Source organism: Herpailurus yagouaroundi, unplaced genomic scaffold (assembly GCF_014898765.1).
Source record: "Herpailurus yagouaroundi ecotype Mexico unplaced genomic scaffold, PumYag 139, whole genome shotgun sequence".
NCBI lineage: Eukaryota > Metazoa > Chordata > Mammalia > Carnivora > Felidae > Herpailurus > Herpailurus yagouaroundi.
Genome location: NW_024412394.1, coordinates 42,480,367 through 42,624,545, shown reverse-complemented (window position 1 = coordinate 42,624,545; position 144,179 = coordinate 42,480,367). Strand labels below are relative to the sequence as shown.

General features: G+C 35.7%; 1 protein-coding gene and 1 long non-coding RNA gene across 6 annotated transcripts in view; both read left to right on the top strand.

Moving 5' to 3' along the window:
- Positions 1 to 37,027: 37,027 nt before the first annotated feature.
- IBTK (inhibitor of Bruton tyrosine kinase) lies at positions 37,028 to 127,837 on the top strand. 4 transcript variants are annotated; one of them, XM_040474031.1, is made up of 28 exons: positions 37,028 to 37,214; positions 46,778 to 47,477; positions 52,710 to 52,806; positions 54,133 to 54,257; positions 60,910 to 61,020; positions 62,392 to 62,562; positions 66,045 to 66,162; positions 66,246 to 66,426; positions 68,644 to 68,767; positions 70,755 to 70,932; positions 73,948 to 74,122; positions 75,347 to 75,946; positions 77,135 to 77,221; positions 78,264 to 78,346; positions 78,432 to 78,469; positions 78,930 to 79,026; positions 87,461 to 87,562; positions 90,606 to 90,723; positions 93,425 to 93,485; positions 94,046 to 94,167; positions 95,460 to 95,572; positions 99,867 to 99,970; positions 101,338 to 101,501; positions 102,066 to 102,158; positions 102,679 to 102,822; positions 115,067 to 115,216; positions 125,635 to 125,767; positions 126,573 to 127,837. In XM_040474031.1, exons 2-28 carry the CDS (start codon positions 47,157 to 47,159, stop codon positions 126,702 to 126,704), a joined length of 3,942 nt encoding a protein of 1,313 aa, XP_040329965.1. In that variant the 5' UTR covers positions 37,028 to 37,214; positions 46,778 to 47,156; the 3' UTR covers positions 126,705 to 127,837. The 4 variants fall into 4 exon arrangements, with proteins under 4 accessions (XP_040329965.1, XP_040329962.1, XP_040329963.1 ...); XM_040474028.1 differs by having other exon boundaries at positions 99,822 to 99,970; XM_040474029.1 differs by having other exon boundaries at positions 73,945 to 74,122.
- An 8,899-nt stretch (positions 127,838 to 136,736) lies between these two features.
- LOC121029723 (uncharacterized) overlaps positions 136,737 to 144,179 on the top strand; it is a 20,740-nt gene continuing 13,297 nt past the window's right edge. For both annotated transcript variants that reach the window (XR_005789858.1, XR_005789859.1), the window contains exon 1: positions 136,737 to 137,017. This is a non-coding gene — a long non-coding RNA (uncharacterized LOC121029723). The remainder of the gene's footprint in view (positions 137,018 to 144,179) is intronic.

Below are 144,179 nucleotides of genomic sequence, written 5' to 3'. Positions count from 1 at the left end.
TCTAGAAGCCCTCACTCCATTTTTCTGGCTGTTACCTACTCACTCAACACCTTCTGGGAAGCCACTGAACAAGAGAAACAGTTGCCGAACCTGGAGAGATACGGGAACTCTCCTTGCTATTGCTAAAGGGAAGGGAACTTGGACTTTTTGCTAATGATCACCATCTTGTTTCTATGATAACTTTCTTATATTGGGCAGAGTAATATTTTCTCCCCACTGGGTCTATAATGGCTTTACTACCTTTCTCATTCTTCTAATGCTCCTTCACAGTACATTCCTTCATGACAGTCTTATTTTGGGAGATATACTGGGACATGCACAAATGGGAGAGGAAAAACTAGCGCTAATAATAATGACTTGACATCAGTGAAGAAACAAAGTAATACAATCCAGCCAATGTTGAATATTAATGAAGCATAAATGAATTGACCAACAATCAAATTCTATTCTCAGCTCTCCTGGAAAGATTCCTGCCTTTGTGGTCTTCCTTGAATCCTAAGTACTTTTTCTTTTTCTTTGTCTTTTCAGTGCTACTTTGCTTCATTGGCCAAATATTCCCTTTGTGACTGAGAAGGCACTCAGTGATTTGGTGGACAAAACACTCTTCCTTCCTGTCCACCCCCCACCCCATACAAAACATTTCCTTCAGTAGGACATTTCTTTCATCAGACTTAGTTTTATTGTTTGAGGATATGCTTACAGATATGCATGTGTGTGTGTGTGTGTGTGCTCATAATATATATGAACTAAAGAATTGGGTATTATTTCAGTGAGACAGTATGTTAATAGAATTGGTTTACCTGATAAACCAAGACCACCTATTATTTGGAAAGTTGTTAGGTCATAGGTTCATAAAATTTGAGAAATATGACAACACATAGGATTGGTAGATCATAAAATGCTCTGGAGATCATAGACACTGGTACCTTTAGAGGAAGGTTCTGCAAAGAGATAGGAACTGTTGTAGCCAATGTGGAAGACTGCAAAAGAACAGAACAGAAATAGACCTGAAAAATCACAGAAGAATAGTGTTACATATGCATCTTTCAGCTAGCCAGTGTCTCCAGGTTATTTATTTTCATATTTTTCATTTTTTATTGTGGTAAAAACATATAGGGTAAAATTTCCCATCTTAAACATTTCTAACTGTACAGTTCAGTAGTGTTAACTATCTACAACAGATTTCCAGAACTTTTCATTTTGCAAAAATGAAACTCTATACCCATTAAACAACACTCCTGATTTCCATTTTTTCCCAAGTCCCCAGTAACCACCATTCTACTTTCTGTTTCTATGAATTTGACTACTCTAGATGCTTCATATAAGAGGAGTCATACAATATGTGTCATTTTGTGACTGGCTTATTTCATTTAACACAATGTCCTCAAGATTCATCCATTCTGTAGCATGTGACAAGATTTCTTTCCCTTTTAAGTCTAAATAATATTCCATTATATGTATATACCACATTTTGTCTATCCATTCGTCCAGTGATAGACCTTTGGTTTGCTTTTACTTCTTGGTTATTGTGAACAGTGCTCCAATGGGCATAGGTGTGCAAATATCTCTTTGTGACCCTGCTTTCAATTCTTTCAGAATTTTTTGGCTGTGTACCCAGAGTGGGATTGCTGGATCTTATGGTAGTTCTATGCTTTGAGAAATCACCACACTGTTTCACCATAGCAGCTACACCATTTGAAAATACTACCAATAGTAAAGTGTTCCAATCTCTCCATATCCTCACCAACACTTATTCTTTTCTGTTTTTTCAATAGTTGACATCTTATTAGGTCTGAGGTGATACCTCATTGTGGTTTTGATTTACATTTCTCTGATGATTAGTGATGTTGAACATTTTTTCATATGCTTGTTGGCCATTTTTATTTATTTGTTCATTTTTAAAAAAATTTTTTAGAAGTTTGTCTTTGAGACAGAGAGAGAGAGAGCACAGGAGGGGCAGAGAGAGAGAGAGAGAGAAAGAGAGAGACAGAGAGAGTCCCAAACAGGCTCCATGGTGTTAGCACAGAGTCTGATGTGGGGCTCAATCCCATGAACCACAAGATCATAACCTGAGCCAAAGCCAGATGCTTAACTGACTGAGCCACCCAGGTGCCCATTGTTGGCCATTCTTATATTATCTTTGCAGAAAGGTCTATTCAACTCTTTTGCCTATTTTTAAATTGAGGTTATTTGTTGTTTGTTATTGCTATTCTTTATAGTTGCAGGAATTCTCTATGTATTCTAGATACTAACATCTTATCAGATATAGATTTGCAAAGATTTTCTCCCTTTCTGTAGCTTGCCTTTTCACTCTGCTGTTTTTGTCCTTTAATGCACAGAAGATTTAAAGTCTTATTTGCCTATTTTTGCTCTTGCTGCCTGTGCTTTTGGTATACCCAAGAAATTATTGACAAATTCATTGTCATGAAGCTTTTCTCTTATATTTTCTTCTGAGAGTTTTATGGTCTTGGGTCTTACATTTAGATCTTTAATCCATTTTGCGTAATTTTTGTATATGGTATCTGATAAAAGTCCAGTTTCATTCTTTTGCGTATGGATATCCAGTTTTCCCATCACCACTTTTTGAAGAGACTATTTCCTGTTGAGTGTTCTTGATATCTTTGAAGATCATTTGAGCATATGTGGGAGGGTTTACCTCTGTGCTCCAGTTTATTTCTAAGTGAACTCAAATGTACCACTATTAGACAACTCTATATGCAGACCAAATGCACAGCCTCTTGTATCAGTCTGAATGAGTGTAAGTACCCCAGCATTTATTAATTGTGTGGCATTAGATAATTTACTTTTCTGTGACTCACTTTCTTTATTTGTAAAAGAGGAATAATGATAGTACCTTCCACAGAATGGGGTTGTGAAGATTAAATAAATGAAACTTGTTAGAAAAGTCCTGATACATAGAAAGTGCTCAAAAAATCTTAGCTGTTATTATTGCCTAAATTTGCCTTTCTTATAATTTTACTAGGGCACGTCCAATACAATGATAGGCCCCTAATGATCTTCAGATCATAGCAATTCCCTCAATTCTAGATGCCAACCCTATTCATGCCTACAATGCACTCTCCATTGGTATTCCAACACCAGGGGTTTTTTATTTTATCTTAACTTCATAACCACTTCACTTGTACCCTTCTACCCATCCCCCACTTTCCCTAAATATAGGAAATAAAGAAAGATCAATATTGGGAAAATATAAAAGAAGGTAAAGGTCTCTGTAGTTTCTCAAAGTTGGTATTCAGTATATATTGATCCATGAACCTGAAATAGGTTTGAAAAGGATCAGAGACTCTCCCCCCTCTCCTTTTCTGTGGTGTATTGTGAAGTGACTAAGGTCAGATGGAGAATGTGTGAGGATATAGGAAAAGTAAAGTTTTTTTAGCACAGCTTAATTTGAAATTGACAGGCAGCTACCACAAAACTGTTCTTGGCTTTAGAAAGTTGCACTGCTTAGTTCCTTACCTGACTGATACTACTGCTTGAATAAGGATAGAACAACCTACACTAAATTAAAATAGGGGCGCCTGGGTGGCTCAGTCAGTTAAGCGTCCGACTTTGGCTTACGTCGTGATCTCACGGTCCATGAGTTCAAGCCCCACGTCGGGCTCTGTGCTGACAGCTCAGAGCCTGGAGCCTGTTTCAGATTCTGTGTCTCCCTCTCTCTGACCCTCCCCTGTTCTTGCTCTGTCTCAAAAATAAATAAACATTAAAAAAAAATTTTAAATGAGTGTATTCAATCACTATGGTGTATACCTAAAACTAATGTAATATTGCGTGTCAACTATACTAAAACAACATGCCAAAAATGAGTATATTAACTATACTAGCAGCAGAACAAGTGAGAGCAAGGTAAAATCATAGTAAATTTAAGGAAAAATCAAATAAATCTAAGCAAAAGTAAGTGTTAATATTGATGCCATGCAATGAGACTGGTGTAGCTGGCGTTCGCCATGTCTCTGTACTTCTGGTCCTTTTCAGATGAATTCTTTCTGTTAGACCTTATGTTCTTTTCATTACCTTTTGATCTCCTTCCCTTTCCATATTAAAAGACATCTGGAAAACCAGAATTATAAATGTTATTTGTAAAAATGTTTCTTGTTCCAATATTAATGCAAATTAACTAACTATGCCTGAGATATCAATGTCCAACTGATCTCAATATAAAAAAAAAAACCCAGCCATATTACAGTTTTAATTAAATTGATAGCTATCTTTAGTTCACATTATTTTATCCCAGAAAAGACAAAAATGTTTAAAGTGGATATTAAATATTAAGAAAGCTTTTATTCTTAATATACTTAATACAGTGTTTATCAGCATGTAATTATCAAACATGGAAAGTTAATAAGTCTTAAAACCTTGGAACATAATGATTTCATTGTCAGGGAAAACCTTTATGGGAATTTTTAAAAGCATAGACTATAAATATAATTCAATATTGTTTTTGAAATGAGAAAAACTTCCAAAATTATTCAAGAGACCAGCAAGATATTTCCTTTATCTTTCAAAAGTTTCTCATAGAAATAAAGAGCATGTGTTCTATGGTTTGATTCCAAACCTGTAGACTCATTTATAATCTTCTATTGTTTCTATGATTAAAATAAAGTCAAAAGTAGGAGAATTGAATGTTATTTCAAATCAAATCTTGTGTGTCTGTGTACTTGTGAGTGTGCGTGTATGGAATCATAACTCACTTTTGGTGCCCCCATTTGTCTAAATATAATCCTTGTATATGTAGCCAGCCAGATGCATGGCAGACACATCTAAGAGATGCATTAAATATTTAAATAAGTGAATTGTTTTCTTTCAGAAAACAAATGGTTTTCTACTATTTTTTTCAAGATTGGATTTAGATGGGATCTAGGAAAGATGTTATACCATCATTGATCGAAGGGTGTCAATTTTAAAGTTTTATTTATATATGTTATTAACAAGAATAATATTTTGGTGCTATTTGGTCCTCGGTAATTCCTGTTTCCAAATGATGATGAGGCTGCTGCATTAAGGGCTATACCTACTTGGCAGACTCAAATCAAGTGTTTCTTTCAGGGTGTAGAGAGGATAACTCATCCATCATTAAGGCTGTGCCACTGGGCTCAGTGTTATGAGGAAAAAGAATATGATGTAGAGGTCTCTTCCAAAGAGGAAGAGAAAGAAAAAAAGTCTCTTCCCTTCCAGAGCAAGACAGTTAGAGGCTGGATGTTCACCTCTTGGGAGTGGAGCTTTGAGGCAAGATGCAGGTGGGGACAGCTGGAGTGGCACCATGAACGTTCTAGTTACACTTCGCTACATACTAGGCAGAGATGATTTCAGAATAGCTACCAGATGGCAAAGACCAATAGAGAAGAATTACTAAATGCCAAGGGGCCACACTGCTAAGCATACTTTCCCCTATGGACCTTAACTTGAGTTTTTCTACTCAAGGAACATCCCTAGTAGAGAGCTGACAAAATATTTACCTGAACACAACTGTTAAATCTGGAAGTTATTTTAATTGGCAAGTTAAAGTGTCTCTTGATCTGCCACTGAACTGTACATTTAAAAATGGTTATGTGTAGGGGCGCCTGGGTGACTCAGTCAGTTAGGCATCTGACTTAGGCTCAGGTCATGATCTCATAGTTTGTTAGTTCGAGCCCCACATTGGGCTCTATGCTGATAGCTCAGAGCCTGGAGCCTGCTTCAGATTCTGTGTTCCTCTCTGTGTCCCTCCCCTGCTCATGCTCTGTTTCTTTCTCTCTTTCAAAAATAAATAAACATTAAAAATATTATTAAAATGGTTATCTGTATTTTACTACAATTTTTTAAATTGTAAACCATTTTAAAAATGGTTATGTGTATTTTACTACAATTTTTAAAATGTTTATTTATTTATTTTGAGAGAGAGCGAGCAGGAGAGGGGCAGAGAGAGAGGGAGACAGAGAATCTCTACTCATGAACTGGGAGATGGTGACCTGAGCTGAGATCAAGAGTCAGGTGCTTAACTGACTGAGCCACCCAGGAGCCACTTTTACCACAATTTTTAAAAATTAAAAGTTAAAATTGTAAAAAGCGTCTATTGTTTTTTCACCTTCCCACCTCAGTAATAAGAAGTAGAGGAGTTATACTTCTTTGCATGTCTAATAATACAACTGTAATTTAACCTTGAATACCCCCACTCCATACACACATACTTTTTTAAGTTTATTTAACTTTATTTTTGAGAGAAAAAGAGAGAGCGTGAGTGGGGGGAGGAGCAGAGAGAGAGGAAACCAGAGACAAGGAAGCCCAAGCAGGCTCCTCAGAGTCTGCACAGAGCCCAATTCAGGAGTCAAACTCATGAACTATGAGGTCATGATCTGAGCAGAAAACAAGTGTCAGAGTCACAGGCTTAACTGACTGAGCCACCCAGGTGCCCCTAGACACATACTTTCTATTAAAATTCTTGAGGCTTTCCTTTCTAGGACCCTTTTTAAACTGTCCTTTCTCTTAAGGTTCTTCTTGAAAGTGAAATTCCTCGGGGTTGGGGTCACACGTGAAATGTGATCTGGCACTGGATTTTTTTCTTCTGAGTTCCTCATGGTCACATAATTATATTCACTCACATCTCACTAATAAATATAAAAACAGAACTGGGCCCAGACTTATACTCTAGCTTGTCCTCCCTACAAATCCCCAAATCTAGAATATCTGAGGAAATGAGAGTTTTGAGGAAGTCATGTGTACATATCACACTCCAAAGGGAACTTTGCAGGTGGTGGGTTCCACAAACTGTTTTGATAATAATATAAACTTTTCACAGTATTTCTCCATCCCTAATATATACTGACAGCCAGCTTCCCAAACTACTGCTTTTTTTCATATGTGGCACTATTCGTGCCCATGACAAAAACCTCTATCCCTAGATAAAAGCAAATAAAATGAAATGAATGTGAAGCCAGATGGGACCACACCATTCATGAACTATATGACTTTGGGCAATTACTTATCTTTGACTTGTAATTTTCTCCTTCATAAAATGAGGATAATTCAAATTTCATGAGGTCTGTTGTGAAATTTAGGGCTATACATACTTGGCTCTGTGTGTGGGTGGCTCAGGCAGTTAAGCTTCCGACTCTTCATTTCGCTGAGGTCATGATTTCATGGTTCCTGAGTTCGAGCCCTGCATCAGGCTCTGCACTGGCAGCATGGAGCCTGCTTGGGATTCTCTCTCTCTCTCTCTCTCTCTCTCTCTCTCTCTCTCTCCCTCCCTCATTCCCTCAAAATAAGTAAATAGACATTAAAAAAAATAATGAATACAGAGTGCTTACTCAGTCTATGTTGCTATTTGAGTATATCTTCCTTAGCCCCTCTCATTTCCGTTTTTGAATTGTGAGACACTTGTAAATAAATTCCCCTGTACTTTTAACATTTTCTTTTAGCCCTTTTCCGAGCACCTACTATGGCCCAGATTTAATGCTAACTTCTAGTGATCCAAAAATGAATAAGAGACAGATGTTCAAGATGCCCTTTGAGTAGCAGAGTAAACAAATGCTACAGAAGCCTGGAACAGGGAGCACCTGAGTCTTGCCCAGAGTGGGAGGGGGTCAAAGAAGACTTTCTAAGAGAACATACTTGAGTTGCACAGGAGGGGAGAGCACAGGCAGCTCATGGTGTTCCTTGAACCTCTTCCTTATGAAGAGGTTCCCAACGATATCCATGCATCTCTGGGCTGCAGGTGAAGTCCGGCTTCCTTCAGATGGAGGGAAAACCTTCCACGACAGGACCGAAATACAGAAAAGATGATTCTCCGTCTCCTAGGGAAATAAAGAAAGAAAATCATTGTTGTTCCTTCCTTCATGCATATGTTTCTCCACTCTTCTATGCACTCGCCAAACATTCATAGACTATCAGTTAAGTACCAGACACTGTGATAGATGCTGGGGATACAGGGAGACAAGAAATGCAGTCTAGTAAAAGAGACAAGAAAATCAAAGATTATGGTACATTTATGAAAGCTCTAGCAGAAGTACACTCAGGGGGACTGGGGAAGCAGTGTTAGGGTGACCAACTATTTTAGTTTACTTTCTATTGTCCATGTTTTAGCAATAAAAGGAAACCCCTCATCCTGCACAAACTGGATAGTTGGTTTTCCCGGTTCCAGGCCAGAGTGGGCTCCCCTCATGCAGCCTGGCTAAGGTGTGGGGGTACAGTCAGAATTGGTGTCCAGCATAAGTTTAATGAAATACCAGATGGATGAGGACATTAGAACCGTTTGTTAAGTGAATTAATTTAGCGCATGGGAACTACATTACATTGAATGCTTAGGAAAATCCCAGTGCCCACAGTTCCTAGAACTGTATGGAGATTAGGTGATGTAAATGCTTTCAAGCACCTGTTATCTGAAAAGGTAATTCTGACAAAGTCATTGCCTGCAAGCAGCTTGTAGTTCAGTAAAGGACAAAGCTGTATATACCAATCGTGATAAAGTGAGGTAGAGAACGATGACCTCAAACCTCATCTCCGTTTCAGATAAGAAGTATCTTTGGAGGGCCCCCCCGAGGTGACTCCTCAGGAATGAGTATGGGAGAACAAAGGAGAATAGCAGAGAGAATGGGAGACAAGGCTCTCAGGAGAGCAGCAAGAACTCCTCTACAGAAGCAAAGCAAAAAATTCACCTGACACCTTGGACCACGGCCCAACCGCTGAAGTGTGGGAAGGAGACACTCGGTCCACGCTCTCCCACAGGCTTGACTTTCTCTCCCTCAAAATCTCACTGCTGCAAAATATTTCCCAGGAACTCTGAAAATGTGCTTACTTTGGGGTTATTTGGACTGCGGTCATACTTTTTTTTGTAATCAGAGTCGATATACCAAGGCTTTTGTTGCCTGAAAGCTTTCTTCACAGTGCTAACGGTTTAGTTGAACAGGCTCTGAATGCTTTAGTAACTATCCTCAGTGTGTTTATTAACCACAGTTTAATAAACCACAGTTTATTTTTCAAGGTGGTACTGAGTGATAATTGGTAGCAAAATTCAAGTTTCCTGATTTCTTTTTCCCAGTCGCTAGTGCTCTGAACATCCATAAATTCAACCACACTGTTCACGGCTGTCTCTCTCACTGCTCCCCTCCTCCAACTTTTGCTACCACAAAACGTAGTTAGTGTTCATGTTTCATTTCTCAGCAAAATTAGGAGATGTGGTGAGTGAATTCACATTAATAATATTTTAGCTAATAACACTTTGAAGAGTCTACAGACCATTTACCAAGGAAACTAAATTATTTCAAATACTTGTGTCAAAATAAATGAACCAAGACTTTTCGGGTGTAATAGCCCAACATTTTATTGTGGGTGTAAACACAACTCCCTGATCTCTAAAATTCAGCAACCCTTATTAGGTTCTTTCTTCATTAGTGAGGGTAAAAAATGTTCCCCTATGGATTTTTCCATAATTTTAGTAGTGAAATAGAGGCATTTTTTCCCTAAAGTAATTCAAACTAATATGAAATCCTTTTCTAATATAAAATTGTCTTTAGAACACCTTAGAATTATTGCAAACGATAAGTAGAATTTATTAAGGTTATGAATCAAAGAGAAATGTTGTGTGTTCTTGTTGTCATTAAAAAAAAAAAAAACTCAGAGGTTAATCTTTTCCCCATTTTTTGGCTTAGCAATGACTCTGGCTTTTTTTCCTCTCCTGATAGGTTCTCTTTGGTTCCAAGGTACTCCCAGCTGCTGAGAGTCACAAATTCTGTCTGAATAGGAGGGTGACCTTTCCAGAGAGAAGCCAATGTTTGTAAGCTAAAATACAAAGGAAGGGGGAAAAAAGTTTGCTGAAAGATGTGTGCTGGAGGAGGAAAGCTCATTCCAAGCAGCCACCTTCCACCCCACTCCGACCCACACCCAAGTGTCCCAACTCCATGTCTCCATTCCTCCCTGACCTTACTGGGCTAATAGAACTGCCAGCTGCAGACACTGTAGTCTGCTCAGGCTCTTTGATGTCTAAAATTCTGCCTCAGTGTCTGCTTGTCTCTTGCAGGGAGGAAGCAGCATCTGGTCCCTGGGCTCTGCTCCTGAGAAGGGGAGTCAAGAAGCAGCCAACAGGCCCTAGGAAGGCAAGTGACCTGGGTTATTCCTACCCACTGCCAATCACACAGATTACATTTTTCTGGATATGACCAGATGTCCTCAATTCCCCAAGCCTGAATACACTTAACTTTCCTTCTCCAAACTGCTTTATATTCCTTACCCACCCCCTTATCCCCCTCCATTCTTAGCTCTTAAAAAAAAATATCACAGATGCGGCAGTTATCACACATCTTCTGACTTTTCATCACAGCTTTGCATACTCCTTTCAAATATTCTCTTCCTTTCTCTCTCTCTTCTTTTAACCTCACAGTTTTGCTTTTTGGCAACCAACCAAAGATTTCTCTGTGTGACTTAAAAGAAATATTACAAGACAAACCTTCTCCTGGAACAGGAGCTACAAAATTATTTGCATACATAATCTCTTCCTGTGCCTCCTGCTAGCCGGGGCCTCTTGGTCTCCAATCCTCATAGTGTAACAAAAGAATAAATTATGGTACTACTGATAGAACATTAAACTGACAATCTTCTGAGGCACTGGCAGTTTTAATGGAAACCAAAGAAAATTCAAGATTATACATTTTCTTGTAAATGTATTTCGTTTTCCTGTCTGCCCTCTCACACATTATCAGTTTTCTTGCCTTCTTAGTATTCAGTTTCCTCTCTGAAATAGACACAACAAATCTAAAGCTGCTTTTGAGCCAATCTCTAATCAATTGAACTGTACTTGCTGATAGGAAATTAAGGTATGGCAAATAGGTTATAAGGTATTTAGGCCTATAATTTAAAGATTTCGTTAAATTAATAAACTGTAGCAATTTTTAAAAGACTGAACAGATTACCTTACCTAATATTTTGCCTCCTTCCTGACTACTTTGGGAAGATGGGAAAAGTGGAAATAAAGGTGTTTATATAGTGCCATCTAGTGGCAGATACATTTAAAAAAAAGGACTCCGTTTTCCTCTAGGGATTGTTGAAAGAAACCCAGAAAACATCTGCTACTATTGGAGTCTAGTCCAGGTTTAATTCTAGTTTTGTTTTAACCTCCTCTGAAGAGAATGCAATCCTGGGGGCTCTTTTTGGTGTCATTGAGAGTTTGAAGCTTTAATCTGGTTTGCGGAGAGCAAAAAAAAAGATGAAAAATCCGAAAATTCACGGCACTTACAGCCATAGTATTTTAACTTTAGACTTTTCCTTGCTGGTCCACTTCTGTGTGTCTCACTAAAACAAAGCACTGATTCTGCTAAGAATAGGAAATGTTAGCAATCTAAGGAAACTGCAATGATCATGCTACTTCAAATAGAACACTGTTCCCCTCTTCTCATTTAAATCTATGGCTCTTAAAATTTAAATCTTATGAATAGGAAGAAGCAAAGGTTTCTTCAAGTACACTTATTAAAGAGATAGACATCTGTAAGAACAGAGTTTTAGAAGTTAGCCCGCTGTTAGCAAAGTTCAAAATCAATAAACAACCCTCCCCCTACACATGAGGAAAGAAAACAAAAATTAGAAAAATAACAGCTCGATCAGAAACTGTCTAACTTATTTGTATTTCCCAGCATCAACTTGCCCTTTCAAAGACCGATCTTTAACTTGTAGCTCCTTTGGCCATGAGATACTTGCAGGACTAAGCCTGTCTCCTGACCCACATTTATCAGCTGCTGTTTCCAAAGCACCTTCCACCTTTCTTAGCAGGTCTCTCTTCAAATCTGCCTGTGGCAATTATCACCCGCTTTCCAAGTAGTAAGAGAGGTGAATTCTTAGCATGTTTACCTCAGAGGCTTTGGGTTTCTCAGGACCTCTTCCTGTTGTGCATTCTTTCATTCTGTCTTGATCATGTGGATAAACTAATAGCCATGAATTTGGATTGAAATATAAAACATGCTGAGCAAATCCAGAAAGTTTGATTAGTAGGAGGTAGTTAAATGGATGACGCTCAGAAATCATGTGACGTTAGCTGAGATATTGTTATATCTACTGGGCCAACGGGCTAAATCTGTAATTTCCCAATAAAAGCCATCATCTGGAAAATTCTCCTTAAATAAATCTGATCATCCTTTCTCAGTTCCCTGACACTTATGAAAGGGTTTCTTTGGCCTTAATTTTTTCTTCATTAAGATACCCATAACTGTGAAAATGAACATAATTTTTCAGAACGGCAAATTTTACCATGTTATTTAGAATGAGAACAACTGAATGAGGCACATCTGTCAAGAGCAGTTTCAATTCAAGGAGACTCAAACCTCTGTTCTTAATTTCAGCCAAACTCTTCTTGAATTTTCCTTTCAGAAACAGGATAGTGACCTCTTGACCTCTATGGTTTCAGCATCCCCGAAGTATCAACTCAAAGGCTTCTGTTTTATTGATGGCATTAGCGGTGATTTTATAATTGGTACCTAGAATTGACATGCCGTGAGATTTAAATGGTTGTTGAGATCTTTGTAGATTTAAAGATTTTTAATTAAATACCGGTTTAGTATCTGATGTCATTTGAAAGGGCCAATCTTCCACAGCAGGAATTTTAGTGGAAGATTGCCAAGCAAGGCTCACTGTATGTTTCCCTTCCAACCCTCTCCAGTGGTGCCAAGTTTATTATAGGTTAGAAACTGAACAGGATCTAGCAACCCTTTTTAAAATGTAATCATTTAATTTTCATATAATTTCATGAAGGCAGTTTAATTATTTTATAATTACATAACTGGAACAAGGTGTGATACAAGGTTGTGATGAATGTACTATCTTACCAGCTTAAATATGGCAAAAATAAAGAATCAAATCATATACAGAAATTCAATTAGAACAATGCATAATCTGTGTTGGCATCTCTTTCTCTCTCTTTCAGGTGATATAATAAGGAAAGCCTTCCTTCCATGTTATTCTGATTTCTCTGAGTTCTTGGACTTTCTAATTACCAATACAACACTATTGTGTGCTGCCCTTAAAAGTAGAAGAATGAAACTCAATAGTAAGATAGAATAACAACCACAACAACAACATGAGGACCCTCCTCTCAGAACCTGTCAACTCATCTCTGCTCCGCTTTCATTAATGGCATGTAATGATGACAGGCATAGATGTTGGGCCGTGGGCTTTGTGCTCTTACTCCACTTCAAAATAGCAAAAGCATGTCTGTGGTGCCCAAAAAATATTTCTAGAACATATTGACTTCTATTAAAATTTCATGGATTTTATGGACATAATTAAGAGGCAAAAGAATATTTCACTTTATGAGACAACCTCAGAGAACTCTAAGGCACTCATGATCCCTTGTATTACAGTTCTCCTTATTTTTAGAGGGGTTTTTCATGTTTCAGGTACTAAAGAGTAAGGGACATGGGGATAAACATAAGCAGGTATTTGTATCTTCACAGTCTAGAATCCATGGCCTATAGTTGCATGGTTTAAAGAGGCAATAGAACTGTCTATTCAAAAAAAAAAAAAAAAAAAGGACAGGGTGTTAGGGACAGAAGTGAGAGGAAGGTGCATGGGCAGGAGCTGGGAAGCAGAGATACGAGAGGCTCCACTGGGAGAGAGATCAGAACCTGCTTGAACATTAGGCTCTGTAAGGAAAGACCTCAGTGGGAGAGGCCATGGTGTTAGAGCTGTGACACCAGGATTCTACTTGAGGTGTCTGGGCTGAACATAGGTAATGAGAAGGGGCTACCTGCCAGAAAACAGATTTGCCTATCTATGAACAGAAGTTATCTGCATTGCCTTTGATTATCTGCAAATTAGAGAATGGTGAAATAGCTCAAAGGCAACGAAAGGCCAAGTGACCCTATAGACTCAGCTAATGCACCCAGTGTTCCACTGAAGTCATCCAGTGATCTTTTTGGTCCATTACAAAGTTCTTCTATAGTTTTTCGCTGCATTGGCAATCATGGAAACAAGAAATCTTTCAGATGTTCCACAAAATCCTTTTCATCCCTAAATTTCTTCATAGATAATTCTATTTAGAAGTTTTTTTTCTGATCCCTGCAACTGATTGTGATTTCTCCTTTGTAGCTTCACAATGCCCTTGTCTCTTTTTCATGGTACTATTTCATTTTACCACCAGTGATAATATGTATCTATCTAATTCCCCATATTGGATTATAAGTTACTTTTTAAAAATCCTCTGCAGTAGCTATCAGAGTGCCTAAATATGTAATGTGCTTGATAGATATGTTTCATTGAATTTAACGTAATTCTTACATCCATTCAGCTGGTCCTGATTTGCTCTCTTATAGGTAAAGATGACAGCTTCCTGCAAAGTCAGATCTTAGGAGCTGATCTTTATCTGGAATCCTCTTCCATAACACTAATATAAACTGAATAACTCTAGGCCATGCTTTCTTTAGATCCAGTCTATTCCCAAATCTCTCTGTTAAGCTACTATGAGTTCCTAAAAACATTCCCATTATTGGATTTACTTAGTGGATTTGGTGAATTAAGATATTTCAGGGGCGCCTGGGTGGCGCAGTCGGTTGGCGTCCGACTTCAGCCAGGTCACGATCTCGCGGTCCGTGAGTTCGAGCCCCGCGTCGGGCTCTGGGCTGATGGCGCAGAGCCTGGAGCCTGTTTCAGATTCTGTGTCTCCCTCTCTCTCTGCCCCTCCCCCGTTCATGCTCTGTCTCTCTCTGTCCCAAAAATAAATAAACGTTGAAAAAAAAAAAAAAAGATATTTCAAAAAGGCTCAGTACTAAAAACCCCACTAGACATTAGCTATTAACTCCCACTCAAAGATCAACATGGACTATTTGATAGGCCTCAAAAGAAGGCAAAAAAAGGAAGAATTTTCCTCTTTTTCTTTTAAACAGTAAGTGAAAAAATAGAACAGCTATGATTGGAGATACACTGGGTCTGTAATGACTGAAGATGAACAGAAGTCCTTCACTTCATCCTTATGAGAATTTACTGTTATTTTCTTCAGTGAAATTAGAAGTTTAGAAAAAATATTGCCATAAAAAGAGTGAATAAAAATTTTTAAAGACGTTTTTAAGGATGCCTCTTATTTTTTGAAGTACAGATTCAATCATGATCATCAGCTATTATTTATGGGTTGGTATTACAATGAAATCTTTATGTCATTGGGTATGTGAACAGATCGAGGGAATTTAAAATACTGCCTTCAAAACTAGAAGTGATCACATTGGGACCCAGAAACAGTTGGCATCCTTGCATAAAAGACACTTGGTACCAATTATTTATGCACTAAGTGGGTCTAGATTCCAGATTAAATTATCCACAGTTTTGATTCAATTAGCTTTTGATTCAGTGCCTATGTCTTTAACGACAAAGTTATTCTGGGAAAAGTTGAGCCCTGGAAAAGTTTTACCTAGCTAAGATTTCCCTGAAGGGAGGATGTGAGTCACACAGTACTTACACTGGCAAATAAAACCACAGTGCATGTCTGCTCCCTGTGGATTTTAATTTGCAGCAACAATAAACTGAAGTAATGGGCCTTGGGTTAAATGGTTAAATATAAAGTTCAAATCAGAATTAAGAGGTCTTGTCTTGAAAAGGTGAGGTAAATGTCATAGGCCAAATGATCTGAGAAGCCTTACAGAAATGCCTCCCCTCTCTCATCTAGATAGTCTGGTTTTATCTCCCACCTCAGATGTCTTCCTATCAATCTTTTCACTTAAATTAGTTTTTTCAACTCAGGTTGCACCTTGTACTCCTAACCCCTGGGGAAAGGGATAGTAATTATGACCAGGAGAAAATTTTAAGTTGTCAAAGCATGAATTTCTCAGTTAATACCTCCACTTAGGGAGGTATACTTTCAACTCTAAATACAGTGCTCAGGCTGCTTTTCTCCCTCTTGATTTGCTTGTTAATTTATCTTTTTATTTTTATATTATTTTACTTATACATTCATGTTTATTCATTCCTTCAATAAGCAAACACCTACTGAGAATCTGTGGTATTTCTCAATGGAAATGATATAGACATTCAGAGCGAAATAGTTCTTGGAGTTAATTCTTTGTACAGGACTATCCAATACATTGCAAAATATATTGCAATATATCCACAAAGCTGGTCTCAATCCAGAGCAACCTAACCCCACTCCCCTTTTCCATTTCCAGACTTCACAAGAGAATAACTCTGGGTATGATTCACTGCCAAAGGATACCAGAATGAACACAATAAGATTGTGGACCTCAAGAAGCTGGTTCCCTTGTAAGGAAAACAAGTAAGTACATACAGTACAGTGTGATACATGCAATGAGAGAAATAAATACAAAATAATCATGGGGATATTCAAGGTTTCTCAGAGAAGAAAATTCATGAGCCAAGTCTTTAGAACAAGTAAAAATTAACTAGATGAAGAAGGTTTCTAAGCATCTAGATCCAAAGGCCATGCCAGCATTCAGAAACTTGCTTTAGGAGAACTTCAAGCAAATTTACCAAGACTGCTACATGGAAATGGAATTGAGGAGGTGGTGACTAATTGGACAGGAGGTGAGATTGTGAGGAGGGTGTCACAAGCCAGGCTAAAATATTCAGACTTTATTCTTAGGAATACGGGGGCATGGAAGTGACATGATCATATTTGAGTTTCATATCACCCTGGAAAGGACTCTAGAATGTTGATTGGAAGAAATAAGATGGAGGACAGGGAAAACCATTTTGAAGATGTTAAAGTAATTCAGAAGAGAAATGAGGGATGTTTCAATGGACTCCAACAGATGCAGTGAGGACTGCCAACACCCTCCAGCCAAAGACCACCAGAAATACACCTTTAGTTGACCAAGTTATTTCATTACTCATTGCAAAGGGGAGGAACACTCACCATGAGAAACATAGAGCTGTTTCAGTAAGAGGGTGTTAGAATCCTATTTATCAGATTTGATCTGCAATAGGGTAATTTTGGGGAGAGCATAAGAAAATGAAGATTTATTCACTATCAAAAAGGGAAATTCCATGATTAAGTATATCAATAAATCTTATCTAAAGGGAAGGCAGGCTAGAAGGAAGATTGGTAAAGAAGGAAAAGTCACTCCCATTATCTGGGAGAGGAAGTGTTTGATATTTCATGGGTTTCGGTGGCCTTGATTTTGTTTCATTTTATTTTGTTTTACATTGTGTGTAGACTTCATATACTGGGTTGGGAGGGGAGATAAACAAGGTAGTAGTTAAATCTCATTGGTTTGAGTGAGTTTTGTTCTTTTTTTGTGAAAAGAGATACTTGATCAAGTTAAACTGAGGAAAAGCACTTAATAGTATAATGTGAAGGAGGGAAAGATTAATGTAATAACCCCGCAGGTGCTGGAGAGCACGATTTTTATTTGTGCATTCCATGTGTTTATTTGGTTTCTTCTATTAACACCTATCAGCCAAGATGAAGAAAAGTACCTAACATGTCCGTTATTTCTATAGTATCTATTTTCCTGTTTCCAGTAACTACTAATTCCCACTAGGAACCCATATGATCCCAGGAAAATTGATTCAATTTCTAGCTCTAATATAGAACACAGAACTGAGTTTAAACTTCTCAGTCTATTCAATTTACCTGGCTAGAATGATTGGTTCAATGGTGAACCATTGAACCACGTATTTGCTTTTCCTTGCTGGATAAGAATGAAGAAGGATTATTTTGAAATTTTAGAACCCTAAGGCTTCCAATGGGAAAAAATAGCTCACATACCAAGAACTGGGAACAAGAATGGCATCAGAATTCTCAGTAGCACTACTGAAAACCAGAAAGCAATGGAGCAATGCCTGGTCTGAGCATAAAGCCAACTTGGAGGAAAGCAGAGTGAAAAGACCAAAAAAAAAAAAAAAAAAAAAAATTGGTATTGCTTACATCATTTGAGCTGCAAGATCAAGCCTCATTTGAAGGCAGTTTTACCTTGGACTTTTCCATTCAAATACCCTTTATTATTTAAGCAAGTGTATGTTAAGTGTTCTATTTCTTGTAACCTTTTCTCTAGCCTAACCAAAGTAAACAGTGAAGAAAGCAGATTTGTAGGTTGATCCAGGGTTATGACTGAGGTGAGCATGTACAACAAGGTCAAGGGAATTAAATGTCTTAGCAAAAGAATGAATTTGACTGATGGTGATTGATTCAATAGCCATGAAAGTACATGGTCTACCTTCACTAAAATTTTCCTTTTCTCAATCTTACTTCCCTAGAGCAAAGGGAAGCATTTTCCATGCTATTATCTAGTCTAATTAAATTCTAATTAAATTCAAATAAAAAGTTATTTATAAGTATTGCATTGCACTAAATTTTGTGAGAATACAAAAGTCTAGGTTCCTGTTTCTAATACTTGTACTATATAATTAGGGAGTTAAAACACACACACACACACACACACACACACACACACACACAATTCATCCATCATTTATTAAACTCTTAAAAGCAAGACAAGACAAAATATGAAGAAGAGCTCAAGTGAATTTTACAGATGGCAAGTGAAATGGGATTTGAGAGGAAGTAGAAGGCAATCTGTGCTTTTCAGCTAATGTGGGGTGATTAGAGGAAATTCCCCTGGGCTCACTTTTCTCTCATTTAATCTGTTAGCATTAGAGAGGGCAGGAGGCTTACTCTGTTTCTGAGGTGAACGATGAGGGATCTTTTTACTAGCTCTGTGACCTTGAACAAGTCACTTAACCCCTTTAAGCATTATCTTTTTAATTTAATACCTATTGATAACCCTTTAAGTCCCTACTTCTTTCTCAGGATTGTTGAATAGAAGCAAAAATCTTAATGGGAAACAAAGAATGTCAAAAGACCTTCTTTTAACTATTTTTAATGTTTATTTATTTTTGAGAGAGAGACAGAGTGCGAGTAGGGGAGGTGCAGAGAGAGGGAGATAACAGAATCCAAAGCAGGCTCCAGGCTCTGAGCTGTCAGCACAGAGCCTGACATGGGGCTTGAACTCAGGAACAGTGAGATCATGACCCGAGCCAAAGTCGGATGCTACCCAGGGGCTCCTCAAAATACCTTCTAAACTGGAAAGCACCAAAGATAAGTAGGTAATAATAATAGTTAATGGTGGCCCTTGGCAGACTCAGAGCTACCCCAACTTCCCTGTTTTTTGTTGTTTTTGTTTGTTTTGTTTTGTTTTGTTTTTTGTTTAAAATTTGAATAATGAATGGTAGAATTTTAGAAAATATAAAAGGAACAATGACAAAGCTATGTAGAAGAAATTGTTACACACATCACAGCGTGTATACCTCTGATGACCCTATGATCTCCATTTGGGGGAAATCCATTGAGCAATTACATAAAATCTTAGGAAGTGCTTAATTAGCTGCATTTTACCCACAAATGTAAAACTCAGATCAAGAGGCAGGTATAAAACAAAACTGACTGTTTCTGTTTGGGACCAAATAAAAATTCCATTCAAATGAAGTTGTTTGTGTGGTTCTGCTCTTGTAAGCTTTATAAATTAACTTCTTCATGTTACAACCTAAGTAAATTAGGTACAAAGTCCCAACACCTGCAAAGATCCAAACCCACATACACATTTGATACAAAGCAATAATAAAGGGAAATTGTGACTGTGAGGTCCTTAAAGACTCTGCCCTGGCTCTCTTCCTCCTTCTCCTATTACTTAAGCCAAGATAATTTCTGTAAGTCTTATTCCTTTTTTCAGAACTACATTTCTCATTCTTTTCTCTTGCTCTCTTCTCTGGTCCTTTGCCTGTCCCCTTGTGCATTCCGATCTGCTTGCAGTATAGGGCAATTGTAAAGCCCTCAACATTCCCCTTACAGAGCCCTCATTTAAGGTGTGCTTGATGCAGTAGGGTTGTTTTCCAGGCTTAATTCCTCCCTTCTAAGAACCAGTATGATACTAGCCCTTTTTTCATATGTCATTTGCAAATATCTTTTCCCATTCGGTCAGTGCCTTTGATGGGGGGTGGGGAAGGGGGGAAAGTGGGTGATGGGCATTGAGGAGGGCACCTGTTGGGATGAGCACTGGGTGTTGTATGGAAACCAATCTGACAATAAATTATATTTAATATAAAAAAAAACCAGTATGAGCCACTCAAGAGGTTTAAAGGGCCAGTGCTGCATATCATCAATGAAGTATAGAAGAAAAAACCGTGTTCTACACACAGAAGTACACACAAGAGTTCTGGTTTCTTAAGGATTTCAGAATTAAAAAAAAAAACTCAGAAAGACAGGGCCATTAATAGTTGCAAAGTGACATAGGTTCAAGTTCTCTCTACTTCTAGAGAAGTAGAAGTAGCTGTAATCAGGCTCATAACAAATAAACTCTTGAGGAGTATCATATACCCATTTACTAATGTGTAGCCTGACAGCGATTTCTCAGTGACCTCCATGTATATACATTTTAGCTTTATTTATCCCTCCTTAAAATGCCTCAGAAAATTCAGATATGCAATTAAAGTGATTAGAATAAAAATCAGCCAGTGTTCAAAGCTGCAAACAACAGAGCCCATATTGTCTTGTTTAAGCAGAAAAGGAATGTATTAAGACATTGTGCACCTTACCAATCTCCAAGAGGGCCTTATAATCAGGTTTATAGGCTACATAACCTGGCAATAATTGGGCTACTGGGCTTTCCAGTGAAGCCTCTACCATGCCTACTTCTGGATGAAGGAAGCTTGGACTTTTGCGTTGTTAACACTGGATATGGGATTCAACTGCTAGTGCCTTCGTCCTAACTACCTTTGAAATCTTGGATACATGGGGTACCTGATAGGCTCAGCTGGTAGAGCATATGACTCTTAATCTTGGGGTTATGAGTCCCAGCTCCATACTGGGTGTAGAGATTACTTTAAAAAAATCTGAATGCCTTTGTTAAAAAACTTTATTTCCATTTCTTTACTTTTTAGAAAACCTTTATATTTTGTGATAGAGATTCCCAGGAAATTGCAAAACTAGTTCAGAGAGGCCCCTTGTACCCTTCATTCAATTTCCCTTAATAGTTACATTTTACATAACTATAGCACAAATTCAAAACAAGGAAATTGATGTTGGTACATTCCATAGAACTCACCCAAATTTCACCAGTTTTACATGAACTTAATTGTGTGTGTTTGTGCGTGTGTATGTGTGTGTGTGTGTGTGTACAGGTCTATGCAAATCTATGGATTTACCACCACCACCATCCAGATACAAAACTGGTCCATCACTGCAAGATCTCCTTTCTACTACCCTTTTATAGTTACACCTACTACCTCCTGTCCCTAATCCCTGGCAACCATTAATTTATCTCCATCTCTATACTTTAGTCATTTCAAGAATGTTATATAAATGGAATCATATATGATCTGAGATTGGCATTTTTCATCCAGCACATGGCTCTTCAGATCCATTCAGGTCATTATGTGTTGTCAATAGATAGTTCCTTTTCATTGTCAAATAGTATTCCAAGGTATAGATAAATCATAACTTGTTTAACTGTTTGCCCATTGGAAGACATTCTGCTTCCTTCTAGTCTGGGGATATTATAAATAAGGTTTCTGTGAATATTCTAGAGCAGATTCTCTGGTCAACTTTGAAACCAGTATTTTTCTTGGGGGAGTCTGCTTGATAAACCCAGGCAGAGTTTGTGCTCAAGCCTCTCAATAGATCTTTTACCACCATTAGCCCCTACCCGTCATTTTCAGTACAATTTCTAACATTCACAAAGTAGACAATAGTATATAATGAACACTCCTGTCCATCACTGAGCTTCACCAATTATCAGCATTCTGCCATTTTTTTTCATCCCTACCTTCACCTACTCTCCCTACCAACATTGGATTATTTTGAAACAAATCCCAGATAATGTGATTTTATCTGTGAATATTTTAATATGTCCAACAATTAAGAACTTTTTTTATTTTTTTTTTTATTTTTTTTCAACGTTTATTTATTTTTGGAACAGAGAGAGACAGAGCATGAACGGGGGAGGGGCAGAGAGAGAGGGAGACACAGAATCAGAAACAGGCTCCAGTCTCCGAGCCATCAGCCCAGAGCCTGACGCGGGGCTCGAACTCACGGACCGCAAGATCGTGACCTGGCTGAAGTCGGGCGCTTAACCGACTGCGCCACCCAGGCGCCCCAAGAACTTTTTTTTTAAAAAAAAATAGCTAAAATGCCATCATCCCAACGTCATACTGTGGGTTCCTCCAAAAGCCGATACTGAGTAGGCAGAGGTTTTAGCAGGCAGGGAAGGTCTTCAGGCAAAGAAATGCAGGTGCTGGCCGCTTAATTCTGCATAGCATGCACCAAAGTGGTAAGGGACTGTGGGACCTAGGAACTGACAGCATATCCTACACAGGCCTAAAAACAATGAACAAGTAACCAGTCAGTGTTCACATTTCCCCTAGTGTTTCATAATAGTTTTACAGTTTATGTGTCCAAATCATGATACAAAAAAAGTTCAGTGTACTTGAATTACAGGTCTTTAAGTCTCTTTCCTCAGATGTTTTAGTTTGAATTTTTTAAACATGTAACAAATTTGGAAGAATTTTGCTGTGAAGGACTATGTATCCATCAAGATTACAGCATCAAGGGGCGCCTGGGTGGCTCAGTCGGTTGAGCGTCCCACTTCGGCTCAGGTCATGATCTCACGGTCTGTGAGTTCGAGCCCCTCATCGGGCTCTGTGCTGACAGCTCAGAGCCTGGAGCCCGTTTCAGATTCTGTGTCTCCCTCTCTCTCTGCCCCTCCCCTGTTCATGCTCTGTCTCTCTCTGTCTCAAAAATGAATGAACGTTAAAAAAAAAAAAAAAAAAGATTACAGCATCAACATGTTTTTTTTAGTTTATTTATTTTGAGAGAGAATGAGACCACACACAGACACATACACCCGCACGCATGCACGTGGGGGGGGGGGAGGGGCAGAGAGAGAGAGAGAGAGAGAGAGAGAATCCCTGACAGTCTCCATGCTGTCAGCACAGATCCTGAGGAGGGGCTCAGTCTGACGAACTGTGAGATCATGACCTGAGCCAAAACCAAGAGTCATCCAGGCACCCCAATAGTGTCAATATTTTTAATATACTTCCTTTATCACTTATATACCACCTATTCACCTTTTCTTCCAAATAATTTTTCTTGATGCATTTTGTAGTAAATTGTAGGTATCAATTGACAATCCCTCCAGCATAAAAATTATTGCTTAAGTTCATATGTTTCCTATTTATTTTTCTTTTGAGGTACATTTTACAAGTGCACAAATGTACATTTGTTGAGTTTTGATAATGCATACACCTGTGTAAACCACACCCCTATCAAGGTACAGAATATTTCTACCACCTCAGAAAGTCCCCTCATATTCTTTGCCAGTTTCTATCTCCAACTCTTCAAAGGCAACCCAGGGCTCTGACTTTTTAACCTAATGTTGTTTATAGTGTTCTCTTATTTTCCCTTCTAATGTCTGTAGGATTTATAGTGATAGCTACCTAAATTTTTTTTTATTTCGTTTTTATTTTAATTCCAGTTAGTTAGCATAATGTTATGTTAGTTTCAAGTGTATAATATAGTGATTCAACACTTCTATACAACACCTGGTGCTCATTACAACATGTGCGCTCCTTAATCCCCATCACCTATTTCACTCATCCTCACATCTCTTTCCCCTCTGGTAACCATCAATTTGTTCTCTATAGTTAAGTCTCTTTCTTGATTTCTCCCTCTCTCTCTCTCTCTTCCTTTGCTTGTCTTTTTTGTTTCTTAAATTCATAAGAGTGAAATCATGTGGTATTTGTATTTCTCTGAGTTATTTCACTTAGCATTATATTCTCTAGCTCCACTGATGTCATTGCAAATGCCAAGATTTCATTCTTTTTTATGGCTGAATAATGTTACATTGTGTGTGTGTGTATGTGTGTGTGTGTGTGTGTGTGTGTGTGTATGACATCTTTACCATTAATCAATCTATGGACACAGGCTGCTTCCTTATCTTGGCTAACATAAATAATGCTGCAATAAACATAGGAGTATGTGTATCTCTTTGAATTAGTGTTCTTATGTTCTTTGGGTAAATACCTAGTAGTCTGCTGGATCATAAGGTAGTTCTATTTTTAACTTCTTGAGGAACCTCCATACTCTTTTCCACAATGGCTGCATCAGTTTGCATTTCCACCAACAGTGGAAGAGAGTTCCCCTTTCTCTACATCCTCGCCAACGCATGTTTCTAGTGTTGTTGAGTTTAGCCATTCTGACAGGTGTGAAGTGATAATGCACTGTAGTTTTTGATTTGCATTTCCCTGATGATAAGTGATGTTGAGCATCTTTTCATGTATCTGTTGGCCATCTGTATGTTTTTTTTTGAGCTATTTATTTAATTTATTTTTTTACTTTACATCCAATTTAGTTAGCATAGAGTGCAACAGTGATTGCAGGAGTAGATTCCTTAATGTCCCTTACCCATTAGCCCATCCTCCCTCCCACAACCCCTCCAGTAGCCTTCTGTTTGTTCTCCATATTTAAGAGTCTCTTATGTTTTTGTCCCCCTCCCTGTTTTTATATTATTTTTACGTCCCTTCCTTTATGTTCGTCTGTCTTGTATCTTAAAGTCCTCATATGAGTGAAGTCATATGATATTTGTCTTTCTCTGACTAATTTTGCTTAGCATAATACTCTCAAGTTCTATCCGCATAGCTGCAAATGGCAAGATTTCATTCTTTTTGATTGCTGAGTAATACTCCATTGTATACATATACCACATCTTTATCCATTCATCCATCGTTGGACATTTGGGGTCTTTCCATATTTTGGCTATTGTTGATAGTGCTGCTATAAACATGGGGGTGCATGTGCCCCTTCGAAACAGCATACCTGTATCCCTTGGATATATACCTAGTAGTGCAATTGCTGGGTCGTAGGGTAGTTCTATTTTTAATTTTTTTTAATATTTATTTATTTTTGAGAGACAGAGTGAGACAAAGTGAGACTGGGGGAGGGGCAGAGAGAGAGGGAGACACAGGATTGGAAACAGGCTCCAGGCTCTGAGCTGTCAGCACAGAGCCTGACGCGGGGCTCGAACCCACAGACTGTGAGATCATGACCTGAGCCGAAGTCAGACACTCAACCGACTGAGCCACCCAGGCGCCCCCTATTTTTAATTTTTTTTAAGAACCTCCATACTGTTTTCCAGAGTGGCTGAACCAGTTTGCTTTCCAACCAGTAGTGCAAAAGAGATCCTCTTTCTCTGCATCCTCACCAACATCTGTTGTTGCCTGAGTTGTTAATGTTAGCCATTCTGACAGGTGTGAGGTGGTATCTTAATTGTAGTTTTGATTTTTATTTCCCTGATGATGAGTGATGTTAAGCATTTTTTCATGTATCAGTTGGCCATCTGGATGTCTTCTTTGAAGAAGTGTCTATTCATGCCTTTTGCCCATTTCTTCACTGGATTATTTGTTTTTTAGGTGTTAAGTTTGATAAGTTCTTTATAGATTTTGGATACTAACCCTTTATCTGATATGTCATTTGCAATTATCTTTTCCCATTCTGTCAGTTGCCTTTTAGTTTTGCTGATTGTTTCCTTCGCTGTTGTTTGCTTCGCATATCAGATATGTCATTTGCAAATATCTTCTCCCATTCCATAGGGTGCTTTTTGGTTTTGTTGATTGTTTCCTTCACTGTACAGAAGGTTTTGATTTTGATGTAGTCCAATAGTTTATTTTTGCTTTTATTTCCCTTGCCTCAGAAGACATATCTAAAAGAAGTTGCTATAGCCAATGTCAAAGAAGTTACTGCCTGTGTTCTCTTCTAAGATTTTTATGATTTCAAATTTCACATTTAGGTATTTCATCCATTTTGAGTTTATTTTTGTGCATGGTCAGAGAAAATGGTCCTGTTTCATTCTTTTGTATGTTGCTGTCCAGTTTTCCCAACACCATTTGTTGAAGAGACTGTCTTTTTCCCATTGGATATTCCTTCCTGCTTTGTTGAAAATTAATTGACCACATAATTGTGGGTTTATTTCTGGAGTTTCTATTCTGTTCTATGAATCTATGTGTTTGTTTTTGAGCCATTACCATACTGTTTTGATTACTGACACTTCATAATATAATTTGAAGTCCAGATCTGTGATGCCTCCAGCTTTACTTTTCTTTTTCAGTGTGATAACTACCTTTTGTTCCTGATACTGGTAATTGAGCTTCTTTTTGAGAAACAATTACCCATGGGTCTCTTCACTTTTATGCACATCTTGTAAGCTGAGTCACTGACAGCTTTGTCCCTATCTTCTTAAGGACATTGTTCCAGCAAAAAGCCTTGGTAAATAGTGATAGTGGCTCCCTCCAGAGCAGAGGATAGGTTTGATTATTGTCCAGTATAATAATTTCTACTTCAAGGGTAAAAAGGCAGGTTTGTTTGCAGTTTATTTTAAAATGTTAAGTGTCCTGGGGCGCCTGGGTGGCGCAGTCGGTTAAGCGTCCGACTTCAGCCAGGTCACGATCTCGCGGTCCGTGAGTTCGAGCCCCGCATCGGGCTCTGGGCTGATGGCTCAGAGCCTGGAGCCTGTTTCTGATTCTGTGTCTCCCTCTCTCTCTGCCCCTCCCCCGTTCATGCTCTGTCTCTCTCTGTCCCAAAAATAAATAAACGTTGAAAAAAAAAATTAAAAAAAAAAATAAAATGTTAAGTGTCCTAAGCTTGGAGTTCCTTAGTTGATTTGCCAACCCACTACATTTGCAACATCTACCTGGGCCATTCTGTGTCATTCTTGTCAAATGGAAGTGATGCAAACATAAAGCTCGTGTTGCTTGCTGCACCATGAGTAATCAAGTCCTGTCTCTGACCCAGGAATCTCAGTTAGTTGGCCAGTATCCATGAAACTGGCAGGCTAACTTATTAGCTTTACAAGTAGGGTACAATCTCAAACACTTGAAATTCTTGACAGACCCAATTTTTATTTTTTTCTTGATAACTAACTGTAACAAGGACTTTATGAGTTTTGTTGATCTTTCCAAATAATGACTTTCAGCTTTGCTGATTTTCTCTATTGTTTTTCTTTTTTTTTTTTTTTTCAACGTTTTTTTTTTATTTATTTATTTTGGGGACAGAGAGAGACAGAGCATGAACGGGGGAGGGGCAGAGAGAGAGGGAGACACAGAATCGGAAACAGGCTCCAGGCTCCGAGCCATCAGCCCAGAGCCTGACGCGGGGCTGGAACTCACGGACCGCGAGATCGTGACCTGGCTGAAGTCGGACGCTTAACCAACTGCGCCACCCAGGCGCCCCTCTCTATTGTTTTTCTATATTTAATTTAATTGATGTTTCTCTTTATTTTTTTCTTCCTTCCGCCCACTTTGAATTTACTTTGCTCTTTTTCTAACTGCTTAGTGTGGAAGCTTAGGTCATGGATTTTTTTTTTTAAGTTATTTATTTGTTTTGAGAGAAAGAGATAGAGACAGAAAGAGAGTGTCAGGGAGGGACAGAGAGAGGAAGAGAGAGAATCCCAAGTAGGATCCACACTATCAGCTCAGAGAGTAAGGCAGGGCTCAATCTCAAAAACTGATCATGACCTGAGCTGAAATCAAGACTCAAATGCTTAACCGACTAAGCCACCCAGGCACCCCTGCCTCTTTATATCCAAAGTGAGTTTATTTTGGACAACATACACTTGGTTTTTGTTTTTGTTTTCCAACTCATTCTGACATCCTCTGCCTTTCATTTGTAGTGTTTAGTACCTGATTGTTGATGTAATTATTGCTAGGGATGGATTTATTTCTATAATTTTATTATTTATTTTCTCTTAATTGATTTTTGTTAAACTGTTTCTGGTTTCTTTACTTTTTCTGATATTTGAACATTTTTTATGATTCCATTTTAACTTATGTATGGCTTTTTAGCTATACCTCTTTGCATTATTTTGTTTTACCAGCTACTTGAGGGATTGCAGTATGCATCATTAACTTTCCAAAGTCTACTTGTTAGTATTGAACCAACTCATGCAAAATATAAAAACCTTGGCTTTGTATAGTCCATTTATTTTCTTCATACTGTCCTTTAGGCTATAGTTGGCATTTATACTACACCTACATTCATTATAAACCCATAAGCAATATAGTTTTTGCTTTTGAGTCATATGTATTTAAAGACATTGATAAGAAATTATAAACTTTTATGCACAGTGATTCTTGTTATTTAAAATAGTTGTGCTTTAAAAGTCACCAAAAATACCAAATACCAATTAGTGGATACTCCCCCAGGGGAAATATAAGGTTAGGTTCCTGGGACCCTGGGTCACAATTTATTTGTCAACTGATAAATGCATAAACTTGTTTTATGCATGTTTCTGTTTGAAGACACCTTATTTAATATATATTGTTGATTCATTTACATTGAACTAGGGGCCAATAGCACCACAACTCATGCTTGAACAAAGTTTATCTAACATACAAACTTTCTTAAAAAAGGATATTAGAGCCTTGGCCTTAGGAACGCTAGACTACATTTGAGGGCCATTTCAAGTAGTGAAATCACCAAGGAAAGCACACATACAAACAATCTGGTACTAAATAGACAGGAAAAGACACCTGTTTAAATGATGGCTGAAACAAAGAGGCAGAGCATTTATCTTGTTTGAACTCAGCTGGGAACGTGCTGGGAGTGTGCATGCACTAGGCGGCTCAATTTTTCATTTTTCTGCATATGTCCCTGACTTACGGTGAATGCATTTTGGGTATTAATTTTGACTTGTAAATAAATTTCAGCGAGTGGGCAAGTTCGTGAATGCGGGATCTGTGAATACAGGCATATCTCATTTTATTGTGCTTTGTTTTATCGCACTTTGCAGTCATTGTGTTTTTTACAAATTGAAGGTTTGTGGAAACCCTGCCTCGAGCAAGTCTATTGGTACCTTTTTTCCAATAGCATTTGCTCACTTTTTGCCTCAGTGTCACATTTTGGTAATTCTTGCACTATTTCAAGCTTTATTATTATTGTACTTGTTATGGTAATCTTTAATCAGTGATCTTTGCTGTTACACTGGTAGTTGTTTTTGGACACCACGAACCACACCCATATAAAGTGGTAAAGTTAATTAATAAATCTTGAGTGTTATAACTGCTCCACCAGCTGGTCATTCCCTCTAATCTTCTACTTCTCCTAGGGCCTCCCTATTCCCTGAGACACAAATTATTGATATCATGCCAGTTAATAACTCTGCAATGGCCTCTGAGTGTTCAAGTGAAAGGAAGAGTTGCATATCTCTCACTTTGATTCAAAATCTAAAAATGATTCAGCTTACTGAGGAAAGTGTGTCAAAAGCTGAGATAGGCTGGAAGCTAGACCTTATGAACCAAAGAGTGAACCAGGTTGTGAATTCAAAGAAAATGTTCTTGAAGGAAGTTCAAAGTGCTTACTACAGTGAACACGTGAATGATAAGAAAGTGAAACAGCCTTATTGCCAAAATGGAGAAAGTTTTAATCATGTGGATAGAAGATCAAACGCTCACCATAATAATCGCTTCAGCCAAAGCCTAATCCAGAGCAAGGCCCCAACTCTCTTCAATTCTGTGAGGGCTGAGACAGGTGAGGAAGTTGCAGAAGAAACATTTGAAGTTGGCAGAGTTTGGTTTATGAAGTTTAAGGAAAGAAGCCGTACCCATAACATCAGAGTGCAAGCTGAAGTAGCAGGTGCTGATGTAGAAGCTGCGGCAAGTTATCCCAAAGTTCTAGCTAAGAGAATTAATGAAGGTGGCTCCACAAAACAACAGATTTTCCACGTAGACAAAACAGCTTTCTTTTGGAAGAAGATGCCGTCTAGGACTTTTATAGCTAGAGAGAAGTCAATGCCTGCCTTCCAGGCTTCAAAGGACTGGCCAACTCTCTTGTTAGGGGCTGATGACTAAGCTGAAGCCAGTGCTCATTTGCCATTCTTAAAACCCTAGGACCCCTAGGAATTATGTTAAATCTACTCTGCCTGTGCTCTACAACTGGAACAACAGATCCTGAATGACAGCACATCTGTGCTGCCCACCTGTGGAGACCAGTGCTCAGAAAAAAAAGATTCTTTCAAAATATGACTGCTCATGGATAACGCACCGGGTCACCCAAGAGCTCTGATGGAGATGTGCCACCACGAGATTCTTGTTGTCATGTTGTTTTTATGTCTGCCAACACAGCATCCGTTCTGTAGCCCATGGACCAAGGTAATCATTTTGACATCCAAGTCTTATGATTTAAGAAATACACTTCATGCAAGTATAGTTGCCATAGACAGTGATTCCTCTGGTGGATCTGGGCAAAGTAAATTGAAAATCTTCTGGAAAGGATTCACCATTCTAGATGCCGTGAAGAACCTGCATGATTCATAGAAATAGGTCAAAATAGTAACATGAACAGGAGGTTAGAAATTGATTCCAGCCTTGGTGGATGAGTTTGAGAGAGTTAAGTAAGTGTAGATGTGGTGGAAGTAGCAAGAGAACTAAAACAAGAAGTGGAGCCTGAAGATGTGACCAAATTGCTGCAATCTCCTGATCAGTCTTAAAGGGATGAGGAGTTGCTTTTCATGGATGAGCAAAGACAGTGGTATCTTGAGATGGAATCTCCTCTTGGTGAAGATGCTGAAGATTGTTGAAATGACAGCAAAGGATTCAGAATATATTACATAAACTTAGTTGGCTAAAGCAGTGGCAGGGTTGAGAGGACCGACTTCAGTTTTGGAAGAAATTCTACTGTGGGTAACATGCTATCAAACAGCATCACACGCTACCGAAAAAATCATTCGTGAAAGGAAGAGTCAGTTGATTTGGCAAACTTCATTGTTGAATTGTTTCAAGAAATTGCTATAGCCATCCTCACTTTTAGCCGCCACCGCCCTGATCAGTCAGTAGCCATCAACAATGAGGCAAGAGCCTCCACCAGCAAAAAGATTACAACTTGCTGAAAGATCTGATGATGGTTAGCACTTTGTAGCAATAAAGTATTTTTTTATTTTATTACTTTTTTTAAAGGAGCTCTATGCCTGACATGGGGCTTGAATTCATGACCTTGAGCTCAAGAGTTGCATGCTTTACCAACTGAGCCAGTCAGGAACCCAAGAAAGTATTTTATAAATTATGGTATGTATATATATTTTTTAATATTTAGACATAATGTTATTTCATACTTAATAGACTGCAGTATAGTGTAAACGTAACTTTTATATGTTTTGGAAATCAAAAAAAGTATTTGGCTCACTTTTTGTGGTATTTGTCGTATTGTGGTATTTGCTTTATTGAAGTGGTTTAGGAGTGAGCCTGAGTTATCACTGAGGTATGCCTGTCATGGGGATTGACTTTATTTCATTGAGTGTTTTCCATTTCTCATATTCTTCCTTCCTTACTGAAATTTGTAGTTTCCATCTGCAACATTGCCTTCAGACTGAAGAATTTTCTTTAACATTTCTTGTGGGGACACTTCCAATAGCTGCTCTTTTTCTTAATTTTTATTTCTTTGAAAACATCTCCATTTGCTTTCATTATTGTGGAAGATTTTCTGGGTTGATAGCTTTTTTCTTTTGCTCTTTAAAGGTATCGATTTACTGTCAGCTTCAGGTACTGTATGAAATCCATGGTGATTCAAATCATTCTTTCTTTATGTAATATTTCATTTTTTTTCTCTGAATGCTTTGAGATTTCTCTTTATGATTGGTTTTAAGCAATTTGGTTATGATGGGTTTTTTTATGTTTATTTATTTATTTTGAAAGAGAGAGAGAGCAGGAGCAGAATAGGGACAGAGAGGGAGGGAGAGATTGAATCCCAAGCAGGCTCTCAGCACTCAGGGCTCGATCCCAGGCACTGTGAGATCATGGCCTAAGCTGAAATCAAGAGTCAGTCATACGCTTAACCAACTGAGCCATCCAGCTGCCCCTGCCTATGATGTTTCTAGGCATAGTTATTTTTTTATTTTATTATTTTTTTAAACTTTTATTTTATTTTTGGGACAGAGAGAGACAGAGCATGAACGGGGGAGGGGCAGAGAGAGAGGGAGACACAGACTCGGAAACAGGCTCCAGGCTCTGAGCCATCAGCCCAGAGCCTGACGCGGGGCTCGAACTCACGGACCGCGAGATCGTGACCTGGCTGAAGTCGGACGCTTAACCGACTGCGCCACCCAGGCGCCCCTAGGCATAGTTATTTTTGTATTTATTCTGCATGAGGTTTGCTGAGCTTCTTGGATTTGTAAATTTGTCTCTCAGGATGTTAGCTTTCCTCGAATATTTGGCAATTCTTGCTTCTGTGCTCATCTGTGTACTTGAGATTCTTTTTTCTTTTTAATTTGTTGCACACTCTGGGCAAGGAGTAAGACCTGTGACCAGCGCCTGTATATCTGTCTTTTCTTTAGATGTATGAGGAAGCGGTGGGGCATGCTGCTGAACAGGAAGAGCTAGAGACTGGTGTTCTGTGTTTAAGAGCTTCCTGATTGTTCCAGGTTTTACTAGACACATGGACACTGTCCAATCTATTAAACTGAAGGTCCTGTATTCTATCTAGAGACAGATACCCTGTTGTCACAATGGGATAGGGGGATGAGGAGCTTCAGTTGGCTCACTTTCTCCTGCTGTGAGACTCCAGTTATTTACCTTGTGGCTTAGTCTGGACCCCTTTCCTGCCCCCAATAGTCACCTCTAGATGAGGAACACTTTTGGGGCGCTTGGCTGGCTCAGTCAGTTAAGTGTCTGACTTCAGCTCAGGTCATGATCTCGGGAGCCTGGCATCAGGCTGTCTGCTGTCTTTCAGCCCGGAGCCCACTTTGGATCCTCTGTCCCCCTCTCTCCCTGCCCCTCCCCCACTTGTGGTATCTCACTCTTTCTCAAAAATAAATAAACATTAAAAAAATACTTTAAGATGAGGAAGACATTTTGGTGCTATTACCTTTTATAGCAGTTCTGTCTTGTTTGGGGCTGTTACTCCTTTCTTCTGTCCAATCCATTCTCATAAGTTCTGGGAAATTCTAAGTTCTGGGCCATCAACAGCTAAACTTCTTATTTTCTAATGCACTTTTGAATTTAAGCTTTTAAAATATGTCTTTTCTGCCAGGTCTAGGGATTTATGGCACGAAGAGAACGTTGTATCATGTGCCCACTCTGCCATTTAAAATTTTTTTTTCAACGTTTATTTATTTTTGGGACAGAGAGAGACAGAGCATGAACGGGCGAGGGGCAGAGAGAGAGGGAGACACAGAATCGGAAACAGGCTCCAGGCTCTGAGCCATCAGCCCAGAGCCCGACACGGGGCTGGAACTCACGGACCGCGAGATCGTGACCTGGCTGAAGTCGGACACTTAACCAACTGCGCCACCCAGGCGCCCCTCACTCTGCCATTTTAAATCAAACTTGCTTTTCTTCTCCTTTTTTAAAAAAGGAAGCAGTGGTGTTAACAGCTTGATTTGATTAAGTAGTTAGGTAAAGAAGGAACGGAAGCAATTGTAAGAAAGGAACACTACAAATTCTTAGTCACGTAAAGGGGAGAGAGCATTTAGGGAGTTCAGATTGTCCTGATTATGAAATGATGCTAAGCCTGCCAAGTTTATAAGGTTGCTTTCTCACAGATTTGCTTGTTTCGTGTAGGCTTTAAATTTGCCTTGAATTTCTCCAGTATTTGCCTTAAAGTTTCAGATTCATTGGTGGACTCTGCTTTCATGCCTATACAGTTCTAAAGTTCTATTCAAATACTGCCATCTTGTGGGTCATTCCTTTTCTCCCCATCCCACCCATCAAATGCTCTCCCACAAATACAACCAGAAGAGTGGAGATAGGTCAATTTCGTTAAGGGCTAAGAGCTCTACTGAGAAATTTACAGATATGTCATTTACACTTCATAAGAACTTTATGAACAAACTAGAGATGAGGAAACAGAGACCTAGATGGGTTATGTAACTTGCCTAAGGTATCAAAACTACTAAGAAGAGGAGTCAAATTTTGTATTCGGGCAGTATGTCTCTGTAGCCCTTGCCTTTACTGCATCCACTGTAAAATAGTAAATCTAAGAATAATATAGTGTGACACAATAACGTGAATAAGTTATAGAAGTAGTAGAGAGGAGGCGATAACTGTTAGGAAGGTGCATCAGGGATGGCTTCACAGATTTTTAAGGAGGTAGCCTCTTCTACATGAGGATTTGAAGGATAATCATTGAGTAGAAAGAATGTAGCCGGAGCAATATTCCCTGGATCTAATAGTATAGAAACACCTTACTTGTCTATTATCTTGTCTGCCCTGCCCCCTGCCCTCTTTGGGGGAGCTATTCATTATTCTGCTTTGAAGGTGACTCTCATAGAGGCCATCAAGTATCATACCCTTGACTCTTCACCTAAACTGAGCCAATATGAACCCATCAGGGACCCTGGAATTTTCGTGCTTGAGGCAGAGGGCACAGTGCTGTCTTCCCTAATGGAAAAGCTGAGGTATGTGTCAGAAAGCTGTGGCTGGCCAAGCATTCTCACATGGAAAATGGTCTGGAGCAGAAGAGAATAGGGCCAAACCATAAGGTTCCAGTCATCTCTAGGTCAGCTGCACTGTTGACCTTCCTACAGTAATAACCATTCTTGCAGAACCTAATCAGGTTTGGGTTTTGATCCAATGGAACTATACAAGTTCTAACATTCTTAGGTTACCAGCTGAAGCAGGAGCAGCACTGGCAGCATTGCCTATATACAACTTGAACGATAGCACAACGCATTTTGATTATGAAGGAGAGCACTATTAATTTATTTTGGAACAATGACATTTAGGGAGTACTGCAAATGCTGTGTTGTTTAAAAAATATTTCTGTAGTGCTCTATTCTGGCCTCATCTCAAACTCTATTCCTGATACCTGAGCTATTCTCCTCCATGTCTACGTCACTGCAATTTTCTAAGGTCATCTCTAGATTTATTTCTTGCTTTAAGTCTGCTTCAGAAATTCTAGCCCATTGTTTGGGGCAAATTTGTTTTTTTTTTAAGTCAACATTTAATTATTGCAAGGAAAAATAAATTATAAAATTCAAAGTGACAGAAATTAAGAATCACCCCTAATTTCACCACACTGAGATAATCATTGGTATCCTGCTGTCTCTTCTTTCTTTTACGTGTAAACACAAACAAAAATGTTTAAAAATCCTCACAAAATGGCTAGTTTTGATCTCTTCCTCCCCTAACAGTATCTGCAATGCATTTTTCACTTAATTGTATTTCATTTGCACAATTTCTTGCAATTATTTCAATATTTCAATATTTCTTGCAAATAACCAGTATCTGTGAAAGCATTCAATTTTCCAGGGGAATGAGAATTCTACATCATTTGGACTGGAATGTTCCTTCTTTTCTGCTTTGTCTAGTTATCTCCTACTTATTCCTGGGATCATAGTTCAAGTGTCACTTCTTTGAGAAGTCAGATTAAATTGATAGTATTCTTTGTAGTACTTGTAAAGGTTGCAATCTATTCTTACATTGGGATTATCCAGGTCCATATGTGTTTTCTCTCACTATTGGATCTCCAGTGCTTGCACTTGGTAATTGTTAAAATGAATGAATGACTTTTGGAATAACTCTGCTGCTATGGGAATACTTTTTATTCTTTTAAGATTTTGTTTGTAAGTAATCCCTACACCCAGTGTGGAGCTTGAACTCACAAACAGATCAAAAGTCACATACTTTCCCAGCTGAGCCAGCCAGGGGCCCCTAAAAATACCTTCTGATTTATAAAAGTAAGATTATTCATGAAGTACTAGCCACTCTATCTATATCTATATAACTACATTTTCCACAAATGTGAATGTATTTTTGTTTCTAAAATGCATTACTGATCCTATTTTACAAATGAAGAAAGTGAGCCTTCAGAAAAGCTAATTAACTTGCTTTACATCTATAAGAGAGAAAAGATTTGAATTCATGTCAGGTCTATACATTTACTTACATTATTCTTTTCATTACTGGTTTCTTTGTTCATTAATATAAAAGTCCTCATATATAGCTTATTTTCAAATCACTTAATTTTTACATTACTAACTGGTTTTTGTTACCTCAAAGTCGGAAATGAGAATAAGGGCAAAGAAAGAACATTGTATTGGGAAGGGCAGCAGGAGAGCTATTCACCCTTTCCCCTCACTAACCAGCTACAAAGAGAGTAGAGCTGAAATGACATCTAGTCCAACTTGGTTTTACAGATGGAAGAAAGAGTGGCGTGTAGAATTGACAACGTGGCAAAGCCGTACAGCCAACTCCTAACTGCTAGTGTTGTTTGTTCTGAGTCAAACTACCCCTCCTTGAACATTTACTGAATGCCTACTGTATGAGACATTTGGCAGCAGTGTTTTCCCACTTGGTATCCTAGCATCGGTTTCCTCCTCCTCTTCCTAAGACTGCTACTTTCTTTCCTCTCTCTCTCTCTCTCTCTCTCTCTCTCTCTCTTTTTCCACTCCGCCACTTTTAAAACCGGCCTTGGATGCAGAGTTAAGTGGGGGAGAGCAGAGTGTGAGCCTGGAGGTCAGGCACAAAAGCGACGCGACCCTAACGGGCAGCAAGTCCCACAGTAGCGATCTAAGAAGTCAGTGAAGCATTCAGACCAAGGGAGTGACTCTTAGATAATCTGAATGTAGAAACGGGCAGGAAAGGGCAAGGATGCGTCTCTGAGCGAGACAATGACTTTGGCTTTCCAATGACCCCATCGTTGGGTGGACGGAAGAACTCTTCTGTGCAAGATGCCTCCGCTTTTGGCTTCTGCTGCGTGGTGACCGGCTGCCCAAGGCATTCCGCCAGGTCTCCAGGGCCCTCGCCGCACCGGGGTTTATCCTGAATTCCAGGGCTGCAGCTGACATTTCTGCCTAGGCCATGGCTGACCCTGCAAGAGACATTTCCACCACCGCTGTTGGCCTGTTGGCCGAGAGTCCCCAACTGCTATGTTTCCCCACCTCCGGGTTGCGCCGATAATCCCAAGGCCGGGGGGTCATGTTCCCTTCGGATTCCCGGGAAAGGCCACAGTTTAGGTGCTGCCACGCGAGGCCTTCTGAGCAAACACCAGCCAATCCTCATGAGGCATACACGAGCCACAGCCAATCAACGCCCGTCTTATTCCTGGGTCCCGCCCGCGCCGGCCTTTTCCCCCCCCCTGCCCCCTTCCCCGTGCCTGTAGTCGCGGCTGTGGTTGCAGTCGCCTCCACAGCTTTCCCGTGCGTGGGGACCAGCCTCCCCCTGGCATCGTTCGGTTTCTCCTGTTGTCTTCACTAAGGATGAGTCCCTGCGCTACTGTGTGTCCGTCTCGCGGAGACCACCGGCGTACTTTCATCTAGCGACTGGTGAGGGAGTGCTCAGCGCGGCTCCCCCGTGCGGAGCGGGTTTAGGCGACGGCGTCTCTTCAGCCTGGGGGGTGGCGGGGGGGCGATGGGACAGTATTCAGTTTCCAGAGGGTGCGGGGTACTGGGGACGCCAGTGGCGCGGATGGACCGCGGGGAAGAGACCCAGTGGCCCCGAGACTGACGCACTTCGTGTAAGACGGCGCTAAGCGGGCCGTGGGGCCGGTGTCAGAGCGCCCTCCTCCCCGCAGCGTGGCTCTGCTAATGAATGGTCTGTTCAGCAAAGTGCTACGTTGCTGGGCCTGACACGCCCTCCAGCGTTGCTGCCTTGCTAGTTTCACATAGTTGCCGGTATCACTTCCCTGGGAGCCTTGAATTTGAAGCCATTCCTTGAAGCATTATCCCTTCCTGGGGGTCACATAGTTTTAGTCCACTTTGGGGATACTAACTGTGAAGTTCTGTGTGAATTGACTATAGTCAAGACCGGTGAAAAGGGACCGGTTCTTTTGGGGGTGGGGGAGACAGAGACGATAGAGGCTTTTTATTCTTGTGTCTTGTCCGGTTCTAAATAGTTTTAGTTCAGCAGACATCCTTGGCTACTGTTTTCCAACATATTAATAAAACCTCAGGGTTTCTTTTTAGGAAGCAGAAATTGGTATAGCACTCCCGCCCCTTTCCGCCGCTCCATGCTTCGAAGTAGAGCGTTCGAAATTCGATATTTATAGAATTACTGAAAGAATGTGACTTTTATGAGTGGTTGTGTTTCTTTACCCATAATGTACCAATTCACATTCTTGTATAGCCACTTGTTCTTCTCACTCCTTTTTCTGTTTTCAATTCCTTGATTTTTAATTGGTTTTAGAAACTGGTATAGATTAGATGAAGACAGAAAGATCTGTTTTCTAAAAAGAACTTATTACAGATATTTGTAGAAACTTTAGCCAAAGCAGAATTTACCTCAAGAAATTTTTAAAAATGGCTGTTCCTTTATTTAATGAAAAAAAACAACAACAACAACCTTGCATTGAGGGCTCTTAGTATCCTAAATTCTATGAAGGAACTTAATACATTCTTTTACTCTCATTATGCTTTAGGACCATATAAAGTTCCATAGGCCATAAATGGATTTACCTATTACATAAAGGAGCTCAGTATTACTTGGCTTATTATTATAAACGGTATCAAAGTTTGTTATTATTAATAGGTCAGTGACTTTTTGCCACATGTAGAGATGTGCCTGCCCCCTAAAATTGGGCAATTATTCTGTTGTGAAACACTGATAAAGTATTCAAGTTCCTATTTTTTGTACCAAGAGAATATTTGAGAAAATGTTAGACTAAAATGTAATATTGATAAAGCAAAATTATTAATTTCCTAAAGGAGTAAGTGCTTGTGTTTTAAAATTGTTATGTGAACTCTTTTCAGGACTTAACACAAGGAATTAAAGATGTTTATGACTCTTCAATTATGAGTTATAATTTGTAGCTTTGTAAGTTATTTTAATATATATATAAGTTTAAAATGAAGATGTTTTAGTGTTAGTGTTTTTACCAATAAACCTGCTTATTGAATATATGTGTGTGTGTATACTTGTATATATGTTTAAGTATATATACTATATATATATTGCACACACACATATATATAGTAAGAAATATAAAGAAATACAGTAGTCTCCCCCCACCCCAAAAGAACTTAAAATCTTTGTGTAGGCAAGGTACATACTAACAGGGCAAGTTATTATCATCTATTTTGCAGATGGAGATACTGGAATAGGGAGATTAAGTTATTTGGCCAAGGTTTTAGATAGCAGGAACCCAATTCTTATGGCTACAAATAAGGGTAATTTTTTTCTACTACACTATTCTACTTCTCATTAAAGACTTCCTAACTGCATTTTGAGAGAGCAGTTTGGGTAGAGTAGAATGGGGGAATCTAGAGTATAGACTACTTAAACTTTCACATAAATTTCCTCATTGTAAAATGAAGGTGCTCATGTAGCAAGGGGCAGTATGAGGCTGAAATTTATGTGACGCACCATGGTTGTCCATATGAAAGTTCAAAAGGTGGTAGACACTCTGTAAGCCATGGCATGTTAAGCAGCCTTGTAAAAGTTTGGGTGAAAAAGATTCCAAGCAGAAAGGACTCTAATATAGTTATGCCATTTTCCGACCTCCTTACCAATAATGTCCTGTTTCCTCCCTTTTTTTTCCTCTTAAATATTTGTTGGGTGCTTACATATGAATGAATTGTCTCATTTATTTTTCAGAACAACTCGGGAAATAGTTGTTATCCCCTTTTTCCAAATGAGAGAATCGAAGCTTAGGAAATTGTGACGTGCCTAGGATCATTTAGTTAGTGATGTACCTGGGTTACTAGCTGAGCCAGATGTTCTGAATTTAGAGTCTGAATTTTACATGGTCTCTAGACTCAGTTGATATCCTCTTCCTGAGATCACAAGGCTAACCTTACGTGAAATAGAGATACTGGGTTTGGAGAATGGCATGATCAGATTTGTGTTTTAGGAAGACACCTAAACTCCTAACCAAGGATAAGTGGAACGATTATGACCTTCGTTAAGGGCTCATCCTCTGCTGGCTAACACCTTTTGTGGTGGGCCAATTCTTAAGACTGAACAATTGCCTGTAGCTAGCTATACTCCTCCAACTCAGTTTTCTATCAGCATTTCATAATACTCACGTGTAAAATAACTTTCTACCTTCAATTTTTATTTGTTGCTTTCTTTAAGTTTGTTTTGTTTTTCTGATTTCCAAAGTTTTACCCCTTAACTCTGCTTGGCTGCCCTATGTATAATCAGGCCAGAAACCTGGGAGTTATTACCATATCTTGTCAATTCAAGAGCTTAAATATCTAAATGTGTCTCTGAATTGCACATTTTCTTTATCCCAAAGAAGGGCACATAAGACTGTCTACATAATCTGGTCCATCCTTGTGTATATGTTAGGCCTCACTCTTTTCTGTTTTCTGAATTACTTGGAATTTTCAGGATAGACTAAAATGATTCTAATGCTTTTATTTATATTTACTGTTCCCTCTGCCTTGAATGTCCACCTACCCTGAATTTATCAGGGAAACCTGTGCTCATCCTAATATGGGAAATTTTCCCTATGTCTCTCGTCAACTCCTTATTCCTATGATTCACTTGTTTTTATCTTTACCAGGTTTATAATAATATGTTTTTATTCCTTAAAAAAAATCAGTCTCTATCAAACTGTGACCCTTTGATGGTAGAGACTATGATAGGTAATAAATTTTGCTCATTCAATACAGATGTTAAATGAGCTATAGTTTCACTTAAGTATTATCCGTGAGCCTGTACTTTTATCATTTTATCTGAAATATACATGCCGTATTTATTTTGTATTCCTACACTGGAGAGGCAGTGTATTGTAGTAGAAATAGCTTGAACTTTGCTGTTAAACAGATCTGTGTTTGAGTTCTAACTCCTCTTTTATTGGTGCAATGATTCTCATGGCTTACTTAATTAACCTCTCTGTGATGTAAGATGTCCAGTACATATTAGATGCTTAATAAATATTTCCTTTGCTTTCTTTGCCTTCAGTAAGCATTTGTTGAATGCATAAATAACATTTACACTGGTAATTGGAAATACGGGCCTGGAATTTAGGAGAGATGTGAGGGTAGGAGACAGATTTGGGAATTATGAGCATGTAGGTTACAGTTAAAAACTAGAAAGAAATTGAAATTATCCACGGACGGTATGAAGTAGAAAGGAAAAGAAGACTGAAGGCCAACATGCGAAGGTAAGGGGAGGTGACAAAGTCTTTGGAAGATGTGGTGAGAGAGAGCCCATGCTTAAATGTTTCAGTAATTCCCTATGCTTTCAGTATCCCTTTCTAGATACCTTGGGAGAATGCAGTGTTAATGACTCAAAAGCAGGGGAGTCAAGTAAGAACAGAAAGAATCTTTAAAGATTTAGCAATTTGGAAGTCATTTTGGTAACCTTAGTATATGTGGTTTAATTGTAGAAGTATGCATGGGAACCAGGTAGCAGAGACAGTGAAGTTCAAACATGAATTTTGAGATTAAATTTGTTACCCTTTTGTTACTGAAGAAATAATAGTAATGAAAGCTGCTATTTGTTGGACGCCTGTTTGTTGAACTGCCCGGTACAGTGCTTAGTAGTTTCATTTATTATTACAGTAACCTTGTGAGGTTGGTGACATTGTCTCCATTTTCAAATGAAGAAATGAGAGATTATGTAATTTTTAGAGTTACATAACTGGTAACAGCTGGCATTGCTATATTTGAATCCAAATATGTAAGACGCTAAGAAACATTAGCTCTTAGTCACTTCCTTATTTATGTTGTTAGTATTCTGTATGTTTCTCCATATATTTTAGTATGCTTCCATTTTTGCATTTGATATTTCTTTTTTTTCCATTAAAATGTTTATATATAGCAACATATTAGGGAATTTTCTTCTGTTATACCTTAATTCTTTTGTGTAGTGTGTGAGGTATTTGCTGGTAAGTAGTTCTTTTCAGGTATTATGAATGCACTGAAAATGCAAAGGTGGAAAAATTTTAGAGCCTCAAAAGAATGAAATTAACTACAAGTGACTATTTTGCCATATAGCTTATTTTCCAGTTTTCACATTTTAAACACTTCAGGCTTTGGCGCCTTTTTCTTTATGTTAACTAACTACAAAATGCTTTGCTTTTGACACCAGCACTTTAAGGTGGGATGTTAGAAAGCCTATATCAAATTATAAAACATGCAGACCAGTAGAAACAGAACTAGAACTAGAAGGGACTAGAAGTACTCTAATTCTTTACTGTCATCTCCAGATGGGGAAGTCAGAATAGCGAAGAACCAGTTAGATTTAGGACTTCTTATTCTTAGTGTGTGGTTTGAAATGGGAGTGGAAAGTGCAGATTGGCGATGTTTCGTACCTGTCTATGGTGCACAGTTTTCCCTACACGTATAGTAAACTCATATGTGTCTCTCTAAATAACTTTCTTATAACTGTTTTTCTTTGTCATTCAAAGTGTATATTTAAAAAATTAAAATGAAAAAAAGTATTTTGGAGAATTTGTTTTATTTTTAAAATTTATTCAGTTTATTTAAAACAAGAAAAAGCAAACAACTGGTTCATCCATTTCTGTCCCTGTCCCCCCACCCCCCCAATTCCGTAACTACCAATTTGTTCTCTATCTGTGAGCTTGTTTTTGTTTTAAGATAACCACACATGAAAGAGTCATGCTATTTACTTTTCTCTGACTTATTTCACTTAGCATAATGCCTTTGAGGTCCATTCATGTTGTTGCAAATGGCAAGATTTCATCCTTTTTAATGAATGACTCAGTAATATTTCTTTGTGTGTGTGTGTGTGTGTGTGTGTGTATAACTTCTTTATCCATTTATCCATTGATGGATGCTTAGGTTGTTTCCTTATCTTGACTATGCAGTGAACATAGGGGTACATATATCTTTTCAAGTTCGTGTTTTTGTTTTCTTTGCATAAATAGCCAGAAGTGGATTTGCTGGATCATATGGTAGTTCTATTTTTAATTTTGGGGGGAACCTCCATACTATTTTCCATAGTGGTTGTATCAGTTTATATTTCTACCTATAGTGTACAGGGGTTCCTTTTTCTCCACATCCTTGGCAATACTGGTTATTTCTTATCTTTTTGATAGTAGCCATTCTAGCAGGAGTGAAGTGATATTTTATTATGGTTTTGATTTGCATTTCCCTGATGATTAGCAATATTGAGCAATTTTTCATGTACCTGTTGGGCATCTGTATGTCTTCTTTGGAAAATTGTCTGTTTAGATCTTTTGCTCATTTTTTAAATCCGATGGTTTGGTTTTTTGCTCTTGAACTGTATGAATTCTTTGGATATTTATATAAATTATAGCTCTTTATCAGATATCTGATTTTTTTAAGTTTATTTAGTTTTTTTGAGAGAGTGAACAGTGTAGGGGCAGAGAGAAAGAGGGAGACAGAGAATCCCAAGCAGGCTCTGCACTAACAGAGATGTGGGGCTTGAACTCATGAACTTTGAGATCATGACCTGAGCTGAACCCAAGAGACAGACAGTTAACCAGCTGAGCCACCCAGATGCCCCTCGGATGTATGATTTCCAAAAATTTTTCTCCCATAAAGTAGGTTGCTTTTTCATTTTGTTTATGGTTTTGTTTATGGTTTTGCCGTGCAGAAGCTTTTTGATTTGATGTGGTCCCACTTGTTGATTTTTTTGCTTTTGTTGCTTTTGGTGTCAGATTAAAATAATCCTCTCCAAGACCTATGTCAGAGAGTGTATTGCCTGTGTTTTCTTCTAGGAGTTTTATGGTTTCAGCTCTTACATTTAAGTCTTTAATGCATTTGAGTTAATTTTGGGGTATGGTTTAAGATAGGGGTCCAGTTCCCAGCACCATTTGTTGAAGAGACTCCTCTTGCCATCGTATATTCTTGGTTCCTTGTTGTTAGTTAATTGACCATTTATGCGTGGGCTTATTTCTGGCCTACTTTGTTCCACTGATGCATGTGTTTCTTTGTATGCCAGTGTCATGCTGCTTTAATTACTACAGTTTTGTAATATAGTTTGAAATCAGGGGACATGATGCTTTCAGGTTTGTTCTTTCTCTCTTGCTTTGGCTATTTGGGGTCTTTTGTGATTCCATACAAATTGTAGGATTGTTTGTTCTATTAAGTATTTTTGATAGTTTGATACCTTGGAGAAGAGAATGTACATAGAATTTCTTTTTTTTCTTTTTTTTTTTTTTTTTAATTTTTTTTCAACGTTTATTTATTTTTGGGACAGAGAGAGACAGAGCATGAACGGGGGAGGGGCAGAGAGAGAGGGAGACACAGGATCAGAAACAGGCTCCAGGCTCTGAGCCATCAGCCCAGAGCCCGACGCGGGGCTCGAACTCACGGACCGCGAGATCGTGACCTGGCTGAAGTCGGACGCTTAACCGACTGCGCCACCCAGGCGCCCCTAGAATTTCTATTATAAAATCTTTAAAATATAGCCATTATGAAATGGATTGATTAGTTACTTATAATCCAGAGATTAAAAAAAAATCCAGAGGACAAAAATACTGAAAAAAAAAATTAGGAGTTGATAAAAAGATGATGGAGAAATGTTGATTGTAAAGTAGTCCACTCTAGGTATAAAATTTCTAATATATCAGTAGTTTTCTAACATGAAGTAAAGAAACTGAAGAATAGTAGTTCGTCAGATAGTTTACAAATAGTATTTCATTTCTCCAGATCTGAATGGGGCAAAGCAGACAGGGTAGCATATTGGAAAAAAAGGAAGCTAGAGGCTCTTATATGGTGGCTGAGTTGTTTTGTTTTTTTTTTTTTTTTGTATTTTCTATATCCTCTCTAATCAATATATTAGCATTTATGTATATTTTTAGATGTTTATTTTTGAATAGCTTTTCATGCACATGGTGAAGCGTTTAAAAGTGGTTCCTAGTAAAATGCAGGTAAAGTCTGCCTTTCATTTCTGACTCCAACCATTGGTGCCCTTCTGCAGAGGAACCATTCTTTTGTGTATTCTTCTAGACTTCTTCCATGCATTTTCAAGCATGAACATGTAAATACATATACATCTTTTCCACAAATGATATTACATATACTTCACATTTTAAAAAACATTTTGAAGTATATATTGCAGATTATTTCATATCAGTAAATATATAGCTACTTTGTTTTTTTTCATACATGAATACTATTCTGTTGCATGGACATAACATAATTACTTCTAACTAGGTTTTTTTCCACACTTTACTATTTCAAACAGTGACTCAGTAATAATCCTATACTTATGCCATTTCACACATGGATATATTTTTCTAAGATAAATTCCTAGAAGTAAAATTGCTTGGGTTAGAAAAAAGTGTACACTTTACATTTTCATAAATACTAGTAAATTGCTCTCCAAAGAGATTGTATAAGTTTATATTCTCACTGGTAATGGGGTAGGGAACCTATTTTCTTACAATCCTGTCAGTACATAGTAATACCAACCTTTGCTATTCTGGTAGATAAAAAATGGTATCTCATAGTTTTTTTTTTTTTTTTTTAAGTTTTTATTTTAATTCCAGTTAGTTAACATACACTGGTGTATTAGTTTCAGGTATACAAATAGTTATTCAACAATTCTGTGACTCACCCCGTGCTCATCACTGACAAATGCACTCCTTAATCCCATCACCTGTTTAACCCATCCCCCCATTACCGTCAATTTTTTCTCCGTGATTAACTCTGTTATCTTGATTTGTCTCTCTCCCCACCTTTGTTCATTTGTTTTGTTTCTTAAATTCCACATATGAGGGAAATCATATAGTATTTGTCTTTTTCTGACTTCCTTATTTCACGTAGTATTATACTATGTAGATCCATCCATGTTGTTGCATGGTATCTCAGTTTAGTTTCAATTTGCATTTTTTTTTTTTTTTTTTTTTTTTAGTGAGATGAGTCTCATTTTTAAAATCTGTCTAAATTTCCTGGTTTTTGGGGCACCTGGATGGCTCAGTCGGTTGAGCGTCCAACTTCGGCTCGGGTCATGATCTCACGGTCTGTGAGTTTGAGCCCTGCATCAGCCTCTGTGCTGCCAGCTCAGAGCCTGGATCCTGTTTCAGATTCTGTGTCTCCCTCTCTCTCTGCCCCTCCTCTGCTCATGCTCTGTCTCTCTCTCTCTGTCAAAAGTAAATAAACATTAAAAAAAAAATTTTTTTTAAATAAAATAAATTTCCTGTTTTTTCTTTTTTTGGAGTAATGTTATATTCTTTGAGGTTTTTTTCTCCTTTCTTGTTTTAATGTAGGTTTTAAACTGATTAAATGTATTAATCTTTTATACCTTTTGAATTTCAGATCATAGGTAGAAAGGACTTTTGGTTGTTTGAAATTATAAAAAAGAGTCACCCATGCTCTTCTAGTGCTTTTATGGTATTTATATGTTTGTCTTTGACTCATCTGGAATTTATATTGGTGTAAGGTATAAAGTAAGTATGTAAAGTTTTTTTTTTTTTTTTCCAGGTTGATACCTAGTTGTTTTGATACCTGATGTTTAATTATTATCTCCTCTTATAGTAGAGACTTTCTAGGCAGAGAGAACATTATCACAGTGCCTGGCTCTTAGTAAAAACCAAATGATGAGAGAGTTGTGCTGGTGGTAGTAATGAAATAATTTTAGGGGGTAAAGGTTGAGATGGGATTGCTATAAAGAGGGTAAATTTAAGTGTGTTTATAGCTTGTGGGGACATAGCTAATAAGAGTGTAAAAATATAAGGGAGAAGGAATGAAGCTTTTGGAAGCAAAAAGAGGTGGACTCCAGAATACAGATACAGAGGTTAACCTTAAACAGGAGACTGGATTAAAGGAGGAGAGAATGATTAGTATAGTTCTAGAATACTGTGGATGTGAAGGTGAAAAGTTGCTAGACTTTTATTTTTTTTGAAATAGGAATTAGGGGCACTTAAATATGGAGGTGGCTGTAAAGTACTTGAGGAGAGCAAGAGGTAGATTTTGTATTTTTTACTTTTTCTTTCCCTTTTTTTTTATAGGTCACCCTTGCAATTATGGATATTTAAAAGGACCAGACAGTGTGGAGGGGGGAGTTCCCCTCCTCACTCCCCCTTGGTGCTTGACTCCAGGAATAATTTATAAACTGTGGAAAGTTTTTTTTTTTTAATAAAGAACTTGTATTTGATATAAACTTTATAGAGCTATTTATAATTTTTTGATTAAAGTGCCAAAATAAATTGTACAAAGGTATATAGTTTTATACTACTACCGTGAGGGTTTAAATTATAATCCTAAAAGGTCATTTATTCTCTATAAATCTTTCTGAATAGCACCGTTTTGTCTTGGCTTTTTCATTTTTAAAAATTAGTCTTAACGGACTATCTTGAACTAAAATTAAGCAGTCTAAAAACAATTAGGATGAATTCTTCCATCCCTGACTGTACATCAAAGTGTCGATCCCTGAAACATGCTTTGGATGTCCTTTCTGTGGTAACAAAGGGGAATGAAAACCAGATAAAGGCCTTTCTCTCCAGTTATTGTTACAATGCTGCAACTATCAAAGATGCCTTTGGCAGAAACGCTCTCCACCTTGTTTCCTCCTGTGGAAAGAAAGGAGTATTAGATTGGCTTATTGAAAAAGGAGTGGATCTGCTGGTGAAAGACAAGGAATCAGGATGGACAGCTTTGCACAGAAGCATTTTTTATGGACATATTGATTGTGTTTGGTCTCTGTTGAAGGTAAGTGTCATTTGTTTATTTAAAACTATTTCGTCCGGCATATGTTTTTCTTAGTCTTTTTCAAAGACTCCACTTACTTTCCAAAGATTTGAGTTTGTTCTTATCAATTGTTTGGTATTTTTTTCTATTGTAACTACTCTTCTTTAGAATTCAAATCCCATATATATTTTTACTTAAACTTTTTGTGATGTAGAATTTTAAATATATACCAAAGTTTACAATATATAATAGACTGTTGGCTAGTTTTGTGTTCTATATGTCCCCACTGACTTTGTTTATCTCATACTATTTTGAAGTAAATCCCACACATTTTATCATTTATAATCAGTATTATGTATCTTTTAGTATTCTTAAGAAATATGCTTTTTATGTAACTATTATTAGCTACTTTAAAAGGGTACTAGTTATTGAAATATAACATTTAGGGACTGTTTTTGGGTAGTATGTTTATTTCTTGTTTGGCTAAGATAAAATTAGTTGTGAAAACATTAATGATTAGAATCAGCTTAATTTATTTGAAATTTCCCATCAAGTAGATTAAATTTAGGTGTGTTGTACTCCATAGCCAAACAATGAAGTGTTTTGAGATATACCTCAATGTCATTTCACTAATGAATGCACATGAAAAACTCAAAATCAGACATCATGATATTAAAATTGAAAAATTTCTTTTGTATAGGCATTTTGTCATGTTTGTAGAGGACACAGAGAAAAACAAAACACTTCCTATCCTCAGGGAACTTTTGGTCACATTAGGGAGCTTAGCTTAAGGGTCTTCATCTATTTTTGATTTTTAAAAATGTTTGCTAATTTAATTCCTCTTACTATGTAAAATGTTTGAATATTGGTTTAATTCCCTTACTTTAATCTTATTTTATATAGGAAGCTAGTTGGTATGAGTTAAAGCATTTTATCAGCTCTACTTTTACCCTTTCCCACCTCTAAAACCTCAGCTGTTTTCAAGTATCTGCTAGAAAGCTGGATTACCGCTAGTCTCATCAAGGTTGAGGGGGTCCTTGGATTTTCTGTTATCATAGGGGTTGTTATTCAGGTGTCAGGATTTGGGGCTTCAGTTTGAAATAGCGTCTGGTTTGAATTTTGGGCCTTCCTTCTCTTTGGGGCTTCATTTTCCTTTAGAAATCCTTAATCATTCTTTTCTCCTTGGCTAAGAGAAGCCAGGAAATTGTGCCTTGGGCCTCCTTGCCCTTGGCTTGACTGTCTTTTGTTATCATCAGAGCCCTATTGATCAATGATAGGTATCTAACAGTGGATGTGTTCCACTGATAAAATTTTCCCACAGAAATCTTTCCTATCCTTTTAGTATTCAGGTCTCAACATATCATGCTATCTGCATTTTGATTTTTAGCATATTTTGATTTTTAGCATATTCTTCTGTCCTTTGACCTTTCAATGTTGTTTAATTGGAAGAGCTGCAGTTATAGGAGTGTTCATGTCAGTTCTACTTCTGGTCAACTATAGCCCTTAGGATATTATGGTTGTCAGAAAGAGACCATACACAAATATACATTTAAAATAAATTGCATTGATTAAAAACTTTATAGTTGTAAGATTTTTTAATTGCCAAGATAAATTGTACAATAAATATAAACCCATACTTTCAGTTCCTGTTTGCCAACAACAACAACAACCACCTCAGTAGAAACCTCTTGTCTATCAAAAGCTGGAGTAGAGACAGCGAATTTTATGCATATCTTCTTTGGTTCCTTGATTCTATGACAAGATGTGTGCCTGGCAAAGACTGTTTATGCTTGTAGGGTCTTGCTGTATCTGTTGTTGCTATACCATTCTTTCATACTGGTGGTTTATTTATGGTACTTTTCTGGAAAAACTTTAATTTTTTCTATTTGTAAATAGAAGAACTAAATCATAGGATTTAGTGGATTAAATGCTATACTATTTATAGAGTATTTGGAACAATTTTTTTTTTTTTTTGAGTGCCTGATGAGTGCCAGGCATTAATCTAGGTCCTAGGGATGTGTAATGAACACAACAGACAGAATCCTTTTTTTTTTTGTTTGAGTTTTTATTTTAGTAGGAGATAGACCAAAACCAAATAATTAAATAAACAAATGGGACAATAAGTGTTGGTGTATTAGATATCTTATTTCATGGAAACAGAAACCAACTACGGTTACCTAAGTAAAAGATATTTTATTAGAAGGGATATCAGATACCTCACAGAATAGACCAGTCATGAACCAGAACAATAAAATTCACTGTCAAATTATAAGTAAGACAAATCTCCTTAAACTCAAATAGAATGATTATAAACTAAATAGAACTGATATGAAGTACCTTCCCACCTCCCTCCTCCAGGATAATTAGGTAGCAGGACCAGTTTATTAAAATTATTCTAGTTTCTGATGTTAAAACCATGTCCTTTGAATATAAGAGAATGGTTATTTTTCTGTTTTTTCTAGTATGAGGACATCTAGCCAGTTTATCCAAATGTACTTCCAAAGCTTTAAAGAATAGGCTTGAAAGAAGGAGAGAAGAGTATATCTCAATTTACCCCACTGGAAATTATAATCTCAAGATAGTCTTTTGATCCTCCCTTTTTTGGCAGTATATGGGCAGCAATAGTGAGAGAGCCATATTAAACTCATTCAACTTAGCTCATAACTAAGTTGGAAAACTAAGTTTGGAAAAATTGGTGTATCAGATACTTTTGCTGAACCACTTCATGTCATTTTGGCCTCACCTTTGTGTATAGGCTTCTAGCAGCTTTGTGTAGGTGTAAATCTGCACCTTGTTTCTAGCATCTAATGCATGCCCCCTATTTTATGCCCCAGAGCTTGGCATTCATACATAACTGACCAAAAATACAGGAGAGTTAAATCCCCTTTAGAGCAACTGTTTGCTAATGAAGGCAAACACTTAGCCCTTTTATTCTTTGACTGGAGAATTATTCAGTGATATATTGTATAAGGTTTCCGGAATGCCCTGGTAGGATCATTCACAAGCCTCCTTAGCAGTGGCCTACTTGATAACACATTTTTGTATTGGTTTTTCCTCCTTTTATCTACTTTCCTCGCCCCTCAGTTTCTAGGATCTTTTCCCAAGGAAATTATCTGCATGCCAGTCTTTATCATATGCTTTGTTTTTGAGGAAGACAGTCAAAACAGTTCTCTGTATTTGCAGACAGGTATCTCAGTAGTGTTACCAATGGTTTCTAGTGGAATAGCTATATAAAGCGCATCTGTTCCTTGTTGTAGATATTCTCAACAAATGCTCAGGCTTATAAGCCTGGTATATACTTAGATGATATTTAACAAACTAATGAATCTACCTATTCTTTTGGAGGCATGATCTGTATTTTATTTTTAAACAAATTTTTTTTTGAGAGACAGATAGAGTGTGTATATGTATGTGACCTGGGGAGGGGCAGGGGAAGAGAGAGAGAGAATCTTAAGCAGGCTCCATGCCCAGCGTGGAGCCCAGTGTGGAGCTTGATCTTGCTATAGTGAGATCATGACCAGAACCAAAATCAAGAGTTGGATGCTTAATCAACTGAGCCACCAGGTGCCCAAGAGTTGATCTTTAAATAAGTAGGATAGACTACACACTGGTCCTACAACCTTTAGAATTTAAGATGAGCATATTAGAAAATATGAGTCCATATCTAGGGAGCTCTAATAAGTAAGTAAGTAAATAAATAAATAAATAAATAAATGTAGTCTTATGCAATTGGAGCTACTTAGAATGATACAAATGTATGTAGTCTTACTAAGATCTAGTTGGTATGTATAATGTTTAGAAAAATTTATAAAACTGGCAAAATAAACTTTCTAGGGATCTCAGTTTCTGGGATCCCATTTGTTAAATTCTTAGCTTGGAGTACCCTATCTTGGAACTTACCTTTGTTACTCTTAAAAGGTCAAGCTCAGGTCTTCTCATATGGATTAATTATATCTAATTAAAAAAAAATACTAGGTAACATATAACTTTAAATTTATTAAGATCTTAGATCATTTCTGATCTAAATTTTTTTTTTTTTTTTTTTACTGGTTAGCTCATAGCTCATTTTAGTCTTTTTTGCTCATTGACAGTCCTTATGTAATCAAGTATTATAACCATCTAGAACACAATGAATTTAGAATTGGTTTTAGTGTATTAGGAATCCATTGTTTCAAGGTAAGAGGAGATTCCTCTTTCTTAAGTAACCTAAAACAGAGTGTTCCAACATATTACACTTAGAGTTTAATAACTTCATAGTTCATCTCTGCCTGTAACTACCCAGGTGAACTGTGTGTACAGATGGGCTGTGATGGCTTGCACCAGTTAAAATAAGGATAAGTCTAATAGTTGAATGTCTTATTAAACTATCAACAAATAGTAATAGTTGTTTTTGAAAATAATGTTTTATATTTTAAAAACTACAGTTAAATAACAATAATATGAATCGAACCTTGCTTTCTATCCCTCCTGCCCCCTTGCACCATATTTTAGAAGAGACAAAAGTATGGTGATAGGGGTAGGGGTGTGCTAACTGCTTTAAATGTTCTATTTCGTGTTGGATTTTGAACTGTGAAGATACAAATTAAAGATTAGTTTAAATTCATCCTTAAAACATATACACACACATCCTCAGATTTTTTTAAAGATACCATTAATTATATGTGATTTAGAGAAGCCACAATTAAATGTTACTAAGATGAAAACCTATATCACACAAATAGAAATATAAATAGAGGAATATAAATAGAAATATAAAAATAAAGGAATATAGTTGTCTTAAATGTAAATACTTGGTATAATAACATTCAAGGCAAAAAGAGATGGGGCCAAGGTGATCACATTATATAAATAGTAAATTCTAATAGAATGACTGTTCTGTCATTGCCTTGAAATCTTTATAGCCCTTAACTGGACTAGATATGGAACATGGCTCTTTAAATACATAATGTGTATGTGTACATGGACAGGCACAGACAGAGAGACCAGAGCTAGGGCATTCTAGGCAACCAGACTTGCCTTACTGTGTTAAACTTTCACATCTAGTTCATTTTGATTTTAAATGTTACTTATTTTATTTCTTAATGTTTTCTGGTTCTTTTATATTCTAAGAATTAGATATCTTATTTTTCTTAGTTCTCTTCTGTGTGTGCAAAAAATGTGGGTGGGCATAGGAGGTAACGTATTTATATATATTTGTTTTCTATTTTTCTTTCTTTCTTTTTTATTTATTTTTTTTTTATTTTTTTTTTTTAGCATGGTGTTAGTCTGTATATTCAAGACAAAGAAGGCTTGTCAGCTTTGGATCTTGTAATGAAGGATAGACCAACTCATGTAGTATTCAAAACTACTGGTAAGAAAATTCCGCAAATATATCCCATTAAGGTATAGCTTAGAAAATTTTAATGAAACTTTGTTCTTATTAAAATACCTGAGAAGGGGCACCTGGGTGGCTCAGTCGGTTAAACTTCGGGTTTCGGCTCAGGTCATGATCTCACGGTTCGTGGGTTCGAGCCCTGTGTCAGCTCTGTGCTGACAGCTCGGAGCCTGGAGCCTGCTTCGGATTCTGTGTCTCCCTCTCTCTCTGCCCCTCCCCAGCTCATTCTCTGTCTCTCTCTCTCTCTTTCAAGAATAAATAAACGTTAAAAAAAAAAAAATACCTGAGAAAATTTGTGTGTGGATATCTGCAAGGAATTTTTACTTTGGTAAAAATACTTTTGGTGTATATTGGTTGATAATTTTAGGGTTTTATTCAGAACACTGATTAATTTTGCATTTTCAATTTCAGTTTATACTATGTTAGAGTAAGAACACAGCCTAAGTAGGAAGACGGTTGGAATTGTAACTACTGTAATTAATGTGCATCCAGAAAGTAACATCAGTACTGGAGGTAGAGAGGGAAAGGATGTGATTCTTCTACCCTCACATCCTTCTGATTTCACTTATTTCTCCAATTTGTTTGCTTTTCAACTTTGGAAATGGAAATTGGTGGAAAAGGAGAAGAGTTTTAAATGGAACCGCTCCATAATTTGCATTTAACTAGTGAACAAGCAAGGACACATTCTTCATTTTTATTTCTACCTTGGGTACTATATTGCAGGTTACAGTTATAGATCTAGTTGAAAAATTTTTACGCCTTCCAAAATAAAAATGAAGACTTAAAACTTAGCTGTGATTTTTATCCCAGTTTAATGGGTATTACCCTGATCACTAGTGTGATTTTGCATCTATCAAGAGTAAACTATTAAAAGTTAATGTTTCTGTAGGAACAGTAACTAATATCACATTTGCTTCATCTAGAACCTTTATATTATATATTATATATAATGTAATAAACATCCTATATTTAAATAACTATAGGTATTATTTTCATGGCAACTAAATGGATATGGCAGGTGACATTTTACTCATTTGGCAGTTAAACTAACTGCTAATGAAACAAGGAACAAATGTTAGATTCCTAACGTTGATACAGGACTGTGCTGATTTGGATTTTCTGTTTCTATTCCTAGAATTAGATAATGTGTTAATAGTTTCATAATGTAAGTGATAATGTTGGCAGCATCTTTCTAAATATGATGGTTAAATTAGTTCCTGTAAAGAGTCTCTGTTGAGGAAAACTGATTAGTAGAGTGTATCTATAGATTGAACTAAAACTGGTATTTGTTTTACATTTTAGATCCTACAGATGTCTACACTTGGGGAGACAATACAAATTTCACCCTGGGTCATGGAAGCCAGAATAGCAAACACCATCCAGAATTGGTGGATCTGTTCTCCAGGAGTGGGGTTTATATCAAGCAGGTAGTTTGAAGTATAGTTTGAGTACTTTCAGAGATTAAAAAGAACTATTGTGTTTGATAGTTTATTTTTTTTCATTTAGATTGTGTTAACTTTGTTGAAAGGATGATAACATTTTAATAAACAAATTGATCAATAGAACTTCACTAATTCTGTTTTAGATTTTGTTAGCTTTAATCCTACCTAGACTGTGATAAATACCATAAAACTATGAGATGTTTGTGCAAGCAGGGTTCGAAATTAGAAGGCACTATAGAGATATTACTTTAACTTTAAAAAGGTAGAGCTTCTGTTGACTTTCTAGCATTTGTTTCCATTTCACAAAAATTAAGAGTTCTTTACATTGTTTCTCAAGTGAATGTGTTATTGAAACTCATTGTTATTAGTTTTACGGGAGGGAACCTGAGTTCCTAAATATAAGTAATGATAAAATTTTAGTTAATATAATTGTGAAGGTTTGGTCTTTGGGCTTATTTCATTATGCTGAAGGATATCTTCCACTTCCATGGATTTTGCTACTGTTGACATAATCCTCTTTTTCTATAATGCAGTGTGTGTGTGTGTGTGTGTGTGTGTGTGTGTGTGTGTGTGTGTATGTGTGTGTGTGTTCACCTGAGGTTGACTAGGTCCTCAGAATTCTTAAAATGCTATTCCACCCATTAGCAGCCACTGACGATTGATCACAATTAGGGCAGTTACAAAAGGTACCTCTTTTCCTTTTATGAATTAATATATGTAGTTTTCATGAGCTGAGAGTTTTCAGGAACAAGAATTTTTAAGCTAGTGAAGGAAGAAATGGTGGCATTAGGAAACCAGAGACTGACTACCTTCTGATCCTAAGATATATATGTTACAGAGGAAATGGGCATATTCCACTTGGTTAGGCTTATACATGAAACAGTACACTTAAGGAGAAAGCAACACATAAGGCAAGAAAGTGAGAATATTTTGTGAAGAGATTAAAGATTAAGGAATTTTATTTACCACAGAATGAGGGTTGAAGCAAGCATTATGGATAGGTTAGAGAGGAAGAAAAACAGTGTAAAGTACAATCAGAAAAGAGAAGACAAGTTTTACAGGAATATTTACTGAGCACCAGTTATATAGAGAATCCCATTAGCCACTGAAAGGGGCTGATATTGTACTATAGAACCAAGTGAATTAGCTGAGATTATTAATTTTAGCACAGTATATTCTAGAGAATTAAGGTGAAAAGCTGTAATTAGTTATCTCCTTAAAAAAAAAACAACTCAAGAGGTTTGGAGCACCTGGGTGACTCAGTTGGCTAAGCATCCAACGTCAGCTCAGGTCATGATCTCGCAGTCCGTGAGTTTGAGCCCTGCATCGGACTCTGTGCTGACAGCTCAGAGCCTGGAGCCTGCTTCAGATTCTGTGTCTCCTTCTTCTCTCTGCCCCTCCCCTACTCACAGTCTGTCTCTCAATAACAAATAAATGTTAAAAAAAATTAAAAAAAAAACAAAACAAAACTCAAGGTTTTGAGGCACCTGGGTGGCTCAATTGATTGAGCATCTGACTTAGGCTCAGGTCACGGACTCGTGGTTCATGAGTTCAAGCCCTGTGTCAGGCTCTGTGCTGACAGCTTGGACCCTGGAGTCTGCTTTGGATTCTGTGTCTTCCTCTCTCTCTCTCTCTGTTCCTCTCATGGTCTCTCTCTCTCTCTCTCTCTCTCTCTCTCTGTCTCTCACTCTTTCAAAAATAAAGATTTAAAAAGAAATTCGGAGGTTTTAAAGTTGGAAAACTTATTAAACTCTGGTATTGGTTGTTGAATAGAAGTCAGAAATATAGAGTGACATTCTAAGATTGGAGATAAAATTGAACAAAATGTATTATTTCTGGCTTCAAAATTTTTTCCTTTACAAATGCTAAATTTGTATTACAAATTTGAATACAATTTTGGGTTTTTAGACTTTCTGGGTATTTGTAATAGCTAAATGAGATAATGACTTTATACATAACTTACCATAAGTGTACATATTCACAGAATTTACTAAGTAGTTAAAGGATATGTGTAAGTAGAGCTTGCAGTTCAGCTTCTAATTTTCTTACTTTCCATAAGAGCTTGACTTTTTTCTAAGTCAATTTCTAATAATCCTAACATTTCTTTAATTCTTTAAAAAAATTTTTTTAATGTTTATTTTTGAGAGAGAGAGAGAGAGAGAGAGACAGCGCATGAACAGGGGAGGGGCAGAGAGAGAGGGAGACACAGAATCTGAAGCAGGCTCCAGGCTCTGAGCTGTCAGCACAGAGCCCGACGCGGGGCTCAGACTCAAAAACTGCAAGATCATCACCTGAGCCGAAGTGGGATGCTTAACCAACTGAGCCACTTAGTCGCCCCTAAGATTTCTTTATTTCTTAATCATTTTTTATATCCAAAGTTAGAAATATTTATAGATGGCCTAAGAAATGTAAATGCAAATGATTTTTAAAAGTAAGCAAACAGAATTTTTAAATACTATATAAGGTAAAATAAATACACTGAATGTTAGATACATTGAAAAATAGTAAAGTGTGGCAGAAGGGTTAAGTATGTAGGTACCCAAACAGGCATACTTTGTTTTATTGCACTTCGCTTTATTGCACTTAACAGATACTGCATTTTTTACAAATTGAAGGTTTGTGGCAACCCTGCATTAAGTCTTTCGTTGCCATTTTTTTTCAATAGCGTTTCTTAATGTCTCCGTGTCACGTTTTGGTAATTCAGTATTTTAAACTTTTTCCTTAGTATTACACAGACAGTATTACACAGACCATTGAAAACTTAGGGGTTGGGGCACTTGACCCCTAATGCAATAAAAAATCTGTGCATAACTTCTAACTTCCCAAAAGCTTAGCTGCTGTTGACTTGGAGTCTTACTGAGAACATAGCACTACTTGTATGTTACATACATTATACTCTATATCCTTACAATAAAGTAAGCTAGAGAAAAGAAAATGTTATTAACAAAGTCATAGGAAAGGTAAATACATTTATTTATTTTTTAAAGTTTATTTGTTTATTTTGAGAGAGAGATAGCACAAGCTAGGAGGGGCAGAGAGAGGGAGAGAGAAACCCAAGCAGGTTCCATGCCATAAGCATAGAGCCCAAGGTGGGGCTTGAACTCAAACTGTGAGATCATGACCTGAGCTGAGCTCTGGAGTCAGACATGTAACCTATTGTGCCACCCAGGTCCCCTGGAAAATACCTTTAAAGTACTGTACTGTATGTACTGGAAAACATCTGCATATAAGTGGATGTGCACTGAAATTCAAACCCATGTTATTCAGGGGTCAACTGTATTTCTTCTGGGTGAGCCGTGCTAAGTTATCTTTGATATTACCATTGTAATTGTTTTTGGGTAACACAAACTGCATCCATATAAGATGGTGAACTTACTTGATAAATGTGTACTGCACTGTCCATTGTTCCCTGTGTCTCTACCTCTTTTGGAGCCTCCCTATTCCCTGAGACACAAATTATTATAATCAGTCCAATTAAGAACTCTGCAATGGGGGTGCCTGGGTGGCTCAGTGGTTGAGTGTCCCAACTTCGGCTCAGGTAATCATCTTGTGGTTGATGGGTTCAAGCCCCACGTTGGGCTCTCTGCTAACAGCTCAGAGCCTGGAGCCTGCCTTGGATTCTGTGTCTCTCTCTTTCTCTGCCCCTCCTCCGCTCATTTGTCTCTGTCTCAAAAATACATAAACATTTAAAAAAATTGTTTTTAATAACAAAAAAAAAAGAACTCTGCAGTGGCCTCTGAGTGTTCAAGTGAAAGGAAGAGTTGCATGTCTCTCGCTTTGATTCAGAAGCTAAAAATGATTCAGCTTAGTGAGGAAAGTGTGTCAAAAGCTGAGATAGGCTGGAAGCTAGACCTTATGAACCAAAGAGTGAACCAGGTTATGAATTCAAAGAAAAGGTTCTTGAAGGAAATTCAAAGTGCTTAATACAGTGAACACGTGAATGATAAGAAAGTGAAACGGCCTTATTGCCAAAATGGAGAAAGTTTTAATCACCTGGATAGAAGATCAAACGCTCGCCATAATAATCGCTTCAGCCAAAGCCTAATCCAGAGCAAGGCCCCAACTCTCTTCAATTCTGTGAGGGCTGAGACAGGTGAGGAAGTTGCAGAAGAAACATTTGAAGTTGGCAGAGTTTGGTTTATGAAGTTTAAGGAAAGAAGCCGTACCCATAACATCAGAGTGCAAGCTGAAGTAGCAGGTGCTGATGTAGAAGCTGCGGCAAGTTATCCCAAAGTTCTAGCTAAGAGAATTAATGAAGGTGGCTCCACAAAACAACAGATTTTCCACGTAGACAAAACAGCTTTCTTTTGGAAGAAGATGCCGTCTAGGACTTTTATAGCTAGAGAGAAGTCAATGCCTGCCTTCCAGGCTTCAAAGGACTGGCCAACTCTCTTGTTAGGGGCTGATGACTAAGCTGAAGCCAGTGCTCATTTGCCATTCTTAAAACCCTAGGACCCCTAGGAATTATGTTAAATCTACTCTGCCTGTGCTCTACAACTGGAACAACAGATCCTGAATGACAGCACATCTGTGCTGCCCACCTGTGGAGACCAGTGCTCAGAAAAAAAAGATTCTTTCAAAATATGACTGCTCATGGATAACGCACCGGGTCACCCAAGAGCTCTGATGGAGATGTGCCACCACGAGATTCTTGTTGTCATGTTGTTTTTATGTCTGCCAACACAGCATCCGTTCTGTAGCCCATGGACCAAGGTAATCATTTTGACATCCAAGTCTTATGATTTAAGAAATACACTTCATGCAAGTATAGTTGCCATAGACAGTGATTCCTCTGGTGGATCTGGGCAAAGTAAATTGAAAATATGGAAAGGATTCACCATTCTAGATGCCGTGAAGAACCTGCATGATTCATAGAAATAGGTCAAAATAGTAACATGAACAGGAGGTTAGAAATTGATTCCAGCCTTGGTGGATGAGTTTGAGAGAGTTAAGTAAGTGTAGATGTGGTGGAAGTAGCAAGAGAACTAAAACAAGAAGTGGAGCCTGAAGATGTGACCAAATTGCTGCAATCTCCTGATCAGTCTTAAAGGGATGAGGAGTTGCTTTTCATGGATGAGCAAAGACAGTGGTATCTTGAGATGGAATCTCCTCTTGGTGAAGATGCTGAAGATTGTTGAAATGACAGCAAAGGATTCAGAATATATTACATAAACTTAGTTGGCTAAAGCAGTGGCAGGGTTGAGAGGACCGACTTCAGTTTTGGAAGAAATTCTACTGTGGGTAACATGCTATCAAACAGCATCACACGCTACCGAAAAAATCATTCGTGAAAGGAAGAGTCAGTTGATTTGACAAACTTCATTGTTGAATTGTTTCAAGAAATTGCTATAGGCATCCTCACTTTTAGCCGCCACCGCCCTGATCAGTCAGTAGCCATCAACAATGAGGCAAGAGCCTCCACCAGCAAAAAGATTACAACTTGCTGAAAGATCTGATGATGGTTAGCACTTTGTAACAATATAGTATTCTTTTTTTTTTAAATTTTTTTAACGTTTATTGATTATTGAGAGAGAGACACAGAGCGAGAGCAGGGGAGGGGTAGAGAGAGGGGGAGACATAGAATCTGAGGTAGCCTCCAGGCTCTGAGCTGTCAGCACAGAACCCAACGCGGGGCTCGAAGGCACAACCTGCGAGATCATGACCTGAGCCGAAGTCGGTCGCTTAGCCAACTGAGCCACCCAGGGGCCCCAGTATTCTTAAATTAAGGTATATACATTATTCTTTTTTTAGCCACAATGCTATTACATACTTAACAGACTATAGTATAGTGTAAACATAACTTTATGTACTCTTAGAAACCAAAAATTAATTTAACTCACATTGCTGAGAAATTCTCCCTATTGTGATCTGGAGCCAAACCCACAATATTTCCAAGATATGCCTGTATTTACAACTGCTTTGGTTTCCTGTTAATTGCCTTTTGATGAAGTTCAGTCATTTAAGTACCCTTATCTTCTGGTAAGAGTTTGTGAGTATATAAGTGTGTGGACCAAGAAGGTAAGGGGGATGTTGGAAACATGGCAGGTAAAAAAGGAAGTGGGGAAAAGAGTAAGAGTAAAACTTGAAAATAAATATAAAATTATTTAAATCCATGTAGTGATATTAAAGACATTTTAGACAAAGTCAGAGATACTAAAAGGACATACTAACCACCAGTCTAACATAGGATGTTTTTTAAAAAATATGCTTAAGGCATTTTCACTGTTTGCTTTAATAACATGTATTGCTAGTTGTTAATCTTTGTGTTTCATGTTGCATTGCCCAGTTGTTGTTTGGGATTTTATAAATCTGGGAAACAGCTGGCTACTGCTTTTTGTGGTTGAACACTTGATATTTATATTTCCCTTTGTTTAGTCTCTTCTGTGGGAAACATATGCTTAATTTCTTTGTTCTTTTTTCCTATTTATCAGTGTTTTTAGGGATAGTTTTAAAGTAAAGCATATATATTTTTAATTTTTATTACAGAACATGTACAAAGTAGAAAAAAGTTACAATAAATCCACACATACCTATCATCCAGCGTAAAGTTAGCAATATTCTGTAGTTTGTGTTTTTATATAAAATAAAACCTATTTTATTCAGAGAAATTCAATAATATTCTCTTGTTTTCTCTTAGGTGGTGCTTTGTAAATTTCACTCAGTATTTCTGTCTCAGAAAGGGCAGGTTTATACCTGTGGTCATGGTCCTGGAGGACGTTTAGGCCATGGAGATGAACAGACATGCTTGGTAATTGAAATGTCATTACTCATTTTAGGTAACTTCAGTAAAATTTCCATAAACTGGAAGCTTCTGTTAACTAAAAAAAAAAACCATTATTTTTAACCTACTATAAGCAGAGAGTTATATACCAATTGATAATATAGTTAAAAAAATCAGTTTCCTGGTATATGTCATGTTCAAATTATAGGATTTTGATATGCACAATTCTAAAGCATCATAGAAAAATTATATTTTGCTTATAGCAAATACTTAGACGAGAGTGTATAAATAAGCTTTAAAATAATTCCATAGTTGAGATTTTATTTTTTTTATTTTTTTTTTATTTTTTAATTTTTTTTTTTCAACGTTTATTTATTTTTGGGACAGAGAGAGACAGAGCATGAACGGGGGAGGGGCAGAGAGAGAGGGAGACACAGAATCGGAAATAGGCTCCAGGCTCTGAGCCATCAGCCCAGAGCCTGACGCGGGGCTTGAACTCCCAGACCGCGAGATCGTGACCTGGCTGAAGTCGGACGCTTAGCCGACTGCGCCACCCAGGCGCCCCAATAGTTGAGATTTTAAAAGCCAGACTAATTGTAAAATGCTTTTCTTAAAGTAGTTGGATTTGTTGTTTTTTTTTTAACTTCTCATCAGAGTATTTGTGGTCTAAAAGTTGAGCCCTTATTCTTATTGTATAATCACAAAATGACTCTCAAGCTACTAAAACTTAGTGCTAATTAGAAGAAACTTGCTAATCATTGCATTCAATAGAATTGCCTCAGTAGGTATTTTTAAGGTAACTTTTTTTGAAGGGATTACTGGTATATTTGTCATCTATTACAGGGTGCTTTACAAAGAATAGAGAGGTATGACAACGGCTTCCATTTTTTGAGGGTTTATATGTTCTAGGCATCAGTCATACTTTTCATGCAGTATTATTACCTTAAGCCTCGCAGCAGTCCTGTGAGATTATAGGCATTATCATCTCATTTATGTTGTGTCAGAGACTGTTTTTTTTTATACTTAAAAACTCATTTACTCCTTACACCTGTATTTTCCTGTATTTTTATTTATTTTTTCCGTACTTGAATACTTTGGCTGAAGAGCTGCCTTTATTTATACCAAACAAATTTGCACTGGGTGTATGATAAGGGCTCAAAAATCATTTGTTGGACTGAATTATCTTATTGAAATGTCTTGCTGGGATTTTGTATTTTACTCATAAGCCAGTGTCCATATCCTATTAAACTCACCTGTCCCTTGCTGAATTGTAGGGTTTACCTGTGATAGATACAGCCATTTATCAGTGTTGTCATTTTGGATACAGTATCACCAGATTCTATTTGCATTTTTGTATAAATGACTAATATATTATACTAAGCTAATTTTATTTTGTAGATCCCTAGGCTTGTGGAAGGACTGAGTGGTCATAATTGTTCCCAGGTGGCAGCTGCAAAGGATCATACTGTTGTACTGACTGAAGATGGATGTGTTTATACATTTGGACTAAATATTTTTCATCAATTAGGAATTATTCCTCCACCTTCCAGTTGTAATGTACCCAGACAGGTAAACTTCTTTTTTTTAAAACAACAAGATGACTGTTTGTTATAAAACCTGTGTGGATAAAAAGATGGAAGATATTGATATGCAACTTATTTTACTCATATTCCATGGTATATACTTTATTTTTCACAGGAGTCATTAAGCATAGTATAAATTAGCATTTGTTTGGAGTAAGAAAGAAGGCACTTGGGAAATTAGGCCCCAAACTGCCTTTGATTCAGTTTTTTTTTTTTTTTTTTTTTTTTTTCTTAATGTTTATTTTTTTTTGAGAGGGAGACAGAATGTGAGCAGGGGAGGGGCAGAGAGATTGGAGACACAGAATCCAAAGCAGGCTCCAGGTCTTGAGCTGTCAGTAGAGAGCCGGATGCGGGGCTGGGACCTGTGAAGCACGAGATCATGACCTGAGCTAAAGTCAGATGCTCAACTGACTGAGCCACCCAGACACCGCTCATCTTTTTAAGTATTCACAAACAGGGGGGGATCCACATTTTTGGGGTTTGAAACAAATAATTTTGAGGGCGTCCTTAAGAAAAGACATGAAATTTATAAATGCAAAATGGGCTATCCAAATGAGTTACCCAGAAGCCTGAGCTTATTGGCCTCATGGAAAATCTGCCTCTTCACAGAAATCCTACCTGGCAAGATTATTTGAGGGGACATAGGTTCAAAAGCCACTGTTATTTGTTCTAATTTCCAGCTCCCATTTGCACAGCCACCACTGCTCAATTTCACAGACCTAGTTCACAGAACTAGGAGTGGTGCTCTAAATTAATATATTACTAGAATCATCACTTAATAACAAACGTGTTTTCAGCTCATAAAATTTTGTATTTCAAAGGTTAAATTTCTTTACTGGTTTAATCCTCTGGATTTAAATTTTTTAAGTATATGGGGTGCCTTGGTGGCCCAGTTGGTTAAGCGTCTGACTTGATTTTGGCTCAGGTCATGATATCACTGTTTGTGGATTTGAGCCCCACATCAGGCTCCATGCTGTGCAGAGCCTGCTTGGGATTCTCTCTCTGCCCCTCCCCCTCACGCACGAGTGGCACTCTCTCAAAATGAATGCATAAACTTAAAAAATAAAATTATTAGATATATATTTTTTATTTACTAAATTATTAAATCTAATGCTTTTCCATTGTGGATGAATAATGGATCAAAAGGAAGTATTACTCAGAAATAGAGGTACTCTCCAATCTGTGGTACTTTTTGGTTGGAAGATCCATTTTCTATAGTGTGGAATTTGTGGATATTTAATCATTTTGTAGATTTCTTTAGAAATGGTAGATTTTATTTCTGTTTTTATTCTCATTGTGTGGCTGTCTTGGAGCTTTGGGTTGATATGGACATACCCAGTATTCTCAACTGGGGTTACTTTTGCATCTCCAGGAGCCATTTGGTAATGTGCAGAGACATTTTTAGTTGTTGCACTGTGGGTAGGGGCGGGAGTGGTGCTACTGACATCTAGTACATAGAGTCCAGGGACACTGCTAAACCTGTAATTTACAAGATAGTCCCCTACAACAAAGAATCATCAGGCTGAAAATGTCAATAGTGCTGCTCTGAATATGTCAAATTTTTTTTTTTCATTTTTTTCATTTTCCTTTTTTTTTTTTTTTTTAATCTGGTAAGTGTACTGTTTAATTCCCATCCGCTCTTTCACCCTTCTCCCCACCCACCCACCACCTCTCTGGTGACTTTCAGTTCTTTATAGTTAAAAACCTCTTTCTTGATTTCTGTCTTTTTCTCCTTTGCTCATTTTTTTTCTTAAATTCCACATGTGAATGAGATCATATGGTATTTGTCATTCTCTAATTTTGCTCAGCATTATTCTCTGTAGCTCTGTGTTGTTGCAAATGGAAAGATTTCTTTCTTTTTTTTTTTGTGGCTGAATAATCATCTATTGATGGTGCTTGGGCTGCTTCCATAATTTGGTTATTGTAAATAATGCTGCAATAAACATGGGTGTACATGTATTCCTTTAAATTTTGAGTAAATACCCAGTAGTGTGATTCTTGGATCATAGGGTAGTTCTATTTGTAGTATTTTGAGGAAACTCCATACTGTTTTCCACAGTGGCTGCCCCAGTTTGTATTCACACCAGTGCAAGAGGGTTTGTTCCCCTTTCTCCACATCTTTGCCAACAATTGTTTGTGTTTTTGTTTTTAGCCATCCTTCCAGGTGTGAGGTGATATCTCATTGTAGTGTTGATGTATTTCCCTGATGATGAGCATCTTTTTATGTATGTGTCTGTGGCCATCTGTATGTCTTCTTTGGAGAAATGTCTGTTCATGTCTTCTGCCCATTTTGAGTGGATCATTTGTTTTTTGGGAATTGAATTGTGTCAATTCTTTATATATTTTAGATACTAACCCTTCATCAGATATGTCATTTGCAAGTATCTCCTCCCATTCAGTAGGTTCCCTTTTGGTTTTGTTGATTGTTTCCTTTGCTGTGCAGAAACTTATTTTAATACAGTCTCAATAGTTCATTTCTGCTTTTATTCCTCTTGCCTCAGGAGACCTATCTAGAAAAAAGTTGCTATGGCCAGTTTCAGAGAGATTACTGCTTGTATTCTCTTCAAGGATCTTTATGGCTTCAGGTCTCACATTTAGGTCTTTTATCCATTTTTGAGTTTATTTTTGTTTATGGTGTAAGAAAGTCATCCAGTTTCATTTTTTGGCATGGAGCTGTCTATTTTTCCCAGCACCATTTTTTGAAGAGACTGTCTTTTTCCCATTGTTTTTTCATTCCTACTTAATCAAAGATTAATTGACCATATAATTGTGGATTTATTTCTGGGTTTTCTGTTTTGTTCCATTGATACATGAGTATTTTTATGCTAATACCATACGGTTTTAATTATTACTACTTTGTAATATACTTGAAATCTGGAATTGTGATACCTTCAGTTTTGTGTTTCTTTTTCAGGATTGCTTTGGCTATTCCTGGGATGCAAGGGTGGTTCAGTATTTGCACAGCAACTAGTGTGATATGTTATATCAATAAGTCATCTGGTTAAAAATGTCAGTTGTGCCATTGAGAGACCCTGAATGTGCCAATATTTGCACAACAATCAGTATGATATGTTATGTCAATAAGTCATCTGGCTAAAAATGTCAGTAGTGCCATTGAAAGACCCTAAATGTGTCAAATTTAAAAGTACTACATTTTCTGATGAAATGAAAATGCTCATTTTGCATATTGCTTGTTGATAGTTTGAATGATTTGGTTTGTATACCATGCCAATTTTTTATATGTTAAAATTGCTGACTTAAAATGGCTATATCAAAATGTCTTGTGTTCTGAGAAGAGTTGGAGTCTCAGTGTTAGTGCTGAGATCTGTTAGTGAATTCTGTCATTAGAACCTGAGAGGCTACTGATGGTGAGTATGCCATATATTGATACCTTCATCAACTGGATCTTGTAAAAATTGTACTAGTTCATAGATACATAGTAAACTGCTGTCTTGTCTTTTTGAATAGATGCAGGCAAAATATCTGAAAGGAAGGACAGTCATTGGAGTAGCAGCAGGCAGGTTTCATACAGTGCTATGGACTAGAGAAGCTGTTTACACTATGGGACTAAATGGTGGACAACTGGGTAAGAAGTCTTGATGACAATGTCTGAAAAAAAATTGAATTCTTAAAGTGGATATTTTGTGATTTATTTGTGCAATTTTTTAGGTTATTTGCCAGATCCCAATGGAGAAAAGTATGTAACTGCTCCTCGTCAGGTCTCTGCCCTTCATCATAAGGATATCACTTTGTCTTTAGTTGCTGCAAGTGATGGGGCCACAGTCTGTGTTACCACGAGGGGAGATATTTACTTACTTACAGACTATCAGTGCAAAAAGATGGCTTCTAAGTAAGTGTATTTCTGTAAAGAAATCTCACTTTAATAATAACTCAACTCTTCCAGCAAAACTCTGATTATCAGCTTTATGCTGTATGATCTGAAGTGTCGGATTGAGAAAGTGGAATGGAGAAAATTTAAAACTGAAAGGAAAGAGTTTTTGCATTTGATGACCTTAGTCTTTTGACAAGCATCCAGGGAATGTATGTAGTAGAAGTTCTCTGTAGGGACACCTGGGTGGCTCAATCAGTTAAGCGTCTGACTTCGGCTCAGGTCATGATCTCATGGTTCGTGGGTTCAAGCCCCATGTCCAGCTCTGTGCTGATAGCTCAGAGCCTGGAGCCTGTTTCAGATTCTGTGTCTCTCTCTCTCTCTCTGCACCTCTCCTGCTCACACTCTGTCTTTCTCTGTCTCAAAAATAAACAAACATTAAAAAATTAAAATTCTCTGTAAATTATAAAGCAGTATTTCTGAATTATGTTTAACATATGGTTAAGGGTGACCTATAAATTTCATTTTTTTTAATGCTTCAGGTACACAAAACTAGATTAATCATAATTCTTGGTTTGTGACACAATCATCATTGGTTCATGTGTACCCCCCTTTTTTTGTTATGTACTTCTTTATTTAAAAAAAAATAGTTAATCATATACCATGGATTCAGTCCATGTATTTATAACTAAGTGGTATACTTTTTATCTTTATATTTGTGTAGCCTGTTGTTACTGAAAGTAAGTCTAGTAGAATGCAGTTAATTTAGCAGCAGTTGGTTGGCTCATCAAAAAGCCAGGTAAAGCAGGGAATCCTAGAACTAAGGTGTAAATATCACTAGGTCCACCAGTTGGAGTTCCCTCCCTATCTTTCGTACATAAGCCATACCCAGAAGGTGTCATCTCTGATTTCATCTTGAACAGTGTAAGGAGCAAGTGATTAAAACAATTGTGAGATAAATTAATATGGTAAGAGTCCTTTACTTTTCATACGTTTTCAATCTTACATAGTCGATTAATCCATTTCTGGTTTGACAGCAGTTTTTTGCTTTACATATTTCATGTGTCATTCCAAAGTATTCAACTTTCAGAATAAACATTCTTTTAAGAGTAATATTTTATTGGCTTATATGTTATCTTATTCAATAATTACAGTAATAAATACAAGTAGAGAAATACATCTTGGAACAAATAAGATGAAATTCAACTACCTGGAAGAGTATAGCTCAATTAGTGGAAGCAATATTGTGCAGGATTTCTAAAGATTCGCCATCTAACTTTTAAATAAGCAATCAGGCATTTAATTTGAAATGCAACAAAATGTGCCTTTGCTATTGTAAATGAGATGGTACTTCATAAACAGATTCCATCCATGAAATTAGCTTATGAGCAGAGAATGTCAACCATCAGTTTGCCACAATTTAGCTTCTATGTGTAACAATTGGAAGGGTATTAATTGTAGGTCATATTTCAGTTTTAGAAACATGAAAGTGTGAACATAAATGTTTCTTGGAACTGACTAGCTTTTTTTCTGGTCATGAGGTAGTTTTTTTTGGATATTAGATTTTGTCATTGATTAATAACATTAAATTGTGTAAATATGTTATAGCCAAGTTTCTAACTAAGAAAATTCTTTTGTTACAAATTGTTACAACATAGTCATTTTGAAAAGTAAAAAATAAAAAAAAATCTTAATGCAAGCAAAGTATCTGAAAAGGGAGTACAATGACTGGACTAGCAGTAGGTTTCACACAATACTATGGGCATATCACATGTGCAGATATAATGGAATGGCTAGTGGATGTGTTATTAAATTAGTAATGATTTTCCTGGTAGCTGTAGCTATTTAGGGTGTCCATATTTGAAATTAAGAATTTGTTTCATTTTGAATTTAAAGTTTTTCATTTCTGTTAAATTGCAAATATACTTAGGAGCTTTTAGTTTTATCAGTTACTTAAAATAGAGTGAACGTGTGCATTAGCAAGTGGGGCTTTAAGTGTCAAATGTGTGTATATGTGTGGGTAGAGGCATTTGGGAGGGAAGGACTTGCTATAAAAAGAAATGGCCATTATATAGGGGAAACTTATGGAAAGAAGGGACTAAGGATACCAAAGTCCAAATCATCTTCCTTTACCTTTCACAATAATCACCCTAGATTATTGTTTGAATAGTAATTTCTTTAAAATCGAGCATGTGTATTTTAGAGAACATATTAATGTAGAATTTTTTTTTCACCTAGGCAACTAAACTTGAAAAAAGTTCTTGTTTCTGGGGGGCGTATGGAATACAAGGTTGATCCTGAAAATTTGAAGGAAAATGGAGGTCAGAAAATCTGCATTCTTGCAATGGATGGAGCTGGAAGGGTGAGTGTATATTTATGCAAAAATGTAGTAATTTTGTTCTCAGTTGATAGCTATAGAGGACCTGATAATGCGAACATGAATTACCATGATAATGATTTCTATTGACTTTATTTCTCTCTTTTTGACATCTAGCACTAATTAGTATGGAGCTGGTACTTCAGGGAAAGTTTGATGACATTAACAAAGCTGCCCTGTGAAACATTAGTTAAAACTGTAGCTCCAGATTTCATTTACTGTGCTTAAAACGGAAATATGGGATTTTGATGGATTATTTGATATGTATACTGAGTACTGATAAAGATATCAAGTTGAATAGATATGATATATGTAACTACTCTTTAAAAAAAGTAATAGCTAAACAGGTAGTAATAAAAATTTGGTGCATAATTAGAAAGTTTTCCCCCTATTTAGTGTTTTTTTTTTTTTTTTTAAGTTTATTTGAGAGAGAGTGAGCAGGGTAGGGGCAGAGAGAGAAGGGGGGAGAGAGAGAGAATTCCAAGCAGGCTCCATACCATCAGTGCAGAGCCTGATGTTGGGCTCGAACTCACAAACCGTGAGAGCATAACCTGAGCTGAAACCAAGAGTCAGACACTTAACCGACTGAGTCGCCCAGTTGCCCTTCTCCAGATTTAGTTTTAAACAAATATACATGTATGTATATTTTCAGAGGCTGTAACTGTCATATATAAAAGATAATGTATTTCTAGATCACTATATGATGACTCTCTAATCTCTCTCCATTTAAGTAGAGTTCTAATTTTAGTTCCCTGTTCAAATATGTCAGTACATTTCTCTAATGAAATTGTTAAATTAAAAGTATACATTAGTAACATAAAGAATTTTACACTGTGGCTAGAAAAACACAGATTGTTATTTGTTTATGAAGTAGAAACATACAATGAGAATATTTTCTGAGGTTTACATAGTGCTATAAAATTTGACATTTTTGAAATTGAAGAATTAATCATAAAGCTCCACCTACTGGTACTGAACAGATATAAACCTATAGTTGATCATTTTAACATAGGGAAATATATTAGAATTAGAGTTCTAAATTGTACTAATGGAAGCAGAGGCATGGGATTACACAAAATAGTACAAAAAACATTTGACTCTAGGATATGTTTCATTTATATTAATATGGATCTAGTTTATACCTCTGGATTTTTACTTTCTGCAAAATTAGAATCTTGCTATGAAAAACCAAGCTCTGAAGGAATCAATCAGTATAGTCTTTTTTATGTAACTTTTGAGTGACCTTGGCAGATAACCATTTTGTTTTAGTTTTTTTAATTATGAGGGGATTGAACTTCTAAAACTAAGCAGCATTAATTTTTCAAATGAGATCTTTCTTGGAATGCAAATATATAAAGCAGACCAGAGTTGCTGCTCTGGATAAAGCTGGATTGTGAAACTCAGCACCCCACCTCTCATTATTTTCTCCATCCCTGAGCATCAGCGTCTAAGCCATTTCTCAGGAACACTAAGATTTGCAGAACCACTTGGAAGCCATAACTGTATTATGAGTTTTCTATCTCTAAGATTTTGTTTTAGTTTTATAATTGGGTTATTCATACATCTCCTTTTTTTTGAGAGTTAAAGTTTTTGGGTTTTCATAGGGTGATTTTCATTCTTGCAAATAGATGGTACTGCACAAGTCTGATATCTAAGATACAGCTTTCATAATTTTTTCTTTATCATTGTAGCAAATCTGTTTGCCAAAAACAAGTAATACTGAAAATTACTTCTTCTTAAGAGGAGTGTCTTTGAAATATTTTTAATGCTTCGTATTTGTTTGATATACTTTTTTCTGGAAGACACAGTTCTTTAAAAATAGATTTTTATAGTATCTTTTTTCCATAGAAGAATGAACATTGAAACATTAATTAGAACTTTTATTTTATAGATACTCTTTCCTGATTTCAGTTTTTGGTTGTTCAAATGCTGTATGGGAATATATTTATATTCCAATGTAATTTGGTTTCAGGTATTTTGCTGGAGATCAGTCAGCAGTTCCTTGAAGCAGTGTCGATGGGCCTATCCACGCCAGGTGTTCATTTCTGATATTGCTTTAAATAGAAAAGACATTTTATTTGTCACACAGGATGGAGAAGGATTTAAAGGGAAGTGGTTTGAAGAAAAAAGAAAGAATTCTGAAAAGAAAGGTCAGTTCATATACGTGAGTAGCACATAAAGTACCTTTGAGTTAACTTTTTAATTTTGCAAGTATTTATCATTAGGTTTGACAAGTATTATTAGGTTTTACCCTTAGGTCTCCTCTTTTGGTTGTGGTTTGTGTGTGTGCAGGTAAGCAGAGTGAATTCAGTCCACTTAAATCGAGTTTTCAACCTTTCATCTGTCTCAGTAGATCTTGAGGTCACAGCTCCTTCCTATCGGTAATAGAAGATCACTACTGTTAATAGAACATTACACTGTTGCTAGCCTTGGCTCAAGGGGCGGGGAAGTGTAAAGTTTAAAAAAAAACGCTTCCCAGATGCTTTTTTTTTTCTTTTTTTAAAAAATGTTTAATGTTTGTTTATTTTTGAGAGAGAGCAAGAGACAAAACATTAGCTGGGGAGGGGTAGAGAGATAGGGAGACACAGAATCTGAAGCAGGCTCCAGGCTCTGAGCAGTCAGCATAGAGCCCAATGTGGGGCTCCAACCCACGAACCGTGAGATCATGACCTGAGTTAAAGTCAGATGCTTAACCGACAGAGCCACCCAGGTGCCCCTCAGATGCATTTGAACCATCTTCCAAGCTCCATTTTTACTCTTCCTCCCTACGTTGAGAATTGAGTGGCTTGTACTTTTTTTTTTACATGTATATATACAGTTAAAGTTTTTAAACAGTACATTTCATGACTTAAGGGAAAATTATGGGAAGAATAAAGTTTTCATATTTATTGAGAATTTTAAAAAGTAAAGGTAGTTGTATTAAACAGCTGCTAAATAGAGATGTTTTATTTCATTCCTTGATGAATATAAAGGATAGCTTTAAGATGCCACCATTGAAAATAGAAGCTTTTCATTATATAGTTCATTCTTAATTTTTTCTGATTATAAATTTATAAATGTTTGGATTACTTGCATTGTTTTTTAACTTAGGTTAGCAACTTTTTTCATTCATAATTGTTCTCTGTTGATTTTTCTTCTGGAGAAACTAGAATACATTTACTTCTTCACAGTTCATTGGCCCCACCGTAGCCCATGTCACATGGACAACTGCAAAAAAATATGTTGCCTTATTTGTACTCTTGTTTCTTTTTATCTGTTCTTAACTGATTATCAGAGCGATCTTTTAAGATCTGATTCTAATATTCCTGTGTTTTTAAAAACTCTTTAATGGTTTCTGCACTTGCTAAACATGGCCTCTACAGCCCTTGCTCTGACCCTTGTCTATGTCTCTGATATCATCTTGATTTCTCTCCCTTTCATTTACCACTCTTCAGTCACATTGACCTTCAGATTTTCAATTTTGTTCAGTAGTCCCAGGGCTTTTTCTAATTTTTCACATCTCAGCTTAATTTGTATGTCAGAAATGTTTTCACAGATCCCATAATCTAAATTGAGGGTACCCGATTTCACTTCTCATATTCCCTTTGTATTTTCATGATGCAGTTCATTTTTGTTTTCATGTATTTATCTTTGTGACTAATTTTTTTAATGCTTTTTTCCTATCAGACTGATAAGATGGCAAGGACCTTAACTGCTTTACTGTATCCTTAGCATTCAGCATATTTTCTGACAGATAGTAGTCCCTTATTAAACTATCTGTTGAATAAATAAATCCGTTATTGTATGCTAAAACATATATAGAGCACATTTATACTCAGACAATTACAAACATTCTTCAAAATCATAAAGCCACAGTGGAGTGATTAATGATTTGTTGTATTTTATTTCTTTATAGATTATGCAAGTCTGTAAACATTTAAAGTATATTTACTACATGCCAGATATAGGACTATGCTTTAATGATACAAAATATATGTAAGATGGGCCCCTGTTCTCAGACACTCATAAGTTTGTAGGGATAGTAGACATGTATATAAATATTTACAGTTTAAAAATACTAATATATTTATGTTAGGTTTTTTGAGAGCACAGAAACTGAAATAACTTGAGTATCAGAGTAAGATTAGGAAAGCCCTCTAAGACTGAAATAGAGTGAATTTGAGAGAGTAACCAAAATGCAGGTTTTGACTTGTCAATGTTGGAAGTCCTTGGAATTGTATCTTCGCCATATTTAGTGGTCTAAAACTGAATTCATGATCTCTGCTCCCACATCTGTTTTGCAATGTTTTCTTTCCAACTAAATGGTTACCTTTGACACCTCACTTCCCCCCCCCCCCCCGCCCATCCCTGTATCCAATCTGTCACCAAGTTTTTTCACTTAAGTCTCAAGTATTTCTGAAATCTTTCCACTTGCTCGAGTTTCATTGCTACAGTAACTTCAGTGTTATCATTTATTTTTTTCTGGATTCTTATTAAAGTCATTTCCTAAATGATCTCTGTTTTTATTTTTAATTACTTCCAACATTCTTCATATTGCAGCTGGAGTCATTTCTTTGCATGCAGATTTCATACTTTTCTTTCATAGCCTTGATCTGACTTGTAATGATACAATCATTTGTTTAAACATCTGTCTTCTCTGCTACATTGTGTACTCTAAGATGGTAGGGACATGCCTAACATCACTACTGTATCACAAGGGATAGACTGATGATCACTGTATCATAGGAGCACAGTGTAGTCACTCAGATATTTGCTGAATAAATGGAAGAATGGAGAAGGAAGTGGGGGAACAAACAAGCGTACAAATTATGAGGATGCTAAATTTACATATTTTTAATGCAAGCTGAGGAATTTTAGAAGCCAGTATAGCACTAGATTTGTTTTTTAGAAAGATAACTTTGGTTGCAGTGTGGAGGATGTTTTTGCTGAAAGGGATGAAATTGTGGATAATTGAGAATGGACTCACCAAAATTTCCTGTTTAATACCTGTACGTAGGGTACAAATTGTGTTGAAGAGAGGGAGGATATAGTTCTTCAAGAGGACTGCTATGTGAAAGATATTTCCATATTCTAGTTGTTTTTCTGTTTTCTTTACTCTTAAACCATTTTAATAGCTTCAATAAAGCCTCCATTAATGAAAGTTTATTTATTTTTCTTTTTAGCAGAGATTTTATCAAATCTTCATAATTCCTCATCAGATGTGTCTTGTGTCTCTGATATAAATAGTGTGTATGAAAGAATTCGACTTGAGAAACTTACTTTTGCCCATAGAGCTGTTAGTGTCAGCACAGATCCAAGTGGATGCAACTTTGCAATCCTGCAGTCAGATCCTAAAACAAGGTACACTTGTATATATTAAATTTCATTTTTTTAGAAGAAATAATCCCTTTCTTTTGTTTTCAGTAGCTGCTGGAACAAATTTAATTGAACTGCTTTTGCCAAGACTTGAAGAGACTTTAGACATAAAATCATATTAGCTGGATAACTCAAAGGTGTAATTTGTTATAGGAAATGATGAGAGTTTCTTTTCGTTTGTAAACTGATATTTATTGAAAATACTGAAGATACATATGTACATGCACAATATTTATTTATATTGTAGTACTTAAGATGTACTCTAGGTTCTCAGATTCTGAGAAATATAAATATTTGTTATGTAGTTTGAAAAAATATCTAACCCTTGAATATGAAAATTAACAAAAGAAGAGGTAGTATATAGTCATCTGTAGGGTAGTGTGACTCTCAGTGCAAAGTCACATTAGTAGAGAGATGACAGGTTAAGATAAATATTAAATATTTAATAAATATTTATAGGGTACTGTTGGGAAGAAATCCTAGAAGCAGGGTGACCATCCAACCTGGTTTGCCCAGGTCTGTCCCATTTAAAGCACCAAAAGTCTCATCTCCTGGAAAACCCCTCAATCCAGGACAAACTGGGAGGATGGTTCCCCTACCTGGAAGGGTGGAATGTGGATTGGGAAGGTGTGATAACATTCTTACAGTATTGAAACAATCAGTGTTGTGGACTGATTGTATGTCTTTGTGTGTGTTTATCTTTACTTCCTGAGTTTCTGACCTATTCTGGGATCATACCTGAAGTATTTGCTCATTTCTTTGTATATTTGGTTTTCTTCACTTACAAGGATAAAGAATAAAAGGATACAAAAGAAAAGGTTGAGAACTGTACCCTTTTTTGGATGTTTTTACTTTTATAGTTCTTTGTGTTTAGTTACAGTCATTTAGAAAATTTCTATGAAGTGGTCATTTGAGTTTATAGCCTAGTGTTTCCCTATAGAAATAGAAAACACTGCTTTTAAAGGAAAATTTAAATCTTGTCATTTTAGTTTAGGAGAAAAATAGAAAAAGAAATAGAAACATTTTAAAGAGTAATATAGTATCTAAGACTGTGCAGTATGCTTATATTTTAGGAAATACCAGATATAAAGTCTTGTAAGTTTGTAACTAAAAAAGAAATTGTACTTTAAAAGGAGAAGAGGCTAGGGATGCTTTTTTTTTTTTTTTCATTTTCTTGAAAGTAAAAATGATTTTTTGTTTCATTTCTAGCCTTTATGAAATTCCAGCTGTACCTTCATCATCCTTTTTTGAAGAGTTTGGCAAACTGTTAAGGGAAACAGATGAAACGGACAACATACATGATGTGACATTTCAAGTTGGCAATAGAATCTTCCCTGCACATAAATATATTTTGGCAGTGCATTCTGACTTTTTTCAAAAATTGTTTCTTTCAGATGGGACTACTTTAGACTTTGCAGATGTTTACCGGAAAGATGAAGATTCTGCAGGATGCCATCTCTTTGTGATAGAGAAGGTTCATCCTGACTTGTTTGAGTACCTTTTACAATTTATATACACAGATACTTGTGACTTTTTACTTCATGGCTTCACACCAAGAATAAACTTAAACAAAAAACCAGAAGAATATCAGGGCGCTCTGAATTCTCATTCAAATAAAATGAATTGCCATGAAGATAATCAGAAGACCGCAGTTGAAGTTTACAGAAGTAATCAAGCTCACACAGTTAATGAAAAGCAGAAAAGCAAACCTAAATCTTCCAACAAAGGGAAAAGTATTGGGGAAGATGATCCTGTAAGAATGTTGCAAAATGTTGCAAAGAAATTTGGTTTCAGTAATTTGAGTAGTAGGTATGGCCTCTCCTTAATATCTATTCTTGAACCTCATTATGTCCTTCTTTTAGAAATTCTTCTTTTTCTTGTCTACTCCTCTTCTCCCCTCCCCCAACTCTCTCCCCAGCCCTCCTTTTTAGAGGGAGGTACATGGATATGTTCTTTCTTTCCTTTCTTCTAAAGCTATCTCTGCAGGACTCACTGGATTAAAACATTAAAGGATGAGGAGGCTGTTAGTCAGTTTGAACTCTCTATGGTGTTTGTATAATAGGGATCTGGAATGATAGGCAGTGTGGTATGCTGGAAAGAGAACTATCTTTTGAATTAGAAATACCTATATGTGCCTCTTTACTATGACTGCCTGGAGCCAAGATTTCTTAGTTTCTTTGAACTTCAGTTTCTCAGTAAAGAAAATGGGGGGGGGGGTGGATAATTGTGATCTCATGTAGTTTTGTTGTATAGCATGTGTAAAATGCCTAAGGCAGTATTTGTCATATAAGCCAGATTCTTTGGAATTCTTGTTTTTCTTAAAGTATGTATATTGCTTGTGAAAGTATAATCTTATGTGTGGGGTAGGAGCAGAGGAAGAGTGTATATCTTGTTTCCTATATAAAAACACTAATGGGCTTTGTGGTATGATTTTGATACATTTTTTGTCAGTGATGATATTTAATATACAGTTGACCCTTGAGAAACATGGGTTTGACCTGTGCAGATCCACTTGTATCCAGATTTTTTGTGATAAATGCAGTATAGTACTGTAAATGTATTTTCTCTTATGTTTTTCTTAACATTTTCTTTTTTCCACATTATTGCAAGAATATAATATGTAAATGAATATAACATACAAACCACAGACATACAAACAGATCTACTCTTTGATACTGGGAACACTTCCAGTCAACAGTAGGCTCTTAGTCGTTAAGTTTCTGGGGAGTCTAAGTTATATGCAGATTTCACCTCCTTGGAGGGAGTGCTGGTGGTGACTCTAACCCCAGCATTGTTCACGAGTCAACTGTACTTTGAATTGAACTAAAATTGAAGGAGAATATATGGTACTTTTTTTTTTTTATCACAGAGTAGGGTTTGTTGAGATACTTTTCTAGGTGGTATAAATTAATATAATTAGGTTCAGATGTAAGGTACTGTAATTTGCTGGATTTTCGTTTTGGTCCATCAACTTAATTTTTATCTACTCTTTGACAGGTTAGATGGAGTCAGATTTGAAAATGGAAAAATTAATGTTATTGAGAAGAAAACTGGTAACAAATCAAAGCTAAATCAGAAAAAATGGTAAGTTAGGAAATGAAGACAAACTTTTCATCTCTAGATTTTGAACCTAACTAAGTATGAAAACAGAGCCCTTCTTACTGACATATGAAACAAAATATGTGAATAGATACCCTTTTACCTTTACTAGTCTTCATTTCTAGAAATATTGGAGAACTGTTAAGGTAAGTGGATAAAATATTAACTTCTCAGTAAGACATTTAAACAGTTTTTTTAACAGTTTTTTTATTTCATTATAAATGAAAAAAATTTTTATTTTTTCTTGCCCAAGTTTTGTATTTTTCAATAGGTAGGAAATAGTGTTACCCTAAAACCAAACTAATTATGCCTCTGCATCATTATGATTATTTCCTTTAGTATAAGTTTTTTAATAATAACAAAAATATTTAGAATATAATTTATTAAAAAGTTTTTGTGAGGCATGTGGGTGGCTTGCTTGGTTAAGCGTCCGACTTCCGCTCAGGTCGTGATCTTGTGGTTCCTGAGTTTGAGCCCCACATCAGGCTCGCTCCTGTCAGTCTGTCAGCTCACTTTGGATCCTCTGTTTCCCCCCCCCCCGCACCGCTCCCCCACCTGCGCTCTCCCCAAAATACATACATACATATTAAAAAAGTTTTTGTTTTTAGGTATTTTCACTTTGTAGGTGATAAGTTCTGGAGAAAGAAACTATGGAGATATCTAGATTGTGCTTAGCAAAGAATAGGTTGTAAAAGGAACTGACTTAAAGACCTTTGATCATGATGTCACTTACTAGTATATTATTAAAATTTGGTCTGGCCTGTACCGAAAAAGGAAAATTAGAAGTCTGTTCTTGAATATTTATCTGTATTCGGTTCCCTTTAAATATTCTTTATTATAAGGCCCTTATTATCTTTCCTCCAGTGGAAGGAGATGACGTACTTTATTTGTATGTATGCCCTCAAGTTGTTTGTTGTCTGCTATCTTTAATTAAGACAAAATCAAGCCAAATCCTATAATAAATTTTCTACTTGCTAAATATGTAAAGAAATCACTCTTGCTTCAATTAAAAAAAATTTTTTTTCAGTTCGTTTCTATGTGATGTGACCATGAAATCAGTGGATGGAAAGGAATTTCCTTGTCATAAGTGTGTTCTTTGTGCCAGACTTGGTAAATACACTTTTTATTAGTTCCTGATTTGTTGGTTTTAGTATTGTTTTACTGTTCTAATAGCTTGTACTTTTTCTTTTCTCAGAATATTTTCATAGTATGCTGAGTAGCTCATGGATTGAGGTAAGATTTAAGTTGAAAACACATGGCTGGTAATCACACTTTTTAAAATATATCCTATATATTTAGTATAATATACTAAAGAAATTTAAAATGGGAGCCTGATATTTTAACTTAATTTTATTTTTGTATTAAACTTGATTTATGCTGAAGCCTGCTGGAAAATAGCAGCATTTAGAATTAAAACTTATTGCAGAAAGGCTTCTTAAATCAAAATTTCCCCTTTATTATTTAGACGTGTATTTGGAATACCAGTGTATTTGGTTTTTGTTTCAATTTGTCTTGCTACTCCATGTTATAAGGCATTTTAAAATTAAACGTATGTCATTTTAGCTTTGTGTTTTATAAATGTTTTTTTTGGTTTTTTTTTTTTGCATTTGATGTGATTCCTGTTCAGAATTTTCTGTACCAGTCAGAATGTAGTTTTTTTGTAGTTTAAAATTAATTATTTTACTTTATTTAGGCTTCCACTTGTACAGCTCTGGAAATGCCAATACATTCTGACATACTGAAAGTTATTTTGGACTACCTCTATACTGATGAAGCTGTGGTGATAAAAGGTATTCATAAGAGGACATTTTAGATATTTAAGATATAATTGAATAATGGCAAAATCAACATGAATCTTTAATCTAATTGAAATAAGCCATCAACAGAGGCTTAATTTAGAATAAGCAATAGGGATGATTACTAATAGTAAAGGAGTGGATAAAGAAAATTTTCATTACCTCTGTGAAAATGAGTTCTACAAGAATTATATATAATGGTTGAGATTAGATTGAACAGTTTCATACCCTACTACTTATGTGATTGAGATGAGGAACTGATGATACGGAGTATAGTTTTGACAAACACTTTACAAAGTTTTTTCTTGTTTGTTTTCCCCCTTGTGGTAATATATCTGAGGGAAAAGAACTAGAGGAAGAATTGAATCAAAATTTATGAAGAGATTGTGTTTATATACTTTGTCAAGCAATACACTGATGTTTTAGTTACAAAGTATTTGTGGTCATAGTTGTGATGCAGTGTTCAACTGTATGTATATACCACATTTTTTAAAATTCATTCATCCATCAGTGAACATTTAGGCTATTTCTATATCCTTACTGTTATTATTTATGCTGCAGTGAACATGATAATGTCTTCAAGATTCTGATTTCAATTCTTTTAGCTAAATACCCAGAAGTGGGATTGCTGTATCATACGGTGGTTATATTTTAATTTTTTGAGGAACCTCTATACTGTTTTCCATAGTGGCTATACATTTTACATTCCTGCTAGTAGTGCACACAAGTGTTCCCTTTTCTCTACATCCTTGCCAGCACTTGTTATCTTTTGTTTTATTGATAATGGCCATTCTAACAGGTGTAAGGGCACCTCTCACTTTTTATTTGCATTTTTCTGATAATTATTCACATTGAGCACCTTTCATGTACTTGCTGGCCATTTGTATGTGTTTTTTGGAGAAATATCTATTTAGCTCTTTTGTCCATTTTTTAGCTGAGTTTATTTGTGGGTTTTTTTTGGTTTTGTTTTGTTTTGTTTTTTTTTGTTTGTTTGTTTTGTTTTTTGCTATTGAGTTGTAGGAGTTTCTTATATATGTATTTTGGATATTGATCCCTTATCAGATATGGTTTGCAAATATTTTCTCCCCTTTCTGAAGGTTGCCTTTCATTTTGTTTATTGTTTTCAACATTGCTTTGTAGAAGCTTTGTAGTTTCATGTAATTTCACTTGCTTATTTTTGCTTTTGTTGTGTGTGGTTTTGATGTCATATCCAAAAAATCATTTACAAGACTAGGATCTTTTTCCCTGTTTTCTCCTATGAGTTTTACAGTTTCAGGTGTTAGGTTTAATCTTTAATCCATTTTGAGTTAATTTTTTTATATGGTACGGATCCAGCTTAATTCTCTTGCATTTGCTCATTCAGTTTTCCTAGCACCCTTTATTGAAAAGACTACCCTTTTCCCATTTTGTATTCTTGATACTCTTGTTGAGGATTAATTGATAAAATGAGCGTTTATTTCTGGGCTCCGTGTTGTGTTCCACTGTATTTGATTACTGTAGCTTTGCAACATAATTTGAAGTTAGGAAGTGTGATGCCTCCAGCCTTGTTCATCTTTCTCAGGATTACTCTGTCATTCAGGGTTTTTGTGGTTCCATATAAATTTTAGGATTGCTTTTTCTGTTTTGTGCAAAATGCCATTGGAATCTTGATAGGATTTTATTGAATCTGTAGATTGTTTTGGGTTGAGCGGACATTTTAACAGTATTCTTTCAATCCATGAACATGGGATATCTTTCCATTTATTGTTATCTTTAATTCCTTTCATCAATGTTTTATAGTTTTCAGAGTACAGATCTTTTTCTTTTTTTATTTATTTATTTGGAGAAGGTACACAAGTGGTGGAGGGAGAGAGAATCCCAAGCAGATGCTCTCCATTCCCATTGCAGAGTCTGACTTAGGGCTCAACTCACAAACTGTGGGATCATGACCTAAGCCGAAATTAAGAGTTGGATGTTTAAATGATTAATCCACCCAGGTGCCCCAGAATACAGATCTTTTATCTCCTTGGTTAAGTTTATTCCTAAGTGTTTTATTCTTTTTGATATAATTGTGAAAGGGTTTATTAATTACTTTTTTGGATAGTTCATTGTACATAGAAAAGCAACTGATTTTTATGTTGCAATTGTTACTCAATTTGTTCATTTTTTTTTTTAAGTTTCTATATTTATTTTGAGAGATGCAGGGAGGGAGAGAGTTGGCTGTCGGGGAGGGAGTCCCAAGCAGGCTCCACACTGTCAGTGCAGAGTTTGACTTGGGGCTTGAACTCACACACTGTGAGATCATGACCAGAGCTGGAACCAAGTGGAATGCTTAGCCAACTGAGCCACCCAGGTGCCCCTATTTGTTACTTCTAATAGATTTTTGATGGTGTATTTAGGGTTCTCCAGATATAAGATCTTGTTATCTGCAGAGACAGTTTACTTCTTCCTTTTCAATTTGGATGATGTTTATTTCATTTTCTTGCTTCATTATTCTTGCTAAGAATTCCAGTACTATGTTGAATAGGAGTGGCAAGAGTGGGGGTCCTTGTCTTGTTCCTGATCTTAGACAGCTTTCAGATACTTACTATTGAGTATGATATTAAACTGTGGATTTGTCACAGATGGTCTTTATTATGTTGAGGTATCTTCCTTCTCTACCTAATTTGTTGAGAGTTTTTATCATGAATGGGTGTTGAATTTTGTCTTCTGCACTTACTGCATGTACTGCAAGGATCATGTTTTTATTCTTTTGTTTTTTAAGTTTATGTATTTGAGAGAACAAGAATGATGGGGGATGGGGACAGAGAGAGAGGGAGAGAGAAAATCTCAAGCAGGCTCTGTGCTTTCAGTGCAGAGCCTGATGAGGGGCTTGAACTCATGAATTGTGAAATCCTGACCTGAGCAGAAATCAAGAGTTAGACGCTTAACTGACTGAAAATCAGTTTGCCCTGATTTTTATTCCTCTCTTGTTACGATAGTATCACATTTGTTGATTTGCGTGTATTGAACCATCCTTGCACCAAGCATTAATCCCTCTTGATTGTGGTATATGATCTTTTTAACATGCTATTGAATTTGATTAGTTTCTTATTAAGGATTTTTGCAGCTATGTTCATCAGGGGTGTTGTACTGTGATTTTCTTTTCTTGTAGTGTCCTCGACTCCTTTTGGTATCAGGATAATCCAGGCCTCATAAAATAAGTTTGGAAGTGTTCCCTCTCCTTCAGTTTTTTTTGGACAAGTTTGAGAAAGATTGGTGTTAATTTTTCTTTAAATATTTGGTAGACTTCACCCATGAAGCCATCTGGTCTAGAGCTTTACTTTTGGGAGATTTTTGATTTATGGATTCAGTCTCCTTACTCAGTTATTGACTATTCAGATTTTCTGTTTCCTCATGATTTAGCCTTGGTAGCTTGTATGTTTCTAGGAACTCATCTATTTCTTCTAGGTTATCCATTTGTTAGCTTATAATTATTGACAGTAATCTCTAATGATTTACATTTCTGTGATATCAGTTGTAATATCTTCTCTTTCATTTATGATTTAATTTTTGGAGGGATCATTTTCTCAGTTTACTTAAGGGTTTGTTAATTTTATCTTTCAAACAACCAGTTCTTAGTTTCATTGATCTTTTTTGTTTTTCTAATGTCTAATTCATTTATTTCTGCTCAGTCTTTATTATTTTTTCCTTCTGACTTTGGGCTGACTTCTTTTTCTAGTTCCTTGTTATATAAAACCCTTAAGGTTCTTTCAAGATCTTCTTTTTTTGTTAAGGCATTTATCAGAATTAGAACTTCTTTTGCTGTATCCCATAAGTTTTGGTATGTTGTATTTTCATTTTCATTTGTCTCAAGATATTTTGTACTTCTCTTTGATTTCTTCTTTGAATTACTGTGTTAATTTCCACATATTTACACATTTCCCTATTTTCCTCCTGTTCTAGTTTATACCACTGTAGTTGGAGAAGATACTTGGTATCATTTCAATTTCTTAAGTTGTTAAGACTTGTTTCATGGCCTAATGTATGATCTGCCCTGAAGAATGGTTTATGTGTACTGAGAAGAATGTGTATTTTGCTGTTGTGAGTGGAATGTTCCATATGTATGTGTTAGTTTCATTTGGTCTGTAGTTTTGGTCAAGTCTGATGTTTTCTTGTTGATTTTCTGTCTCCATGATCTATCTGTATTTGAATATGAATATCTATATTGAAGTCCTTTTATTACTGTATTGTTGACTATTTCTGCCTTCATTTTATGTGTTTTATAAATTTAGGTGCTTCATTGTTGTATACTCGTATGTGTATTTATAGTTCTATTGATTTATTGATCTCTTTATTATTATATAATAACCTCTTTGTCTCTTCTGTTTCTGACTTGAAGCCTATTTTGTCGGATAGAAGTATAGCCACTCCAGCTCTCCTTTAGTTACCATTTGCATGGGGTATTTTTTTCCATCATTTCACTTTCAGCCTATGTGTGTTCTTACAGGTAAATTGAGTCTCTTATAGGCAGCATAATGTTGAATCTTGCTTCTTTCTGCATTCAGCCACTTTGTCTTCTGATTAGAGAATTTAATCCATTTACATTTAAAATAATTATTGATAGGTAAAGATTTAATAATGCCATTTTGTCAGTTTTCTGTTTTGTAGTTCCTTTGTTTCCTTTTTCTCTCTTGTTGTCTTCCTTTGTGATTGAATGATGTTTTGGTAGTGGTATGCTTTGATTCCTTTCTCTGCATTTTTTGTGTATCTGCTCTACGTTTTTCCTTTGTGGTTACCATGAGGCTTACATATATGTAACAGTATACATAAAACAGTCTATTTTAAACTAATCACAACTTAACTTCCATTGCATACAAAACCTCTACATTTTACTTTTCCCCATTCTGCCATTATTTCCTAAAATATTCTTTAGGTTATACCTTTATCTTGCAACTCCCGTATGTATCTTGATATGCTGGCTGGTGTTTCATAGGTCTCTTTTTTTGTTTCAAAAATTTTTTTTGATGTTTTGTTTATTTTTGAGTCAGAGAGAAAGCATGAACTGGGAAGGGGCAGAGAGAGAGGGAGACAGGAACCAAAGTGGTCTCTGTGCTGACAGCAAAGAGCCCGATGTGGGACTTGAACTCAAGAGTAATGAGGTCATGACCTGAGCTGAAGTCAGATGCTTAGCTGACTGAGCCATTCAGGCGTCCCCATAGGTCTCTTATGCCTTATTAATTTTTATTCATTGTTTTTTCTTTCTGTTCTTCAGATTGCTTATTTCAGTTGACCTGTGATTTGTGTCTCTTCATTGATATTCTTAACGTTTTTATTTATTTTTGGGACAGAGAGAGACAAGCATGAACGGGGGAGGGGCAGAGAGAGAGGGAGACACAGAATCGGAAACAGGCTCCAGGCTCTGAGCCGTCAGCCCAGAGCCTGACGCGGGGCTCGAACTCACCGCGAGATCGTGACCTGACTGAAGTCGGACGCTTAACCGACTGCGCCACCCAGGCGCCCCTCTTCATTGATATTCTTGATTTCAAGAGACATTATCCTCATACTTCCTTTTAATTTTTTAGACATTTCCTTTAATTCTTTGTACATATTTAAAATAGCTGATTTAAATTTTAATAATGCAGCATCTTCATTTCCTCAGGAGAGCTTCTCTTGGTTGCTTTTTTTCCTGTGGATGGGCCATACTTAACATGTATTTTGCATCTTGCATAATTTTCATAGAAAACTGGACATTTTATTTTATATCTATTTATGTTTTGGGAGAGTGCAAGTGGGGGAGGGGCAGAGAGAGAGGGGGGAGGATCTGAAGTGGGCTGGGCTCTGTGATGACAGGATGACAGCAGCAAGCCCAATGTGGGACTTGAGCTCACAAACTGAAAACTGGACATTTTAAGTAATATGATGTGGTAACTTTTGAAGTCAGATTCTCTTCCCTCCCTGGGGTTTGTTAAAAAGTTTTTGCTGTTTGCTTTTTGACTTTTCTGAACTAATTAATACTGTAAAATCTCTGTTCTTTGTCTTGTGTGACCACTGACGTGTCTACTGGGTTAGCTTAGTGGTCAGCTGATAAGTTAGAAATTTCTTTAAATGCCTAAAACCAATAAATGCCCAGCCTTTGCCACGGAATTCTTTGTGTGTGTGTTGGGGCATGCCTTCATTTTTCAGGCAGGCAGTTCATGACTCTGCTTTAGCTCTTATTTTCTGTTTTAGCAGAGCCTCAAGTTCAGCCAGAGGTAAAAATTTAGGACCTTAAGTTTTTCCTTGGCATGTATATAGTCATCCACATACATGTGGGCTTCTGGTTTCACAGCAATATTTTGGGACTTTTCAAAGCCCCCATGGACATTTGTATTAGTCAACTGGGACAGCCATAACAAAATATGATAGACTGGTGGCTTGAACAACAGAAATTCATTTTGTCATAATTCTGGAGGCTAGAAGTCCCAGATTAGAGTCTGGTAAGGTTGGTTTCTGGTGAGGACTTTCTTCTTGGCTTATTATACATGAATGCCTTCTTATTATGTCCTCACATGGTCTTTCTGTGTGTGTGTTGTGGAGAGAGGGAGGGAGGGAGACAGACAGTTATCTCTTTGATATCTCTTTTCTTAGAGGGACACTAATCCTATTGGATCAGGGCCCTACCCTTTATAACTTCACTTACTTTTAATTACTTTCTTAGAGGCCCCATCTCCAAATATTGCCACACTGGAAAGTAGGGCTTCAACATGTGAATTTTCAGGGGATACAAACATCTAATCATTAACAAACTTTTTCCCTAGCTTTTATTTAAAAAAAATGATTTTTGTCTGCTTCTTGTTTGCTCCATCTATTATCATTGTCTCAGTCAGCTTCAACATTAATTGCAACTGATTGTTTTTAATAAACACCCTGGGGGAAGAGGCTGTTGACACCAGTAAAAGCTTTGAGTCAGGTCAAAATAAAGACAAGCCCTGCCGCACATGTCAAATAATGACTTATCTTTAATAATGTTGCTTTGTAACTCTTCTGTTGTCTTCAGTGGCTTTGGTTGTTCGTTTTCACTGTGATTGCAGGCTTGTTGGTTTTTAAGACTGGAGGAGGGGAGGGGAAGATTTAAATAGAAAAAACTACAGTGCTCCATTGCTCACTGTTCTTACCAAGATTCAGCCATTTTTCTTGAGTCAATACTCCCTAGATTACTGTAAGCCTTTGGCTAACTTCTAGAATTTTGAAAAAGTTGACAATTTTCCTAGTATCTTCATTGCTTTTGTGGAGAAGAGGAATTCTGGAAGTAGTCCTTAGTTTGCTATTCATAGTGAGTTCACCTCTTCCTCTTTGTCAAAAATAGTTTTTCGACATTTTTTCTTCTTAATCTTTTTTTCTTCCTATTGTGGTTTGGTTTTGTTTTGTTTTGTTTTTGCATTTATGTTATTCTGGCAGTGGCTCAGGGTTACTGCTTTAGGCGTTAATAGTACTCAGGACGAGAAAGATTATTTTAAATAAGGAACTCCTATAATTTAAAAAGAAAATGTACTCTTAGGCTTGCTTGCTTGTTTATTTTGTTCATTTATCTATTTAGAATGTTTATATATTTTGAGAGAGAGAGCACAAGCAGGGGAGGGGTAGAGAGAGAGGAAGAAAGAGAGAGACCCTCAAGCAGGTCTGCACTGTAAGCGCAGAGCCCGGTGTGGGGCTCAAACTCACTAACTGAGATCATGACCTGAGCTGAAATCAAGAGTCGGTTGCTTAACCAACTGAGCCTCCCAGCTCCTTAGGCTTCTTTATTTAAAACAAATATGAGGGGCGCCTGGGTGGCACAGTCGGTTAAGCGTCCGACTTCAGCCAGGTCACGATCTCGTGGTCTGTGAGTTCGAGCCCCGCGTCAGGCTCTGGGCTGACGGCTCGGAGCCTGGAGCCTGTTTCCGATTCTGTGTCTCCCTCTCTCTCTGCCCCTCCCCCGTTCATGCTCTGTCTCTCTCTGTCCCAAAAATAAATAAACGTTGAAAAAAAAAATTAAAAAAAAAAAATGAGCATCTAAAAGCATTATTCACCCTACTCCCTATATATACATTTGTTCTTAACGTATATGTTATATGTATTTAACACATATCTACATAATAATTTTGATGCTGAGATTTGAATTTCCCCTCTATTAGATTGAGAAATGTTTAACAATATGGGAAATTTTAATAAATCAGGCATTTTTAGACTAAATGCTTTCTAGACTAAAAAGATCAATTCAAGTTACCCATTTTATGGTCCTAGTGTGAACCAAGGCATTTTGGTGTGTTTCTTTACAGCTTTCCACTTAAAAGGTAGAAAAGTCTCACATTATTACTATTTATCATAGTTGCCACTCTTTAGAAAATAGTCATTATAATTCTCCTTCTTTGTGTCTTAATTACTTGAACTTTTGTCATAGGTATAATGTACAAAGTAATAGTTTTGCTTGTTTTCTTTCTTTTTTTAGAATCTCAAAATGTGGATTTTATTTGTAGTGTTCTTGTGGTGGCTGATCAGCTTCTCATAACTCGATTGAAAGGGATTTGTGAAGTTGCATTAACTGAGAAACGTAAGTATTTTTGAATTTGAATATTACTATGTTTGCAGGTTGATACAGGATTATTCATTGACTTTTGATGCCATAAATTTACCATTTTACCATATATGGTAAAGTGCACCATTATGTTTTTGAATTATGAAGAGTGTCAAAACATTTAAGCTATTTTGTGCAACAATAAGCACATCCATTTTCCAGACATGTTAATATGTGAAAATATGTACATCTGATAATTGAAATATGTAATTTTTTTGAAATGTCATGAAACCTTGAATAATGAAGATGGTATGAAATTTATTTTGAAATTACAAAGATGAAAGTTTGAAAGAATTTAAAAAAAAATTTTTTTAATGTTTATTTATTTTTGAGAGCGAGAGAGAGCAGGAGTGGGGGAAGGACACAGAGAGAGGGAGACACAAAATACGACGCAGGCTCTGAGCTGTCAGCACAGAGCCTGACATGGGGCTGAAACTCACGGAGATTATAATCTGAGCCAAAGTCAGACACTTAACCGACTGAGCCACCCAGGTGCCCCTCAAAGAAATTATTCACTCTTGTCCTGGTCTTGGCTGTAAGCCTGTGTTTAGCTATCTGTTACTATTTGCTAGAATTTTTTGTTTTAATTTTTTTTTAATGTTTATTTATTTTTGAGAGAGACAGAGACAGAATGCAAGTGGGTTAGGGGCATAGAGAGAGGGAGACACAGAATCCAAAGCAAGCTCCAGGCTCTGAGCTGTCAGCACAGAGCCCGACATGGGGCTTGAACCCATGAACCATGAGATCGTGACCTGAGCCAAAGCCAGACGCTCAACTGACCAAGCCACCCAGGCGCCCCCTTGCTAGAATTTTTATATAATCATCTTATTTATATATTTGATCAAAACTTAATCTCTTTTCTCTTAAACTCTTATTTCTGTCTCTGTTTGTTACTTCATTTAATAAATAGTTCATTATTTCAGTTCATCGCATGGCTGTCTTTTTGAACATTGAAATTTTGAAACCCAAAGCTATTTTTTATATTGTTTTTGTTCTTTACGTCCAAATTTTTTCAGTTGTCACAACTGATGCATCTTAACTATATTTATTAATCATATTTCCCCCTACCTTTTTATTCTGTGTCCATGCTAGTTCAGGTAACTGTTATCCATCCCTTCTGTGTAGTGTTACTGTAATGTTTTAAGTCCTCTTTCTGTATACTTTAATTTTTCTGTTGGGAGTAATTGTGTCTTCCTGTTTTAGGTATTTTTAATTGCTTACTCTAGGATAAAGGTTAGATTTTCTTAGCCTGATATAAAAGTTTCTAATTTTATCTTTGTTAATCTTTGTTCATCTTCATTGTCACATTGTCATACTTTAGGAAGTATGAAAGGATTTCCTGTCAGAATTTTCTAATTTTTTCTTGCTGATAGTTTGTCTTAGTTCTGGTGTCTTATATAGTTACTTTTCTTGAGCTTTGTGGAGAGACTTCTCCTTGGTTATCAAAAAAAAACCCCAAAAAAACCAACATCTCTAATCTTTTAAGCTACAAAATGGAAATATATTAAAATAAAGGATACAACATACTACAGGAATAAAGTATACGTATTGGAGGGGCTCCTGGGTGGCTTAGTCGGTTAAATGGCTGACTTTGGCTCAGGTCATGATCTCATGGTTTTTGAATTTGAGCCCTGCATCAGGCTCTGTGCTGTGCTGGCAGCTGAGAGCCTGGAGCCTGCTTCAGATTCGTGTCTCCCCTGCTCACGCTCTCTGTCTCTGTCTCTGTCTCTCTCTTTCTCTCTCTCTCTCTCTCTCAAAAATAAATAAACATTAAAAAAAAAAGTATACATATTGGAGATATTTTTAGTTGTTCAGTTGACTTTCCTGGCATTCCTTGGATATTCTTTTTCGGTCCATGCTACACAGCTTCCTTATTAATGAATATCTTGATCTTCCTAGAACTTAGCAAGAGAAGAATTCAACAGAAGTTTGATCTCTATTATTGGGTAATCCTTGTTCTCAACTGAACAACTGTAAAGTTTTTATATGATCCATTTTTTTGTGTGTGAAATGGGAGAGTTTGGGTTCATATTAGGTTTGGTTAGGAGCGAAGCAAAAACCATTATTGACTGCAATTACACCTTTTGACAGAGTTAGAAGGAAGAAAAAAAACATAGGGTAAGCCAGGTGTAGAAAATAGTTATGTTCCTCTCTTGGTTTGGACTCATAGTAAATAAAGAATGAAGGGGTTTGGAAAGCCAAAGTCATTTACTAGGTGAGTAGAATATTCTGAGTTAGTCTCTAGCAAAATAGGACACTTCATGCATAAAGTTACCAGGATTGTAATAAAATCCAGAATCTTTTGTACAGTTATACCAGATTCTGTACTGGCCATGAATAATGATATAGTAATATTTAAATGTGAATATTTTCCAAATATATAGTGTGTATATGTGTTTATGTAAATATACCCACATAAATTTTGATGGATTACTCAATGTAAATATATTTTATAGAATGATTTTGTCAGTTTCTCTTAGTCTTTTTTTAAATTACTCTTAACGTTACTCTTGATGTTTTTATTTTTTATTTTTTAAAATAGTTTATTTTTTAATTTTAAGTAATCTCTGTGCCCAACATAGGGCTCGAACTCACCACCCCAGGATCAAGAGTTGCAGGTTCTACCAACTGAGCTACCCAGGCACCCCTGGTTTCTCTTAATCTTAAGATCTTCTTAGTTTTATAGAAAAGAGACTATTCTGTCTATATAAATAAAAAGGAAGGTTTATTTGTGAAAGTTAAAACTATTCTAAAATCCTTAGATAGAAAATTGTCAATTTTTAGGTGACACATATCATCTCTATTTTCTTTTGGTGTGTTTATTTTGCCTCATAACCGATCATTTAAAATACTTTGGCACATTGGGATAAAAAGTGCATTCTATATTTGCCCTATTATAGTTATTTTGGCAAGAAAGTACTTTCAGTTTTCCTTGTTCAAACCTGACAACTTTAAAAATAAGTATGTATTATTTGCTGTAGTAACATGGCTTTTGTCTCACTTTGTCTTTTCTTTGTAGTTACCCTTAAGAATGCTGCTATGTTACTGGAATTTGCAGCAATGTACAATGCTGAACAATTGAAACTGTCTTGTTTACAATTTATAGGACTGAATATGGCCGCTTTACTTGAAGCAAGGTAGGTTGGGTGCATACATTGTATGACTGTTGCAAAAGCAATTATTTATACATAATAGCAGACATGTTAGCAATTTAAAAGAATAGTGACAAATTACAGCTTTGTAGAAAAAAATGTAAGGGGATTCAATCATTCCATCAATATTTGAGTGCTTGCTTGATATATGCCAGCCACAGCTAAGCTACAGCAGTGAACAAAATAGGTAAAATTCTTGCCCTCAAGGAAAGCATTCATTTTTGTTGGAAATTTGTGGGGAAAAAAATTATAAGTATGTTCTTTATATCTATGCATTCCACTGTTTTTAGTAGTGGAATTATTTGGTGAAATAAATTTGCAGATTTATTTTTTAATATAAGGTCTAATTTTTATTACTATAAAGTTGGTGGTGAGAAAATGAGTGTTTTGGTGAACATAGAAGTTTTAGATTAGAGTTCCGTGTGTCAGTTTGCACTTTTGAAGCTTCAGTATTTTGTTTTGGATATAATAATGATAACTAATACTATGTGCCAGGCAGCATTCTCAAAGTGTTATATAGATCTCAGTTGATTTTCATGTAAACCTTATGATGACATAGATTCTGTTTATATCCTCATATTATAGACGAGAAAACCCAGGGACACTTTTTTTTCAAAGAATCAAAATTTTGATCTACATAATTTATTATATATGGTAATAGGTTTTTCAAGTCTCATCTTTCAAAGTCAGGATGGTCTTTAATGAAACTAACTCTAAAATATGAAATAAAAGTGCTCTACTTTTTGAGGTGAATCACTGATTCTTAATAATTGCTATGTAGGATTCAATTCACAGGAAATTCTTTTGGCAATATAATGCTTTGTTATTTTGTGAAAGTGCTTTTCAAGTGCATATTAATGTTATGGGATATTAGTATGATTTTAAAATGCCTCTGGTATTTTGGTATCAGAATCTCGCTAGGGTTTCAGAATAAATTTCTTTGCTGACATCACATTAATGATTTTAATCAAAGCAATTTTTTTTTTACTTTGCTTTGCCAAACTAAGCTCATTCATTTGTCAGATAAGAATCGACCAAAATGCAAAACAAGCACTGAATCTACTTAAAATATGATACTGGGGGGGGCTGCGCCTGGGTGGCTCAGTCGGTTAGGCGTCCGACTTCGGCTCAGGTCATGATCTCACGGTCCGTGAGTTCGAGCCCCGCTCGGGCTCTGTGCTGACAGCTCAGAGCCTGGATCCTGTTTCAGATTCTGTGTCTCCCTCTCTCTCTGCCCCTCCCCTGTTCATGCTCGGTCTCTCTCTGTCTCAAAAATAAATAAACATTAAAAAAAATGTTTTTTTAAATAAAAAAAATATGATACTGGAAAATGATGTGTGTCACTACCATTGTTCAATAGTTATGTTGTGACAGGTGTCAGATGAACCATTAAGAATGGGGCGTGTGCTGTGGTGATGTCTCTACTTGTATAATTTTACATGAGTAGACATGCATAACTTGAATTAAAACAAAGATTTGTACAAATTTAACCATTCCTAGACAACTATTTGTTTGCTGGGAGTATAAATAAATATGTATAAAGATATTAAAAAAGGAGAGCTGCACCAAAATGGATATAACATCACAGGTTAATTATCCTCAAAATGTTAAAAACTGGTATGGTACAGATTTAAATATCCAAATTGTTTTGCACTCGGAAAAATAGTTTAACATATATTTTAGAATGTAAACTTGAAATTTTTACTGATGCCTTAAAAGTATCTCTTTGGAACTGGAGAGTTCCCTGAAATCTACTTTGAATACAACTGATGTAGTCCAAACATTTTATACATCATGAACATACTAAAGTCCAGAGAGATAAAGTTAGTTGCTCAAAGTCATGCAGGTAATTGCTAGCAGTGATAGCTGTAGATAGAATTCAGGTATCGTGACAGGCCATTGTTCTATCACTATAATACTTTAGGAACTAAAGATTACAGATGTGGAAAATGAATACAGGTGGTGCCTGACTTACCATGGTTTGACTTAGGATTTTCTGACTTTACAGTAGTGTGAAAGTGATACACGTAGAAACTGTACTTTGAACTTTGAACTTTGATCTTTTCCGCATACTAGTGAAAAGTATAAGTGATCCTGGTGATCACTTATGGTGATCCTGGGCAGTGGCAGTGAGCCGCAGCTCCCAGTGACACACAGGGTTTTCAAGGGTGTAAACAACTGACACACTTATTTTTTACTTTCAATATAGTAATAAATTACATGAGGTAGTTAACACTTTGTTTTAAAATAGGCTTTGTATTAGATGATTTTGCTCACTCAAGGCTAATGTAAGTGTTCTGAGCACGTTTAAGGTAGTTTAGGCTAAGCTGTTCAGTAAATAGGTGTATTAAATGTATTTTTGACTTAAGAGATTTTCAACTTAAGAGATTTATTGGGATGTTGAGGAAGAACTATATTTACAATTTTGCTATGATATAAGTGATATAAAAATCTTTTCTAAGGGTTTGATTTTACTGAAGATGTTTGTGTATGTATCTTCCTGTTTATTTGAAATATATAACTATACATACTTTCAAAAAGAATTTTTAGCATATTGATGGCATATTGATGATTTTAAAAATAATGTACTTATTCAGCAGTGTAAAGTGTCTCAACAGATTTGAAAATCTTGGTAGGTATTAAGTTACTTAAGTCTTAAAATAGAATTTTGTATCTTATTTTTTAGGTCTCTTGATGTTTTAAGTGATGGTGTTTTGAAGGATCTTTCTGTGTTTTATAGAAAAATGGTAAGGTTTATGTTTTTTCAATAATATAATCAAATTAAAGTAGTATATTAGATCAGACTTCTCACTGAAATAATTTCCTAATAAATTGTAATACATTAGGATATTTTAAAAATGAAGACATACAGTTTTTGTTTGTTTTTTTTATAGATCCCACAGGTTAGTATGATAATCATAATTGAAAGTATTTAATGATAAAACTAATAACTTTTAATTCCTTTATAAATGAAAATTATTGAAGACTTTTCAAGTCTTTCATTACTTGTTAATTTACTAAACATCAGGACAGTACAAAAACATGGATTCATATTATCCCCAAAATTGGATTAATTTGTATTTAGTAATGAGTTTTTATGGAAAGTGTTTTTTGATATTTTTTGGAATAATCTGTTTAATGAGTCTAATCATTTTTCCCTTTGTTGTAAACGTAGGAAGTCATTAGGCATTCTAGACTTTTCCTTGTTAATGTCCCCACATATCAAAACAAGTGGGATATTATACCTATTTTGAAAAAATCTTTACACATTTTATATTTAAAAAGTGACTTTTAAAAAAAAAAATAGATTCCAGCAATGGATAGAAGAGTCATTACACCATATCAGGACGGACCAGATATTAGCTATTTGGAAATAGAAGATGGAGATATCTTTTTGAAAGAAGACATAAATACGGAACAGAATTATTCGTAAGCTCTGTTTCTCTTTCTTTTCTTCTTCCCTCCTCTTCTTCCACTCTTCTCCCTGATCTTTGACACTATTAACACGTTTATACTGAAAGAGAAAATTGGAGAATCCTGAAATAGGAAGTATGTATTTATGTTTATTCTTAGTCTTGCTATAAGAAAGTACATGCATAATTATTTGCAGATGTAACAAAATTAACTATAAATATAAAAGGAATACAACCTTTAAGTTAACATGTTAGGTTGAATAAATGCATTTATCTTAGCTACCTTCCCAAACCCTGCTAAAATTACAATAAATAAAAAAAGGCATTTTGCACTAGAGCAGAGAGAACAGGAAAGGAGAAACAGCAGTTAGGAGGTGTTAATAGTTTTGGAAGTTGGAAAGTGGTTGCTGAGCAGTAATGACTTAGGAAAAAAAACTAAAACAGAATTCCAGAAAGTCTTAAGAATTAGAGGTAGCAGGTTTATGAAGACCAGGGTGAGTGGTTAGATTTGAAAAAGATCATTTTTTTAGCTTCTTTCAAAGAAAATTGACCTTTTTCTGAACTCAGTTCAACCAAGTGATTGTTCCTCCTCCATCTTGGCTGAAAGATTTGCCCGCTGGAGAGATTGAACCAAGACTCCATCAGCCATTATGGATTTTTCTCTATAGAGAACCTGACTGGTTCAAGAGATATGACCTATAGTGACTGACGTTTGGGAATCCTCTAACAAAATATCCCAGGTTCTACATAATCTCCCTGTAGTGTGGCCAAACATATGACAAGCCCTGTTTAGTATTTCCAAACTGTGTGTTAGGCTCAGTTATCAACTGGTTATAGAATTACTTTCCTTCTACTTAGTAAATGACTTGTTAAAATCTTTGGGCATTCAAGTCATTTACTATATATATAATAGTAACTAACTGTGTAGCCCACTGAGAAACTGCTGTTAGGTTCCAGATTTGTTTCTAACCCCTTTTCTAGTGTTTGTTAGCATTTGGGTTACTTGAAGTTTATGATATTTGATTATTTACTTTTAAAAGTATTTCCCTATTTCTAACTTTCACAGAAATAGTAGAGTTACATCTAGTAAGAGTACACACTGAGGTTCAGTAAAACTGAGTAATTTGCTCTGAGCAACATAGATAAATGCAACTAGAGCATGCCTATTTTTTGTGTTCTCTGTTTGACTAAAATGCTATACACACACACACATATATGTATATTCTCTTGCTCAAAATGCACAGTTCTTTTGCTGTTAATCTCTAACTTATTTCTAAAAAATGAATTTTGTATTTGCTTTTTTCGTAGGGAAAGTATGTTCAAGAAGGCAAAAACAAGAGCAAAAAAGAAGACACGTAAGCGTTCGGATAGTTCTGGAGGTTATAACCTTTCAGACGTTATTCAGAGTCCACCATCTACAGGTTAGTGAAAGTGTCTTAGGATATATTTCCTGATCTAATCTTTCATGTCTCTATTATCTAATTAATTTAACATGTATCAGATACTATTGTATGCCATTTGCCAGGCCTACTGAAAGAAAATAGCCTTTGTCTTAGGGAGGCTACGGAAAATGATCGTATATTGTAATAAATATTCTGATTGAGATTTGCTTTGAGAGCACAAAAGAAAAGCCCATATTAGGGGCACCTGGGGGCTAAGTTGGTTAAGCGTCTGACTTCAGCTCAGGTCATGATTTTGTTGTTTATGAGTTCGAGCCCTGCGTCAGGCTCTGTGCCGACAGCTTGGAGCCCAGAGCCTGCTTCGGATTCTGTGTCTCCTTCTCTCTCTGCCCCTCCCCTACTTGTGCTCTGTCTCTCTATCAAAAATAAATAAATGTATAAAAAAAAAAAAAGAAAAGCCCATATTAATCTGAGGAGATCAAGAACGACCTCTTGAGGAAAATGATACATGAGTTGGATCTTGAAGAATGAAGAGAAATTGGCCAAGAAAAGGAGGCACACTGATAGACATATGAAGCAAAGGGGGCAATATACTCCCAAGGCTAGAGGCACTGGAAAGAACTGCATATTTCTTGTGCTTTGGTCAGCATGCTTCAGCCATATAGGGCATGTGTAGATAAGTGGTAATTGGCAATGGTCAGATTTTGGAGGGATTTTATGCTAAACTAAGGAATTTAAATGTGATTCTGAGGGCTATGAGTAATCGATTGATGGATTTTTAAGGCATATAATGTGAGTGGATAACATTTTTTTTTAGAAAGACCACTCTGTCCAGTGGCATAGACTGTTAGTGATGGGCAAAACAGGACAGAGACACTATTATCACATGGATTCATTTCATTTACATCAGTACTCCGAGTTAGATGCCATTCATGTGCATTAGAAGGTTATAATCCAGTAATACAAAATATTTTATATCTATGCATTATGTGAGCTGTTTGAAAGTAAAGGTCATGTAGTTTTTCTAAAATGGTTTTCGCAGTTTAGTTTGAAAATCTTTTACTGAAGAGATGAAAGAATGAAAATCTGGATACCCTTCCTCCAAATTTATTGTTAACCTGTTACCACATTTGCTATTTTTTATAGACTTTCTGTTGCATGCTCACTTCCTTCATTCTCCAGTCTATCATTTTTTACAGATCCACTTGGAAGTTGTAGGCATGGCATTTTAATATAAATTAATACGAATTTCCTAAGAATAAGGATATTCTTCTACACAACCATAATATCATTAGCACATCGAAGACCATTAACATCAATTCATGAATATTACCTAGTATTACAGTCTCTATTCAGATTTCTCCAGTTGTCCAGGAATGTTTTTATAGCCTTTTGTGTTTTGACCTTAAAAAACACCTGGTATCCTGTGAAGATAGATACTGCCTTTGCTTATTAATGTCTCTTTAGTCTCTTAACTAGAACAGCACCTCTCACATCTTTTTGTTTTGATTTCAAAAGTTCAGGCCAGTGGTATAGACTATCTCACATTCTAGATTCCTCTGATTAGATCTAGATCTAAACTATCGAAATTGTAATACTTTCTTTAGATGAAAATACGGAAGTGTGACCACAATGAGACTACAGTATGGCTCTAAGAAATAGTATGTGTGTCTGTAGGAAGACATAAACAGGTATAACTTCTGTCAGCAGTATTTTCTTAGCCTGATGAGGTAACTTTGAAAAATACAAGTACACATTTTGTCCCTGTGGGAGAAAAAAGAAAAGCTGTCACTCAGGGCAAAGAAAGAATGTCTTTATATTTAACATGATCTATAAATGAGGTACTTGATGTGTTTGATAATGTTCAAAGGAATAAACAATGTCAAGAATAGTTGTTTTATTTTTTTATTTTATTTTATTTTTTTTTTAATTTTTTTTCAACGTTTATTTATTTTTGGGACAGAGAGAGACAGAGCATGAACGGGGGAGGGGCAGAGAGAAAGAGGGAGACACAGAATCGGAAACAGGCTCCAGGCTCTGAGCCACCAGCCCAGAGCCCGATGCGGGGCTCGAACTCCCGGACCGCGAGATCGTGACCTGGCTGAAGTCGGACGCTTAACCGACTGCGCCACCCAGGTGCCCCAAGAATAGTTGTTTTAGATAACACAGAAAGATATAAAAAAGACAATATACCTGGATTGATTGATGAAGCACTGAAGCTAGGTCTTTCACGTTTACTACATCTCCTGATTCCAACTTAGGACCTTTTAATATGTAAAATTCTGTGATTTTGTGTTCTCTCTGTTACACGAATTACCTCTAGTCCATAGAAGGACGTGTAGGTGGATTGATGGAAAGATGAATAAATGGACAGACAGGAAGTTATGAAACTAGTTGTTTTTCAGTTGCCTAAAAGACTTAGGGAAAAAGCAGATATTTAGTTTGTTTTAAATAATGGTTTTATTAGCACACGTGTTAGAATCTTTATATTTCAGAGATGGAAGAGACATTAGTAATGAACTAAATTTTTGTCCCTTCCTTTAAACCTGAGGAAACAAAAGCGCAGAAAACTTCAGTGATTTGAGGTAGTGACAGACAGAAATAGAATTTATTTTTTTTGATTCCAGTTCTTATTCTTCCTGCTTTACTACTCTTTCTGTGGCCAAAGCAGATAATGATTGAAAGGTCAAATTTAATTGGGGCCAAAAAGCCTGTTCTGGAAGTAAACTTCATTGTGTGATCCTTTATGTTAGAAGACCATCTGTGAAAATGTTTATACTAAAAATAATTGTTGGCCAGTTTAAACATCCTCTTTATTCATTAGATTTATTTCTAATTGACTTTTGGTAGCATTCTGGCATTAAATATACTCTCTTAAAAATTTGCTGCTCTTAAAAATATTTAAAAGATGGGGGGAGTGCTGAATGTTATTTCCAAACTATTTGAGCAGTGACAGCAACAAAAGAGGCATATATCTTGTCAGAGTGATTTACTTTAAGGAAAACCCACTTATTTAAATATATAAGAGATAGTATGTTTTATTTATTTTCCTTTTTAAAAATTTAAGTCCAAGTTAACATACAGTGTAATAATGATTTCAGGAATAGAATTTAGTGATTCATCGCTTACATATAACACCCAATGCTCATCCCAACAAGTGTTCTCCTTAATACCTACTACCATTTAGCCCATCCCCCCACCGAGCACCCCACCAGCAACCCTCCATTTGTACTCTGTATTTAAGAGACTCTTATGGTTTGTCTACCTCTCTGTTTTTTATCTTTTTTGCTTTCCTTCCCCTATATTCATCTGTTTTATTTCTTAAATTCCACAAATGAGTGCAGTCATATATTTGTCTTTCTCTGACTTATTTCACTTAGCATAATATACTCTGGTTCATCCACATTGTTGCAAAATGTGTTTTATTTATTTTTAAGTCAAATTTTTAGTTATAGCTCATGTCATGTGTTTTTTTGCTACCTCATTTAGATTCTACTAAATTTGAAATATGTGAAAGTAAACACATGAAATTAAGCAAAAGTTTGTTTTCTCTCTTTATATTTGAAATGACTTTGATCTACTAATGAATCTGGATACCAAATATGGCAGGGAAACAGGTATTTAGCTTGCCTGGGAGAAGAAATGGTATGTACATTTCATAACAGCCCTTTGCTTTAGGCAATAGGCTAATTAAAGTTGCTGTCAATCCACAGATTCCACCCCCCTCTCTAGAAGTAAAAACCGTCAATCAGGCCACGGTTGGCTTCAGCATAACCTCTGCTACGGGGCCAAAGTCATCCAGTCTTTGACTAGATGAGAGGTAGAAAGGCCACCGTGTTCCTCCCACACAGAATGAGGCCAATCCCCGTCTGCATGCGTGCAGAGAACTTGGTACAGAGAGACAGATGAGAAAGGGGACGGTCTGAAGTTTATTAATTTTGTCTTTTTTTTTTTTTTTTTTTAATGGGGAGAAAGAAGTTCTGAATCACTTCTCAAAGCAGATCCCAAAGAAGTGTCTTCCTTAATGTTTATTGCATAATTGCTATATAATTGAAATGGATAAAACTGCTATTTTATTAAAGTCCCGTTTTAGTTTTTTACTTTAACTTTTTTCTTCAGTTAGCTTGAATTGTCAAGATTTGATACAGTGAATATAATTTAAATGTTATTAAATCTGGATAAATGGAAGCTTTTAGCTCTATTTAATTCACTGAATGTAATATACACATGTTTACTGTATTTTAAGTGTTTTAAAATTTTTACCTTTTAGGATTATTAAAATCTGGTAAGACCAATTCTGTGGAATCTCTTCCAGAACTGCTGACATCAGATTCTGAAGGAAGCTATGCAGGAGTGGGTAGTCCTAGAGATTTACATTCCCCAGATTTCACAGCAGGATTTCAGTCAGATAAAATTGAGGTTTGTTTTTATTTATTAATGCACTGTTTTCTTAACTTCAGATTTTAGATCTTTATATAATTTATTTATAGTTTTTATTATTTTTTGCTCTAACTTTAAAATACTCTCCTGGCTGGTTTATAAAAAAATACATATGATTAGTAATATATGTAGTATTAGTTTTCTCAAATTTGCATTATGTTTCTAGTTTTAAAGATTTTAATGGCAGTTTCAGCCCTCTATGACATTACATTTCTAATCCTCTTTCTGTAAATTAAAATATAATGTTGATGCAACATTGATGCAATATAATGTTGATGTATAGACATCTGGAAAAATATATTTATAGCTAAATTACTTGAAATTTACTTTGTGAAATGTCAGTTAACACCAAAGAACTGTCAAAGGAAAATGATTTTGAAAGGAAGCCTAACTTCAAATTCTGCATAGTCTCTTCCCTCTATCATGTTAATGGGAGCAATACAGGCTGGAATGGAGTTCTCCTGGTCCGGCACAATTGACATAAAATGCAGAATTTCTAGTCCAGTTGAACGCCGGACAGTCCATTTTTTAGACATCTCTTAACATTTTATTCCATAATTGTTAATGTACAGGAAAGGAAAATGTCTAACTTATTAGATATAGGTCATTTTTCTCTAATCCCTAGTCCTCCACAAAACTATTAGCACTTCGAGAAATTCATGAGACAGTGGAAAATTTATCTGTTCTTCTTAGTCTTCTAGGCCTCAAGAATTGATTTTTTTTTTTTTTTTTTTAATGTAGCTAGATAGAGGTTTCGGGGCAATTCATATTAACACCAAGGTTGGTGTAGAGGACAGTTGAGGTTTAAAAGGAAAATTAAAGGCATGCTGTGAATGTTTGGCAATAAGAGTCTGTCCTAGCAATGGAAATAACCATTTTAATAACTTCCTTGACCTATTATAATGGCAATTGTTTTAAGGTTCCTTTTCAGCTGTCAGTATTATTTACCTTTAATTTTATTCAGAATGAATTATATGACATTAATATGAAACAAAATGAAAGTTTGGTATGAAGTCATGGACATTAATTTTAAAGTTACTGCTTCATATCTTATTTCAGCAACTTTTATTAACATTTTTACTTAATGCTCATATTAATGGGAATTTAATGTGCAAACTTATTTTCCTAAAAATTATTCTCAAAGCTCATGGTAACTGCGTTATAGTGACTTAGAAGTTTTGAGAATTGGTTAAGATGCTAAAGTAGAAGAATGCTAGATGATTATTGTTATAAGATTTTATGCTTTAATATAATTTAACCAATATTTATTAAGTGCCAATAGGTGTCTACTATTATTTATTTTTTAATGTTTGGTTTTTGTTTTTGTTTTTGTTTTTTACCTCCAGGGGAAAATTAAACCATATCTTAATGGTACACCTCCTGCATATTCTAGGGAAGATTTAAAACCATGGGAAAAATCACCAATACTTAACATATCTGCTCCACAGACCATTCCCAGTAACAAAATTGATACTACAAGCTCTTCCAGTTGGGTTGCTGGCTCTTTCAGGTAGGATTTTCATCTTGTTCTGTACCTGTTAGTTGAAGAAATACTATTTATTTTTAGTCAAATGGAAATTTTTAATGAAGCACATTTTTTTTTTTTTTTTTTAATTTTTTTTTTCAACGTTTATTTATTTTTGGGACAGAGAGAGACAGAGCATGAACAGGGGAGGGGCAGAGAGAGAGGGAGACACAGAATCGGAAACAGGCTCCAGGCTCTGAGCCATCAGCCCAGAGCCCGACGCGGGGCTCGAACTCCCGGACCGCGAGATCGTGACCTGGCTGAAGTCAGACGCTTAACCGACTGCGCCACCCAGGCGCCCCGTTGTTTTTTTCTTTAAGAGTTTCAGTTTTATGTTATTACTTTGGATGCATTTTAGTTATTTATATATATATATAAGTAGCTTTCATTCAAAGTATCCTTTTTGAAGTTGGCCACAGCTGACAAAATAAACCTAAATTATCCTTTCATTATCAATCTTACATATAATTTATAGTTTCAGTGAAGTTTGGGTATTGGACTTTATGGATAAATAACTGTATTGTAAAGTAAATTTTATATGTATTTTAGTCCTGTCAGCCCTCCTGTCATGGATCTCCGAACCATCATGCAAATTGAAGAAAATAGACAAAAATGTGGAGCTACACCAAAGACAAATTTGGGGTTGGTTAAAAACTCATAAAAAAGGAAAGACCATGTTGTTTTATAGTTCTGTCCTAAAGAATTAGAAAGACCTACTATACTCTTTTTCTGCATTTGATGTTAAACTCAATTAGAAAGACCTACTGGACTTTTTTTGTTTTGTTTTTCTGCTTTTGATGTCAAACTAAGTTATAAACTCTTTTTTATTTAGGCTTATAGCCTTCGTAACATTTCTTAAATACATGCCAAAGATTGAGTTGGTTGGTAGTCCAACTCGTAGAATATGGTGTTGTCAGAAATTTGCCTCTAAAGTATCATTGTGGACTATTTCTGGTGCAAGTGTGATGTAAATGTATTAGTAGGAAGGCTCATTTAGTAACTGTTATTTGATCGTCGATAGTATAAACTGATATTGTCACTCTTGAATCTTATGGCCATTTTGATCCAGTAATAGTAAAATCACATCAAATAAACAGAAAGCAGTATAATTACCTGTAACCTCCATTAAGCAGAAATTAATGCTAATTCATTTAATTTCTAGCAAAATGATTTCTCATGGAGTTAAACTTTCTCAGAAGCAACGAAAAATGATTGCAATGACTACCAAAGAAAATAATTCAGGAACAAGTAGCATGGAAACAGCTTTAACTGCTCCTTCAAAAACTCCAAAACCAGTGAATGCATGGTATGCTTTAAGTTTTATTAAAATAGGCAGAGATCTGTGTGTTACCTTTTAAGGTAGTTCTTGGCTTCTGGGTTTCCCTCCTAACTTTTCAAGTATTTCACTCCTCTCTTTAAGTTAAAAATTAGACCTTGGGAAATAATTTTTTTGTTTTGACATATGCACCATGGTTTGTTCATTTGTTCGTCATTCTTTCTATTATAGATTTCAAAATGTTTTGTATAGATACAGTTTCTTCTTGGTATTCTAATTAGCATGTATTACTAAAGTAATTTAAGGAAGGAGACTTACATTTTTTTCATTTGTTGTAAGAAACAATATATAGCATAGAAAAATTGGATAAACAATTTTTTACCACCTTAATTTCTTTGTCCTTCTGTATACATCATGAATATCTTTGCAGTGTTAATAATCTTGGTTTTCGTTATCACTTGTTTATTTTTTCAGTGTTTATTTATTTTGAAAGAGAATAGAGAGAAAGAATCCTGAGGAGGCTCCATGCTGTCAGTGCAGAGCCTGATGTGGGGCTCAATCTCACAAACTGAAATTGCGACCTGAGCCGAAATCAAGAGTCAGACGCTTGGGGTGCCTGGGTGGCTCAGTCGGTTAAGCGTCCGACTTCGGCTCAGGTCATGATCTCGCGGTTCGTGAGTTCAAGCCCCGCGTCAGGCTCTGTGCTGACAGCTCAGAGCCTGGAGCCTGTTTCAGATTCTGTGTCTCCCTCTCTCTCTCTGACCCTCCCCCGTTCATGCTCTGTCTCTCTCTGTCTCAAAAATAAATAAACGTTAAAAAAAAAATTAAAAAAAAAAAGAGTGAGACGCTTAACCAACTGAGCCACCCAGGCACCCCTCATTGTCACTTCTGTAAGCAGGAGTATTTACTTGCTATTATAGAGATTTTCTCCATTACAGTTTACCTGTAATTTGGAGATTAATAGGAGTAATCTCCAAAGAGGTCAGATAGCAGTTTTGAGGTGTATAAAATAGGTTGTACTTCCTGTCCCCCTTCCATCCTCCCTTTTCTTTGTAGCCTGTCAGAACCACTTACTACAGATCTAAAGCATGATCACAGAAAAGAAAGTAAAGGAAGATGTGGGAAAACCCAGGTAAAGAATAAGAGAGAGTAAAACTTGAGAGAATGGGTTTAGTAGAATGTTTAAATTCATCAGTATTTGTGCACACCTTCTATATATGAGACTATGGTAGACTGATTTGGTCACCCTCTGTAGGGTTTGTGGGATAGCTGTTAGAACATTGAGTTGTGTTTTCCCTAAAGAAAAGTATGGAGGGGCAGCTGGGAGGCTCATTCACTTAAGTGTCCAACTTAGCTCAGGTCATGATCTCATGGCTTGTCAGTTGGAGCCCCATGTCAGGCCTGTGCTGACAGCTCAGATCCTGGAGCCTGCTTTGGATTCTGTGTCTCCCTCTCTCTGTCCCTACCCAACTTGTTTTCTCTCTTTCTCTCTCAAAAAAAAAATATTAAGAAAAGTATAGAAAAGATAAAAAGAAAGTTCTTGGATCAGCTCTCAAGATACTAAATATCTGTAACTTGAGAGAATTAACTAAGCACATGAGGAAGCTTTGGGCTTAGTAATATAGTTTTAGCTATGCCATTATTCACTTTTATTATTTAAAAACAAAAAGTAGGGGAGGATCCCAGGGAAGATGGCAGATTAGGAGGACCGTAAGCTCACTTTGTCCCATAATATAACAGATAACACACACATCATTTTAAATAACCCAGAAAATGATCCATACTACCAAGAGCAATCTATAGATTCAGTGCTGTCCCTATCAAAATAACAAGGGCATTTTTCATAGGACTAGAAGAAATAATCCTAAAATTTGTATGAAATCACAAAATAACCTGAACAGCCCAAGTAATTTTGAGAAAGAACAAAGCTGTAATAATCAAAACAGGTATGGTACTGGCACAAAAACAGACACATAGATCGATGGTGTGGAATACAGAGTCTATAAATAAACTCATGCTTATATGGTCAATTAATCTTTGACAAAGGAAGCAAGAACATATAATGGGAAAAGAACCCATCTCTTCAACAAATGGTGTTGGGAAAACTGGGCCATTTCCTTATACCATATCCAAAAATAAATTCAGAATGCATTAAAGACTTAAGGACAGAAACCATAAAACTACTAAAAGGAAATGGAGGTGGCAAGCTCTTAGACATCAGTGTGAACAACAAAATGAAAAGGCAGCCTACTAATTTGGAGAAGATAATTGCAAATGATATGACTGATCAGGGTTTAATATCAAAAATACATAAAGAATTCCTACAACTCAATATTCAAAAAAAAAAAAAAAAAACCCAACGCAAGTAAAAAATGGGCTGAGGACCTGAATAGGCATTTTTCCAAAGAAGACATACAAAGAGGTAACTAATAGACACGTGAAAAGATGTTCAGCATCACTAATCATCTGCAAAATGCAAATCAAAACCACATTGAGATACCACACTTCTGTCAGAATGATGATTGTCAAAAAGACAATAATAAGTGTTGGTGAGGATGTGTTGAAAATGGAACTCTCATGCACTATTGGTGGAATGCAAAATGGTACAGCAACTATCAAAAACCATATGAAGGTTTCCCACAAAATTAAAAACAGAGCTTCCGTATGATCCTGCAGTTCTCCTTCTGGGTACTTATCTGAAGAAGATGAAAACACTCATTGGAAAAGATAAATATAGAATCCTGTGTTCTTTGCAGCAATATTTATAATAGCCATGATATGATACAAGTAAGTACCATTGATGGATAAATGGATAAAGATGTGTTATGTATGTGTGTGTATATATACACACACAGTGGTATATGAGCCATAAAAAACAATGAAATCTTGGCATTTGCAACAAAATGGATGGACCTAGAAGATATTATGCTAGGTGAGATAAGGAGGAGAAAAACAAATACTCTATGATTTTCCTTATATGAAAAATCTAAAAAACAAATGAACAAAACAGAAACAGACTCATTCATACAAAGAACAGTCTGGTAGTTGCCAGATGGGAGAAGGGGAAGGGGATTAAAAAGTCAAAGTAACACACTTCCAGTCATAAAATAAATAAGACACATAGATACAATGCAGAGTAGGAAATATAGTTAATAATGTGTAACAATGTTCCTGCCAGATGGTAGCTAGATTATGGTGGGTGATCATTTCAGTGTATATAAATGTTGAATCACCTGAAACTAATATAATGTATGTCAACCATACTTTAATAAAATTAAAAAGTACAAACTAATCAATAGTTATATGTATCTTAGGATACCAAGTAAGTTTAATTATAATTTTATTCTGAATTATTATCAAAGTGAATTTAAAATTATTTATGCACTTTTTGTGCATTTTTGGCTTCTTGAGACTATATTTTTGGTATCTGAAGGATCTTTTAAAGTTTCTTTCTGCTAAATTCTTCTGAATATATGTACTTTTATTTGTACTCATTGTACAGTGGGCTGATGGAACTTAGCAAAATATAGGTATTAATTTGTCAATATGTATCTAAAAATCAAATAAGCATATAAAATATATACATATGCTTTGTTTTGTTATGGAAATTTTATAAGTTAATGGAACTAATAAAATATTTGTTAGAGATTTTAAGAACCTATTTATAAAATGGTTGGTATTCATGAATTTTGATCCATATTTAGTATAAATGGAAATAATCATTATTTGATTGTTGAATACTTTTTACACATAGGGTGCAAATCTATGGTAGTATATGTTTGAAGAAACTAAAAATGAAATAGATTTGTTTTCCTGAGAGTATCCCATGTAAGTGTTCATCTAATGAAACTTGGTCAGATTTAAATTTTACTGTGCTATGAATAAATTAGAAAAGCTTAAATTAGCATTTTAATCTGATTTACAGATTGTATTTATAAAGTATATTCAGTATTGTAGTGATTTAAGTTTTTAAAGATATTTCTTAAAAGTGTATCTTCCTCATCCTGAAGAATCCTCTAACAAGATTTTTTTTCCATACAAGATTTTTTATGCTATGTTTTTATCTTGAGGTTAAGGTGCAACTTCTTAGCACATCACAAATTAGCCCTGTGAGTCTGCTTCTGATTATGGGAAGGATTTTCACTAGTTTGTTGGCAGATTCATTCACCTAGTTTATATAACTCATAGTACATAGTTGTGCTCCTGCTGTCTACAGTTAGGTGTGGCAATATGTATTAAAGACAACTGTTTTCTTGCATTAGAATAAGTTCTGATTGGCTGAATTTAAATCTAGTGTGCAAACACCAAGTGTATTTGAGAATTGGGCAGTTTTCATTATCAACTGTTTTACTTGGAGAAATAATACATTTCTCACCATCTTGAGTGGAAGAATGCGCAAGCTTTGTGACCTGGCTTGATGTATAAATATAAATTCTTCCAAATTCCATATACAGGTAACCCATAAATTAGAAACTAATTTCAATGTTTAACTCTTTAGAGCTGAAAATTTTATTTCTTAAGGCAAAAATTTCAGGGCTGCTGTAGCTGAGAAACAAAATCTTGATTAAGTTTTAGTGTGGCTGTAAGTGTCTACAAATGCTTCTTCATAAAGTTACTGTGGCTGCTAAGATGGCAAGTAGCCAGAGCCTGGGTTAGGAAAGCAAAATCATGGGAAATCAGACACTGTTCCAAATTATGGCATCTTCAGTGGAAAGAATAGTAGAACTCATTTAAAGAAAAATGGGTAAGTCATTTTTATAGGTAACCAGTAAGCATGATTAATGAACATGTAAGTTTAAGATATTTTGTAAGCGCTGTTACTTACATTTGTTCCAAAGGAGATATTATCAGTAGCTTTAAAAAAAAAAATTCAGAGTTTTTAAGAAGTATATATATCATTTATATCTAGGAGTCCCTAAATTACTGCTAGGATAAATCTGACAACTTGTGCTTTTCAGATCATTATTAAATTTCTGTATTTAGAAACATGAATTACTTACAGGGGACATTCAATAGATTCTCCAGCAAGAACTTTTGCCAGCAGTGTTCGCAAATTGCTAATGTTACACTGTACTTTACACCATAGTTACCTTGTCAATGGAAACTGTTAGGTATGTGTGCTTTGGGGAGGAGGAAAGAGTTGTTAAAGAAATGGGGAGTGATTTCTTTTGTATATATGTTTAACTTGTTATTATGTTTTGTGTATGTACGTGTTTGGGGAAAATTTTTCGTCAAGTTATAGGTAAGTTCCTTTTGAAGAAATAGTTTTAGTATGAATACCTTAGTAGATCATGTTTCTAGTACAAATCTCTAAGGAAAATTTCTCTGATGTGATTTAAGGTTTTACTTAGAGTAAAGAACTTAAATATGGGCACAGCAGTATAGTGATTAAGCTTAGGTTCTGGAGTGAGTCTTGCTTGAGTTTAAATCATGTATCTGTTACTTGGGAATAATGTAAACTTAGATCAGTTTTTTAATCTTTCTTGGTCTTACTTTCCTTGTCTATAAATAGAGTTAAAAATAGTACCTATTTCACAGGAGTATTATGAAGCTGAAACTGAGTCAAAGCATGAAACATTTAGTATATTCAACAACGTCTAATCAAATATGTAAATTTTAGCCATTAATATTTTAATAAGTTATAACTTAATTTGTAATATGGTTATAATATGTATTAAATTTTGGTGAACTTTTTTCTTAGAAAAATCTTATGTGAGACATTTTGTATTGATCTAATCTTTATTGAGCAAATAGAAATTTGGTGAAAATTTTTAGTTTTGTTATGAATTGATGCTTATACGATAGCAAAACAAAGTGTGGATCATCAGTATCTGTGTTATCTTTGGCACTTTATAGGAAGTATTGTCTTGATTTCTTACAGAAGGCAACAGTAGACTAGATGGCAAGGATGGGTTCCATCATTAAGAACTGGTTCTGCCTTATCTCTCGTGATCCCTGCACTTTGGTTATACTCTTCTTTTAAACATAGGAGATGATAAAAATGCTTATCTTTCAGGATTGTTATTGTAAGAATTAAATGGCAGGATGCACGTTAAAGTGTTTTACAAATATAATTTGGTAATTAGGTCAGATTCAGGTACAAATGAGTTATTCAGACAAGATACAGGATTTTAGAAGTCCTCACTTTTTTATGGACTACCTCAAATAGTTTATGAACTTAATCTAGGTATGGATTTTAAGGTTTCTTCCAAGTATGAGTTTAACTTTTTGGAGAATTATCCAGTTAGCATTTGTATTCACTTATTGACATGGCCACTTTGTTTTCTGAGTAAAGAAAATAGAAAAAAAAAAATAACTTAGGCCTGGAAGTTATTTACATTATTATTGCTGAGAATTTTGACTATCTAATGTTAAGGATTCTGAAAATGATGCCAAGAATATGGTGTAGATCTAGTGTACAAAATAATAAGTAAGGGTTATCTTTTTAATTTTTCTCAGTCAGACTTTAGAAAAATACTAAGCCTATTATAACTGATTATATTTCTTCATGTCAGAACTTCCTTGTTCTCATTGTCTTCTTTTTCTCTTAAATCACAGTTTTGTTAAATGCTATGAAAATTATGGATAGTAAGACTTACATAGCATTTCTCTGTAACAGGTACTATTTTAAGTATTTTTCCATAAATTAACATTTGATTCTCAAACATTATCCTCATATTATTGATGAGGAAACTGAAGCACAAAGGTTAACTTATGAAGGTCAGAGCCAAAATTTGAACCCAGGAAGTCTAGCAACAGAGGCTTTGTGCCTAATCCTGACTGTTATCCTGCAAATTGCTTTTGTACTGATAGTAAAATAAAGCATTGATTATTAAGAGATTCTGATATCATAAAAATCTGAGTATGAGATCTTTGAAAGCTCAGTAGGTCTGTATAGATGATTAAATTTTTGCCTGTTTTTGGGGAATATTATTCTAAAATACATTCTACTTTTAATTATCAAAGTATTATACCTATAGTGAGTGTGATTAATTTTGTGTATGTAGGTCAACTTAATTTTTATTTCTATTTTATCCATGTAAAATTAGGTTTACATTTTAAGTAACTTTTTATTAAAACATTATATACACTTAAAAGTGCAGTTATCACAAGTGTATAGGTTGAATTTTCACAAACTGAACACATCTTGCACACTCAGAATTCAAATCAAGAAGTAACATTACCAGTATCTAGTCCCCTCCTGCCACCCTGCCATGCCCCCTCCCCAGCCACCAACCCCACTATCTTTTTTTATCATCCACTCTCCTCTGACTTTTCTTTCCATAGATTTTCTTTTAATATATATAAATAGAATTGTGTTCCTTTGTTCAATGTTATATTTATTAAACTCATTCATATTTTGATGAGTACTAATATCCATTGTGTAAATATTCATTCAATTTTTGTTAGCATTTGAGTATCCTCCTTTTTTTACTATTAGGATTGGTTCTGCTATAGATACTCTAGTTCATGTCTTTGGTATACATACAGTTGCATTTCTATTGGGTATATAACTAGGAATAACTGGGTCATAGGATATGCATGTATTCATTTTTAGTGAATATCACAAAACATTCTCATCAGTGGTCTATGAGTTGTTCTTTCTCCACCTCTTTACCAAAACTTGGAATTTTTTAACTTTATTTTAGTCTTTTGGGAAGGAGTGCAGATTTCCTTTTCTATTCTGTTCTTTTTTTAATAACGTTATCAAGGTATAATTTAAATACAGTAAACGAACTTTGTATATAGAAGTTTTGGCAAATGTATTTACATCTGTATATTCACCACCCCAATGAAAATTTTAAAAATATGTCCATCATCCAAATACCTTTTCTTAGTCACTCTCTACCCTCCTCCCATGCCACCACTGATGAAATTTCTGTCACTATAACTTAGTTTTCGCCTGCTCTCGAACTTTATATAAATGGTAGAAGTCCAGTATATTCTGTTTCCTTCATTCAACTTAAAGTTTTGGAGATTCATCCATGTTGTTGCATGTATCTGTAATTTCTTCCTTTCTTGTTGAGAAATACTGGGTTTCCAGTTTGTTTTTATGAAAAAAAAAGTTATATCCAAGTCTTAATAGATCTGTATTTTTATTTACTTAGGGTTGAAATTGCTGGGTCATATATTAACTGAATGTTAGACTTTATCAGAAAATCACCAGGTGTTCCAGAATGGTCATATTTTACATTTCTGCCAGTAATATGTGAGAATTCCTGTTGTTCCATACCCTATCCAACACTTGGTACACTTAATCTTTTTAATTTTGGCTATTCTGGTAGGTGTGGCTTATTTTACATTTCTCAGGGGCTTATTGGCCACTTTCATATCTTTGGGATGCATTTTCACATTTTTGCCTTATAAATTGGGCACTTTATTCTCTTAATATAGTACTGTTAGAGTTTTATATTCTGGAAGTAAGACCTTTGTTAGATATAGATGTTTTGTGAATATTTTCTTCCACTCTGTAGTTTAGCTTTTCATTTTCTTAACCTTATCTTTTGAGGAGCAGAAGTTCTGCATTTTGATAAAATGTATTGCATCAGTTTTTTGTTGTTATTTGATGTTAGGGCTTTTTGTGTCTTTGACTAAGGTTACAAAAATTTTGTTTTTGTTTTGATCTAGATGTTTTATAAGTTTAGCTTTTACGGTTGGGTTTATGATTCAAATTTATTTTTATATATAGGGTAAGATAGAGCCCAAGGTTTTTTGTTCCCCCCCCACCCTTTTTTTTTTCCTTACCAGGTATCTAGTTGTTCCAGCACAATTTGTTGAAAAGAATGTCCTCTCCTCATTTTATTACTTGGCACTTTTGCTGGAAATCACTTGACCATATATGTGTCAGTCTAATTCTGGACTCCTGTTGAGTTCCATTTGATCTACATGTATATATCCTTAAGCCCGTATCATACTGACTTGATAATGATAGCTTTTGTAAATATTGAAATCAGATAGTATAATTTCTTTGGCTTTGTTCTTTTTATACAAAATTATTTTTTCTAATTTAAATTTTTCCATGTTTGTATAAATCTTAGATTAGTTTATCAAAAATGCCTACTAGAATTTTTTAGGTATTGTTTTGGGTTTGTAGATGAATTGGATTGACAATTTACGATATTGAGTCTCCCAATCATGAACCATGTAGTATCTTTTAGATCTTCCTTAGTTTCTCTTAGCAATTTTTTATAGTCTTCAGTGTATAGATCATGCCTATCTGTGTTTTGTTAATTTTATCCCTAAATATATGTCATATTTCAGATCATAGGACTTTTCTATAGGATTTTTCTCTTATCCTGTGAGTGTTAGATCACCCTTGCATTCCAGGAGAAAGAAACCTCACTTGGTCATTGTTTATCTTTATTTAATAAATTGCTGGGCATTACCATTATCGCTGAAAGTTTTCTTCAAAAAGTTCTTTTTCATCCTGGTCCCTTCTCCATATCAATGTCAACCACTGTGGTGATTTTTCTTTTTTGACCACAGATTAGTTTTGCCCATTCTAGAAGTTTATGTGAGAACAAAACATAATATACTTTTTTCTGTTTTCATTCAGCGTATTTTTTCTTTCATTCAGCATATTTTTCAGATTTATCTGGGTTGTGTGAACCAATAGTTTATTCCCTTTTATTACTTGGTAGTATTCCAAGGTATGAATATACCACAGTTTGTATTTTTTCCTGTTGATGGACACCTGGACTATTTCCAGTTTTTGGCTATTGTGAATAAAGCTGCTGTTTGAACATTCTTGTGTAGGCCTTTTAATAGACATATATTTTAATTTCTTTTGTATAAATACCAGGGAGAATTGCTGGATTATACAGAAGATACATGTTTACTTATTACAAAATTGCCAGTCCTTTCCCCACAGCACTGTGGTACCATTTTATCCTCCCAGCAACAATGTATGAGAGTATTGGTTATTTCATATTCTTGCCAGCACTGGTATTGTCAACTAATTTGACCCATTCTGGTAGGTGTGTAGCAGCCTGTCATTGAGGTTTTGTGTTTCCCTGGTGAATACTGAGTACTTTTTATGTGTTTATTCATCATTAGCATACTTTCTTTGTGAAGTGTACATTCAAATCCTTTTTGCTTTTTGAAATTCCCTTGACTTTTATTATTTGTGTTTTTAAGTTTTGAGTTCCAGGAGTTCTTTTTATGGTCTGGATACAAGTCATTTGTCACATATATGTTTTGCAAATGTTTTCTGTTTGTTTTTTTTTTTTTTTTTAATTTTTTTTTCAACATTTATTTATTTTTGGGACAGAGAGAGACAGAGCATGAACGGGGGAGGGGCAGAGAGAGAGGGAGACACAGAATCAGAAACAGGCTCCAGGCTCTGAGCCATCAGCCCAGAGCCCGACGCGGGGCTCAAACTCGCGGACCGCGAGATCGTGACCTGGCTGAAGTCGGACGCTTAACCGACTGCGCCACCCAGGCGCCCCTGTTTTCTGTTTTCTTAATATCTTCTGATGAGAAGTTTTAATTTTCATTAAGTGTAATTCATCATTTCTGTATTTGATGTTTATTCCTATATAAGTCCTAAGAAACCTTTGCCTACCACCAAGTTATAGTCGTCTGTTTTCTTCTAGGATACTTAGCTTTTACATTAGATATATGATCCATCTTGAATTAATTTGGGGATATGGTGTGAGATAAAGGTAAAGGTTTCTTTTATAAACCATTTGTTTATTATAGATAATTACTTTCACCACTGAATTGCTTTGGTAATTTAATTATTGAAAGTAGAAGGACTGTATATATGAGGTTCTATATGTAAGCTCTTTTGTTCTTTTCCATTGATCTGTTAATCCTTATGTCAGTACCACTCTGTCTTGATTCCTGTGACTTGTTTTATCTTCTTCCAGCTTTGTATTTCTTTAAGAATACTTTGACAAATCTAATTTTTTTTTGTATTCTCATATAAATTTTAAAATCAATTTGTCAATTTCTACGATAAAAAAACTGCGGGATTATTCAATTTTTTAAATAGAGCTAGGTCTATATATTTTTTATTTCTATTTTTGTTATCTTTGATAAATTGTATTTTCAAGATATTTGTCCATTTTTTGTAAGTTGTCAAATTTATTTGCACAAAGTTATTATAATCTTTATTATCTTTTTAATTCTAGTAGTATCTTGTATTATCTATTGCTTTGTAACAAATTATCCCTAAGTAATGACTTAAAACAACCAGTGTTTATTGTCTCATAGTTCCTTTGGGTCCTATTGTCTCATATCCTCTGGATATGGCTTCACAGAGTTATTGCTTATGGGTGCCCCTGGCTCAAGTCTCACATTGCTGCAATCAGAGTTCAACGAGGACTGTAATCATTTCAGAGCCTGACTTGGGAAAGGATCCTTGTCCAGGTTCACTCATATAGAGAACTGGATGGATAGTTTTCTTCCTTACTTTCCTCATATTAAAGATGTTGTTCTACTGTCTTTTGGCTATCCTTGTTTCTAATAATCTAAGTGTTTTCATACTGTGTTGTATTTCTGTGGATGCTTTCAAGATTTTCTTTTGATCTTTGGTTTTCAGCAGTTTGCTCATGTGCCTAAGTATGGTTTTCTTTAGATTGATCTTTGAGGTTTGCTAAAATTCTTCAATCTTTAAATTTGTATCTTCTACCAGATTTGGGGAATGCTTGGGCATTGTTTCTTTGAATATTTTTGTCAGCCATATTTCTCACCTCTCCTTCTGGGACTCCCAGTTATATTTATGGTAGACCTTTTGATATTATCTAAGTCACCATGGTGGAAATTTTTTCAGTCTTCCCTCTGTTTAGATTCAAAATTTTGTATTGCTTTATCTTCAGTTTTACTGACTCTTTTCTAATCGGCTGTTACCTTCATCGGTGAATTTTGTTTTTTAAATATTGAATTAAAAGTTCTTGAATTTCTGTTTTATTCTTTTTCATAGTTTTTCTCTGGGCTTATTCTTTATTTTTCTCTGGGCTTATTCTTTAATTTATTCTGCACATTTTTTTATTGTTGCCTTAGGCATAGTTATAATACTTGTTTTTAATATCATTGTTAATTTCAACATCTGGGTTATCTTCAGTGTTGGTCTCCATTGTTTTTTTTTTTTTTTAAATCACATCATTTTGATTAGTTCACAACTGACAGCAAGAACCCAGCATCGCCTTAAAAACTAATTACATAATATTGTAAAATTTTTGGTGTACATTTTCCCCATTCTTCCATTGTGATTTCTAGCACTGACCTTTTAAAAAATGGATGTCTTAACATGATCTTTTGTCTTTTGCAGGGCATCTTCTCTACATTCAGTTTCATCTAAGTCATTCCGGGATTTCTTAGTAGAAGAAAAAAAATCTATTACTGGTCACAGTTCAGGAGATCATGTCAAAAAAGTTTGTTTTAAAGGAATAGAAAATTCCCAGTCTCCAAAAGTTGAAAGGTAATAAGTTAAACTTATACATTTTCTACCTTAAAAAATTCTATGGTAGTTTCACATTCTGAAATCTTTAAAAATTTATCAGGTGGATTTTTACACATTCTTTTACACTGAAAATTAACATGTCTTTTTTTTTGAGGCTTTATTTTGGTAGAATTGTCTTATAGTAAGCTTGTATATATTTAAAGTATTTAATTTGATGTTTTGGCATATGTACCTGTGAAACCATCACCAGCTACACTCAAAACAGTGAATATAACCATCATTCTTAGAAGTTTCCTCATGCCCCTTTGTAATTTCTTCCTCCCTACCCCATTTTGCTCTCTAGGCAGCTACTAACCTGCTTGTGTCAGTATAGACTACCTCGTATATTCTAGTTTTATACCTGTAGGACCATTCAGTATGTAGTTTTTGATTCATACATGTTGCTGTGTGTATCAATAGTTCATTCCATTTTATTGCTGAGTAGTAGTTCATTATGTAGATATAAAACAGATGATGGACCTTTGGGTGTTTCCAGTTTTTTCTCTAGCTATTTTTGATACAAGTTTTTAAAGTCCATTGTATTTTATTTATTTTTGTATATACATCTTATTTAATGTCTTAATATGGAATTTATTGTCAAATTGGTTTCCATACAACACCTAGTGCTCATCCCAACAGGTGCCCTCCTCAATTCCCATCACCCACTTTCTCCTCCCTCCCATCCCCATCAACCCTCAGTTTATTCTCAGTTTATTCTCAGTTTTTAAGAGTCTCTTATGGTTTGCCTCCTTCCCTCTCTGTAACTTTTTTTTCCCCTTCCCCTCCTCCATAGTCTTCTGTTAAGTTTCTCAGGATCCACATAAGAGTGAAAACATATGGTATCTGTCTTTCTCTGTATGACTTATTTCACTTAGCATCACACTCTCCAGTTCCATCCATGTTGCTACAAAAGGCCACATTTCATTCTTTCTCATTGCCAAGTAGTATTCCATTGTATATATAAACCACAACTTCTTTATCCATTCATCAGTTGATGGACATTTAGGTTCTTTCCATAATTTGGCTATTGTTGAAAGGTCCAATGTATTTTAAAAGAGGTTTCGTATTTTAAATGCTTACATGGAACATGAAAATCTAAGCATAATTTAAAAGCAATTTTCTAATAAAAATAGCTTCTTTGCCATGGTATGTAAATTCTCTTAATCACTGTACAAAAAGGAACATTCTTAGAGCATTAGATAGTCCTGTGTTGGAAGAAAGAACTGTGTTTCAAGTTGGTTGACAAAATGGAATTTTTTTTTCTTGTTTTTGCTAATATGACATCTCCCAAAGATATTAATCCCTAAAGTATTTTAGACAAAACAAAAACATAATTAAAAATGTCAGCTGTGACCAGATTAATATTGTTTTAGGTAATGATAAACCTTTTTTCACTGTTTGTTAAGCCTTTTCCCCCTAAACCCTTTTTTTAAATGAAATCTTATGTCCAATTCCAATGTTATCAAATATGTTTTGCCGATTGAATCAAGAAGAGGGATGTGGGAACCATTACTAGTTTAACCTTATCATATCTACCTTACAAGCAGCTGCTGAAGAACTGTCAAAGTCTTCTAACAACATTGGAAACTACTGGTTTAGATGAACTCTTTAAACTATTTTTGTAGTTTATGTCGTGACTGACTGCCTTATTATAGATAATGTATATTTGGGACCAAAGATCTTGAGCCATTTACTTACAATATGGAAAATCAGGGATCAGAAAGAATCTGAAAAAATCATTTGCTCTCTCTTCCTATCTTTATGAAAACTTTTATTAGTAGAACATGATTTTAAAATAAAAATCTTAAATGTAACTCTAACATATGAAACAGATAAACGTTTTATATGCTTACTTAGGAAAAAGAATATTAAGGCTGGTTTGTTAGGGTCATAAATACAGAATTGGGTGTGATGTAAGACATATGTAGTCTTAAAATTGGCAAATATTTAATGACTTATCTGCTCTCTATCAGACATGATGCTAGGTACTAGAGTTACAGTGATAAAATTACCATAGCCCCTGCCTATTTAGAACACAGTCCAAAAGAGAAGAAAAACCTTACACAATTCAGTGTACAAAGCATATTTTAATTCTCTAATATTAAGAAAATCTTGACTGAAATAAGTAGTTATAAATGATATAAAAATCAACTCACAGATTCTTTAAGAGCACAGTTCACTTAAAGATGACAAAAGAAATTTTATTCTTGAAATGATGTAAGAATGAATGAACCTGGCAATAGAAGTTAACATGCCAATGATCTTCAGTGTATTAAAAGTATTTGTATATTTTTAGTTTTAAAAATGTATTTCAGAAAAAAAATACCAACAAATGTTTGGTGAACATTTTATTGTACACTGAAAATGACAAACTATTCAGTATTTATAAGGTGTTTTCTTAACAATGTTGAGGGAAGGACATTTTATTCCATTCATAAGTAACAGTCTCTTAAGTTCTCACAGTAAAAGTGTTTATTTTCAACTTCATTTGAATGCCATTGTACACATACACATGCATTTGTTTATATATTTCATAAATGTATATGTTTACAAATTCTAAACAGATGTTTTAAATCATTATCTCTCATGTTTTTCAATCCCAGGTTTTTAAAAATTTTAAGTTGGCTTTTGTTATACTCAGTAATGATCCTGTATCATAATACTTTTAAAAACTGAATATAGTCTTTTTCAATAATAAAAAGAAATAAGAATACCATTGGTTTTTGTAAATTGTGTGATGAGTGATGTAGACCCACTTGTAAACTTCCTTATTTTCTTAATATGAAACACAAATCTGCATCTGCATGTATTCTTTTTTTTTTTTTCTTTTTTCCTCCTTTCTTGTTTTGCACTGGAAGAGTTATTTTTCCTGTCTAAGGTTAGTATTTGTACCTGTGCTGGCATCTTAACTCCTTTCCACTTCAAAAGCCTTAAGCTGCTAATTATCCCTTTCTTTTCTTGTGGATATTCAGCCTTTTTCCTTTTAGGTAGATACCTCCCATCTGGTTTTGAATATGCTCAAATCTCTCTCTTGTGGTCTGGGTGAGGTAATCAATCCCTCAGTCATCTCCCACACTTTCTTCTAACAGTTGTCCTATCATTACCAATCCCTTACTCCCTTCACAGCCAGATTTCTCAAAAGGGCTGTCAGCTCCCAATCACTTCTTAATCCAGTCTGGCTTCCAGTCCCATTACTAAACTGAAACAGTTGAGGTGAAGTTCAGCAGTGACCTCCATATTGCCAAAACCATGAACTTTTTTTTTATGACTCATTCTACTTGAAGTTCAATTACAGGTCATCTTCTCATTTCACTTTATATTCTTTCTACACTATTTCATGAGCTTCTATCTTCAGTTATTAGCTATAAAGATTCAAAAATTTTATCACCTGCCCACAACTATCATCTGAGCTTCAGACTTACTTAACTGTCTTCTTGATATCTTCATCCCACTTAGATGTTCTGAAATACTGTAAACTTTATGTCCAAAACCAAATGTTTTTTCTCATACCCCTTTCATAAAATCAAACAAAAATATAGAAAAAACATGGGGCGCCTGGGTGGCTCAGCCGGTTAAGCGTCCGACTTTGGCTCGGGTCATGATCTCACAAACTGTGAGTCCAAGCCCTGCCTCAGGCTCTGTGCTGACAGCCTGGAGCCTGCTTCGGATTCTGTCTGCTTCTCTCTCTGCCTCTCCCCTGCTCATGCTCTGTCTCTCTGTGTCTCAAAAATAAATAAAACGTTAAAAAAATTTTCTTTAAATATATACAAAAAACATCCCCTTCCCTGATTTTTCTTCCAAAAATTTTCCAGATTTTTTCTTCTTGATTTACCCAAAGATTATTTCAAAAAGATATATGCACCCCTATATTTATTGTAGCATTTTTTTACAATAGCCAGGTATAGAAGCAGCATAAATGTCCATAGATAGATTAATAGATAAAGAAGATGTGTGTGTGTGTGTGTGTGTGTGTGTGTGTGATGGAATATTACTTAGCCATAAAGAAAAATGAGATCTTGCCATTTGTGACAACATGGATGGACCTAGAGAGTACTATGCTAAGTGAAAGAAATCAGAGAAAGACAAATACCATATCATTTCATTTATAAGAATCTAAAAAAGCAAAAGAAACAAGCAAAAACAGAGACATAAATACAAAGAATGGATTGGTGGTTGCCAGAGGGGAGAGGGTTGGGAGGATGGGCAAAATAAGTGAAGGAGACTAAGAGGTATAAACTTGGGGTTATAAAATAAGTAAGTCATGGGGATGAAAAATACAGCATAGGGAATATAGCCAATAATATGTAATAATGTTGTATGGTGACAGATGGTGACTACACTTACTGTGGTTAAGCATAGCATAATGTATAGAACTGTTGAATTACAGTTGTACACCTAAAGCTAAGATGACATTGTCAATTCTATTTCAAATAAAAAATGCATATATAAAGTCCAGTTCTTAATGAGAAGAATGGAATATTTTATGGTTAGTTGGAAACAAAAAGGTATATCATAATACTTAGCTTAAAATTAAGACAAAAGTTCTCTTTTAAAAAGCCCATTCTTCCTGAGTTTTCTTCCTTGGTAAATGGCATTTGCAAGTCTTTAACATTCTATTTTCCTGACCAATATCTAGTCTACCATTAGGACATGTCATTTTTAGATCTTGAAAACTTATCAGATCATATAGTAAACTTTGTCTTCACTGTTTTCTCCCTTGTTCATATTACTGTGATCTTTCACTTGGGCCACCTGAGTAGTCTAACTGGTACTTGCCATGGCTTTTCTTACAATTCCTCCAGTATACTGAGCCAGTATATTCTTTACTGAAATGCAGGGTGAAAGCTAGAATCTGTATATGGCCTTTAAGGCCTACATAGTCTGGCTCCTGCCAGCCTCTTATCTTTCTCTTTTAACATCTCTGTATTCTAGTTCTCTTCTCAAATGCCATTTATTTCTGGCCACCTGCCTACCCTTTGACTAGTTGACTCTGATTCTTCTTTCAGGCTCTATTCAGTCATATTCTACGGAGAAGTCAGACTTCCCTTCCTGCGTCAGTTTTCTATGTGTTCCCATAGCATTTCTTATTCATCACACTTTCCACAGTTGTTATTAGTGTGATTCATTGTTTAGTGTTTTCACCTACAAGTACTTTAATGTTTTTATATCCAACTATATATTCAATGAAAGCATAGGAGAGGAGAGTCATCTCAATGAGAGAAGTTTGATTGCTGCTCCTTACTGAATTACCAATGCTTATTTTCTAGCATGTAGTAGGTGCTCAGTGAGAATAAGATGAATAAATTAGGTAAAATTGTAGCTGTTTCAAGTAACATTTGTTTCTAATAAGTGAATTATGTGCCTTAGGTGTATAAATTGTAAGATATGAACATTAAGTTCATTTTTGTAATAAGTTTACATTTTGAATATTAATGCTGTAGATTGAAATTTTATTTTCTTTGGATAAGTCTTTATTTGTCATAGAACTCAAAATATGGAGGATCTGTGGTTTCATAGTTGATCACTAGAGTGTGCTATAACATCAAGGCTCTTAATTGTGAAAAGTGGCATCTGCTGTTACACTGGTTTGGAAATTGTAAAGGAGTGTATAATAGTGTCATGCCATCCATAGCTTGACTGTTTGGTAAGTGGAAGTTAATGTTTTAAATAGCTGTAAGTTATCACTGAGCACTGTGTTTTATCTGATCACTAACAAGTAAAATAGCTTGGCTTTCATTTTTTAATTTCATCACAGAAAATGTGTAACCATAAGTGAGCTTTTTAAAAAGGAAATAATAAAACAGGTGAAGTAAAATATTAATTCACCAAATTATATATGAACAACATTCTGCTAGCCTCTATTATGTGTATATATAAAAGTGTTATATACAGGCCTAGTCCCTTAAATGTATTTGAAATCTACTTGGTAAGTCTATATAGGCACTACATGGAAGTTAAAGTCAGGAATGAAATTGGAGTACAGTATAATAATATGAAGTCACAAGGCAATATATGATTTAAGTGATAGATGAGTGGCTCAGAGAAGGGGAAAAAATGGCCATGGGCTGGAGATGTGTTTAGTTCATAAACACTTTTCTTATTCAGTGCCAAATATTTGACCATTATATGTATGGCCACATGAATAGTATTATAAAAATATTGATCTATTTGCATTGCCACAAGCTTTTGAACATAGGATGGGGTTTTTAAAAGAAGAGAGGAGAGGGGGTACTGTAAATAGAGGAAACAGTGTTATGGCAAGAAGCAGAAATGCTATGATTCTTTAGGGAATTTTCATGGCAGGGATGATGGAACTCATCTTAGGAAATTCCTCAAATCCTACATCTTGTTTTAATTGTAGAAACTGTGATTTTTTTTCCCCCGAGGCTAGAGAAATCTAGGAATGGCAATGTTATTTGGGGATTTTAAAATGTAGAAAAGGGGTTTGTGTAATTTATGTTTATTGTTACTTGTGTGTTCTTTCATATTCCTTTCACTTAAACACCCCCTTAACGTAATTCTGGGCAGAAACTGATCTCGTGTTTCTTATTGGTTAGGAAAACTAGTTGTGAGATAAAAACTGTTACATCAGCTCTAAACTTATGTAAAAATCTTTATAATTAAGCTAATACAGAATGTTTTTAACTGTATGAGTAAGAAGTAACTTATTCTCAAAGTCTAAATTTGGCAAGATTAACGTTCTTTGAACAAAAATCTCTGAAAGAAGATTTTATTTTAGCCAGCCTTTCAATGTTGCTTTTATTTTCAAAAGGCTAAATTTTATAGATTGTCTATTGAGATGTCTGTTTTGCAAATACCTAAAGCTTAATAATGTTGTGTTTATTATCTGGAAACTTAGCATGTTTTGATATCTGTTTAATCAGAGCTCTGTTTAACAGTTTTGCTTCATTCTAAGATGAAATTTTCATGGACTTGCAGTTGTTTGGGTAAATTTATAACTAATGAGATTATCCATTGAAAAACCATTAATGGAAAGACTTCTGGGATTACCATCTTATAAAACAGATTTGAGTTTCAGTCTAACATAGTAGCCCTCTGTGAACCTCTCCTGAACCAGTTTTATCACATGAAATGAGAATAATGCCTGTCATACAGGTTTATTATAGGGCTTATATCTGATGATGTATATGAAAGTACTTTATGTATTATAAAATCTGTTATACAGGTGAGTTGTTATACTTAAGCTCTGATTTGCCTAACTTTGATTTAATAAGGCCTGTATAAGATAGTGTAGTCCTGATACTCAATTTGTTTTAGCCAGTATCATAGCATTTTCACAGTTTGTAGCTGTTGCTTCTTACTTAATTGAATAATAATTGATTACATAATATTTTTCCATTTCTTTGCAAGTGTCTAACACTTTTAGCTGATCCCCAGATACCAGAGGGAGTTTTGAGCACCACTTAAGTCATTATCTGTTTATTCCATGCTATGCTTCAGTGCCCCTAGAAGGCCTCTAATCTCCAGTCTTGGACTGACTTTATTGACTTTAGGACTGTTTTTTTTTTTCCTAAGAACCTTTCCAGGAACTTAACCATGGGAACTTGCATTTAGTCTTTAAGGTACCTCTTTATTCCATCAGAATGTAGAATTTTTTCTATTTATTTTGTAGTTTTTATCTCATACTTAAAATCCTTTGGCTTTATGATTCAGTTCATTATTCCTAGTTATATTTTTACAAATGACTGTGTTCCACATGTCCTGCTGGACACTGAGAGACAAACATGAATGAGGCACAGTGTGTACCTTGAGAGACTAGTCGAGCAGTTAAGGCAGGCGTGTAAATAATAATAACACAGTGTGTAAAGTTCTGTAATAGTAGTTGAAATGCTTTAGGAGTAGAGAGGAGGTGATATTTGAGCCAATCCTTAAAGAATAAGAAGATATTTGTAGTGGAATGTATTCTAAACTAAGGGGAATAATAGAAAAAAGGCATTTGTGATAATGGAAAACATACTGTACTCTGAGTAAAAAAGACCAGCTTTCAGCTGTCCCTGCTACTTACCCAACCTGTGAATAAGGCAATTATGTAATATTCTTTGAGTCTAAGTTTCCTAATCAATGTAATGGAATAATACATGCTGCTTTCTTTACAGAGTATTACGAAGATTAAATGAGATAATGTGTATGAAAATACTCTCAGTAAATTTATTTGCCCACACTTCAGGTCTGAACATTTTAGCTTTCAGCGCATTTTGTACTCTGGCCCTACTGGTTCATTTTATTAACTTTATATCCCTTTTAATCGCATCCAAACTCTTAAGCCTATCATTCTGTTTATTGAAAAGAACAACTTACCTTTACTTAAGCCACCAGAATCTTTTACTATTCCATGTATCTGTACTACCAAAAACCCCGTGTCAGTGCCACCTTCCTCAGCTTTAATGCAGTTTCCTCAGTGAAGACAGCAGTATATACCCTCATCCATAGCATACCAGTTTCTCCTGTGAATCCATACTACTTAGTACATATTGGTACAGGTATCAATTGTTTTATCTCATGTTCTTTCATCATTGTTTAGATAGATTTTTAAATCTCTCCTCCAGAATCTTTTGAGGGGAGGGACTGAGTTTTAAGCAGTCAGATTTTCAGCACCATAGTGCTACACATACCCAGTAACTGCATAAACAAATCAGGATGTCAATATTTTAGGCCCTGTTTGTTCATTCTCTGACTTTCTTTTAAATCTGTCTAGGCCTACATTTGCTCATTCCTGAAAGAGAGCATTGGATAAATCCAGATAATCTCTAGGGTACCTTTCTAGCCGTAAAATTCCACAATTAGGCCAGTCTCTGTAGTACCTTTGTTAAGTTTTTCCCTTACAGGAATACTTCCTATCCCCCTTATCCTGTACCCTGTTACTGTCTTTTCCATGAAGCCCTCTCAAGTAACCAAATCTTTAAAAAAAAAAAAATGTTTTTAATGTTTATTTATTTATTTTTTAATTTTTTTTAAACGTTTATTTATTATTGAGAGAGCGTGAACAGGGGAGGGTCAGAGAGAGGGAGACAGAATCCGAAGCAGCTCCAGGCTCTGAGCTGTCAGCACAGAGCCCGACGCAGGGCTCAAACTCACAAATTGTGAGATCATGACCTGAACTGAAGTTTTACGCTCAACTGACTGAGCCACCCAGGCGCCCCTTAATGTTTATTTTTGAGAGAGAGCACGATGTGGGGAGAGGGGAAGAGAGAGGTGGAGACACAGAATCTAAAGCAGGCTCCAGGCTCTGAGCTGTCAGCACAGAGCCCAACATGGGGCTCAAACTTACCAACTGTGAGATTATGATCTGAGCTGAAGTCGGACACTTAACCGACTGAGCCACACAGGTGCCCCTAACCAAATCTTTTTTGATTTTTATAGTCCTTGTTAGATACTAAATTATTTTCTGCTATACTATGTCATTTTATGTTTTTTTCCTCATTTAGTTTGTGAGTTCTTATAGGATAGAAATATAAGATATGATCTCTATATTCTAATTCCTCGGTTATCAAAGTATTTACTATAATAGTTGCTCACAGAATTTGGCTGCTAATTATCTTGTTTATATGTATTTTGAAACAGTGCTAATTTTTCACTTTTATTCATAAACTATTAATGTGGAACTTTATTTACAAAGTTTTCTATATTTCCTAATGTATGTTTGATAATAGTAAATGCTTATATGAATATTATTATAAAAATAGACCATTTCTTGCAAGATCATCCTCTGTGGTATTTTATACACATGATTTTATGAGTATAGTTTTTTTGTGTTTTGTTTTTTACTTATAATTTTAAAGGGAAATCTGACCTGACTCAGGGATTCGTAATTCTTCCTCTTTATTTCTATTAATAGTTTTGCTAATATTACTAGAGGTCTTAATCTCCAGTTTTGGCATTTGTTTTGCAGATGTTCCACTCATGGTACTCCAGGACTAGAAGGCAACCATATTTCAGATTTACCACTTCTGGATAGTCCCAAGGCTAACTGATTAGTTTTGGAGCCTTCAAAGCTATGCTGTTGCTTAGCACTGAAAGATAATATTAAGACATTGGGAATAGTATGATATTGAATAGAATGTATTATCTAACTACTGTCTGCTCCACAGTTTTAGTTACCTTTCTGTTTAGTTATATTGTTTCTGCTCCATCTCACCTATTGGTGTTTTCTAAAGTTATCTCTACAGCACTGATCTCTGCAGCACTGATCCAAATAAAGTATTAGCTCTCCTTTCTTCTATTTCTCACCTTACCATTCTATAAAGAGAATGCAAAAGCTTCCAAGTCCCCTTAAATTGTAGGTCATTGGGAAAAAATGTGGAAGAGTATTTGAGAGGAGATTTTATATGCTAAAATTTGGGGAGATGAATGAAAACTCATTGTTACTATTCTTTCAGTCCCTGGCTGTCTTCTTCATTGACTGCTCCTTCCATGGTAGCCCCCGTCACTTTTGCATCTATTGTAGAAGAAGAACTACAGCAGGAAGCAGCTCTTATCAGAAGTCGAGAAAAACCCTTGGCTTTGATTCAGGTAAGTAAGTTGCCTATAATGGACTTAATTTAGGGAAGAACTACATTACATATCATCCACATGTCTTAAAATTATGTTTGTTTTCATTGCAAAGGGGCATATATTTATTACATTAAAATGTAAACATAAAATTAAACTGAGGCACTCAATAAGTATCAGTTGAAGTATTCAGGATAATTAATTTAGAACCAATTATTATAAGCTCATTTTTTTTTTTAGCACTGGTGATACTTTAGACCATTTTAATTTTTAAAAGTGATCGATAACGAACTTAGCAATATCTAGTTCTACACCCAGCTTCTGTGTCAGTAAGTGTTCTTAGGTTGTAAGCCACAGATATCAACTTTGGCAAACTTAAGGGAAAGGGAAACTATTAGAGGGTTATTAGAATTCCTCAGACTTAGTTGAAAGGCTTGAAAACCAGGCTTAGAAACAGGTAAGACCCACAGTTGCCCCAGAGAGCTTAGAAGCAAGAATTAGAAGACTTGTACAGTATCTCACTGAAGTTACTGGAATGAATGGATTCCAACAACTATTTTCAGGTGTTGTTTTGTTTTGTTTTTTGTTTTTTTGTTTTTTTTTTTCCTTTCTGCTCAAGATTAAAATTCAAGGCTGGGTAGGTATCTGATTATTCTAATTTAGGCCTTAATCCTTCTTGCCAAGGGGATAGCAGGATACCTAGTTTTGCTGCATTGTATTCACAAAAAGTGGTACTTCCACAAAAGGAAATTGGGAAGCTAATATAATCCTTCTAAAATAGTAAAGCAAGTCTTGTTGTTTTTTTTTTTTTCCACCCTTCTTTCAGATCGAGGAGCATGCGATACAAGATTTGTTGGTTTTCTATGAGGCATTTGGAAACCCTGATGAGTTTGTCATTATTGAAAGGACACCACAGGGACCATTAGCAGTACCTATGTGGAATAAGCATGGATGCTAATTTGCTGTGGAGTTGAAATGCATTTTTTCAGAAATCATGATTGTTATAAAGAAAAGCTGTGGAAAAGAGTTATTAATTTGGTAACATCATTCTAGATAGAATAAGAAAGGATATAATTACTGAAGTTTAGGTATTTAATGTTTATATGATTAAAAACAAATGCCACAGAATTGTGATTTTAGTAACTTTATGTAAAAATGTGTGAGAGGAAAAACTTACTGGTTAAGATTAAGTAGAATTATTTCTTCTGAACAATCTTAAAAAATACGAGTGATTGAAGTGTAAAATTTAAGAGTGAGGCATTAAAAATAAGTTTCCATGAGAATTTGAGATAAATAAGTAGATTTTGCCAAATGTCTGTTGTCACTCTTCTTTTTTTATGTGATATTGATGAGCTTAAATTAGGAGCATCAGCCATTATTTCTGATCCATTAATGGCCAAAATTTGTATTCGCTACAGTAGTTGTTTCCATTCTTGGGTCTTTTTTGATCAGGCTATCATGTTCTAGGTCTATTTAAAGCTTAGACTGCTCGAATGCCATAGTTTTTCAATTTGTACAGCACATTCTGCATTAAACTACAGAGTCCAGTGAGAAAAGAATATGATTACTATTCTGAAATGTAGTCCAAGATAATGGTTCCTTTATAAAATTTGGAGCCATTGTGGGTTGTTTTTTGGTGGGGAGGGGAAACCTTATAAAAGCCTGATTGTGAGAGAATCAGTTTCTCAAAATGTTAAAATTTTCCAAAATAAATGCTTAATTATACATATAAGAATTGAATAGTTTTGAAGACCCTTTACAATATTATATAATCAGAAGTTCTCTGAGCCTGAGTTATATGAATAGACATAAACATTGTTTTCTTTACAGTATGCTATTTGTTTTTGAGTGGTTAAATTTTTTAAAAACAAATGTTAAATGTGTGCTCTAGTAAACTGGACAGATTGGGAAGGTTAATCTTCTAGTTTCTGAAACATAATCGTAGGGGGACATAGAGGCAAGTCACTGCTGTAATTCAGTTGATGGAAATATGGCTGAAATTAACTTAATACTTGAGATTTAGCTCTACCGAAAACAGTAAATTTGTAAGCAAATGTGCAATAAAAAATAATCGATCTATTTTACTGCTAATGTGTCTTTGATATACTATATTGACATCTACCATAGGAGGAATTATTATTCCACCTGATATACAATAGATGTAATAAGTTGATGTTGTATATTCACTCCTTGATTGCTTAAAATAAGGTGGTTTTCCTAAGATGCATCTGTGAACAGTTTTATGTTTGACTACATTGAAAAAAATGGATTTTATATTGAAGCTGCAGTAAAGAGGCCTTCTGAAGTAATGGATTTATTTCATTCGAAGCTCTTTATTGGCATCTTTAACATTTAAAGATGCTATAAAGGGATGGTTTTCATGGTGTACTCCACGTTGCCTATAGGAAGCACCATAAAGGATCTTTGTTGGATGGGATGTGAAGGAAGGACAAAGGCTGACTGAGTCTGTGGAGCTTCAGACCTTTACGAACCTCCATCAGAGCACTGGACTGTATGGCCCATTTGGTATTATAAGGTATTATATGAAATTTCATTGGGAAAAAGAGTTCATTTGCTAATAAAATGAAAGAGAAGCACTACTATGCACTATAACTCTGTAAACAATTCCGTGAAAATAGTAACCTAATACTTTACCACCAAAAAGCCCAGGAAAGTGAAAGGCTTTTTTTTTCCCCTAAAATAATATTCTGCCTATAATAATTCATCTTTAATCCCTTGACTTTAAGACCTAATAGTGAAGAAAATCTAGAAATTGACAATTTAAAGGATCAGGGGATGGAGAGGTTTTTAAGGTGGACCAAAACAATCCTAGAACTCTTTAGCCTGGAAAGGTGATGGTTACGTGGAGGTGGGGGTATAAAATAAGAATATCCTGAAAACTTGCAGAGTTGACAACTCTACCAGTCAAGTAAAGTCAAATATTTTGACAAAATACTACAATTTGGGACCTCTCAAAGTTCAGAAGAGATGGCTTTTAAAACAAATTTAAGACTTTCCTACTATATAGAAATGACAGAGACAGTTGAGAAATATTGCTAGTTAATATCTAAGTTGGTTCTGTAACTCTTTTGGAGGTTGGGGTATATGTGTTTGCTCATAAGGGTGTTAATAGCTGTTTCATAAAGTTTTAGATCTGAAGAAGCCTAATAGACTAACCCTGCAGATTCTATTTGATAAACTGAAGAAAATGAATTCCAGAGAAAGTGACTAATGAGAATGAGGTCTTCTTTCAGTCCGATTCCCCTACAGCTGTGCCTCTTAGAAATTGCTAATTGTCTGTAACAATTTAACCAAGACTGAGAAAATATAAAAAAGCACTTAGTAAACATAAATGTAATCCAGAAAGAAGCTTTCCAGAATTGTCAATTTAAGAGAGGTTTTCAGAACAAACTACAACAACCTTCTACCAAGGAATTGGGACAAGTGATCCAAGATTTATGGTAATGCTTATGTGTATCTTTTTTGCGTGAAGTGATGATGCTCAGTTATGTAAGATACCAGAACAAGCTGGTTTTTCCTATCCACATGACCATCAAACTAGATCTTTAAGACCTTATGTATTGTATTTTCTTACATGTCATCTACTTGGCTGGCATTTCATTTGTGTCAAAACTGAATTCTTGACACCCCCAAACTTCCTGATCTTTTCTATTTCCTTATCTCTCAATTTGTCATTCTTCTAAGTCATTTGGGCTGAACTCTTGGATTCTACTTTTTCTATTTCCCCATCTGACCCCTACATTTATCAGTTGTCCAATTCCTATTGATTCTGTCTCTGCAATATCTTTTATTTAATCTTTTCCATTTCATTCTTACTACTACTGCGTTTTATGTCCTTTTTTCTTTACAAAAATTCTCAAACCTTTTGGTCTCAGGACCAAAGGTTTATACTGATAAAAATTATTGAGAATTCCAAAGAGCTTTTGTTTATGTGTTACATCTATTTGTATTTAATGCATTCAAAGTCAAAACTGTAAAAATTCCTTTAAAAACCAGAAACCATCATATGTAAACTTAAATAACATTTTTAGGGGCGCCTGGGTGGCGCAGTCGGTTAAGTGTCCGACTTCAGCCAGGTCACGATCTCGCGGTCCGTGAGTTCGAGCCTCGCGTCGGGCTCTGGGCTGATGGCTCAGAGCCTGGAGCCTGTTTCCGATTCTGTGTCTCCCTCTCTCTCTGCCCCTCGCCCGTTCATGCTCTGTCTCTCTCTGTCCCAAAAATAAATAAACGTTGGAAAAAAAAAAAAATTAAAAAAATAAATAAATAAATAACATTTTTAATGAGAATATTTTTATAAAACAAAATTAGTAAGGAGATTGGAATCATTTTCTGTTTTTACATATAAAAATATATGACTCAGTATTTCAGGTTTAGGTCTTTGTTGCCTGGTTTGATCTGCTTCTGCATTCAATCTGTTGCAATGTCACTTGTCATATAGCATCTGGAAACTTGAGAGATCAAGACAGAAAAAGGCAAATGACAGGTTATGAAAATCGTTTTGATCTAACTCCTCCTGAAAGGTTAAGAATGTGGTTAAGAACCACTGCTTTAGTCTTTAGCTGCTACCCCTTTCTCCATCTGCCTTGTCCAACCCAATACACTTATTAATTCCCAAACTAATAGCCCCAGAGCATAGGTCTTGTTTCTGCTTTGAAAACTTAAGTCACTCCCTTTACACTTCAAGTAAATGCATATTTCCTTGGTTTGGCCTTCCAGTGATGTTTTTTTCCCCAATCTCTACATGTGGTGGTAGAGCCAAACTTGACCTGATATTTCTCCCAAACAGATTTTGCTTTGTTCATGCAGATCTCTGCCTAAATTTTTCTTTCTCTTCACCTGTTGAAATTCTCTTTATCCATGATTAACACAACCCAGATTCTGCTTCTTTATAAACTTTTTCCTGTTTTTTTTTTCCTCCCCTCCTGTTTTTTTTGTCCTCCCCATACTCCACCAAAAGAAAAACAAAAGATAGTATATACATGGATTAACTGTGTTCCCATTTCCTTTTAACACTTTATACTTTTTAGGGTATTTGCCATATTTTGCCATTATTTTTGTCTTTCTATTAGTCTTTATCTTTCACTAAACTACTTATACTTTGAAGGCACAGACTAGGCATTCTTTCCTTTCTTGTGTGTATTTTATTTAAAATCTTGAACCGTAACACAGATAAGTGCACAACACAAAAATATTCAGCTCAGTGATTTACCAGTAGTCAAGAAATGCACCATTAACAGCACCTCAAAAGAGGCATTGGATTTGGTTTACTAATACTTGATTGAGGTTTTTTGCTTCTATAATTCATGAGGGATATTGGTCTGTGGTTTTCATTTCTTTTGTTATCTTATTCTGGCTTTAGAATCCATGTAATAATGGCCTCATAAAATGAGTTGCGAAGTATTCCTTCCTCTGTTTTCTGGAACTGTTTATAAATGATTGGTATTTCTTACTTAAATCTTTGCTAGAATTAACAAGTGAAGTTAACTGGATGTAGGCTTTTCTTTGTGGGAAGATCTTTAATTATTAATTGAGTTTTCTATTTCTCTACATGTTACAGGCCTACTGAGATTTTTATTTAAATCTTGAGTAGGTTTCAATAATTTATGTCTCTAGGACTTTATCTAAATCTAGTTTGTTGGCACAAAGTTCTTCACAGTATTTTAATCCTTTTAATTTCTGTAAGGTTGCTGGTGAGGTCTCCATTTTCATTCTCAATTTTGGTAGTCTTTGTTTTCTTTTTTTCCTTGATCATACTAATTTTGTCAATCTATTCAAAGAATCAACTTTGGGATTCATTGATCTTTTCCTGTGTTTTTTTCCATTGGTTTTAATCTTGGTCTTCATTTTTTCACTTTTTCTGCTTGCTTTAGCTTTAATTCACTGCTATTTTTCTAGATGTTTAAGCCTAGCTTATTGATTTAATATCTTTTTTCCAAATATAGGCATTTAGAGCTATAAATTTACCATTTAGCACTGTTTAACCTACATTCCACAGATTTTTATATGTTGTATTTTCATTTTCATTCAGTTCAAAGTATTTTCTAATTTCCTTTTGATTTTTTTGAACCATGGATTAGTTAAAAGTATATTAATTTCAAAATATTTGAGAATTTCTCTATCCTTTAGTTTTGTTAAATTTGGAGAACCTATTTTGTATTGTTTCAAACCTTTTAAATTTGTTGAAATGTATTTTATCATCTAACACATGTAGAATCTTGGAGATTATTCCATGTGTTAATGAGAAGAATATGACTGAATTGATACCAACATCTTATGAAATGGCAGTTTACAGAACTTTGTTTTCTATGTTGAAGAATGAAATTGTTACCTAAATAAAGGGCAAGAATAGGTGAAGATGAAAAGGTTTGGACCGTGCTGGATATTATCTATTTGCACCTCAGATCCATTCTCTGTTCTTCTCTCTACTATTCTGTCTTACGAGGTTGAAGTCTAGAACTTTATCAACCACCTCATTTTCCTTCTGGATTTTGATAACTTTAGGCAGTTTGGAGCACCAATATAATATTGGCATATTGACAAGAGGAAAGAGAATGAACCTTTATTTTTTTTTTCCTGTCTCCACCTCCATGGTGTTGCTATGGGTTACACTCCTCACCAGAATGTCATAGCTGCCATGAGGCAGTTTGCTCCAATGGGGCAGTCTCTCTCCAAATTCTGGGAGGTGTTGTTTCCTGTTACTGATTCAGATTTAGGCACTCCAAAGGACCATCTCTGATTGATTATAGCTCACGTTACTACAGCGTGCATTGTAGTTTTTCTACATCCTGCCCATACTTTTATAGTTTATTAATAATTTGCCCAAGTTGAGAATGCTACCTGTTCCCTGTTGGGACTCTTAATTCAGAGATGATTCAGTAATGAAAAGCATGTAGAGGTTTTGGTGCAAGGATATATTATCTAGAAATTTGGCAGTGAATAAGTAAATGCATGAGAAAAATGGTAGATGGCGCACTTGTTTTGTGTTTTTAAAAACAGCTCTACTCATCAAGAAGGCAAAAGGAAGAAGTCAGTGCATACAGAGATTGGAGATGCTGGGGGTAGAGGAAATAATTGCAGAATGGAGATGAAGAGGGAATTGAGTACAAAGTAAAATTTATTGGAGAGAAATGTTATTTATTTTTCTCTTAAACTGAGGGGAAATTTTTAGTATAATCATAGGGCAGTGGTTCTCAGTTTGATCTCCAGATCGGCAGTATCAAAACTACTGGGAACTTGCAAGAAATGCAAATTATTGAGCTCTACTCCAGTTCTACTGAATCTGAAACTTGGAGTGGAACCCTGCAATCTGTATTTTAACAGGCTTTCCAGGGGATGCTGATGCATGCTAAAGTTTAAAAAAACCACAGTATAGGGGCCATTTTGAGGTGAAAGAAAAGGGAAGATATGCTTGGCTTGATAATCTATAGAGTTATTTTTCATAGTACAAAGAAGGCTGGTAACTGGAAGAGAGTGGCAAACATACTTGCTATAGAAACTTAAAAGCTTAAATTTTATCACCAAATGGAGGGCTTTTTACTAATTGATAGCAAGAGGGGAATATGTGTAAATTGCTTACAATTCCCTTTTAATTTCAAATACTTAGTATACTTTAAAAAAAGATTTTGAATTTTCTTAAGTGCCCTAAAATCCACTCACTAGTCCTAATTATAACTTGCGATAAAGAAAATAAAAGTTTTTCCAAAGATCATCCAGACAGGAAATCAAAGAAATAATGGCCTTAAATGGCATGTTAAACCAATGGACTTAACAGTTAATATACTAAACATTCCAGGGGTGGCTTAGTTGGTTAAGCATCCAACTTCGGCTCAGGTCATGATCTCACAGTTCATGGGTTCAAGCCCCGTGTCGGGTTCTGTGCTGACAGCTCAGAGCCTGAAGCCTGCTTCAGATTCTCTCTCTCTCTCCCCCTCAGCCCCTCCCCCGCTCATGCTCTGTCTCTCAAAAATGAATAACCGTTAAAAAAATAAGATATACTGAGCATTCCATCCAGAAACAACAGAATATACATTTTTCTCAAGTGTACATGGAACATTTTCCAGGATAGATCATGTTAGGCCACTAAGCAAGTCTTAATAAATTTAAGAAGATTGAAATCATATCAAGCATCGTTTCTGACCAAAATGGTATAAACTAGAAGTCAATCACAGGAAGAAAGCTAGAAAATTCAGAAATATGTGGAGATTAAACAATATGCTACTGAACAACCAGTGGGTCAAAAAAATCAAAAGAGAAATCAAAAAATACCTTGGGGAAAATGATAATAATACAACATAATAAAAGAGGATGCAGCGAAGGCAGTTCTCAGATTAAAGTTCATAGCAATAAATGCCTATATCAAGAAACAAGGAAAAAATTCCAAACAACCTAACTTTACCCCTCAACACCTAGAGAAAGAACAAATGAAGTCCAAAATTAGTAGTAGCAAAGAAAGATCGGAATGGAAATAAATGAAATAGAAACTAAAAAGACCATTGAAAATATCAATGAGGGGCGCCTGGGTGGCGCAGTCGGTTAAGCGTCCGACTTCAGCCAGGTCACGATCTCGCGGTCCGTGAGTTCGAGCCCCGCGTCAGGCTCTGGGCTGATGGCTCAGAGCCTGGAGCCTGTTTCCGATTCTGTGTTTCCCTCTCTCTCTGCCCCTCCCCCGTTCATGCTCTGTCTCTCTCTGTCCCAGAAATAAATAATAAACATTGAAAAAAAATTAAAAAAAAAATAAAATATCAATGAGAGTAAGCTGATTTTTGAAAAGATAAATATGACAAACCTTTAGCAAGACTTCGCAAGGGAAAACACACAAAATTAGAGGAGACATTATAACTAATACCACAAAAATACAAAGGATCACCTAAGTTACACATACCAACAATTTGGAAAGCCTGTAAGACATGGATAAATACCTAGAAACATGTAACACTGAATCATAAATAGATAATCTGAACAAACTGATTATTCAGGAAATTGAATTAGCAATCAAAAACCTCCCAACAGGGGAGCCTGGGTGTCTCAGTTGGGTAAGCGTCCGACTTCAGCTCAGGTTATGATCTCGAGGTTGGTGAGTTCCAGCCCACGTTGGGCTCTGTGCTGACAGTTCAGAGCCTGCTTCAGATATTGTGTCTCCCTCTCTCTGTGGCCCTCCCCTGCTCACACTCTTTTTCAAAAATTAAAACAAAACAAAACAAAAAACCTCCCAACAAACAAAACTCCAGGACCAGACAGCTTTACTGGTGAATTCTACCAAACATTTAAGGGAGAATAAATAGTAGTCCTTATCAAACTCTTCTGAAAAATAAGAGGGACCACTTCCAAACTCATTTTACAAGGTCAGCATCACCCTAATACCAAAACCAGCAAGGATACCACACACAAAAAAAACTAAAATTACAGGCCTATATCCCCAGTGAACATTGATACAAAACCTTCAACAAAATACTAGCAAGTCATATTTGACAATACATTAAAAGGATCATGTGCCATGAGCATGTGGGACTTATTACAGGGATGGTTCAATATCTGTAAGTGTGATATATCACATTAACAAAATGAAAAATAAAAATCTTTTATAGAATTTTTATAGTAGCCAAAATATGGAAATAGCCTGTGTCCATTGATGGATGAATGACTAAAAAATTGTGGTTCACACACACATATTGTGTGTAGAAAAAAAGTTTGCAATGCTACATGGTGATGGATATTAACTAGACCTACTGCAGTGATAATTTTGCAATATATGCAAATAATTATGTTGTACACCTGAAACTAACATAAGTCAATTATATCTCAATGAGAAAAATTTTCCTAGTTACAGTCTCTGTTAGAAAATAAAAGTTAAATGGTATATACTGAAACTGTGTGGGGAAAAATTACAAGGCCAAACTCATTTTCAGATATCCAAGACAGATAATTTCCTAAGTAATCAGGTATTTTGTGCTATAAGCTCTCCCTTTATGTGTCTTTTATACACTAATTATGTGCATATGAACTGGATACTTTTTTTTTTTTTTAAGAGAGAGAATCTTAAGCAGGCTCCACACCCAGTGCAGAGTGCCACATGGGACTTAATCTCACCACCATGAGATCATGACCTTAGCCGAAAGAGTCAGATGCTTAACAGACTGAGCCACCCTGGTGCCCCAGAACTGGATACATTTTTAAGTTGTGAATATGAGTTTATATAATACAAGTATTTTTCAAAATATTTACAAAGTTCTTTAGATATGGAGCTTCGTTTAGGATGCATTTGGAGCTCCTAAATAAAATCTTATAAATACACTCCTTTTAAAATAGATGGCATTTGAAATAGATGGCAAATATAAATATAGCATTTTTTTAAAGTTAGGCTAAAATATTAAGGGAACCTGCAATCCTTTCATGTGCATATGAGATGATAAAAGAAAGATTTGGAAGCGGTGTAAGTTTTTTTTACTTACACTTTCAAGGCACAATTTAGTGTGCAGTAGGACTTCCAGTTTTCAGATGACAGAGAAAAGACATCTTCAGCCTCCTCTTGAATATCACCTCTGAATAACAAGAAAAAGAAGCAAATACAAGCTTCACCTTTGATCAAACCAGGGGTTCTCCTTAAGACTGAATCTCAGTATAAGATGACAAAATGTGTATGAATCCCGTCAAACTTAAAGCAGAATGGCCTCCACTTATTACTTGACTGGAACTACAGAAAAGCTCTAGTTCTTGCAGATTTTCCTCTTTGCCTGGTTCCGGTTTGACCTCTTTTGGGTCCAACACACGTATCCTGAGTTTTTTAGAATTTTCTCATTTCTCAGAGTAGATTTGGTTATCTATACTGAGGAGTTTCAGTAACCATGGATTAACGGACAACTTCAGCTTTTAGCAGACTTCAGCACAGTGCTTTGTTCTTGTGGCCCAAGCCAATTCAGTATCAACAGGCTTACCTCACAATAGCATCTCATCAGCTCATCAGTCCTACTAGTCACCCCTATGTTGCAGTCCACAAAGCATGGTCTCGCTTCCTGTTTTTGTGTGTGTGTACCTTTCCTAGTTAGCCCAGAACATTTTGTATACATAAGTTCTGGAGACCTACTTTACTGCATACCACCTATAGCAAACAGTAGTGATCTTATACTTAAAATTTGCCAAGACAGTAGATCTTCTGTTACTGCGCCCCCCCCCCCACACACACACACACACACACACACTACAACGATGACCATAACTACTGCTGCTAAAGAGGGAAGGAGGAAACTTTGGGAGGTAATGGATATGTCTATGACCTTGAAGGTGGTAAAGGTGGTGATGGTTTCACAGGTATACACTTATTACCAGACTTATCAAGTTGTATATATTAAATATGTAAAGCTTTTTACATGTTAGTCATCTCAATAAAGTTTAAAAACTCATTGAAATAAAGAAGAAATAGGTTGAAAGAGCTGAACATGATCGCCTTTGAGCTGGGGTCAGAGAGCAACTATTTTGGTACAAGTCTTTTTTAGCAGGGATTGACATAAGCTTTTCTAATTATTTTACAATAATTTAAAAATTGTAAAATTAACTATAAACTAAAAACTACAGTAAGTAGATAGCTTTATAGAAAAGAAAGACAATTCTTGCTCAGTATAAATACTGATTTAACTTGTGTTTGATCTTAAAATCTGAGACCGTAAAACAAGTACACTGAACCTGGTTAATATGAAAGCTCTAATTATTCAGCCAAGTTTCCTTCATAAAATAAGCCCCAGTGTCCAAAGATGCACAAGTATAAAGCCTCCATCTTCATTTGCTATAGCTATCAAATATTTTAAGACAAAAATCTGTGATGGAATATAACATAAGCATTTAGATTATTTGCATATATTAAAAGTTGTTTCATAGCCCTATTTTTTAGACTTGTTAAAGACTTTTGAATCCTACTGTGATGTATAAATGATAGAGATAACTGTGTATTCTGATAAATTACCAAAATATACCATAAAGTTACAGCAGTACATAAGCATATTTGAATAGACCCTTTTCTCTTTAAGTTTATTTATTTTGAAGGAGAGATAGCGGTGGAGGGGCAGAGAGAGAGGAGGGAGAGAGAATCCCAAGCAGGCTCCTCGCTGCCAGCACAGTGCCCAGCATGGGACTCCAACCCACAAACTGCGAGATAATGACCTGAGTTCAAGAGTCAGATGCTTAACCGACTGGCCCACCCAGTCCGTTTATTAGACCTTTTTCTAATAAACATATTAATTGCTGGGTGTTCCTATATGGTATATGAGTCGGTAAAGAAAGTAACTCTAAATAAAGCAGGAAGTTAACAAAATCTGGTAAAGTTTATCAGTACCTGGGGTTGGTTTCTATTAAAGCTAAGCATTTTAAAAATTGGTTTCAGTTTTGTGTACCATTTCAGGCTAAGATTCTTCTTTGGAATCATTTTGAAGTTTGTGTTTTAAGAACATGTGAATCTTAAAAGTGTTCTAAAATTAGAAATTAGAGCTTTTTTGCAGGTGACCAGGAGTTCAAAAGTCCAAATTTTAATGTTTAATAAAAGTCTCCAAATGAAGCACTGTCTTTCAGATTCATAGAAACAGATGGCGTATTAGTTTAGAATTTTAGGCTGTGTCTCTGTCTCAAAAATAAATAAACGTTAAAAAAAATTAAAAAAAAAAAAAAAGGGGGGGGCGCCTGGGTGGCTCAGTCGGTTAAGCGTCCGACTTCAGCTCAGGTCACGATCTCGCGGTCCGCGAGTTCGAGCCCCGCATCGGGCTCTGGGCTGATGGCTCAGAGCCTGGAGCTTGCTTCCGATTCTGTGTCTCCCTCTCTCTCTGCCCCTCCCCCGTTCATGCTGTGTCTCTCTCTGTCTCAAAAATAAATAAACGTTAAAACAATTTTTTTTTAAAAAGAATTTTTAGTTGTGAATTGTATCAAAATTTTTAGCTTAAGAATTGGAAGGGTGAGGGTTTTTTGCATTCTGTATGAACATACCTACAGTTGGTAGGTGGATAATGTTTAAACAAGGATAAATGTTTAAACAGAATTACACAAAGTACATTCATCAGTTTTATTTTTCTGTTTTCATTTTATTGTGTGCCAAATAAGCAAGTTTAAAATTAGAAGGCAAAATAAAAAAATTTTTTACATCAAGTCATAAACATCAAATCAAGCTAAATTTTGCTCCAATATAGTGTATAACTTTAATGAGTAAGTCTTAAAATTCTGTGGAACATGTTCTGGAATATTACAAAAGTATATTTTGTATACTTTATGACAAAGAGGAAGTAGTAATATCCACCCTCACTGAAAAAGTCATTTAATAAGATAGAAAATAAAAGCATAATTAAGTTCAATTCATAACAACTTATGCCTGACACTATTGAATGTCTTACTTTAAACGTTTTTGAAGTATTCTATTGGTAGAAATTACAGATGGTTCTATTAAAAATAATTCTGTCATTGTAACTCAATTCTTCATTCCTTCCATAATATTTAGAGGATATAAAACATTGTCATTTTTTTTTTTCAACGTTTATTTATTTTTGGGACAGAGAGAGACAGAGCATGAACGGGGGAGGGGCAGAGAGAGAGGGAGACACAGAATCGGAAACAGGCTCCAGGCTCTGAGCCATCAGCCCAGAGCCCGACGCGGGGCTTGACCTCACGGACCGCGAGATCGTGACCTGGCTGAAGTCGGACGCTCAACCGACTGCGCCACCCAGGCGCCCCTGTCATTTTATTTTTAAAGTTTATTTGGAGAAAGGGAGAGCACGAGTGAGGGAGGGCCAAGAAAGAGGGAGAGAATTCCAAGAAGGCTCTGTGCGGACAGCATAGAGCCTGACGTGGGGCCCAATCCCATGAACCATGAGATCATGACTTCAGCTGAAATCAAGAGTTGGCCTCTTAACCGACTGAGCCATCCAGGAGCCCCTAAAACTTACTGTTATTTTAATTTCAATTAATTTTTTAGAGAAAATTAGTTTATAGCTATTTATCTCTAAAGTTCTATTTGTTACCTATGTCACTGGTTTCATTTAAATCCTCTATTGTTTCTAACGTTTCTTTAAAAAAATCTAAAGTTTTTGAAACAAATTACTAACTGCATTTATCAATAAAAATAGAAAAACATGCAAGTTTTAGAACTCTAGTATTCCTTTTATTTCCAATCCCAGTGAAATGGAAATAACAGTAGGCTGAAATGAAAAGATGAATTTTCTTTTACCTTTTAAGAAGAATAACGTAGCAGTGACTAGTCTAATAAGCAATAAAATAGAATAGTGTGTTTGACTCATTTTGCAATCATTAGACGTGAAAAACTTTTAGAAAAAGAGCCATTTAGTATTATTTTATGTTAGATACATGTCCATAACTATGTATCTAAAGCCTTCACCATCAGCATCACACTCATCACCGAGCATTTATTTAATAGCTACTGCATAGAAGGTAAAATTCAAGGACACGGACTAGCAAGTACATTCTCTTCCATATAGGGAGTGACATTTGAGCTGAAGGTGGCAGAAAATAATGTAATGTTTTAGGTTTCTAAGAGCTTTATATAAAAAGAGATAGGTAAAAAGTACTAGAATTAAAGGTTGTGACTGAGATTTGATTCTTTGTATGTATGTTAAACAATTATTTTGCATTAGTTAGATACAGCCCCCACAACACGACCTTATCTTCAACTTTTCAGGATAGTACACGATTCAAGGTGAAAAGTTGCAGGCTTATCAGAAAGGAGATTTATGTTCTCTTGAACACCATTTGTTCTCAGAGTTGTTGGTGTAAAACTTGCTACTCCTCTGGGGTTTTCATAAATCTAAAGCATATTTATTAAGTTTGCCACAGGATTACTTTCATCAGTAAGATGCTACAATGCCATGTAAATGAACTATCTGGAGTTCTTGTGAAGCTATATTAGAATTAGTTTACAGAAATATCAAGTATTTGAAAATAGGGCAGAATATATGCTAAATGCAGGGCTCCCTAAAATGTTTCAATAGAATGCTAATTCTGAGGGATTCTAATAGTGCTATGTATTTCTTAAAACCCCTGTGGTAAACTTAATTTGGGAAATGCTGGGTTCAAGACTATAGTATTCCTCAGATTCTGCATTGCAGACTCACAAGAAGGGCCCTTTCCAACATGCTTTATTTTAAAATTTATACTAAATTCATTTAACCAGTGAACTTTATTATCATTATTATTATTATTATTATTATTATTATTATTATTTTGAGCAATACCCCTAAGGAATTGGAGTTCTATGGAGAATATTCTGGATTACACTGGCATCAAAATTAAATACAAAGCTCTGGAATTAGACAAACCACCAAGGCACTTTACCTCTCTGAGCCCTGGGTTTTCACTGATACATTAAGAATAATTGCTACTAGAGATTGCTAGTTCATGTAAAGAATATAGCTTATTATAAGCACAAAGAATATATCTTATAAGCACAAATAAAAAATTCTTACATATCAAAACAACATTAGAGGAGCAGAATCCACAAACAGCCACTGTAATTTCTCAGAAAGTACAAAGCCTAGAAAAACTGAGCAGTATGTCACCAAAGATAACTACGAAGCAACAGAAAAAAATTTGAACTATTTTTATTAAAATATAAAGTTTACTTTGGTTTATGATTCATAATTCAATCCATAATTAGTTCACTATTAATTTTCACATAATCTTTAATCTTCATAAAAACGGCTGATACTATGTCTATTTTTACATTTAATTTTATAAATGACAAACCTAAAATAACCTTCCCAAGCTCTAACTAATCTGTGGAGCCAGTATTGAAACTGATCGGAAAGAACGAAAGGAAAGGAAAAGGAAAGAAAGGGAGGGAGGGGGAGAGGAAGGGGGAAAGGGAAAGAAAAGAGGAAAGAAAGAGAAAGGAAAGAAAGAAGGGGTGACTGGGTGGCTCAGTCAATTAAGTGTCCGACTTCAGCTCAGGTAATGATCTGGTGGCTCATGAGTTCCAGCACCCTGTCTGGCTCTGTACTGACAGCTCAGAGCCTAGAGCCTGCTTCAGATTCTGTGTCTCCCTCTCTCTAAGCCCCTCCCCCTTTTCTCTCTCTCTCAAAAATAAACATTAAAAAAAAACTGATCTAACTCCAGTTAGAGAAAGTGTGAGCAGGGGAGGGGCAAAGGAAGAGGAGAGAGTGAGGATCCAAAGTAGGCTTTGCACGCCAGCGAGGAGCTCAATATGGGGCTCGAACTCACAAACCACAAGATCATTACCTGAGATGAAGTGGGATGCTTAACTGACTGAACTACCCAGGCACCCCCATGCTCCATTTTTAAAATTAATGTATTTATATTGTTAAAAACTTGAATATAAAAAGATGAAAAGTCACATCTACCTCTCCCCCATCCTCTGGTTCCTGCTTTCAGATGCCCCACATTTTCATTAGATTAGGTGTTTTTTCAGCCCCTTTACGCAGATTCAAGCACATACAAATATATGTTCTTAGTTTCTCCTGTAAGTGTAAAGTTCTAGGACATCAAAAGCATGATTCATTAAAAAAAAATTCACATATTTTAAAACTTCTGTGCTATGAAAGACCTTGTTAAGAGGATGAAAAACAAGCTACAGACTATATCTAAAATAAGGAACGACATCTAAAAAAAGAATTATAAAATATGCAAAAGATAGAAACAGATTTTTCACCATACAGAAGATGCAAATGGCAAATAAGCACATGAAACTACATTCAACAGCATCAACCATTAGAAAAGTGCCAATTAAACCCACAGTGAGAGATCATTATACGCCTACTACAACAGCTAAAATGAAAACTAGTGATAATGCCAATTACTAGTCTGGGAGGATATGAAGAAACGGTCTCATTTGCTGGTTGTACATGTAAAAATGGTTCAGCCACTCTGGAAGATAGTTTAGCAGTTTCTTGTAAAACTAAACATGCACTTAAGATATGACCCACCAGTTGCGCTTTTGGGCATTTATCCTAGAGAAATGAAAACTTATGTTCACACAAAACCTGTATACAAATATTCATAGTAACTTTAATTACAATAGCAAAATACTGGAAGCAACTTAAATCTTCAAACCCAGTCTCCTACATGTGTGTGAAAAGTTCTCAGTCTTTGTGCCAGTATTTATGCAGTTAGCTGCAGAATTATGTAACCTGTCTCCAAGATGGCAGCCATAATCCCTCCTTATCCCACATTCAATTGAACAAACTTGTACATGCAAACAATGCTATATACTACAATAAAAGGAATGAACTGTTGATATAAGCAATAGCCGGGATAGACAAGGATCTTATGCTTAGTGAAAAAAGTATGTAATCTTGAAAGATTACATACTGTAAGATTTCATTTATATAACATTCTCAAATGAGAAAAGTATATAGATGGAGAACAAATTAGTGGTTGGCAAAGAACAGAGACTAGAGTTGATGGTGTGACTGGGAGATGAGCACAGATACAATGAGACAGCCTGAAGGAGTTCTTTTGTGGTGCTAGAATAGTTCTGTATCTTGACTGTGGTGGTTGTTACACAAATCTATACATGGTATAACATTGCATAGAACTGTATGCACACACAAATAAATAAAGGTTTAAAAATGATGTAAAGGTCTTGGGGTGCCTGGGTGGCTCAGTCGGTAGAGCGTCCGACTTCGGCTCAGGTCATGATCTCACGGTCCGTGAGTTCGAGCCCCGCATCGGGCTCTGTGCTGACAGCTCAGAGCCTGGAGCCTGTTTCGGATTCTGTGTCTCCCTCTCTCTCTGCCCCTCCCCTGTTCATGCTCTGTCTCTCTCTGTCTCAAAAATAAATAAACATTAAAAAAAAAATTAAAAAAATAAAAATGATGTAAAGGTCTTTAGTTAGCAATATACTAATGTCAATTTCCTGGTTTTGATAGTGTGCTAGGTCACTATATATTGTCCAATAAGCCATAGCCATGTATTTTTTAATTTTTTTAATGTTTATTTTTGAGAGAGAGAGAGAGTGAGCCAAGAAGGGGCAGAGAGAGAGAGAGAGAGAGAGAGAGAGAGAGAGAGAGGGAGGGAGACACAGAATCTGAAGCAGGCTCCAGGCTCTAGCTGTCAACACAGAACCCGACGTGGGGCTCGAACCCACGAACCGCGAGGTCATGCCCTGAGCTGAAGTCCGGCGCTTAACCAACTAAGCCACCAAGGCACCCCTAGCTATATATTTGGTACCACCATTTTAGGAAGTTGGTTGAAGGCTACATGGGACTCTGTACCATTTTTGCAACTTGCTGTCAGCCTATAATTATTTCAAAATGCAAGTTAAAAAAAAAAAAGTGCACACAGGATAGGAGGGATTATCTTCACCATCTTGGAGAGAAGTTGCACAATCCTCCAGCTAAGTGAGTAAATAGTGACACAGAAACTGAGAACTTGGGATCTAGGAGTCAGCAAACAAAAGTCATGATCCCAGATC

Coding starts and splice junctions, on each gene's coding strand:
- IBTK (XM_040474027.1), top strand. CDS start 47,157: ATGAATTCTTCCATCCCTGACTGTACATCAAAGTGTCGATCCCTGAAA. Junction 78,470..78,929: donor TGAGTAGCTCATGGATTGAG/GTAAGATTTAAG, acceptor TACTTTATTTAG/GCTTCCACTTGTACAGCTCT. Junction 102,823..115,066: donor CCAAAACCAGTGAATGCATG/GTATGCTTTAAG, acceptor TGTCTTTTGCAG/GGCATCTTCTCTACATTCAG.